We start from the raw sequence: 144,179 nt of genomic DNA on the forward strand, positions 1-144,179 counted from the left end.
GTTTATGGCTGTTTAGTGTACTTTTTAGCACTTTAGTTATGAGTTTTATGCTACGGCTTTGTAGTGTAAAACTCATAACTACTGACTTTAAAATGCGGTAGGAATCTTGGAGGTAGAGGGTGTACCGCTCACTTTTTGGCCTCCCAGGACCAACTCGTAATACCAGCGCTATGGAAGTCCAATAGAAAAAAGGGTTTACAAAGTTTACGTAAGTCGGTTTGCGGTAAGGCCAAAAAAGTGTGCGGTGCCGCTAAACCTGCAAGAATCGTAATACCAGCGGTAGTGAAAAAGCAGCATTAGGACCTATTAATGCTGATTTTTCATTTTACCACAAAACTCGTAATCTAGCCGTTGGTTTTCTGTCCTTACGCCATCATTCTAACCAGTTCACAATTTTTGAGTCTAGACCAAGGAGAACCAGTTTGTTAATTAGTCTGTTGTGTGGGACAGTGTCAAATGCTTTGCTGAGATATATATATGCTACATTAACTGCTTCGCCCTGGTCTAATAGTTTTGTTAAATAAGCAAATAAGTAAATTAGATTAGTCTGACATAATCTCCCTGAAGTAAAACATGATGATTTTGGTCCTCTAAATTATTTGTCTTTATGTAAGTCATAATTCTTTTTTTAAGCGACTTTCCATTAATTTCCCTACTGAAGTTAAACTAATTGAAGTTAAATTAACTGACCTGTACTAGATTCTTCCCTACTACCCTTTTTATGAAGAGGTACTACATTCTCTATTCTCCAATCAACTGGAACAACTCCTGTCAATAGTGACTGGTTAAACAGATCAGTTAATGGGGCAGTTAGCACAGATCAAAGTTCCTTTAAAACCCTTTGATGAATATTATCAGGACCCACTGACTTTTTCACATTTATTTTTGAAAATGCTAAAAAAAAACTCATCCTATGCAAAAAGATTAGTGCTAAGCTCATTTTCATTTTTTTGTTATTGATGATCACTGGATCCTAAGTTCTCAACTATATACATATCTGATACTGTTTCACTTTTGTGTAAGTATTAAACCTAATATAGCTTCCTTTTGAGTGGGTTCCTTAACTAATTGCTCAAGTGATTCCCCTTGCAAGGATTCAAGAATATACCCCCTTCTAGCTGATCTAGCAGAGGGAAGCTTCCAGTCTATATCTGGCAAATTAAAGTCCCCCTTTACTATAACCTTACCCTTCATGGTCATTTTGGTTATTTCTTCTAATAACAGATTCAGTGAGGAATTGCCTGGTATTTCGGGGCTGGACTGACTTTACTCGACCGGATCAGACTGATATACTGCAGGAAAGTTTTCTTCTGTGAAAAGCTACTGAGTTGTTGTTAGTTCCTGGTAGAGCACTTCTCTCTTTGTATGCATTACTTTAACCTTACACAAGAAACAATATCAAACCTTACTGTTCAGAACAAATGGTTCTAAAGTTATACTTGACTCGGCAAATGCATGAGGATTAGGACTGCAGAATATTTTTAAATACTTTTTTTTATTAAACAATTCTTTGCCAATAAGAGGTTTAGTTTAAACAATGCATGTTCCATGTGTTAAATATTCAATGCTAAATAAGTTGTTGTTCTTACAAGTTTGCTCTCATTATTACAAAAACACTGTAGGGTTGCTTTTTATGTGTTAAAGTACTTTAACAAGAAAAAAAGTATTTTAAGTGTGCAGAAACGGGTACGATTAAATTCCATACATTTACATAAATGTATGAATGACTAACATTCAGATTTGTTCAAGAGAAGTTGATAGGTCATGTGGTTTGGCAGCCATTTTGAATTGTTCAAAAATGCTTAACAATTTTTTTTAATTAATAATAAAACAAAACCGTTTTACAAAAATACTTTATTTTTGACACGTTTATTGACATCTATGGTGAGAACTATTGTGCATAATATGGAGGCTGTATATCATATGATCTGGCAGTAATTTTGTTTTACGCGAAAATGTAAATCTATTTTCTCTTCAACCGCTTATGTTTGAATTGTGAAACTTGCTGTATATTCTTATATTGTGAATGAGGGGCCTATTTATGTCCGCCGCATAAGCTGTCGCCATTTATCATTACACAAGCAGTTCTTGTGAACTGCTTCTGCAATGCCACCCCCTGCAGATTTGCGGCCAATCAGGGGTGTCAATCAGCCCGATCATATAGGATCTGGCGGATTGATGTCCGCAGCCTCAGAGCAGGCGGACAAGTTATGGAGCAGCGGTCTATAGACCGCTGCTTCATAACTACTGTTTCTGGCAAGCCTGAAGGCTCTCGCGGAAACAGGGGCAATAAGCTCCATTCAGAGTTTGATAATTCGGCCCCTAGAGTCACAGTTGTTCATGTTGAAGGAATTGGTCACAAGCTGTGGCAGCCATATTGGTTTAAGCAAATATTTCGGAAATGTGTTTTCTTTGCAATGGCTTATGTTAAAGCTGTGAAATTTGCTGTATAACCATATATTGTGACCTAGAGATACATCTGTTCATGTTGAAAGTATTGGTCATATGGTGTGGAAGCCATCTTGAAAAATGCAAACATTTTGAAAATGTGTTTTCTTTCCAACTGCTTATGTTAGAACTGTAATTGTTGTATAGCTTTATATTATAACTTAGCTGCTTGTATGTCATCGCAAAGGCGATGCGCTTGGCCACCTCTATTGCTGGTTGCAGCTATATTTATTATTATTATTATTGTTATTTTTCTACAGTGTAGTGATGCCCCCTTATCCCTTCCATCACCCTAATCTCTCCCAAACAGCTCTTTAACCCTCCCACCTGTCACTTGTGGCAGCCATCCTTGGTACCTAATTTGTGTGTTTGTTTTTTCTTTTATAATTTTTTTTCTGTAGTGTAGTGAACCCCACCACCTCCCCTCCCTGTGATCATTATGTAGGGAACCCCCATATCACCCCTTTTCTGTAGAGCAGTGCCCCTTCCTCCCTCTCCCTAACCCCTCTGCTGCTGGGCTGCCTCTCACCTTCCATCCCACACCTCCCACCGGCCCCAGCAGATGAATCGTTACAGATGGTGACACACAGATTGTTAATGTCTGTAACAATCAGGCATCTGCCTTTATATGGAACCGGAGCGTGCTCTGTTACCATATGAAGAGACTGCAGCTCAAGAACAGAAGCTCTTGGCTGTCACTTTACAGCCCAGGCTACTGTATCTTCCTGCAGCTGCAATGTATATATTGGTTATGCAGTATGATGGGCTTCATACCGCATGATGTATTTATACACGTCATATTGGGTCAAGGGGTTAATATATAGTATCTCAATATTTATTATTGGCCTAAAGTCACAAAAAAACATTGGTGAAACTAATTTCTTGTGAAAATTGTGTAGATCATAAACATTTGTATCTGCCCTTCTTCATATCCCTGATTTGCGAGACTCTCCATTAAAACCAAAGGAGCGCCATCCGTCTCATAACCAGTCAAACCTCATTGCAATGAACAAGTTCCAGTGTGAATGAGACCAGCATCACTAAAACGGCTTAAAAATCTAATAGAACAAAGAAATTAAAGGGAAACTAAATACAACATTTTTCAAGATTTGGTGCATTCCATTTTATTTTGCAATTAATATTTTTAAACAAATTTTTTTATATATTTTTGATGGGTTTTCAAATGCATATTTTCAAGTGTTATTGCTTTACATCAGGTCTCCAAAAGCGCAAAATTTTCCAGTGCCGTTTTGTGTTGCGCTCAAGAGCAACAATTAAAGAGATATTAAACAGTAAATAAACACAAGACATAATGATGTATTCAAAAGCAAAGATTAGCTGTATAATAATTAGTTAAATATTGAAATTATAAGAGTAAAGGTTTATTTTCTATTAATTACTATAAAGTAATGGGCATTGTCATGTTTGAACTAGTTTTCTCTTTATCTCTGTTTGTGCAAAGAAATCTGTGTGGAATCCCTTTTTGGACAGTATTTTATTGCCTGTTTTATTTCTGTTCATATTAAGCAGGGGAAACAGATAAGGAGCAACTTAAAGGGACGGTCTACAATAGAATTGTTATTGTTTTAAAAGATAGATAATCCTTTTATTACCCATTCCCCAGTTTTGCATAACCAACACAGTTATATTAATACACGTTTTACCTCTGTAATTACCTTGTATCTAAGCATCTTCTGATAGCACCCTGATCACATGACTTTTTATTTATTATTTATTGGCTTGCATTTAGTATTGTGTTGTGCTAACTCTTAAATAACTCGATGTGAACACAATGTTCTCTATATGGCCCATATGAACTAGCAGTCTCCTGTTGTGAAAAGCAAATAAAAAAGCATGTGATAAGAGGCTGTCTGTAGTGGCTCAGAAACAGGCAGACATATAGAGGTTTAAATGTTATAAACTATATTAGTATAACAATGTTGGTTGTGCAAAGCTGGGGAATGGGTAGTAAAGGCGTTATCTATCTTTTTACCAATAACAATTTTAGTGTAGACTGTCCCTTTAAGTACAAATATTGCAGCGCCCATTACTTTATAGAAACTCAGTGGAATTTAGAAAACAGATTTCAGTGTTAATTTACAGGAAAAGATGAGGGGGGGGAGTAATAAAATAATGTTTTTTAACTACACATAATCCTTTTATTTTACAATTGCATACTGTTTAATATACTTTTAGCTCTCCACTTGTAACATAAGCTCTAATAGTGACCTTTGTTCAACAGAATATAATGGCACCTGACAAATAAATGTTAATAATAATAGTAATAATAAGGGCATTTACATACTACACACAACTATACAAAAATAAAAGACTATGCAAAAGAAACTAAATGATACAGGGCTGTCATATAAAGTCTAGAAATAGATGACTTAATATTATGCACTTACAGGAAGCAATGTGGTCTGAAACCAGTAGCATTTTTACCATCTGGTCTATTTGGGACCACCCTACAGTAAGTGTTATCAGCAGATAAGAACAGACATCAATAAGCTGACTTTGCAATACATAGAACTGACAACTGCACAATTTTATATTTTACGATCAAAAGAAGGAAATATGCAAAACCTTAAAAAATGTGAGGCGGACTTGAACATAAGTGTAGTTTTGTAACATTAATGTGGTAAGTTCAATAATTATATAAAACTGTATTATTTCATTATTGTCTAGACTAGACACAGTGAGTGATAAAATTATTTTCCCACAGAGCAACTTAGCCATTATTGACTTGTATTGACTGCAGATGAGATCTCATGGAAAAGAGAGGAAGATAAAAGTTAATGGAGGAAGATCATTTCAAATAATATTAGCTTATCTTTACTAGAATTAAAAACATGAAGCCATGCATTCAAAATGGCTAAAAGCAATTCAATGATAATGATAGAAGAGTAAACAGATTTCTATGCCACTTGGTGTGCCAATAGGGTTTAACCAAAGTTGCCAACAGGTAAAAAGAATGAAGGTGATAGTATATCATAGTCAGAATTGCAACATTTAAATAGTGTTAAAGATGTTGATAATATATGTAAATTACACATCTATCATTTTAAAACAAAATATGAAATAAATCAGGGCTTATGTTACAATGTTTGAATGCAGGTGCACTGTGCGCACACAGAATATATACATTAGCCCGTAAAACCAGTAATAATTTGTACTAAATATTTTTGCTTATACTCTTATATTGCAGGAAATGCTTCTATTTCAAATTGGAATGGACTTATGTACATTTCAGTTGTGACTATTATTTCCTTTTAAAATGTCTGTTTTTGATGTAAATTGCATTAAAAGATTTTGTCTTGTGTGTCTCTCCGCTGATTGCATGCAGATTAGCAGAACTTGTATATAGAGGAAGGCCACATAACGAGTCACACATTTAATTTACATCTGGGTTGTTGGCATTCAGGAGGTTTTAAAATAGCTACATTCTGTAGCATTTGGTAGATGATTACAATGCTACCAACGAGACATTGTGCCATCTGGTTCAATCCTTAATTAAGGTGACATAAAAGTCCCTATACTAGTTAATGAGCTTTCACTTAGTTTGTGAGCTCTCTAAGGAGCAGGGCCCAGTGATACTTTTGTTCTTGTCTGATCTCTACAGTGCAATAGAATTTGTTGGAGCATTAAAAAAAGATAAAGATAATAATAAAAAGGGTATGGGGAAGGCTACACAGTAAGGGGGCAATTTTTCAAGCTGAGGCAGACAGGGGCCCACATACGTGCCCCTGTCTGCCGCAGCTCGCCTCTGGCGGGCTGAATTCCCCTGGTGGAATTCAGCATTGCACACAAGTGCTATGTTTACCGTAACCAAATGGTAAGTTTAAAAAAAGAAGCGTCTATGTAAAGTTTAATGAATTAAAGTGCCCATGTTTTTAACATTATTTTTAAATAATGGGCTTTAATTAATTAAACTTTATAATCTTAAAGGGACACTGTACCCAAATTTTTTCTTTCATGATTCAGATAGAGCATGCAATTTTAAGCATCTTTCTAATTTACTCCTATTGTCAAATTTTCTTTATTCTCTTGGTATCTTTATTTGAAAAGTAAGAATTTAAGTTTAGATGCCGGCCCATTTTTGGTGAACAACCTGGGTTGTCCTTGCTGATTGGACAGCACCAATAAACAAGTGCTTTCCATGGTTCTGAACCACAAATTGGCTGGCTCTTTAGCTTAGATGTCTTCTTTTTCAAATAAAGAAAGCAAAAGAACGAAGAAAAATTTATAATAGGAGTAAATTAGAAAGTTGCTTAAAATTGCATGCTCTATATGAATCACAAAAGAAAAAATTTGGGTTCAGTGTCCCTTTAAGCATATGCAAGCACTATATGCACACTTTTACTGGCCAGTCTCCTGGATACTAAGGCCCATATTTATCAAGGTCTGTCGGACCTGATCTGACAGTGCGGATCAGGTCCGACAGACCTCGCTGAATACGGCGAGCAATGCGCTCGCCGTATTCAGCATTGCACCAGCAGCTCACAAGAGCTGCTGGTGCAACGCCGCCCCCTGCAGACTCTCAGCCAACAGGCCGCCAGCAGGGAGGTATCAATCAACCCGATCATACTCGATCGGGTTGATTTCCGGCGATGTCTGTCCGCCTGCTCAGAGCAGGAGGACAGGTTATGGAGCAGCGGTCTTTGTGACCGCTTCTTCATAACTGCTGTTTCTGGCGAGCCATTCGGAGCTTGATAAATATGCCCCTAAGTATTTTGTCTGCAAATTATATAAAAATAAGGTAATGATTTGAACACATTGTATTGGAACTGTTTGGAATTAACAGACCTATGCTTCTAAGATACTTTTAGTACTTACTTCCATGCCTTTTAAAATATTGGGGGTTTTTCATATCTAGTAAATAATTTTAAACTTTCAGACAATAGGAGAATGCAACTGTGTATTAAATCCAATATAATGCAATGATTCCAAATACATTTACAACTCTTAAGTAAATTTCAGTTAATGAAATAATGATTTACTGACATTGGTTAGCAATAGTATTGACAGATATGTTCAAGGTAAATTTTCCATTTTTTGTTTACCTCACATTATATTATTCGTACCTAAGAATTTCCTGGAGATAATGAGTCCACTTACAATCCCAAAGGAGTTGCCTGTAGTATTTTTTTATTATTATTATTAATATGGAATTGTTTTAACTGACAATTATTTATAGCTGTTTCAAATGCAGCATATATCCTAGCTGTCCACTAGATGGGGGACTTTACACACTATTTTATTTATTAATCTACAAAAAACACTCAGAGAACTAAATCATTGCTAAACTTTTTAAATTAAAAGGATAGTCTAGTCAAAATTAAACTTTCATGATTCAGATAGAGCATGCAATTTTAAAGGGATAGTATAGTTAAAATTAAACTTTCATTATTCAGATAGAGAATGCAATTTTAAGCAACTTTCTAATTTACTCCTATTATCAATTTTTCTTCGTTCTCTTGGTATCTTTATTTAAAAAAGCTGGAACGTAAGCATAGAAGCCAGCCCATTTTTGGTTTAACACCTGGGTAGCGCTTGCTGATTGGTGTCTAAATGTAACTATCCAAACAGCAAGTGCTACCCAGGTACTGAACCAAAAATGGGCTGGCTCCTTAGCTTACTTTGCAGATTTTTAACCCTTTAACGACTCCTGTACGACATTGGGGTTTAAAGCGGCTGGAAGCGATCCTGATTGCTTCCAGCCGCTTTGTGGTTATTGCAGTGATGCCTCGATATCGAGGCATCCTGCAATAACACTTCTTACCCCTCCGGTGCAGAGAGAGCCACTCTGTGGCCCTCTCTGCACCGGACATCAATGGCTGAAAATCGTTGGTGGGTGGGAGCCAAAGTGGGAGGCGGGTGGGTGGCCATCGATGGCTCTAATGATTAAGAGGGGGGGCGGGATCGGGGGCGTGGCTGCCGGGGGCGCGCACGGACGCACGCATGCACGGGAGGTGGAGGGCGGGTGCGTGCACAGGGAGGGAGCGGGTGGGAACCGCTGCACTACAGAAAAAAAAAACTTCTAAGTGGGAGAAAGGGGGGAGGGAATGGGTTAATAAGTTGTGAAGGGATCTGGGGGGGTGGTCTTTTTGGGGGGGAAGCTAAACTACAGAAAATAAAAAATAAAATAAAAAAATAAATATATTTTTGTATAAACTGGGTACTGGCAGACAGCTGACAGTACCCAATATGACACCAAATAAGGTAGAGGGGGAGGGTTAGAGAGCTGTTTGGGGGGGATCAGGGAGTTTGGGGGCTAAGGGAGGGACCCTACACAGCAGCATATGTAAATATGCTTTTAAAAAAGAAGAAAAAAAAAGATACCTTTTTATTTTAGTACTGGCAGACTTTCTGCCAGTACTTAAGATGGCGGGGACAATTGAGGGGTGGGGGAGGGAAGAGAGCTGTTTGGGAGGGATCAGGGGTGTGATGTGTCAGGTGGGAGGCTGATCTCTACACTAAAGCTAAAATTAACCCTGCAAGCTCCCTACAAGCTACCTAATTAACCCCTGCACTGCTGGGCATAATACACGTGTGATGCGCAGCAGCATTTAGCGCCCTTCTAATTACCAAAAAGCAACGCCAAAGCCATATATGTCTGCTATTTCTGAACAAAGGGGATCCCAGAGAAGCATTTACAACCATTTATGCCATAATTGCACAAGTTGTTTGTAAATAATTTCAGTGAGAAACCTAAAATAGTGAAAAATGTAACATTTTTTTAATTTGATTGCATTTGGCGGTGAAATGGTGGCATGAAATATACCAAGATGGGCCTAGATCAATACTTGGGGTTGTCTACTACACTACACTTAAGATGGCGGGGACAATTGAGGGGTGGGGGAGGGAAGAGTGCTGTTTGGGAGGGATCAGGGGGTGTGATGTGTCAGGTGGGAAGCTGATTTCTACACTAAAGCTAAAATTAACCCTAGAAGCTCCCTACATGCTCCCTAATTAACCCCTTCACTGCTGGGCATAATACACGTGTGATGTGCAGTGGCATTTTACGGCCTAATTACCAAAAAGCAACGCCCAAGCCTGCTATTTCTATTGCACAAGTTGTTTGTAAATAATTTCAGTGAGAAACCTAAAATTTGTGAAAAAATTTGTGAAAAAGTTAACGATTTTATTTATTTGATCGCATTTGGCGGTGAAATGGTGGCATGAAATATACGAAAATGGGCCTTGATCAATACTTTGGGATGTCTTCTAAAAAATATATATATACATGTCAAGGGATATTTAGGGATTCCTGAAAGATATCAGTGTCCCAAAGTAACTAGCGCTAATTTTGAAAAAAATTGGTTTGGAAATAACAAAGTGCTACTTGTATTTATTGCCCTATAACTTGCAAAAAAAGCAAAGAACATGTAAACATTGGGTATTTCTAAACTCAGGACAAAATTTAGAAACTATTTAGCATGGGTGTTTTTTAGTGGTTGTAGATATGTAACAGATTTTGGGGGTCAAAGTTAGAAAAAGTTAGTTTTTTCCATTTTTTCCTCATATGTGTGGGTACAGTAAATGAGTAAGAGGAAAATTACAGCTAAACACAAACACCGCAGAAATGTAAAAATAGCCCTGGTCCTTAAGGGAAAGAAATTGAAAAATGGCCTTGTCCTTAAGGGGTTAAAATAAAGATACCAAGAGAACGAAGAAAAATTGACAATAAGAGTAAATTAGAAAGTTGCTTAAAATTGCATTCTCTATCTGAATCATGAAAGTTTAATTTTGACTAGACTATCCATTTAAGCAACTTTCTAATTTACTCCTATTATCAATTATTCTTCGTTATCTTGGTATCTTTATTTGAAAAAGCAGAAATGTAAGCATAGGAGCTGTCCCATTTTTTGTTCAGAACCTGGCTTTCTGATTGGCGTCTAAATGTAGCCGACCAATCAGCAAGCGCTACCCAGGTGCTGAAACAAAAATGGGCCGGCTCCTAAGCTTACATTCAAATAAAGATACAAAGAGAACAAACAAAAATGAATGATAGGTGTAAATTAGAAAGTTGCTTAAAATTACATGCTCTATCTGAATTATGGAAGTTTAATTTTGACTAGACAATCCCTTTAAATATACATTGACACTAAATACACTAATGTGTTTTTTTGGGGGGGGGTGTCAAAAGCTCTTGATAATGGTCTATATTATATTGCAATAGAAAAACATTACATACATACTTGTGTAATTTTTTATTTTGTTTTGTAGACCATTCCAATTGGTTTGAAACACCTGCCAATTCAATTTGTAAACACACAATAATATAGTTCCAACTTGTCAACTTTTTTTGTTTATCATTTTTTATAAGCTTTGCAAATTAAAAATGACAGAGACACATATGTCAAAATTAAACTTTCATGACTAAGATAGAGTATGCAAATTAAGAAAAGAAATGTATTTCTATTACAGATGTGCATTTGGCAGTTTCATTCACTGCTGAATGCGCAAGTAGAAGGCTGCTTTTGGTATTCGTCTCTTTTTGGATTTGCACAGATCTTGCACAAGAGGATATTCGGCTCTGAAAAGAGCCGAATACCGAAAGCAGCCTCCTACTTCCGCATTCGGCAGTGAACGAAACTGACAAATACACATCATTCATTTCTATTATCATAATTAGCTTGTTCTCAGTATTTGCTACAATGTTTGAAAGAATGTTATACATTGTTGCAAACACTCCTGTCATATTGTGCTTAAGACACATTATGCATGCTTATATGCCTACCTAGGCATGCTGTGATAGAAAGGAGCAAATATCAACAAATATATGTAATGTAGAACTTTTTTTGTTGTTTTTTTAAATTGCACACTCCATTTAAATCATGAAAGTTTAATTTTCACTTCTGATGTCCGTTAAAACATACTTAGCCAAACAACAACTTACAGAAAAGGACAGCTTAAAAGTTGCTTAAAATTGCCTGCTGTACTTGAATCATGAAAGAAAACAATTGGGTTTCATATGCCCTTTAAGCTGGTTTTGTGTCCAGTTTTCTCCTATTCCTTGCGCTTTTGATTGACTACTGAAACAAATAAAGGGGACTTTCATTTATGAAGTATAAAATACTTCATGCAGAAAGCTCCTTTATTTGTTTCAACCGTTCTTAGCTGCTAAGGAAGCCCACGGCAAAAAAAAAAAAAATTGCTAAGAGGTGACATTTTCACCTCTTAGCAAATAGTCATGCTGTAAATCTTGCTCCCAAGGGCGCCAAGCCGGATTTACCGCACGGCTATTGGCTGAGAGGTGAAAACGTCACCTCTCAAGCAAAACAGCGATCTGCCGTGGGCTTCCTTAGCAGCTCTGAGCAGCGATTGCTTGAAACATATAGTATCTTACGCTTTGTGAATGAAAGTCCCCTTTATTTGTTTCAATAGTCAATCCTAGCGTTTCACAAACGCTAGGATTGACTTTCACTTTAAACAACCATTAAACTTGACATTTCAACAACATATAAAATGTTTCATTATTGCAAGTGAAACATTATTGCAATATACATTCATCAGTTATTTTGCTGCCTTTTGCCATGAAATATATCTAAAAATTGTGCTTGTTTCACTTTCTTCCAGGGAGGTTTGGGTTAATACTTTTAGGCAATTTAAGTAAGCTTTTGTTTACTTCATCCTCCCCCTAAGATTCTCAGCAGTCACATGTTTGTAAAAGGTGGATTATAAATTTTGAATCAACAAGTTTCAAATGCATGACTGTAGATAACATATCTTGTTAGGGTGTTAATTTACCGTATTTTCGTTTAATTTGATTACATTTGTTTGTTTTAGCAATGAAACTATATAAATGCCACAGTACAAAGCCTGCACACATTTCCCTTTTTAATACAATTTTAATTACTGTTTATTTAGGGATTTATTTATTGCCTTAGTTCCAATTATGGCTTATTTGGGCCTAAAACGTTTGATATGTTTATAGCTCAAATAACTTTTTCATATTGTCTCACATTGTGAGAACAGCTTTGTAGTTATATTTAATTTGTTCTTTTAGTTGCAGTTTCTCTTTTTCTCTAGTATCGGACAGCAAATTGTATGCATCAATTTTTGAGTTACGGTAGTTGTGAGAAGGTTAAATCCAAACGTAACGTAGCTCCTCCTGTGACGTCATCTGTTGCTATGTTGTTGCTGAATATAGAGTTTGCAATGCAAACCACCGCGCGCTCTCTTTTATAATAGTTTTTGCAGAATATAAATTGCGTACTAACATTGGCATATGTATTTTTCTTTTTATTTACGACATAAAGCACTATAACAACAAATGAAACATAAGTTGTTATTTGTGGTGAAGCCAGTGACTTTACTTTTAATTTACAGACCCTAAACCCATAATAAACATTAATAAATATCTTCTGTATTTCAGTAAATATCTAAGGTAGTGCTACAACCGTACTTACGTGTTCAAGAAAGAGTTATTGCAAATAACCTTATAGCTTAACCAAATCTATTACATCTAGTAAGTTATTCGTAAAACGTAGGTCGCAAAATAAATAATATATTAAAAACTACGTACATTTGGTTTTAAATAGATAAAGATTTCAATCAAAAGAACCTAGGCACCGCTGGGATTCGAACCCAGGATCTCCTGTTTACTAGACAGGCGCTTTAACCAACTAAGCCACGGCGCCGCACGCTGTAACAGCCTGAAAATAGAAGTTGTAAGGAGTGGAAGCCATTACTCTGTTTATTTAGTATTTTCCGTTTATGTGACGCATGTTACAATCGTTCAATTCTACAACATATTACCGGTATTATTTGCGCTATAATATAAATGCAAAATGACAACGTATGCAATGTAACGTGCCAATAATTATAAACATTTGTATTATATTTTATTTAAAGTACATATACATCTTCTTTTGTATTGTATAAAATTCCAAAAACAAAATCGTTTATAAATTTTTTTTCCCATTTTTGCGATAACCATTTAGTGACAATATTGAAAAGAGAAAAGTGAAATTTCTGAGGGTGTCCTGTCCACTCCCGACCCCCGCAAAAAAATATTATCTGCTAATAAATGAAGAGAAAAAAAGGCTAAAATAAATATATACATACAGATATTACAATCACCTACGGAAAAAAATAAAATAAATAAATTGTGTGTGTGTGAGTGCAGCATGTAAAAACTAATAAAATTTGTTTTAATATTTTTTTCTTTTAACTGTCCTAAATAACTGCACAGTTATAAGAATGCAAATGATAAGCGTTATGACGCAAAGTTGTAGAACAAATTGCAAAAATTATTGTTTTTTTAAAACCAATAAATATTTTAAGATGAATATATAGGATTGGGAAATAAACGTAATACACACTAGATATAAAACTAAACTTCAAATATTTTAGGACCAAGATTGGAACTTGCTGTCCCTCCTCATCTTTTTGATTTTTTCCATTTTGTTGACGACTTTAATTTCAAATACTCTTACATTTTATGGGGATATTCAAGAAATATATATTCTGAAAAGTTGAGCTTTTATATTGTGTTTTACAATTCATACCTTTTGTGAACTACTAAGGGGTCGATTTATCAAGCTGAGGCGGACAGGGGCATACATACGTAACCCCTGTACGCTTCAGCTCACCTCTGGCGGGCTGAATTCCGCTGCCGGAATTTAGCATTGCGCAAGAACACAATATTGCACTCTTGTACAACACCGCCCACGCGCGGGCAGGAGCTGTCAATCTTCTCGGTCGGACGAGACCTGCAGTAGTAGGGGTGCAAATCCATTGATAAATCAACCCTAAGACTATAAAGGACATTCCAGCCTAAATTGTAATTCACACTGGTGCATTTTAATTTGAATACAAGCATTTTTGCAAAAGACATGAATTAGCAAAAATGCTTCTAATAAAAGCTATAGCTGTTTCAGTAGTGTATTTAAGTATGCTCCGTGCACCAGCATTTTAAACCCAACACTTGCTTAAAGAGTCTTAGGTGCTTGTACCATCTGGTAATTACTCAATTTGTTAATTGCTGACAGAATACATGCCTACTTGATCTCTTAGCAGCTGCAGTATTTAAAATGCTGGTACACTGAGAATATCTAGCTATGCTTTACATGCACGTGCAGAGAAAAATGCTAACACTAAAACAGTGATAACCTTTACTAGATACATTTTTGACAATACATGTATATTGTAAATACGTTTATATTCACAGATGTAATTTATTTATGTCATTGTTTCCCAATTGCAGTACTCAAGTACCCCAACAGGCCGGGTTTTCATTAGAGCTGAACCAGTGCACAGGAGAAATATCAGCTGATGTGTGAGAGTAGGTTAGTAACCATGGTTACTGATCAGCTGATTACTTCAACTGTGCACTGGTTAAGCTATAATGAAAACCTGGCCTGTTGGGTTTTTTTTTCAGAACCGCGGTTGAGAAACACTGATCTATGTGCATTTTAATTTTGACTAGAGTGTCCCTGTAATATTTAACTACAACTTGAATTTCTGCTATGTGTTCTTATATTTTGGATATAATTTGTATGTTATGTCATTAACTTCAATAAAAAAAAAAATCCCTTTTCACAGTAGATGGTAATGGTAATTTATTTCATTCAAAAAAATGTGAGAAACATGGAGGAATGGGATTAAAGAATTGTGCTATTTTATAAGAGTTAATAAACTCAAAACAGCTAACCAGAATTGGTTTGTTTTTGCAGCACCTACCCATAAAGGGGATTGCTGTGGGTAAACACAGTACTTGGAAGCAAAAAGCGTAATATATTGTATATCTAATTTGCATATCTTACCCAGAGTTCCCTGGTGTATTGGTAACAATGTATACATAGCAGTAGCGGACCTACTCAACAGAGGGCCCTGGTGCAAGATACTTTTTGGGGGCCCAATGGTAACTCAGTGGAAAGCAAAAGTATTAATATACATTCTGTTCTGTGTAATGATTTTGAGGATAGATGGACAGATAGACACAACCTGCACTTAAAGCATAAAAGGCTCCCCTGCATTAGGACTGTAAATATTCTGCACACACCTATTTATTGACTGGCTGTTATGGGCCCCCTCCAACTCTTGTGCCCTGGTGCGACTGCACCTATGGTAGTTCCGCTCCTGATACATAGTACTTCTGGGAAAAAGAAAGCGGGGATACTTGCCTAGATTCGCTAATTTTCTATACAATAATTCTATGGCTCTTACTTTTATGAAATGGAGTATTTGAATCTCATGATTTTATCTCCACCATAACTCAAATGAGTATTGCTTTTTATCTGCAAATAAGCTTCACCAAGCAGCAAATCAAACTTATCTTTTGCTGATGAGAGGTAATAAACTTGAAACAGTTGTCCAGAAGTGAATTTATTTTTGCGGCACCTACCCCATAAAGGAGATTGCTGACGTAAACACAATACTTGGAAGCCTAAAGTGTGAGATGTTGTATATCTAATTTGCATATTTTACCCATAGTTCCCTGGTGCATTGGTAACAATGTATATAGAGCACTTCAGTAGAAAAGCAAGCAGGGGTTAGGGTTAGCAGCTGTCCTCCACAAAAATACTGGATAAAATGACGGTGGCTGCGCACAATGGTAGGTGGATGTGGTCACACAACGTTCCCCTAAAAGTTCTACCTTAGCCCCCACTCTTGATCCCACTATGTATATTTTCAAAAATATGCAGTATTTTTACCCCTTTGCTGACAGTAACATACAAATTAATAATTTTATTTGAGTGGAAAGGATTCCAAAGTATATATACATACAGTATATGTGTATATATGTATGTATATACATATATAAAAACACATATGTACACATATATACACATTAAATTAAAGTGTTACACTCATATATACACTATCTGATATAAATTATTCACATACATATTAAACATTATAAGAGTTCAAAGGTATATGGTATACGGCATGGTATTTGGATGGAAATACTGTGCGTATGCTGCTTTAAAACAAGTTTTACAAGAAGAATTTTTGCTAATGGATGTATACTGCAAAAATGCTTATATTTAAAATTGAAATACACCCATCTACTCTTCAGTTGTGACCTTTCTATTCCGTTAACCCCTTTGCTACTGGAAATTTCAGAGATACATACATACAGCCATTTGAAAAATAAAGTCCTTAGCAGGTCTTAAAATTAGGTAAATACAACCTCAGATGGTCAACAACACATGACAAAATGGAGAAACCGTGTGTGAACAACAAAGTACACCCTTACTGCTTCCATAGGAATTAAAAGGCTAAGTAGTAGCCAGGTGCAGCTTATCAAATTCCCTTGATTAATTGATCATCATCAAGTGTGACCGCCTCTATAAAAGCTGAAGTTTTAGCAGTTTGCTGGTCTGGAGCATTCAGGTGTGTGTTAACACAATGCCAAGAAGGAAAGACATTAGCAATTATCTTAGAGAAGCAATTGTTGCTGCCCATCAATCTGGGAAGGGTTATAAGGCCATTTCCAAACAATTTTAAGGCCATCATTCTACGGCAAGAAAGATTATTCACAAGTGGAAAATATTCAAGACAGTTCCTAATCTTCCCAGGAGTGGACGTCCCAGCAAATTCACCCCAAGGTCAGACTGTGCATTATCAGAGAAATTGCAAAAAATCCAAGAGTTACATCTCAGACTCTACAGGCCTCAGTTTGCATGGTAAATGTTAACATTCATGACAGTACAATTAGAAAAAGACTGAACAAGTATGGTTTGTATGAAAGGGTTGCCAGAAGAAAGCCTCTTCTCTCTAAAAAGAACATGTCAGCACAGCTTAGGTTTGCAAAGTTGCATCTGAACAAGCCACAAGACTTCTGAAACAATGTCCTTTGGACAGATGAGACCAAAGTGGAGATGTTTGTCGAAAACCAAACACAGCATATCAGAACAAACTCCTCATACCAACTGTCCAGCATGGAGGGTGGAGGAGTGATGATTTGGACTTGTTTTGAAGCCACGGGACCTAGGCACCTTGTAGTCATTGAGTCGACCATAAACTCCTCTGTATACCAAAGTATTCTAGAGTCAAATGTGAGACCATCTGTTAAGACAGCTAAAGCTTGTCCAAAAATTGGGTCATGCAAAAAGACAATGATCCCACACCAGCAAATCTACAACAGAATGGCTGAAAAAGAAAAGAATCAAGCTGTTACAACGGCCCAGTCAAAGTCCAGACCTCAACCCGATAGAAATGCTGTGGCGGGACCTTAAGAGAGCTGTGCAAGGACTCAATAATCTGCAGCAACGTTGTAAATAAGAATGGGACAAAATTCCTCCACAACGATGTGAGAGACTAATAAAGTCATACAGAAAATGATTACTTCAAGTTATTGCTGCTAAAGGTAGTTCTATAAGCTATTGAATCATAAGGTGTACTTAGTTTTTCACACATTGCTTCCCATTTTGGCTTTATTTTTGTTAAATAAATCATGACACAGTGTAATATGTCATGTGGTGGTGTTCATCTGAGATTGTATTTACCTAATTTTAAGACTTGCTAAGGACCAGATGATTGTTATTATGTCCTAATACGTAAAACCAAATATATATATATATATATATATATATATATATATATATACACAGGTGTAGGTGTATATATATATATATATATATATATATACATATACACACTAGGCGATAAGCCTGCCCAGGGGGGGAGTCTATTTAAAAAAAAAAACTAAAAACCCCAAAGCTTAAATTACACAACATAAAAAATATAAAATTACAGAAAAAAATAAACAAAGCTATCGAAAATAAAAAAATTTAAACCTAAACTAATATCCCTATAAAAAATCTCCCCAAAAATAAAAACACACCCTAATCTAATACTAAACTACCAATAGCCTTTAAAAGGGCTTATGTAGGGCATTGCCCTAAGTTAAACAGCTCTTTTACCTAAACAAATGACCAATTACTCCCTAACAGTAAAACCCCCCACCCACAAAATAAAAAAACCTAACACTAAAAAAACCTAAACTACCCATTGGCCCTAAAGGGACATTTGTATGGGCATTGCCCTTAAAAGGGCAATCAGCTCTTTTCCAGCCCAAAAAACCCTAATCTAAAAAAAGAAAAAGCCACCCCAAAAAAAACGCCTAAGACTAAGCCCCAAATAGGTACTCACCATTCCTGAAGTCTGGCGGAGAAGGTCTTCTTCCAGGTGGCTCCATCATCTTCTATCTTCATCCGGAATGAAGGCGGCGTGGAGCGGAGGTGCGGAGCTGTCTTCCCCTATGCGTGGATCTTCAGTGGAGGTCCTCAGCGGCGGCGTTCCTCGGCGGCATGGAGGCTCCTTTTCATTCAATGTCCTTCGTACACTGAAGATTGAAAGCAAGGAACCGCATTCAATTTGGGGTGCCTTGCATTCCTATTGGCTAAAATTTTGAAATCAGCCAATAGGATTAGAGCTACTGAAATCCTACTGGCTGTTCAAATCAGCCAATAAGATTTCAGTAACTCTCATCCTATTGGCTGATTTAAACATTTCAGCCAATAGGAATACAAGGTTCCCAATAAGGTACCTTGAATTTAATCTTCAGTGTGGGGTGGACGATCGTATGAAGAGGAGCTCCACGCCGCTTTGGACCCCCGCAGCTGAAGACAGCTGCTGAGGACCGCCGCTGAGGAAGCCAGCTCTGCACCTCCGCTCCGCCTTCGCTCCGGATGAAGATAGAAGATAATGGAGCCGTCTGGAAGAAGACCTTCTCCGCCGGACTTTAGGAACGGTGAGTACTTATTTAAGGGTAAGATTTAGGATTTTTTTTTTAAGATTAGGGATTTAATGGGCTTTTAAAAGAGCTGAATGCCCTTTTAAGGGCAATGCCCATAAAAGTGCCCCTTTAGGGGCAATGGGTAGTTTAGTTTTTTTAAGTGTTAGTTTTTTTTTATTTTGGGGGGGTTTGGTGGGTGAGGGGTTTTTACTGTTAGGGGGGACTCAGTATTTTTAAATGTAAAAGAGCTGTTTAACTTAGGGCAAAGCCCTACAAAAGGCCATTTTAAGGGCTATTGGTAGTTTAGATTAAGGGGGGCTTTTTTATTTTCATAGGGATTAGGTTTCATTTTTTTTATTTTTTATAATTTTGTTTATTTTTTTTCTGTATTGTTAGACTTTTTTAGTTTTGTAATGTTAGATTATTTTTTTGTAATTTAATGTTAGGATTTTTTTATTTTAATTGTAATTTAGTAGTAATTGGGGTTAATTTAGGGGGTGTTAGGTTAGGCGGCTTAGTAATCAAATTAGTTATTTGTGTTGTGGGGGGTTGGCGATTTAGGAGTTAATAGGTTAATTAGGTTTATTGCGATGTGGGGGTTTGCAGGTTAGGGGTTAATAGTTAATTAGGTTTATTGTGATGTGGGGGTTTGTCAGTTTAGGGGTTAATAGTATAATTAGTTAGTTGGCGTTGTAGGGTATGGTGGTTTAGGGGTTAATATTGTCATTTATTTAGTTGGCGTTGTGGGGGTTTGGGGGTGTAAGGGTTAGGTAGTTTCTGTTGTGGGAGTTTAGCGATTTAAGGGTTAAGTTTTTTTTGTTAATACTTAGTACGGGCGGTTATGTTTATTTTTTTCCTTAATACTTTGTGCGGGCAGTTTGTGTTTTTTTTTTATTTCTTGCGGGCAATCACATGTTTTTAAGTTTTTTCATGCAGGCGGTTGCGTGTGTTTTTTTTTTTTAAGGCTTCATTTGCCTACGCTGCTTTCAGGTGGATTCTTTTAGCTGCGCGTGCAGCCAACATTCTTTTGGCTGCCTCACGCAGCCAACGTTCCTTTGAGGATGCGTGCGCAACTGGCGACGGATGCGTTACAAACGCAATTATAGTATAGATATACATACATATTTAGACACTTTATTTTAATGTATTTATGTTGTGTGTAGTGCAACTTTTAATTTAGCTCTAACCCTTTATGTGAGGACTTCAGTCGTGTTTACTTTCAACATTTAATATGAGCGCAAGTTAGCACAGGCGATATATATTTCAATTTTGTGCACATGCTAACGTTAGCGTGCCACTTGTAATCTAACAGAACATGCTTTCCTCTCCTTGTCTAACATATGATGGTCACAATACTGGTGCTTTTATTGTAGACCAGCAATCTGAGTAAGTGCTTTTTTTCTTCATTTGTCACTTTTATAAACAGCTGGTGACATTTTTTTTTATTTGCTCATAAATACATACCTAGCAAATAAAAAGCTAATGCTTATACATACACAGCCAGTATCAACCCAAGTCCTCAGACCGCCATAGGCCATACAAGAAATGTTGCTCCCTCCTTGAGTACTTTGCATTGAGGGACCTTTGCAGTGGTCCATAAAAAAACACATTCCAACAATTTTTTTCACTTTCATGTTAGTCTTGCAAAATCATTTATTACATATTGGGTTTTTTCATGATTATGTGTAGGAAATACAGAATTTACAGAATTATAACTGATGTATCTTGGGCACCCTAACAAATTCAGACACAGTCGCTTTACAAAAATCTAGTATCACTGGTAAGAAGGTCAAAAAAAGCTGAGCTGAGAGAGATTTCTCCCAGCAAACACTAAAATGTTACACTCTAGGCCGAAGTCTTAGAATAAAGAAGAAATAAAAAAAAAACCTTTTTATTACACTAATTATTTTTTAATTTTGTGAAAATGAATCTCTAGGATTGTTGAATACACAGAAAGTGCATACTGGATATAAAATTAACTCAGTTAAAGACAGGAATTTCATGGTTAAAGTATGTGACTAAATAATGGGCCTAAGGAACAGGGGGTAAAGGGCATGTGTATGCCACAGGGGTTGCTAGGCGACAGAAAACACATCTGTTGATCACTCTGGTGTCATCATACTGCAAGACAGAAAATGGCTTCTTACATTCTTCACACTGTAAAAAGAAGAAAGAAAAAAAAGATATGTGCATAAGAATGTGTGCATAAGAAGGCTCTGGATAGGGACTGAGCAGTCTATGAGCACGCTGATACGTTGAAATGTGTTAGGCCAATATCCTTGCCAACTTTTTTAACCAATGTTTGTATTTTAAAGGGACGGTCTTCTCCATATTTCTATTGTTTAAAAAGATAGATAATCCCATTATTACCCATTTGCCAACACAGTTATATTAATATACTTTTTACCTCTGTGATTACCTTGTACCTACGCCTGTGCAGACAGCCCCCTTATCTCAGGGCTATTTATTATATATTGATTTGTATTTTAGCCAATTCGTGTTTAGTCCTGCACATCTCCAAAGGAGTGAGTACAATGTTATCTTTATGGCTCAAATGAATTAGTTGTGAAAAGCAAAAAAAAATGCATTAGATAAGAGGCTGTCTGTAGTGGCTTAGAAACAGGAAGACATTTAGAGGTTCAAATGTTATAAAGTATATTAATATAACAATGTTGGTTGTGCAAAGCTGGGGAATGGGTAGTAAAGGTGTGATCTATATTTTTAAACAATAACAATTTCCTTTAAGGCGGCATTTAATAAATAACTGTTTTTATTTAAAGCAATGAATGGTCCAGGAATTTTTTTTATAGGTTCGCAATAAAAATGGCACAGTATAAAAAATATATTGGTAAAATAAACATTACATCTACAAATGTGTCTCACACTGTACTGGCGCTGTATTGAAAGACCAGCATTCTGAGTGTTATCCTATGGCATACACCATTATTCATTTATCATTATTACGAACTGCAATGACAGTCTTGAAAACTATAGGTGGCGCTAGTTTACAAGCAACTGATATCGATACAAAAGGTCAGCCAATGATACTGTATATCTTGCTTTCCAGAAGCTTGACCTGGCAAATGATTACTGGCATGATTACATAAATAAATCTGGTATTAGCTTTTTAATGACTGCAGGCCCACTCCAAAATCCTTATAGTAGTAATTCACACAATTGGTGGCCAAGAAAAACTGCCTATGTTCTAGCCAAGACCTAGAAAACTCCAAGATTGCGTAACTTCCGGTGACTCTTCCATTTCACTATTTGTTTTTGCCTCTGTCTGGGGGGTGCACTGCCGATCCTCTGGCATCCACCCCAAGTGAACCCAGGTGGAGGCAAAATAGATAGTGAAGATAGGCAATTACAGTGCCCATCTGATTGGCCCCTTGTGTATGTGAGGGACAGATGTATGGAGTCACCGGAAGTGACGCAATCTTGGAGTTTTCCACATCTTGGAGTTTTCGATAGAACACCTACAGCACTTTCTGATGAAGCAAGGAAGTTTTTTTTCTACTTTCATTATTAATTGTTACTATAAACTAAATATTTTTCTATTATAAAAAAAAATCTCTATATTCACATCTGTCACTTTTGTTCTAAGCTAGATCATTGCTGTGATAAGCAGCACTGCCTCTGAGGAACGTAATGCAAATTTATATTCTATCTCTCTAGATTTTGGGGGTAACAGTTAGTTTTTATTCATACTTTTAAAATAAAACATGACACTTATTCTATTCACCATTAAATTAGAACTAACCTGAATGATTTGTGAACCAATTACTCTGTTGTTTTCAATAACTGCAGGAATGTTCTCATAATTTTCTATATTCCATAGTCTTAAAGTAGAATCCTATATAGAAACATAAAGATGAACCATTAAAATACAAGAATTTATTGTTGCAGGAAGGATTAAGCAGTTGCTTGGGGCTCTTATATACTAGAAGTAAAGCTGGCCAAGTTACCTTCATGTCTAATATGCCATGGGCAGCAATAATTGCTGCATACAGCAGAGCTTAAAAATAATAAAATACCCATTATTAATCTATTATGAGTCAAATAACAAATACTACAATTCGGGTCTTAAAAGAACAATGTACTACGCTTTATTGTGTTCCCAATGATACAATGACCTGCTGGATTATATTAAAATGTTTGTAAACAGCTAATTTACCTTTATTTTGACATTTGAAATAGCTGTTTTCACCCACTGAGGCCACCACCTAAACTAAAATTACGACCACTGCAGTATTCTCAATAGAAACATTATGTAAACAAGAGGCAACTGCATACATTAACCTTCAAGTGGAGGGTGAGGGAGATTTTTATGTCTGAAATAGCTGTTTTGCTCATTGAAACCCCGCCCATAATTAACAATTTTATACCTAACTATTGGCATTTGTTTACAGAGAGAGTCAACATAAACAAAGATGGTTATCTCAAATGCTAACATAAACCTAAGGACACAATTTCCCATATATGTAATACTCTTTAGTTAGTATAACAAAAGTGAGCTTTAATAGAGATACCCTAAGATACATAAAATTACATCAGTCGTGACCTTTGATGAGGACAAGATCCATTTCTTGTTAGAACTCACAGCAACATCTAGCACCCAGTCATCGTGACCCTGAAAACAATTGCACAAAAGGTAAATAAATATTTTATAGACTATTGATATATACAGCACATATAGCATGCTTGGGCAGGGCTAAAAATTTACACTTTTTACTAGCCATTGGCAAGTGGACATGTAATGGTGGCGAATGAAAGTTAATGAGTGACTATTGAGAGATAAGGGGAATGGTAAAAAGAGAGATTGAAGAGAGGAGGGGAGAAGGATAGTTAAGAAAATCTCCACGTCTCCTATGACCTTCCATGACTGTCAGCACTCTCTTCCACCTCTCACTTCAACAACTTCCTGTTTCTATCCAGCTGTTGTCTTACCCAGAACCACCAAGTTGATGTTGCTAACTGCATTGCACTTACTTATGTTAATCTATTACTGTATGTAGCATTATTTAATTTGTTCAGGTATAAAATAAAAAAATAATTAAAAATGACTGCACAAGAATGTGTTTCACAATGGCTAAACATATGCAAAGAGGGGGTGGTGTACTGGGTGTGGTGTTGGCAGGTAGTGGGTAGAATCAGAAGTGGCAAGTAACATTTTGACCTGGCTAGTAGCTTACGACCTGAAATTTTAAGCCCTGTGCTAGGGTATAATAGATTAATAAAGACAAATACAACATTTAGATATATGTTACCCAAAGCTAGGTATATAGTGGAATTATTATTTTTTTACATCATGAAAAACCTGCAATTTGTGAATCATGGTAAAGAAACATAAATTAGATGTTAGTTAAGTTGTAACATGGGGCTTGATAACATGCACAGAATATCATAAACAGTAGGTATGACATACAGGTATACATTTGAAAAAACGCTTGCTATAGAATCCTGGATATCTGATACCCTTGTTAGAACTAGTCACTCAATGACAGGGAATTATACCCTAAGTACTATATTACCACAACACATTAAAGGGACATGTAAAATGCTCTGTTGGAGGATCAGCAGTACACAACTTTTTAATTAGCAACAATAGAGGCACATGTCTGTCTAAAGATTGGATATGATACCCTCCATTCTCATACATTCAGTTTAATGCAATTTGACCTCCAATAACAGAACTTCTAATGACATTATAGAGTTGTTGAGTGCATATGCTAGTGTCATGTCTTTAGTGAAGAGAGGCAAGAAGTGTATTTAATATGTGCACTTCAGAGATTTTTGAAGAAAATGTGCTCACTTAAAAACGTTATTACTAATACTTTAGTATTTTTGTTTCATAAAAAATAAATAACTCTTTTATTTTCAACAGAGTTCTAAATAAATATTAGCATTAAAGGGATATGAAGCCCAAAATCTTTCTTTTGTTATTCAGATAGAGTATACAATTTTAAACAACTTGCAAATTTACTTCTATTATCTAAATTGCTTAGTTTTCTTGGTATCCTCTGTTGAATAGGATATATAGGGTTGGCTCAGGAGCTGGGAGATAGCTGCTGATTGGTGACTGCACATTTATGTCTGTTGTCATTAGCTTACTAATGTGTTCAGCTAGCTCCTAGTAGTGCATTATTGCTCCTTCAAGAAAGGATACCAAGAGAATTAAGCAAACAATAATATAAATTGTAAAGATGTTTAAAAATGTAAATTCTATCTGAATCATAAAAGAACATTTTTAGGCTTTATGTCCCTTTGGATAAATTATTTGGAGCTGGCCAAATACAACTAGGTTATTAGATCATTCAAGTAAATTCAGTAATAATTTAAGTGGTTATTTATATTATACATATTTTTTTCAAACAATCTATGTATACATTTATAGCATATCAATACCTTTAAGACAAGCTTTTTATATGCTGAATCCACATCCCAAAGAGCTACAGTTTTATCATAACCACCAGACACAAGGAGAGACACTGTAAGAAAACAGTATAATCCGTTTTAATACCACACATTAAAGGGACATAAACTCAAACTGAATTCCCCATGTTTATGTATAACAGATCAGTGTTGAATGCAAACTCAGATTTTCTTATGCTTAGTACATACATAGATAAAGCAGTGGACAACATTTAAACATGTACTTTCTTATTTGTAATCTCCCTAAATTTCCCCTGTTAGTTTCTCCTTTTTGCCTTTACCTTCTCCTTAAAGTCACACACAGCTCCTCCTTTCATAAACAGCACTTACACTATTCATATCTCTCCTTCTCTTCTACCTTCCCCCCTCTACAACACACATTAAATCTATTCTTATCTCACATTACTCAGCCAACCATGCTTCACTGATTCTAAGCTTAACCCCTTAATGACCAGACCATTTTTCAATTTTCTTACCCTTAATGACAAAGGCTATTTTTACATTTCTGCTGTGTTTGTGTTTAGCTGTAATTTTCCTCTTACACATTTACTGTACCCACATATATTATATACCGTTTTTCTCGCCATTAAATGGACTTTCTAAAGATACCATTATTTTCATCATATCTTATAATTTCCTATAAAAAAAAATATAAAATATGAGGAAAAAATTGAAAAAAACACACTTTTTCTAACTTTGACCCCCAAAATCTGTTACACATCTACAATCACCAAAAAACACCTATGCTAAATAGTTTCTAAATTTTGTCCTGAGTTTAGAAATACCCAATGTTTACATGTCCTTTGCTTTTTTTGCAATTTATAGGGCCATAAATACAAGTAGCACTTTGCTATTTCCAAACCCCTTTTTTTCAAAATTAGCGCTAGTTACATTGGAACCCTGATATCTGTCAGGAAAACCTGAATATCCCTTGACATGTATATTTTTTTTTTTAGAAGACAACCAAAAGTATTGATCTAGTATTTCACCGCCAAATGTCATCAAATAAAAAAAAAAGTTCACTTTTTCACAAATTTTGTCACAAACTTTAGGTTTCCCACTGAAATTATTTACAAACAGCTTCTGCAATTAAGGCACAAATGGTTGTAAATGCTTCTTTGGGATCCCCTTTGTTCAGAAATAGCAGACTTATATGGCTTTGGGGTTGCTTTTTGGTAATTAGAAGGCCGCTAAATGCTGCTGCGCACCACACGTAAATTATGCCCAGCAGTGAAGGGGTTAATTAGGTAGGTTGTAGGGAGCTTGCATGGTTAATTTTAGCTTTAGGGTAGAGATCAGCCTCCCACCTGACACATCCCACCCCCTGATCCCTCCCAAACAGCTCTCTTCCCTCCCCCACCCCACAATTGTCCCCGCCATCTTAAGTACTGGCAGAAAGTCTGCCAGTACTAAATAAAAGGAGTTTTTCTTTTTTTTTAATAAAAAAAAATAAAATGTTTTAGCTGTGATGGACCCCTGCCTTAGCCCCAACCTCCATGATCCCCCCCCCAGCTCTCTAACACTCTCCCCTACCTATTTGCCGCCATCTTGGGTACTGGCAGCTGTCTGCCAGTACCCAATTTGCCCCCAAAAACAAAAGTATCTTTTTCTCTTTTTGCAATTATTAATATTTTCTGTAGTGTAGCAGCCCCCCACAATACCCCAACCCCCTCCCCCTCCCAGATCCTTATATATTTATATTTTTAAAATCTTTTTTCCCCCCTCTTCCCTCCTCATTGGTGTCAGTGGCCAGCTAATCGCGCACGCGAACGCGCTCCCCCGCTCGCTCCCGGCACCCGGCGTGCACATTGCACTTACAGGAACCGGATGCCGGGTAGCGATGGGCCGCCCACCCGCCTCCCTGTTATGCTCCCACCCACCAACGAACCGGCACCATCGCTACCGGTGCAGAGAGGGCCACAGAGTGGCTCTCTCTGCATCGGAGTCTTCTAAAAAGGTATTGCAGGATGCCTCCATATGGAGGCATCACTGCAATACCCTGAGAGCTGCTGGAAGCGATTGCGATCGCTTCCAGCACTCTCTTAGACAACTGACGTACCAGGTACGTCTATTGTCATTAACTGGTTGTTAATGCATGACGTACCTGGTACGTCAGTTGTCATTAAGGGGTTAAACACTCACATACGACACACTCTCATCTTTCTCTTACCATCTTTCTTCTCCTTGCAACTGTGGATGTCTCACCTAATCCAGGTCTACTTTCTGCCTCTTTCTGCTCACTAGCATGACTGAATCTCATTAAACCCTATCAATCTCATTAAATGCACTTCTATTAATACGCCACAATTCTCTGTATCCAATATCCTCACTTCTATTAACGACCTATTCATGTCACTATCACTTCACCTCTTACCCCTCACAGAAACTTGGCTCTCCTCCTCTAACACAACTGCTGTAGCCTCTCTGTCCTATGGCGGCCTGCACTTCTTCCCTCTCTCTCTGATTCTCTAATCCCTACCCTAACTCATCTCTTTAATCCGACTTTCACCACTGGCACATTTCGTGATACATTCAAGCATGCGTCAATCACACCAATCCTTGCTCAACCCCTTCTAACTATCGGCTGGTCTCCTTACTTTACTTTGCCTCTATTATTATCTAATTAGATTCCGATTGGCTGATAGAATTCCATCAGCCAATCGGAATTAAGGTTGAAAAAATCCTATTGGCTGATTGGATCAGCCAATAGGATTGAGCTCGCATTCCATTGGCTGATTGGAACAGCCAATAGAATGCAAGCTCAATCCTACTGGCTGATTGGATCAGCCAATAGAATTGAACTTCAATCCTATTGACTGATTGGATCAGCCAATAGGTTTTTTTCAACCTTAATTCCGATTGGCTGATAGAATTCTATCAGCCAATCTGAATCTAAGGGATGCCATCTTGGATGACGTCATTTAAAGGAACCTTCATTCGTCGTTAGTCCATCGGAAGAAGAGAATGCTCCGCGTCGTATGTCTTGAAGATGGATGCGCTCCGCGCCGGATGTATGAAGATAGAAGATGCCGTCTGGATGAAGACTTCTGCCCATCTGGAGGACCACTTCTGCCCGTCTGGAGGACCACTTCTGCCGGCTTCGTTGAGGACATCTTGCCGCTTGGATGAAGACTTCTCCCGATAAGTGAATCTTCGGGGGTTAGTGTTAGGATATTTTAAGGGTGTATTGGGTGGGTTTTATTTTTAGGTTAGGGCTTTGGGCAGCAATAGAGCTAAATGCCCTTTTAAGGGCAATGCCCATACAAATGCCCTTTTCAGGGCAATGGGGAGCTTAGGTTTTTTAGTTAGGCTTTTATTTGGGGGGTTGGTTGTGTGGGTGGTGGGTTTTACTGTTGGGGGGGTTGTTTGTATTTCTTTTTCAGGTAAAAGAGCTGATTTCTTTGGGGCAATGCCCCGCAAAAGGCACTTTTAAGGGCTATTGATAGTTTAGTTTAGGCTGTTTTTTTTTTTATTTTGGGTGGGCTTTTTGTATTTTATAGGGTTCTTAGATTAGGTGTAATTAGTTTAAAGATATTGTAATTTGTTTTTTATTTTCTGTAATTTAGTGTTTGTTTTTGTAATTTAGCTAATTTTATTTAATTTATTTAACTGTATTTAATTTAGGTAATTTATTTAATTGTAGGGTTAGGTTAGGTATTAGTGTAACTTAGGTTAGGTTTTATTTTGCAGGTAAATTTGTATTTATTTTAGCTAGGTAGTTATTAAATAGTTAATAACTATTTAATAACTATTCTACCTAGTTAAAATAAATACAAACTTGCCTGTAAAATAAAAATAAAACCTAAGTTAGATACAATGTAACTATTAGTTATATTGTAGCTATCTTAGGGTTTATTTTATAGGTAGGTATTTAGTTTTAAATAGGAATAATTTAGGTGATAATAGTAGGTTTTATTTAGATTTATTTAAATTATATTTAAGTTAGGGGGTGTTAGGGTTAGGGATAGACTTGGATGTAGGGGTTAATAAATGTAATATAGTGGCGGTGACGTTGGGCGTGGCAGATTAGGGGTTAATAAATATAGGTAGGTGGAGGCGATGTTAGGGACAGCAGATTAGGGGTTAATAATATTTAACTAGCATTTGCGAGGAAGGAGTGCGGCGGTTTAGGGGTTAATATGTTTATCATAGTGGCGGCGATGTCCACAGAGGCAGATTAGGGGTTAATAATTTAATTTTAGTGTTTGCAATGAGGGAGGGCCTCGGTTTAGGGGTTAATAGGTAGTTTATGGGTGTTAGTGTACTTTTTAGCATTTTAGTTATGAGTTTTATGCTACGGCTTTGTAGTGTAAAACTCATAACTACTGACTTTAAAATGCAGTACGAATCTTGGCAGGATAGGGTGTACCGCTCACTTTTTGGCCTCCCATGACAAACTCGTAATACCAGTGCTATGTGAGTCCCATTGAAAAAAGACTATACGCAAATTGCGTAAGTTAATTTGCGGTAAGGCCAAAAAAGTTTGCGGTGCCCCTAAATCTGCAAGATTTTATATGTTTTCTGCTACTTAACTGCAAGGGGCTCCAATGCACTTATATATATATATATATATATGCCTTTATATGTATACATATGTATTTATGTGTTTATGTGTGTGTATGTGTATATATATATATATATATATATATATATATATATATATATATATATATATATATATATAAAACACATAGAGAAAGTCCAGCACTCACAAGATCACAGCTAAGATTTAAAAGCAAAAATGGAAAGGTTAGTTACCGCATCTGGCCAAATGGGACAAGCCCAGGTACCACATCAAGGTCCTTTCCAATACCTGGGACCCTAAAACAGCCACACAATGCAATCTCAAATCCAAACAGACTGGGAACAAGGGAAGGGTGCACAGGCTTATGTGAGCTTGTAAGTGAGTGCTGGACTTTCCTATCTGGGGTTAACAGCCTGTGACTCTGGGGACAGCACCGTTTCCTGCGAGTGCCAGTGAGCACCCAGGGCTGAGCATGTTGCAGGGTCATGGGATGTGTACCCGGTCCGGTATGAGAGTGCAGTCCCCTTCCGTGTTTTATATATATATATATATATATATATATATATATTATATTTTATATATATATATATATATATATATTATACAGGTGGATATAAAAAGTCTACACACCCCTGTTAAAATGTCATGTTTCTGTGATGTAAAAAAATGAGACAAAGATAAATCATTTCAGAACTTTTTTCACCTTTAATGTGACCTATAAACTGTACAACTCAATTGAAAAAGAAACTGAAATCTTTTAGGTAAAGGGAAATAAAAATAAAAAACTAAAATAATATGGTTGTATAAGTGTGCACACCCTTTTATAACTGGGGATGTAGCTGTGTTCAGATTTAAGCAATTACATTCAAAATCATGTTAAATAGGAGTCAGCACACACCTGTCATCATTTAAAGTGCCACTGATTAACCCCAAATAAAGTTCAGCTGTTCTAGTAGGTCTTTCCTGACATTTTGTTAGTCGCATCCTACAGCAAAAGCCATGGTCCGCAGAGAGCTTCTAAAGCATCAGAGGGATCTCATTGTTAAAAGGTATCAGTCAGGAGAAGGGTAGAAAAGAATTTCCAAGGCATTAGATATACCATGGAACACAGTGAAGACAGTCATCATCAAGTGGAGAGAATATGGTTCAACAGTGACATTACCAAGAACTGGATGTCCCTCCAAAATTGATGAAAAGACGAGAAGAAAACTGGTCTGGGAGGCTGCCAAGAGGCCTACAGCAACATTAAAGGAGCTGCAGGAATATCTGGCAAGTACTGGCTGTGTGGTACATGTGACAACAATCACCCGTTTTCTTCATATGTCTGGGCTATGGGGTAGAGTGGCAAGATGGAAGCCTTTTCTTGCAAAAAAAAAAAACATCCAAGCCCGACTAAATTTTGCAAAAACACATCTGAAGTTTCCCAAAAACATGTTGCAAAAGGTGTTCTGGTCTGATGAAACCAAACTTTAACTTTTTGGCAATAATTCCAAAAGATATGTTTGGCGCAAAAACAACACTGCATATCGCCAAAAGAACACCATACCCACAGTGAAGCATGGTGGTGTCAGCATCATGCTTTGGGGCTGTTTTTCTTCAGCTGGAACTGGGGCCTTAGTCAAGGTAGAGGGAATTATGAACAGTTCCAAATACCAGACAATATTGGCACAAAACCTTCAGGCTTCTGCTAAAAAGCTGAACATGAAGAGGAACTTCATCTTTCCCCATGACAACGACCCAAAGTATACATCCAAATCAACAAAGGAATGGCTTCACCAGAAGAAGATTACAGTTTTGGGATGGCCCAACCAGAGCCCAGACCTGAATCCAATTCAAAATCTGTGGGGTGATCTGAAGAGGGCTGTGCACAGGAGATGCCCTCGCATTCTGACAGATTTAGAGTGTTTTTGCAAAGAAGAAAGGGCAAATCTTGCCAAGTCAAGATGTGTCATGCTGAAAAACTCATACCCAAAAAGACTGAGTGCTGTAATAAAATCAAAAGGTGCTTCAATAAAGTATTAGTGCACACTTATGCAACCATATTATTTAATTTTTTTATTTTTATTTCCCTTTACCTAAAATATTTCAGTTTGTTTTTCAATTGAGTTGTACAGTTTATAGGTCACATTAAAGGTGGACAAAGTTCTGAAATGATTTATCTTTGTCTCATTTTTTTACATCACAGAAACATGACATTTTAACAGGGTTGTGTAGACTTTTTATATCCACTGTATATATATATATATATATATATATATATATATATATATATATATATATATATATATATATATATATATATATATAACACACAGAGAAAACCCAGCACTCACTTACAAGCTCTCAGCTAAGATTTAAAAGCAAAAATGGAAAGGTTAGTCACCGCATCTGGCCAAATGGGACAAGCTCAGGTACCACGTCAAGCTTGTAAGTGAGTGCTGGGTTTTCTCTGTGTGTTGTATTAATTTGTTTTATAATTTTCCCTATGGCTCTTGCACCCAGACCTGTCTGGGGTTAACTGCTTGTGGCTCTGGGGACAGCACAGCTTCCTGTGAGTGCCAGTGGCACCCAGGGCTGAGCATGTTGCAGGGTCATAGGATGTGTACCCGGTCCGGTATGAGAGTGCAGTTCCCTTCCGTGTTTTGTATATATATATATATATATATATATACATACACATACATATACATATGTGTGTGTGTATATATATATATATATATATATATATATATATATATATATATATATATATATATATGTATGTCTGTCTGTAAATACATATATACACATATAAATACATAAATACATATGTACGCACATATAAACATATATATATTTACATACATATACATATTTAGACATGTATATGTATGTATCTATGTTAAAGCCATTTGCAGCCTTTTTATTTCCCCCCAAGACCTCCTATCTTTGAGCCCTTATAACTTTTTTTTTAATATGTTTTATAACATAGTGCTATTATGGGTGTAACTGTACTTTTAAATGTATTTTAATGTGTTTTGTGCAACTTTTTATTTTAGCAGTTAATCAGAGCTCTGAGGTGACGCTAACTTGATGCGCATTAAATTCAATGGCGTTCCATTGAACACGTTTACTTTCAACTTGTAATACGGGCGCTACTTTCAACACACACACAAACAGCCTTGATAAACACGATATCGCTTGCTCGCAACTGTTAGTGCACCACTTGTAATCTGGCCCTAAATCACGATCTACAACAAATGCTCCACTCTTTGGTCAAACTCTGACCTACGTCTCTCCAATACTATTATTGCTACGTCCCTCTCTGGCCTCCAAGACGTTTCACCCGCTGCTCCTGTCCTCTGGAATACTCTACCCCGCACAATCACACTCCATCCTTGTATAGCTTCAGACGTTCCTTGAAAACCCACATATTGAGAGAGGCTTACTATCTCTCCTGTTTTTTCATCCTACCCAAAATCAATCTTGTGACAAGTTACCACAAACCTTATGTCTCTGCACCCTATAGACTAAGTTCTTTGGAGCAGGGCCCTACTCCTGTACTAGGTTTGTTAAGTTTTTTATGTTTTTGTATCTTATCACAAATATTTTTCATTGTATACCCCTATTCAATACCCATCGCTACAGAATTTTGAAGTGCTAAGCAAATAAATGGTAATAATAAATAATAATAACAATGCATATGTAAATTACACTAACTTCACAAATTGATCCCTTGACTCGTCTCACTTAAAAGACCACTAAACACAGTAGAATAGAATAATCAATATATGCATAATGAAGAGACAATGCAAAAACTTTCAAATGAGTAGTAGATTTTTTCCTGGCAAATGTTAGCTACGTTTTCCTTCCTATTGCATTATGTGACAGCAATTAGCCAATCACAAAATGCATATACGCATACCCTGTGAATCTTGCACATGCTCAGTAGGAGCTGGTGCCTCAAAAAATGTGGATATAAAAAGTTTGTGCACATCTAGATAAAGGAAGTAAATTGGAAAGTTGTTTAAAATTGTGTGTTCAATCGGAATCATTTAATTTTGACTTGACTGTCCCTTTAAGTATGGACATCCAAAGTGTATAACCTTTATTATATTTTTCAATTTTTAGAACATCATGTTTGGACAGCAATTTAAGTGTGTGCAATAGGTGAAAGGTTTTAGGCGACGTTGGGCATGGGTGAGATGCTAAGAAATGTGTAAGGGGTGACTACCTTTAGAATAAGCAATCGGTTATGTAAAGAATAAAACATTTTCCAATTGGAAACATTTTGAATGCTAAGTATTTAGAATGACAAAGATAAAACGTAGCAATTTACCATCCTTCACAAATGCACAGGAACTAACACAACCTGTGTGTACATTATGTAAAACTTCTGGGCCTTTATGACGAAATTCTCCAGTATTGATGTCCCATATTTTTAATGTTTTGTCCCACGATGCGGTACAAAAAAAACGACCGTTTGAGCTGAAAGCACAGTCTGAAATCACATTGGAATGTCCTCTAAAAAAAGAATTAAAGATACTGTAAAATAACTTATTAGACACACATTAAAATGACCTGAACATCTACATATACAAGTCAGGTAAATATAATAAAAATAAATATAGCATCTATATGTCAGGCAAATATAATACAGCTTAATCCCCTAAGCCCAATGTGACATATATACATTGCGCGGTACTTTGCCTATCATACCGCACAATGTATATATACGTTGGAGTAACTGGAAGTTCCAGCAGTCTTGGCTGTTCGGTTACAGCCAAGAGCTGGAGTTCCTGAGTTCATGGCATCTGTCTTTGTATGGAACCGTAGCACGATCGGTGCTCTGGTTCCATATAAAGGCAGATGCTAGATTGTTACAGACGGTGACACTGTGTGTGTCACCGTCGGTAACGATCATCTGCTGGTGCTAGCGGGAGGTGTGGGAGGGAATCCGGGAGGCGAATGGGCGGTCCAGCAGCAGAGGGGGGAGGGAAAAGGGAGTGGGAGGGCCCTACACTGTGGCAAATAAAAAAGGGAGAGGGAGGGAAGGGGAGCTACACTACAAAAAAGGTGGGGTGGGCGTGAGGGGTCCCTAACTAATGATTGCGGGTGGAGGGGACCACTACACTACAGAAAATAAAAAAAATAATGAAAAAATAATAATTACATTTTATAAAGACAGCTGCCAGTTTCTAAGATGACAAACATATGGCTAGATTACGAGTTTAGCGTTATAGCTCATAACGCTGCTTTTACTACTACTTTTCACTACCGCTTGGCTACCTTTTTGGCCGTAACGTAACGTAAGTACCGCACCTTTCAAAAAGTCCATTTTCAATGTGACTTCCATAGCGCCAGTTTTACAAGTTTTGCCTGTCCGGCCAAAAAGTGAGCAGTACAGCCCATAACTACAAGATCTGTACCGCCACCTGAAAGTCAGTAGTTGTGGGTTTTACGCTACAAAGCTGTAGCATAAAACTCATAACTAAAGTGTTACAAAATACACTAACACCCATAAACTACCTATTAACCCCTAAACCGAGGCCCTCCCACATCGAAAATACTAAAATAATTTTTTTTACCCCTAATCTGCTGCTCCTGACATCGCCACAACTATAATAAACATATTAACCCATAATCCGCAGCACTCCCGCATCGCAAACACTAGTTAAATATTATTAAACCCTAATCTGCTGTCCCCAATGTCGCCGCCACTATACTAAAGTTATTAACCCCTAAACCTAACTCTAAGTCTAACCCTAACCCTAATGTAACCCTAACACCCACTAACTTTAACCTAATTAAAATAATTAAAAATAAAAATTACTATTAATACCTAAAATTATTCCTATTTAAAATGAAATAAATACTTACCTGTAAAATAAAACCTAAGCTAGCTACAGTATAACTAATAGCTATATTGTATGTAGCTTAGGTTTTATTTTACAGCTAAGTTTGTATTTATTTTAACTAGGTTGATTAGTTAGTAAATAGTTATTAACAGTGACGTGCAGTGATAGGAGGCAGGGGAGGCTCTGCCTCCCCTGTCAAATCAGAGAATAAGAAAGTTTTTATTTCTGAATATTACTTTAAAAAAAATATATATATTTTACTTCTTTTTTTTTGGCCATGCCCCCATGCCCCACCCTGTACCCCCCCCCCCCCATGCTGTGATTCCAATTCCAAATTCTCAGTGACGTGACATCCATGTTGCGCAATAAGGAGGCAGTGAGCCGTACCGCTGCCCTCCATGATTGCGCAACCTGGATGCTTAAATATCTTCTTAGCTCACTTTGAGCTAAGCGCCACCCAGTAGTGGCTTACCGGGCCCCATACACACTCCAGTAGAGGCGTTTCTTAAAACCGCCTCTATAATGGAGCTAGATTATTTTCAACCAATCAGCAGCATCAGCGCTGCAGGGGAGGCGTGTCTGTCTCCTGGTCTTGGGCTGACTGCCTGAATCGGAGGGCTGTGACGTCACATGCACGCGTGGGAAGAGTAAGGAGGGAGCTGCTGCAGCGCTGCTGAGTGTGCGCCATAGAGGACAGAGAACTTGAAGAGCTAGGAGCCAGCCACCCACGTGGACTCACACTGTCCCTGGCTGCCTGTCACTGTCACACTTCTGTGTGACTGTGATGCAGAGCGCTGAGCGAGCCACAAGGAGCTGGAGGGAGACAGTTGGAGAAGTTGAGTTCTATAAGTAAGTCATATATCCTGCCATTAGTTAATCAGCAAGGCCAAGGTCTGACTGACAGTGACTATAAACTTTATTGCAAACTATAAATAACATTTGAACTTTCTTTTACATATATTATATACTATATGTAGCATGTTTTTAATCGGTTTGCAGCCGTTGTAATTAGTGCCACCTTTTCTATCAAAAAAGCAACTAATTAATTCCTAGGTAAATTTATATATTTTAATATTTTGTATAGCATTTGGGCATTTTTAACTAATCGTGTCTGGTAGTTTCATTGTGTAGGAGAGAAGCTGACATGAATTATTTGTCCCCTGCAGGTGTGAGAGAGGAGTGAGACTTTTGGAAGGCATTTTTGATATGTGTCTGTAGGGAGTGTGAATTTTTATATTTGCTCCCAGCATTACCTTCTTTACCTGACCCATTATATGATAATTGCAAGGTCTGACAGTGAATTTCTAAACATATGTGAATTTTTATATTTGCTCCCAGCATGACCTGACCCATTATATGATCATAGCAAGGTCTGAGTGACTTTATAAACATATGTGAATTTTTATATTTGCTCCCAGCATTACCTGACCCATTATATGTATATGTATATAATAGTACTAACAAAGACTGATCCCTTAGCTCATTGCCACTAGCACATTACAGATTTTAGCAGCAATTGATTAAATGAACACACCAATAAGAGTGCTATGATTAATTTTGCACTAACAGGTCTATATTGTGCAGACTTCCCATACCTCTATATTGTGCAGTATTCCCATGCCTCTATATTATGCAGTCTTCTCATACCTCTATATTGTGCAGTCTTCCCATACCTCTATATTGTGAAGACTTCCCATACCTCTATATTGTGCAGTCTTCCCATACCTCTATATTGTGCAGACTTCCCATACCTCTATATTGTGCAGACTTCCCATACCTCTATATTGTGCAGACTTCCCATACCTCTATATTGTGCAGTCTTCCCATACCTCTATATTGTGCAGACTTCCCATACCTCTATATTGTGCAGTCTTCCCATACCTCTATATTGTGCAGACTTCCTATACCTGTCCCCCTCAGTATCTCTCTCCCCCCGTCTCTCCCTCTCCCCCGTCTCTCTCTCCCTCTCCCCCGTCTCTCTCTCCCTCTCCCCCCCCCCCCGAGTGCATTTCTGTGTTTCTGTCTACCTTTTATTTATTTAATTAATGAATTGGTGGTGCCATCTGAGGGTGTGGCTTTATTTGAAGGGGTGGGATCAAGCACCCCAACATCTTTAAATTTTACCAGCCGCCACTGGATCAAGACATTTTTTATATTTTCTGAATAATGAAGGAATCTATAAGCATAATTTGCAGCATTAAAGTAAAAAGTATGTTGTAAACATATTTTAATAGGCCTGGATTTCTAGATCTCATAATCAGAGCAAGCATTTTGTTATCTGGCAAGAGTTCTGTTACAATCCTTTAGACTAAGATCAGATGTTTACTAAGTTGACCAGTTTTCCAAGACACCATTTAATGGGACATGAAACCCATATGTTTTCTTTCATGATTTAGAAAGAGCATGCAATTTTAAATAACTTTCCAATTTACATCTAATATCTAATTTTCTTCATTCTTTTGATATCCTTTGTTGAAAATCATATCTAAATATGCTCAGTAGCTGCTGATTGGTGGCTGCACATAGATACCTCATGTGATTGGCTCACCCATGTGCATTGCTATTTCTTCAACAAAGGATATCTAAAGAACGAAGGCATATCCTAGCCAGTGCCTCACCAGCCTCTGACGTCACTGCACGTCACTGGTTATTAACTATTTACTAACTACCTAGTAAAAATAAATACAAATTTACCTGTGAAATAAAACCTAACCTGTTTTACAGTTAAACCTAACATTACACTAAAATTAAATAAATTACATTAATTTAATACAATTAACTAAATGACAAAAAAAAATAAACACTAAATTACACAAAATAAAAAAGAAATGATCAAATATTTAAACTTATTACACCTAATCTAATAGCCCTATCAAAATTAAAAAAGCCCCCCCAAAATAAAAAAAACCCTAGCCTACACTAAACTGCCAATAGCCCTTAAAAGGGCCTTTTGCGGGGCATTACCCCAAGGAAATCAGCTCTTTTACCTGTAAAAAAAAAATAATAGAAACAACCCCCCAACAGTAAAACCCAACACCCACACAACCAAACCCCCCAAATAAAATCCTATTTAAATAAACCTAATCTCCCCATTGCCCTGAAAAGGGCATTTGGATGGGCATTGCCCTAATCTAAAAATAAAACCCACCCAATAAACCCTTAATAAAACCTAACACTAACCCCCAAAGATCCACTTACAATTTTTGAAGACTGGACATCCATCCTCATCCAGCCGGGAGAAGTCTTCATCCAAGCGGGCAGAAGTCCTCAACGAAGCCGGGAGAAGTCTTCATCCAAGCGGCAAGAAGTCGTCCTCCAGGCAGGCAGAAGTCTTCTTCCAGATGGCATCTTCTATCTTCCCTTTAAGGGACGTCATCCAAGTTGGCGTCCCTTGAATTCCGATTGGCTGATAGAATTCTATTAGCCAATCGGAATTAAAGGGTAAAAAATCCTATTGGGTGATGCAATCAGCCAATAGGATTGAGCTTCAATGCTATTGGCTGATCCAATCAGCCAATAGGATTGAGCTCACATTCTATTGGCTGTTCCAATCAGCCAATAGAATGCAAGCTCAATCCTATTGGCTAATTGGATCAGCCAATAGCATTGAAGCTCAATCCTATTGGCTGATTGCATCACCCAATAGGATTTTTTACCCTTTAATTACGATTGGCTAATAAAATTCTAGGGACGCCATTTTGGATAAGTGTACGACTGGGACCGTATGAAGAGGATGCTCCGCGCTGGATGTCTTGAAGATGGAGCCGCTCCGCGTCGGAAGGGTGAAGATAGAAGATGCCGTCTGGATGAAGACTTCTGCCCGCCTGAAGGACGACTTCTTGCCGCTTGGATGAAGACTTCTCCCGGCTTTGTTGAGGACTTCTGCCCGCTTGGATGAAGACTTCTCCCGGCTGGATGAGGATGGATGTCTGGTCTTCAAAAACTGTAAGTGGATCTTCGGGGGTTAGTGTGAGGTTTTATTAAGGGTTTATTTGGTGGGTTTTATTTTTAGATTAGGGACTTTGGGCACCGTAAAAGAGATAAATGCCCTTTTAAGGGCAATGCCCATCCAAATGCCCTTTTCAGGGCAATGGGGAGCTTAGTTTTTTTTTAGTTTTTTATTTGGGGGGTTGGTTGTGTGGGTGGTGGGTTTTACTGTTGGGGGGTTGTTTGTATTTTTTTTTTACAGGTAAAAGAGCTGATTTATTTGGGGCAATGCCCCGCATAAGGCCCTTTTAAGGGCTATTGGCAGTTTAGTGTAGACTAGGGTTTTTTTATTTTGGGGGGGGGCTTTTTTATTTTGATAGGGCTATTAGATTTGGAGTAATTCGTTTTTATTTTTGATAATTTCTTTTTTATTTTGTATAATTTAGTGTTTATTATTTTTTGTAATTTAGATAAATGTATTTTTTTAATTTAATTTATTTAATTTTATTGTAATGTTATGTGTTAGTGTAACTCAGGTTAGGTTTTATTTTACAGGTAAATTTGTATTTATTTTAACTAGGTAGTAAGTAAATCGTTAATAACTATTTGATAATTAGTCTACCTAGTTAAAATAAATACAAACTTAGCTGTGAAATAAAAATAAAACCTATGATAGCTACAATGTAACTATTAGTGTTATATTGTAGCTAGCTTGGGGTTTATTTTATAGGTAAGAATTTAGTTTTAAATAGGAATTATTTAGGTAATGATAGTAAGTTTAATTTAGATTTATTTTAAATTATATTAAAGTTAGGGGTGTTAGGGTTAGGTTTAGGGGTTAATATATTTATTTAGTGTTCGTGATGTGGGAGGCCAGAGGTTTAGGGGTTAATAACTTTAGTATAGTGGCGGCGGCGTTGTTAGGGTGGCAGATTAGGGGTTAATAAATTTATGTAGGTTGCGGCGACATTGGGGGCGGCAGATTAGGGTTTAATAAGTGTAATGTAGGTGTCGGCGATGTCGGGGGGCGGCAGAATAGCAGTGTTTAGACTCAGGGTTTATGTTAGGGTGTTAGGTGTAAACATACATTTTGTTTCCCCATAGACATCAATGGGGCTGCATTACGGAGCTTTATGCTCTTCTATTGCAGGTGTTAGGCTTTATTTTAGCCGGCTCTCCATTGATGTCTATGGGGAAATCGTGCACGAGCACGTCAAACCAGCTCAAAGCAGCGCTGGTATTTGTGTACGGTATGGAGCTCAATGCAGCCATATCGCCGGATTTTTGCAAACCTGTAATAGCAGCGCTATTAAAGGTGAGCGGTGACAATAACTTGCAAGTTATTACCGAGGCACTCATAACGCAAAACTCGTAATCTAGCTTATAGTTAGAGTGGGGAGGGTTAGAGAGCTGTTTGTAGGGGGATCAGGTTGGCTGGAGAGTAGGGGGATCCTACACTGCAGAAAAAAAATATATATATATATTTTTAAATTACCTTAAATTAATATTGGTAAACTGTCTGCCAGTACCTAAAATGGTGGTGACCAGTGGGGGTGAGGGAGGGTAGAGAGCTGTTTGGGAGGGATCAGGTAGGGATCAGGGGGTGGGGGTTGTCAGGTGGGAGTGTAATCTCTGCACTAAAGCTAAAATTAACTTTACAAGCTACTTGATTAACCCCTTTACTGCCGGGAATAATAGAAGTGTGGTGCGCAGCTGCAGTTAGCAGCCTTCTAATTACCAAAAAGCAATACCTAAGTGAGCTTATGATCTGGGAACAAGTTGCTGATTGGTGGCTGCACATATATGCCTCTTGTCATTGGCTTCCTGATGTGCTAGGCTAGCTTGCAGTAGCGCAGTGCTGCTCCTTTAACAAAGGATAGTACAAGAATAAAGCAAAATAAAATTGATCATGGGAGTAAATTGCAAAGTTTGTACAAAATCTATGCTCTATCTGAATTATAAAAGAAAAAAATTGGGTTTCATGTCCCTTTAAGCAAAATCTGTTAAAATGTAAACAGGAACTGCCACAGTATTGGTTTTGTATTTTTTACAAATCGGACATCTGCCAATGGTTTACTGGATGAGAGGGACATGGATGTATTAAAAGATATCTTGGTAAATTCAGGACACAAAAACAAGTTTAAAATTTGTTTTTAAAAAATAAAAATCATTTTGAAATGCTCCACTAGATGAAACAAAGTAGACTACAATGTCCTTTAAAACCTCTGGATATAAAAGGGTTGTTGCTAAAGTGTTGTTTCTTACTTGTTTACTTTAACAGTTGTGCGTTTAGCTATCATATCCCATAGCTTTATACTCTGATCAGATGAGACAGAACACACTCTCTGGCTTTCAGGATCAAAGCAACATCTTGTTATGGTGCTTGTGTGATGATCTGTAGATGAAAAAAAAAACAAAAAACTGTAGCTTTCCCCTCTGGTTCTGCACTGCAGGATATCAAAATTAGTTCAAGCTTTTATAGTTTGAAACTTCTGCTGATTTATTATCATTCAAATCTAAGTTCAGTATCTTTAAAAAGTAAATTGCCATGATATAAATCAATGGTTCCCAGAGTGGGCTATACTGCTCCAGGGGGCGGTGTGATTACCAAGTGGGCAATCATAGACATCAGTTGGAAGGGAGGCACTGAGATTGCCATGGGGGTGCTAGCAGACAAGGGAATATGTTAGTGATATCCTCCAAGCGCAATTATCTCAATTTGCTAAGCTTTATGCGAGATGTGTAAACAAAACAACTTTCAGGCTTTGTATCTGAATTTTTACTGTTTTTTGCTTTTTATACCTTTTGCATTTATGATAGTTCAGGTTTATCAGCAAGTTGAAGCTACCTGTACAGAAGGCTCTCATTGATTTTTTTACTAGCTCTGTACATTAGCACCTTTTGTTAACTGTGCATTTTGGAATTACTGTGCAGTAGAAGGAAGCACAGCAAAGCCTGTTGTGCTGGTCTGAGTAGAGTCTTCTGTCTGCTGTCATTGGATATAACCTGTGTGGTGAGCACTACATAATAATTTGGTAAGAATACATTTTCCATAAAAAGTTTGTTTATTGGTGCAGTTGTACAACTCCAGGCAAATAAATCAACACCAGATCTTCAAATGTGGCAATTAAATCAATTACACTAAATAAGATTAATTTAAAATTTTAATAAATGATTAATTCTTGCTTGTTTCAATTATATTAAGTCATTATTTTCATCAGGGGTCATTCACTGTTATTCTGAATACAATTTTTAACGTTGGGGGGGGTTTGATGATGAGTTTATGCAACCATGGGGGGGGGTCAGAAAAAAGTTTGGGGACACTCTGATATAAATAATGAACAATATGCCAAATTACTTGTATGATTTCAAAAGGCTATTATTACAAACATCTTAATATAACAATGGAAAACAAACCTTTTAGACTTTCGATTCTTGTGGCTGTCGCTGAATCAATGACACAAATAGAATTTTGCACATCCAAACTGCATACTACATATTTGCCATTTAGAGATATATTGCATGATGTCACAAGTCCATCCAAACTAATAGACCACTAAAAAAACAGTATGAAAGCAAATAAAATATTGTACACAACATATAGTGGTCGATCACAATCCTTTAGAAAAGTTTATCTAATGATTTTTATACAAAATTCACATAGTTCGTATGCATTATTTATCAGTGTGATCTACTCCAACAGGAGTAGATCACACTGATAAATAATGCATACGAACGATCCTTGCTAAACGAACACTAAGCTGACTGTCAGCCCTTAGTGATTCACATTACCAGGATCAAAGGTTATCAAAAGCAGAAATCATCTGCACAAACTTCACTCAGTTCCGTTATAGCTTCGCCCTCCCTCTCCCCCTCCTGGAGCATGTCAGTAATTGACAATAACAGTGCCTGAACGCTCTGCTTAGAGCAGAAAACTTGTGCAGTTTAAAAAATAAAACTGTGGGGGGAAGTTAAAAACATAAGTAATGCACTTAGCATTTGCTGCATAATGTGTATTATATACAATAGACTGGCAAATGAAATCTGTTTACACCCTGACTGAGAAATAAATGTGTCTTAATCCAGCTCACACGCTGCAGGCAAATGTTATATTCCTCTAAGTACTGTATGTAACAGCCAATATGCTGTGTCATGTGACTACTGAGCCCTGTAACGCACGTTACAATATGGCAGCTTACATAGGAAATTAAGCACTGGCTCAACACTGTATTTCAAAACAATCCCTTTGAAAAGTTTGGGGTAAGAGGAACAGATAAAATAAACAGCAGTGATTATTTTATTTTTATTTATAAGAAAAAGTAGGTTTCAGCAATTTTCATTAGGTGTTTAATATCCCTTTAATGCTCCCACTCGATCATTAACTGTGCTGCAAGTAAGCTTTTTGCACGCATCGGGTTGGGCTCATATTATGAGTTGAAAGAAAACAGTTTTTGCTTGTGTGCTAAACCAACAAGTGCAAAAAGTTTAACTTAGAATATTGCTTGCACATTAACGTATTCCCCCATGGAAATCAAAACCTACTTATGCGCAAACCTGATCTCATATTCTCTTGTGCGCTAACCCGACATGAAAATATTAATATTTCACATTCCAATGTTCTTAACATTTACAGATATTTATTTCCTAAGATATGGAGAGTCCAGGACGTCATTAATTACTAGTGGGAATATCACTCCTCACCAGCAGGAGGAGGCAAAGAGCACCACAGCAAAGCTGTTAAGTATCACTCCCCTCCCACAATCCCCAGTCATTCTCTTTGCCTCTGTCAATGGAGGAGGTGAAGTATGGTGTCTGAAGAAAATTGGATTTCTTTTGCTACAAGCAAGATTTTTTTGGGTCTAGCCATAGTCCACGTTAATCTCTTCAGTAGGGTAGTGCTGGCTTTAAAGCAGTTAGGAACTTGTGAGGTGGGCCTTGCTGCATTTTCCTAACATGTTGCTGCCCTAGTATAGAAAGCCAGAGTAGGTTTACTCAGTTCTTTCTTTTTTCTAGAGGTCTCTGTGAGGAGTATGTGTCCTCTCACACCTTGTAGGCTGTCCTCCTGCCGGATGGCTAGATTGCAAGCGAGTGCCTTTTTGTCTTCTAGGTATGGGAGACTGTGCACTTCATAAGGTTGAGCTGCAACATTATATGGGACATGTGTATCCTTTATAAGGTTATTGACAGGCAGGGAGAGGGCACTTATGTTTGACTAGAGATCAGGGGTTTATTACTTTTATTGGTTTTAAAGTATATACCTTTTACTTTGCTGTGGGTTATGCTAAGCAAGCTACTAACACACTTTGTGCTTATGGTGTTTTGTTCATGCTATGTTTTTGGTAGAACTAAATATTAGCTGCTCTGCTAAGGTACGCAGTTTTGAAGAAGCCTTATCTCCACAGTTTAAGCGGTGCGCTGTTCGTTGTGGAGATTTATGTTAAAACACTGACGCTGATGTTTTATGGGCTGAGATTAATCATTAAGATGGGCTGAACTAACATAAGTAACTGCTATGCCCTTCAGGGGAATTATGGGGCTAACAGTCTTCCATCGCTACAGACATAGTGGCGGCAAGGAATCTGCAATATTACAAAGGGTGTGTAAAGATGTACGCTTGTATGCGGTGCAGTTCTCGACGGCGGGTCACGTGACCCGCTTTTCCGCTTTGGTCTCAGACATGATCAGCTAGAGGAGTGGTGTCTTCTCTGATGCCATTATTTTCAGCTTACGATTGTCAGGAGAGCTGCCATGCTTACTTACCATTTATTTATTTTTCCGATTAAGCTTAAACACTTCAGTCAGGCTGAGGTGTAGCGATAATTATTTGTCTGTCTACCTAGCTTAGTGCTAGACTTTTTAAAGTGAACGTACACATTTACATATTAAAATGTTAAAATAAAGGAATTTTATTTTTATTCTGTGTTTTGTTATTTATGTATGTTATGTATTGAAGCACAAATTGTTCCTTATGCAATTCTGTGCTGCTTGCTTAGCTAGAACTTTCCCATGTAGAGATAGGTTGTTGCCCGCTGAACCCAATGTCTCTCAGGTTGATGCAGTTCAGGCAATGCCACAGCTTTCTTCTTAAACGTCCCAAGTCTCAATGGCGTCACAATGGCGTCACACGCAGTGCCCTGTGGTTCCTCTCAATCTCCTTGAGGAGTATATTTGACTGCAGAAATTGCTGCATAGATATGTTCAGCGGTATCTGCAGCATTATCTGCTTTTCCTAGGTTAAAGGGAAGACACAAGAGTAACATAAGAGATTCAGATAGTAGGGTTTCTGTCCCATCTACTGCTACGCAGGTTGTCCTTCCTCATAAGTCTGATGAGGAGAATATGTCGGTAGCCTCAGAGGGTGAAATCTTAGATTCGGGCAGTATAATTCCTTCATCTGATGCTAAAGTAGTAACCTTCAGATTTATGCTTGAACACCTTGTGTATTGTTAAAGGAGGTTTTGGCTACTTTGGACGACACCGATAATCCTATCGTTGTCAACCCTAGGAAGTTTAGTAAACTTTATCATTACTATGATGTTCCTTCCTATGTGGAAGTGTTTCTAGACCATGCTATGGAGATTTTTCCCAGGAATAGGAGAAGCCAGGGATACATTTCTCCCTGTATCCTGTCTTTTAAAAGATGTTTCCTGTCCCGGACTCCATTAAAGATCATTATGCATGGTGCCTTAAGTAGAAGGGGCTATTTCTTCTATGGCTCTGAGAACTACGATCCCTATAGAGGATAGATGCTCCTTTATGGATTCATGGACAAGAAGCTGGAGGCTTATTTGATCATCTAGATTTTCAATGGAAACTTGCAGTTTGTATTGCCACTGTGTCAAGTGCGGCATCTTTTTGGTGCAACGCCTTGTCTAAATAGACTGGGAGCCAAGATATCTGGCTGTGCTATGCTAGCCCGCGGGGCGTTGTGGCTAAAATCTTGGTCTGCTGATGTTTCCTCCAGTCTAAGCTTCTGGCACTTCTTTACAAGGGTAAGACCTTATTTGGACCTGGTCTGACAGAAATAACTTTTGATATTATCGGTGGAAAAGGGCCTTTTCTACCTACCACTAGATAAGAAGAATAGACCTAAAGGTCATCAGAGCAATTTTCGTTCCTTTCGAAACTTCAAAGGAAAGTCTTCTTCCTCTTCCAAGCAGGAACAGTCTAAGTCTTCTTGGAAACCCAATCAATCTTGGAACAAGGGGAAGCAATCCAAGTAACCGGCAGCTGAGTTTTAATCAGCATGAAGGGTTTGCCTCCGATCCGGATCAAATAGGGGGCAGACTTTCTCTGTTTTATCAAACATGGATACGAGATGTCTCAGATTCCTGGGCTGTGGACATAGTATCTCAATGTTACCGGGACCTTTCTTCCCTGGGAGTGATAGTTCCAGTCCCTGTAAGGGAACAGGGTCTAGGATTCTACTCAATATGTTTATGGTTCCTAAAAAAGAGGGAACTTTTTGTCCTTTTCTAGACCTAAAGTGTCTCATAAAAGTTTCTCAGGGTACCGTCTTTCAAATGGAAACTATTCGTTCCATTCTTCCCTTGATCCTAAAGGGTCAGTTCATGATGACCATAGACCTGAAGGATGCGTATCTTCATGTTCCCATCCACAGGGATCATCACTAGTTCCTGAGATTCGCCTTTCTAGACAAACACTTTCAGTCTGTGGCTCTTCCGTTTGGCCTTGCCACAGCTCCCAGAATTTTCTCAAGGGTTCTGGGCGCTCTCTTGGCAGTGATCAAGTCTCTGGGAATTGCAGTGGCACCTTAATTGGAGGATATGGGTTCAGGTGCCATCTTTTCAACAAGCAAACTCTTGTTGTCTTTTCTACATTCCCACGGATGGGAAGTGAATCTGGAAAAGAGTTCCTTTGTTCCAGCTACAAGGGTAGTTTTCTTAGGGACCATAATAGATTCCCTATCTATGAAAATATTTCTGACAGAGGTCAGAAAATCCAAAATTCTTTCCTCTTGCCTCTCTCTGCAGTCTACTGTTCAGCCATCAGTGGCTCAGTGTATGGAGGTAATTGGTCTGATGGTTGCTTCTATGGACATCTTTCCCTTTGTTCGATTCCATTTGAGAGCTCTGCAGTTATGCATGCTCAGACAATGGAACGGGGATAGACCTAGATCAGTCAAAAAGAGACTCTCTTCCGTGGTGGCTTTCTCAGGAGCATCTGTCTCAGGGTACATGTTTCTGGAAACCTTCCTGGGTGATTGTGACCACGGAAGCCAGCCTGCTGGGCTGGGGAGCAGTCTGGGATTTGTTCAGGGCGCAAGGACTATGAAGTCTGCTCTCCCCATAAACATTTTGGAGTTGAGAGCGATTTACAATGCTCTGATGGCTTGGCCTCAATTGTCCTTAGCCCGGTTTATCAGATTTCAGTTGGACAATATCACCTCAGTGGCTTACATCCACCACCAGGGAGGAACTCGGAGTTCCTTAGCCATGAAGGAGGTGGCTCGGATTGTTCAGTGGGCAGAAGCCCACAATTGCTGTCTATCTGCCATCCACATTCCAGGAGTGGACAACTGGGTAGCGGATTTCCTGAGCAGACAGACATTTCATCTCAGGGAGTGGGCTCTCCATCCGGAGGTGTTCTCCAGGTTAACCCTCAAATGGGGGGTGCCGGAGTTGGATCTAATGGCGTCTCGGCAGAACGATAAGCTTCCAAGATACATTTCAAAGTCAAGAGATCCGCAGGCTGCCCTGATGGATGCTCTGGCGGTTCCCTGGGATTTCAGTCTGGGATATCTGTTTCCTCCGTTTGCTGTCCTTCAATGAGTCATTGCTCGTATCACACAGGTGAGAGCATTGGTAATTCTAATAGCTCCGGCATGGCCTCGTAGGATCCGGTATGCAGACCTAGTGAAGATGTCATCTCTTTCACCTTGGAGGTTGCCTCTGAGGAAGGACCTTCTACCTCAGGGTCCATTCCTTCATCCAAGTCTCGTTTCTCTGAAGCTGACTTCTTGGAGATTGAACGCTTAGTTCTGTCTAAGAGTCGGTCATTGAGACCATGTTTCAGGCTCGCAAGCCTGTTACTAGAAAGAATTTCCATAAGGTATGGTGTAAATACCTTTATTACTGTGAATCCAAAGGCTACTCTTGGAGTAGGGTCAAGATTCCAATGATTTTGTTTTTTTCTCCAGGAAAATCTGAAGAAGGGATTGTCAGTCAGTTCTCTGAAGGGTCAGATTTCTGCATTATCTTTTTGTCAGGCCCTGGTCATTATCAGGCCTGTGTTTAAGTATGTTGCTCCTCCTTGGAGCCTTAACCTTGTTCTTAAGGTTTTGCAGCAGGCTCTGTTTGAGCCATTGCATTCCATAGATATTAAGTTGTTATCTTGGAAGGTCTTGTTTCTATCTCTTCTGCTCTGAGAGTCTTGGAACTCTCGGTTTTGCAGTGTGATTCGCTTTTCCTTATCTTTCATTCTGATAAGGCAGTTCATCGTTCTAAGTTGGGATTTCTTCCGAAAGTGGTTTCAGATAGGAATATTAATCAGGACATTATTGTTCCTTCTCTATGTCCTAGTCCTTTTTCTCATAGGAACGTTTGTTGCACAACTTGGAGGTTGTGCGTGCTCTACAATTTTACCTACAGGTGACTAAGGATTTTCGCTAGTCCTCTGCCCTGTTTGTTTGTTTCTCTGAAAAGCTCTGCTACTTACTTTCCTTTCCAGTTGAGAAGTATAATTCATTTTGTTTATGAGACTGCTGGTCAGCAGCCTCCTGAGAGAATTACAGCTTATTCTTCGAGGACTGTCTCCTCTTCTTGGGCTTTCACGAATGAAGCTTCTGTGGAACAGATTTGCAAGGCTACAACTTAGTTCTCTCTGCATACTTTTTCCAAATTTTACAAATTCGATATGTTTGCCTCGGCTGAGGTTTCTTTTGGGAGAAAGGTTCTTTAAGCGGTGGTACCTTCTGTTTAGGTCTGCCTGTCTTGTTCTCCCTCCCTAGTCATCTGTGTCCTCTAGCTTGGGTATTGTTTCCCACTAGTAATTGATGACGTTGTGGACTCTCCATATCTTAGGAAAGAAAAAAGCAATTTATGCTTACATGATAAATTTATTTCCGGATATGGAGAATCCACGACCCCACCCTTATTTTAAGACAGTTCTTTTTTTACTAAACCTCAGGCACCTATACACCTTTGTGTTATTCCTTTTTCTATTTCCCTTCGGTCTAATGACTGGGGATTGTGGGAGTGGAGTGATACTTAATAGCTTTACTGTGGTGCTCTTTGCCTCCTCCTGCTGGCCAGGAGCGATATTCCCACTAGTAATTGATGACGTTGTGGACTCTCCATATCCGGAAATAAATACATTTATCAGGTAAGCATACATTTTGTTTTACAGCGTTAGCGCTCCACTCGTAATCTGGCCCTAAATGCTCTGTCTGAATCATGGTTCAAGTCAGTTTGACTGTCCTATGCCTTCTAGTATGGTAAATTATACTATTAGTATTGTATGTGCTTTTTGGAGTGGATATGAGTGGGTTGAGCTATGCAAACCATAAAAGGGGGTTGCTCTACTTCATAGTAAACCTGGACATTTTTTTTTTTGCTTTCAAATGTTGGAAAATATGAGCTAGGGGTATTTAAGAAGTTTTTACATTTCAGATATCTACTTGGTTAATTTAATCTCCATATTTCACATCTTGTACAAGCTTCAAAAACTAACCACAAGTGTGTTTTAACACTGTTTTATATTAACATATTTTAGTGAAAATATACCAATTATAGAATAACATTAGCCTTCTATACTCATGATCACATGCTGTACATGTAAAATAATATATATCCAATAATATTTCAACTGATCTACGTTTAACCAATTTGCTTCTTGCCCACAAGTTCCATAAAGCCACAAATTAATGGCAATCAATTAACAAGTCATTATTATGCCTTACCCAATATTTATATTGTCACCTGCTGAGAGTATGACCAAAATAAATGTAGTCTTTCAGTTAAAGGGACAGTCAACCCAAAAATTACTTTAACTTATTTAGATTAGTTAAATAACAATCTTTACAGTAAACTGTAGCCAAATTTTCATCTAAATAAACTTTGGCAGAAAATACACTTACTGATCTCATCTGGCCTTTTTGAAATTGCCGTCTGACCCTCCTCCTCTGACGTCTGCCAAAAGCTTGCACTAACAGGATCCTTTCCTTTCTTCTCGTCCCTGCGCGCTCCTGCAATTTCAGCTCTCTAGCAGCTGTTCATACCTGGCACTCACTGCCTCTCATCCATGCTGTGCGTTGTGTGTTACAGAGAATGAGAGGCAGTAAGTGCCGGGCAGGCGGCGATGTGATGGTCTGTGCCCCTGTTTTAAGATTGCTTTAATACTCCAATGAGATTATAGAGAAATATTTTATAAAAGCAGCTTCAGTTTGCCCCAACATTGAGATGCACGTGAAAAAGTCCCGCCTTGTATGCCTAACTACTGCTTGTCTTTGCGGAGCCTCTCACCTCTCCTTTATTGCCCTGAAGTGCCCCCTCTCACCCTTTCTGTTATTCATGGTTTTATTTGCCAGTTACATACACGAGGCACTGACAGAATTATCCCAGATATGTTACTAACTGTAACCAAATTGAGTGCAGACACGGTGTAGTGAGTCTGTATCACACGTTAACAGCACAGCAACCAAACCAATAGCACATGCAGATACCAGCCTCGCAAGCATATCCGTGGGCACGCAGTCACCTTGGTGTGGTGTAGTGAGTCTGTATCACACGTTAACAGCTGTTTCCCTCAACCCTTTTAAACCTTATTTAAATAACAAGCACCGTTTAGCAATGAACACATGCACAGGGCAAACCTTTTACCAGGGACCTTTTTATGTATTTGACAATAATTGTGCCCATGTAAGATCAGTTTAAATTCCTTAAGTCTCCTAACTCCGATTTCTCTCCTATTCCCAAATACATTTTTCCTGCAATGTGGGGAAAACATAATTTATGTAAGAACTTACCTGATAAATTAATTTCTTTCATATTAGCAAGAGTCCATGAGCTAGTGACGTATGGGATATACATTCCTACTAGGAGGGGCAAAGTTTCCCAAACCTTAAAATGCCTATAAATACACCCCTGACCACACCCACAATTCAGTTTAACGAATAGCCAAGAAGTGGGGTGATAAGAAAGGAGCGAAAGCATCAAAAAAATAAGGAATTTGAATAATTGTGCTTTATACAAAAAAATCATAACCACCACAAAAAAGGGTGGGCCTCATGGACTATTGCTAATATGAAAGAAATGAATTTATCAGGTAAGTTCTTACATAAATTATGTTTTCTTTCATGTAATTAGCAAGAGTCCATGAGCTAGTGACGTATGGGATAGCAAATACCCAAGATGTGGAACTTCCACGCAAGAGTCACTAGAGAGGGAGGGATAAAATAAAGACAGCCAATTCCGCTGAAAAATTAATCCACTACCCAAATCAAAAAAGTTTCAATTTTTATAATGAAAAAAACTGAAATTATAAGCAGAAGAATCAAACTGAAACAGCTGCCTGAAGTACCATTCTACCAAAACTGCTTCTAAAGAAGAGAAAACATCAAAATGGTAGAACATAGTAAAAATATGCAAAGAAGACCAAGTCTTTGCTTTGCAAATCTGATCAACAGAAGCTTCATTCTTAAAAAGCCCAGGAAGTAGAAACTTACCTAGTAGAATAAGCCGTAATCCTTCGAGGCTGGAATCCACCCGACTCCAAATAAGCATGATGAATCAAAAGTTTAAGCAAGATGCCAAATAAATGGCAGAAGCCTTTTGACCTTCCTAAGACCAGAAAAGATAAAAAAATAGACTATACGTCTATCTGAAATCTGAATAGCTTCAACATAGAATTTCAAAAACTCTTACCATATCCAAAGAAAGTAAGAATCTCACCAAAGAAGTCTTAGGAAAACAATAATTCCTCCCTAATGTTTGTTAGAATTTACAACTTTAGGTAAGAATTGAAATGAGGACAGCAAAAACCACCTTATCCTGATGAAAAAAAAAATCAGAAAAAAGAGATTCACAAGAAAGAACAGATAATTCAAAAACTGTTCTAGCTGAAGAGATGTCCAAAAACAACAATACTTTCCATGAAAGAAAATTAATGTCCAGAGCAAGCATATGCTCAAATAGAAGAGGCTGAAAACCCTTCAGAACCAAAGACTCCAAAGTGGAGAAATTGGCTTAATGACAGGTTTGATACGAATCAAAACCTGAACAAAATGATGAATATCAGGAAGTAACACTGCCTTATCCTGATGAAAAATCCGAAAAGGATATTCACAAAAAAGAGCAGATAACTCAAAAACTCTTCTAGCAGAAGAAATAACCAAAAGGAACAATACTTTTCCAAGACAGTAATTTAATGTTCAGAGAATGCATAGTTTCAAACGGAGGAGCCTATAAAGCCCTCAGCACCAAATTGAGACTCCAAAGAGGAGAGATTGAATTAATGACAGGCTTGATACGGACCAAAGCCTGTCCAAAACAATGAATATCAGGATGATTAGCAATCTTTCTGTGAAAAAGAACAGAAAGAGTAGAGATTTGTCCTAACAAAGAACTGAAGACAAAACCTTATCCAAACCAACCTGAAAAAATAATAAAATTCTATGAATTTTAAAAGAATGCCAAGAAAAGTAGGTCTTCCAGACTCAATAATAAATCTTTCTAGAGACAGATTTACGAGCCTGAAACATAGTATTAATCAATGAGTCAGAGAAACCTCTATGACTAAAAATCAAGCGTTCAATCTCCATCCCTTCAAATTTAATGATTTGAGATCCTGATGGAAAAAATGGGCCTTGAGAAAGAAGGTCTGGTTTAAACGGAAGTGTCCATCCGAATGAGATCCGCATACCAAAACCTGAGAGGCCATGCTGGAGCCACCAGCATAACAAACAAATACTCCATAAGAATTTTGGAAATCACTTTGGAAGAAGAACTAGAGGCGGAAAGAAATAGGCAAAAAGATAATTCCAAAGAAATGTCAATGCATACACTACTTCCGCCTGAGGATCCCCAGACCTGAATAGGCCACTGGGAAGTTCTTTATTCAGATGAGATGCCAACAGATCTATTTCTAGAAATGCTCACATCTGAAAAATTGAAAAACATATCTGGGTATGAAAGACCATTCTCCCGGATATAAAGCTTGATTAACAGAGATAATCCGCTTCCCAAATATCTATACCTGGGAAAAAAACCACAGAATTTAGATAGAAGCTGGATTTAGCCCAAGCTAATATCCGAGACACTTCTGTCACAGCCTAAGGACTGATAGTCCTACCCTGATGATTGACATACACCATAGTTGTGATATTGTCTGAAAAACAATAAACGTCTCTTCTTCAAAAAGAAACCAACTGAAAAACTCTGAGAAAGCACGGAGTTCTAAAATATCAAATGGTAATCTCGCCTCCTGAGATTTCCAAACCCCTTGTGCTGATAGAGATCCTCAGACAGCCTCCCAACCAAAAAGACTCACATCTGTAGAGATCATGGTCCAGGTTGAAAGAAACGAAGAGACCTGTAGAACTAAATGATGGTGATCTTAACCACCAAATCAAGAGAGATAAATATTAGGATTCAAAGATTTAAAATGCGAAATCCTAGAATCCCTGCACCATAATTCAGCATAAAAGACTGGAAAGGTTCTTTCTATTGAAAATGAGCAAAGGGAATTGAATCCAATGCTGTGGCCATAAGACCTAAAACTTCTATGCATATATAGCAATTGAAGGAAATAATAGAGACTAAAAGGTACCGACAGACGGAACCCAATAAAATTGTCCCTTGTCTGATAGAGACAAAGACAGTGACACAAACTATCTGGAAACCTACAAAAGGTGACCCTTGTGTGAGGAATCAAGAGCTTTTGAAAAAAAGATCCTCTAACTATGTCCTGGAAGAACAAAGTGAATCATATGAGATTCCGCATCCTCAGAAAATAATCTGAATGAAAACAGAAAAATGAAAATATGCATTTATTGTATCTAATGAAAACAAATAATGCTATCACTGACCAAAAAAAGGCAGAATAGTTTGAATAAAACTCCAAAACCCAGTTCCTAAAAATGGAACTGGAAGAAATACCCCAGAAGATTCCAGGTCTGAGCAGCGCTTGAACCCCACGGATGATCAGTCATGCTTCAACAGTACCCAAAATATATAGGGCCGAAACACACTTAAAGAAAGTGTTAGCCTTACTGGAATAAAATCAAAGAAATTTGGACCGAATAGAACCAAATACATTTAAAAAAAGTCTTAACCTGCCCCTTGCCAGCCAAGCTGGAATACGGCACGTACATCGCAATTTTAGGGAGCTGATTTCGAACTGAAAAATTTCCAATTAAAAACATGTTACTTGGGAAAGAATTCAGGAATTTGTTCCTTAATAAGAACAACCAAACTAGTATAAGCTTAAAGTTTTAGTCTTAGAACTCAATCTTGAAGCCCAGAGTAACAGTTAAGAATTGAATCCAATTATAAAACAAATAATTGATTATCTTAGAACAAAAGAAATATGGATTTTTAGAAATCACAAAATTCTTCTAGCTAAAACAGCTAAAGACATGGATTAAACCTCATTTGCGAAAATATTCAATAAAATAAAGACACAAATGCAATTATTAGCATGATAGTCCAGTTAAAGGACCAGTCAATACACTGGACTTGCTTAATCAATAAATGCAAAACAACAAGACAAATGCAACAGCACCTAGTCTAGTAAATTTTGTCCCTTTAACAATGCTAAAATAAATCATAATCTGATACTTGATCTTAAAGTAAACAGAAAAAATGAAACAATTGCAACATCATCCAAATAAATCACAGGTCCAAGAAAAGTACCTGAAACTAAATAATTTTCCATAAATAAGATACAACCATCTAAAGGAAAATAAATACTATTTTGCTATAGAAACAATAGCATAATTAGTAGGAGTAGAGATAGCCCCAATAAATTGGAGAACCCTCCAAATTGAATTTAACTGCCGGCAAAGAATATAGTTTAAAACCTTTGAAGAAGGAATAAAAGAAAATTCTCAGCCTATTCCATTCCCTAGTATAAGGAACTGGAAAAAAACCTCTGAAAACACAGAAGAATAAATAAGCAGAAATAGTGTTAGCTACTCTTGAAAAAGAACTAGTTACCTTAATATCCAAAATAATCAACACCTTTTCAACAAAGAACAAATGTACTTTAATAAAAAAAAAAAAAAAAAAGTAGATTTGTTAGTGTCAATATCTGATGAAGAAAATACTGAATGAGAAAAAACATCATCAGAGAAGGATAAATCAGTATGTTGTTGGTCATTTGAAACTTCAATAATAAAAAAGAAGTTTGAAAAAGACCTAAAAATTTTATTAGAAGGCACGATGTCAGACAAAGCCTTTAAAATAGAATCAGAAAAATATTCTTATAAATCTTCTAAGTATTTCTTGTACACAAGATGTAAAAAGAATAGCAATATATAAAGCATAAATACTAATGGATTCTGCATGTAAAAGTTTATCATGATAACTTATTACAAACCATAGCTAAAGATAAACATTCATAACATTTAAAATAAATGAACTTAGCTTTGGTAGGACTGAACTCAGTCAACAGGAATCCCTTAGATTGTTTTGAAACAGGAAGCAAAATTATCAAATTCCTTAAATGACAGTTTCAGGAATGGGAAAAGAATGCAAAAAAATAAGCTTCTAGAAACCAGAAGCAATAAAAAAGTGAGGTTTAAATAATGTGAGGAAAAAAAGTGGAACAAAAAATACGCCCACATTTTTTGGCGCCAAATATGACGCCCACATTATTGGCGCTAAATACAACGCCCATATATTTGGCGCCAAGTATGACGCCACATCCTCTGACGCCAGAACCGGCGCCCACATATTTTGGCGCAAAAAAATGTCTGAATACACATGCGTCAAAAATGACGTTTTAACAGAATACAACTTCGGGCGTCAACTACGGCGCCGGAAATGACGAAATTTTTGCGCCAAAAAAGTCAGCGCCAAGAATGACGCAATAAAAAGAAACATTTTCTGCCCCCGCGAGCCTAACAGCACACAGGGAAAAATGATCAATTGAAAATTTTCAAGGTAAAGAAAAATAAATTGAATTAAAATGCATCATCCCAAATAATGAAACTGACAGTCTGGATTTTAAAGGAATACTGATTATCCTGAATCATGGCAAATATAAGTTTAAAGACATATTTAGAACTTTACATAGAAAGTGCCCAACCATAGCTTAGAGTGTCATAATAAAATAAGACTTACTTACCCTAAGACACTCATCTACATATAGTAGACAGCCAAACCAGTACTGAAACGAGAATCAGTAGAGGTAATGGTATATAAGAGTATATCGTCGATCTGAAAAGGGAGGTAAGAGATGAATCGCTACGACTGATAACAGAGAACATATGAAATAGATCCCGTAGAAGGAGACCATTGAATTCAAATAGGCAATACTCTCTTCACATCCCTCTGACATTCACTGCACACTGAGAGGAAAACCGGGCTCCAGCCTGCTGCGAAGCGCATATCAACGTAGAAATCTAGCACAAACTTACTTCACCACCTCCATGGGAGGCAGTTTTTAAAACTGAATTGTGGATGTGGTGAGGGGTGTATTTATAGGCATTTTAAGGTTTGGGAAACTTTGCCCCTCCTGGTAGGAATGTATATCCCATACGTCACTAGCTCATGGACTCTTGCTAATTACATGAAAGAAAACACAATTTATGCTTACCTGATAAATTTATTTCTCTTGTGGTGTATCCAGTCCACGGATCATCCATTACTTGTGGGATATTCTCATTCCCAACAGGAAGTTGCAAGAGGACACCCACAGCAGAGCTGTAATATAGCTACTCCCCTAACTGTCATAGCCAGTCATTCGACCGAAAACAAGCCGAGAAAGGAGGAACCATAGGGTGTAGTGGTTACTGTAGTTTAAATTTAAAAATTACCTGCCTTAAAATGACAGGGCGGGCCGTGGACTGGATACACCACAAGAGAAATAAATTTATCAGGTAAGCATAAATTGTGTTTTCTCTTGTAAGGTGTATCCAGTCCACGGATCATCCATTACTTGTGGGATACCAATACCAAAGCTAAAGTACACGGATGAAGGGAGGGACAAGGCAGGAACTTAAATGGAAGAAACCACTGCCTGTAAAACCTTTCTCCCAAATATAGCCTCCGAAGAAGCAAAAGTATCAAATTTGTAAAATTTTGAAAAAGTATGAAGCGAAGACCAAGTCGCCGCCTTGCAAATCTGTTCAACAGAAGCCTCATTTTTAAAGGCCCAAGTGGAAGCCACAGCTATAGTGGAATGAGCTGTAATCCTTTCAGGAGGCTGCTGTCCAGCAGTCTCATAGGCTAAGCGGATTAAGCTTCTTAGCCAAAAAGAAAAAGAGGTTGCCAAAGCCTTTTGACCTCTCCTCTGTCCAGAGTAGACAACAAACAAAGCAGATGTTTGACGAAAATCTTTAGTGGCTTGTAAGTAAAACTTTAAAGCACAGACCATGTCCAGATTGTGTAACACAAGGATGGAACCACAATCTCTTGATTGATATTCTTGTTAGATACCACCTTAGGTAAGAACCCAGGTTTGGTACGCAGGACTACCTTATCCGTATGAAAAATCAGATAAGGAGAATCACATTGTAAGGCAGATAGCTCAGAGACTCTACGAGCCGAGGAAATAGCTACCAAAAAAAAAAAAAAACTTTCCAAGATAAAAGTTTGATATCTATGGAATTAAGAGGTTCAAACGGAACTCCTTGAAGAACCTTAAGAACCAAGTTTAAGCTCCATGGTGGAGCAACAGGTTTAAACACAGGCTTGATTCAAACTAAAGCCTGACAAAATGCCTGAACATCTGGAACATCTGCCAGACGCTAGTGCAAAAGAATAGACAGAGCAAAAATCTGTCCCTTTAAGAAACTAGCTGACAATCCTTTTTCCAAACCTTCTTGGAGAAAAGATAAAATCCTAGGAATCCTGACCTTACTCCATGAGTAACCCTTGGATTCACACCAATAAAGATATCTACGCCATACCTTATGGTAAATTTTCCTGGTGACAGGCTTTCGTGCGAGAAATTAGATTTGGATGGTTGAAAGGACCCTGAAGTAGAAGGTCCTGTCTCAGAGACCATGGTGGAAAGGATGACATGTCCACTAGATCTGCATACCAGGTCCTGCGTGGCCACGCAGGTGCTATCAGAATCACCGATGCTCTCTCCTGCTTGATCTTGGCAATCAGTCGAGGGAGCAGAGGAAACGGTGGAAACACATAAGCCAGGTTGAAAGACCAGGGCGCTGCTAGAGTATCTATCAGTGTCGCCTTGGGATCCCTGGACCTGGATCCGTAACACGGAAGCTTGGCGTTCTGGCGAGACGCCATGAGATCCAGTTCTGGTTTGCCCCAACGGAGAATCAGTTGTGCAAATACCTCCGGATGGAGTTCCCACTCTCCCGGATGAAAAGTCTGACGACTTAGAAAATCCGCCTCCCAGTGCTCTACACCTGGGATATGGATAGCTGATAGGTGGCAAGAGTGAATCTCTGCCCAGTGAATTATTTTTGAAACTTCTAAAGTCTCTAGGGAACTTCTTGTTCCCCCTCGATGGTTGATGTAAGCTACAGTCGTGATGTTGACCGACTGAAATCTGATGTACCTCAGAGTTGCTAACTGAGGCCAAACCTGAAGAGCCTTGAATATCGCTCTTAGTTCCAGAATATTTATTGGAAGGAGAGACTCCTCCTGAGTCCACGATCCCTGAGCCTACAGGGAGTTCCAGACTGCCCCCCAACCTAGAAGGCTGGCATTTGTTGTTACAATAGTCCAATCTGGCCTGCGAAGGTCATACCTTTGGACAGATGGACCCGAGATAGCCACCAGGGAAGAGGATCCCTGGTCTCTTGGTCCAGATTCAGTTGAGGGGCCAAATCTGTGTAATCCCCGCTCCACTGACTGAGCCTGCATAGTTGCAGCGGTCTGAGATGTAAGCGTGCAAACGGCACTATGTCCATTGCCGCTACCATTAAGCCGATTACTTCCATACACTGAGCCACCAAAGGGCGCGGAATGGAATGAAGAACCCAACAGGAATTTAGAAGCTTTGATAACCTGGACTCCGTCAAGGTAAATTTTAATTTCTACAGAATCTATCAGAGTCCCTAGAAAGGAAACTCTTGTGAGTGGGGATAGAGAACACTTTTCCTCGTTCACTTTCCACCCATGCGACCTCAGAAATGCCAGTACTACGTCCGTATGAGACTTGGCAATTTGGAAGTTTGACGCCTGTATCAGGATGTCGTCTAAATAAGGGGCTACTGCTATGCCCCGCGGCCTTAGGACCGCCAAAAGCGACCCTAGAACCTTTGTAAAGATTCTTGGGGCTGTAGCTAATCCAAAGGGAAGAGCTACAACTGGTAATGCCTGTCTTGAAAGGCAAACCTGAGAAACCGATGATGATCTTTGTGTATCGGAATGTGAAGATAAGCATCCTTTAGATCCACTGTAGTCATATATTGACCCTCCTGGATCAGTGGTAGGATGGTACGAATAGTTTCCATCTTGAACGACGGAACTTTGAGTAATTTGTTTAAGATCTTTAGATCCAAAATCGGTCTGAAGGTTCCCTCTTTTTTGGGAACCACAAACAGATTTGAGTAAAAACCCTGTTCCTGTTCCTCCTTTGGAACTGGATGGATCACTCCCATAACTAGGAGGTCTCGTACACAGTGTAAGAATGCATCACTCTTTATCTGGTTTGCAGATAATTGTGAAAGGTGAAATCTCCCTTTTGGGGGGGGGGGGGAAGATTTGAAGTCCAGAAGATATCCCTGGGATATAATTTCCAACGCCCAGGGATCCTGAACATCTCTTGCCCACGCCTGGGCGAAGAGTGAAAGTCTGCCCCCTACTAGATCCATTACCGGATAGGGGGTCGTTCCTTCATGCTGTCTTAGAGGCAGCAGCAGGCTTTTTGACCTGCTTACCTTTTTTCCAGGTCTGGTTTGGTCTCCAGACCGTCTTGGATTGAGCAAAAGTTCCCTCTTGTTTATTATTAGAGGAAGTTGATGCCGCACCTGCCTTGAAGTTTCGAAAGGCACGAAAATTAGACTGTTTGGCCCTAGATTTGGACCTGTCCTGAGGAAGGGCACAACCTTTTCCTCCCGTGATATCAGCAATAATCTCCTTCAAACCAGGCCCGAATAAGGTCTGCCCCTTGAAGGGAATGTTAAGTAGCTTAGATTTTAAAGTCACGTCAGCTGACCATGATTTAAGCCATAGCGCTCTGCGCGCCTGTATAGCAAAACCAGAATTCTTAGCCGTTAGTTTATTCAAATGAACAATGGCATCAGAAATAAAATAATTGGCTAGCTTAAGTGCTCTAAGTTTGCCAAGTATGTCATCCAATGGAGTCTCTACCTGTAAAGCCTCTTCCAGAGACTCAAACCAGTACGCCGCAGCAGCAGTGACAGGGGCAATGCATGCAATGGGCTGTAGGATAAAACCTTGTTGAATAAATATTTTCTTAAGGTAACCTTCTAATTTTTTATCCATTGGCTCTAAAAAAGCACAACTGTCCTCGACAGGGATAGTAGTACGCTTTGCTAGAGTAGAAACTGCTCCCTCCACCTTAGGGACTGTCTGCCGTAAGTACCGTGTGGTAGCGTCTATTGGAAAACATTTTTCTAAAAATAGGAGGGGACGAGAACGGCACACCTGGTCTATCCCATTCCTTATTAATAATTTCTGTAAACCTTTTAGGTATTGGAAAAACATCAGTACACACCGGCACTGCAAAGCATTTATCCAGTCTACAAAATTTCTCTGGCACTGCAATGGTATCACAGTCATTCAGAGCAGCTAAAACCTCCCTAAGTAACACGCGGAGGTGTTCAAGCTTAAATTTAAATGTAGAAATATTAGAATCAGGTATCTTTCCTGAGTCATTAACATCACCCACTGACTGAAGCTCTCCTTCCTCAGCTTCTGCATATTGTGAGGCAGTATCAGACATGGTTCTTAAAGCGTCAGTATGCTCTGCATTTTGTCTCACCCCAGAGCTATCTCGCTAACCTCTAAATTCAGGTAGTCTGGCTAATACCGCTGACAGTGTATTATCCATGACTGCCGCCATGTTTTGTAAAGTAAACGCTATGGGCGCCCTAGATGTACTTGGCGCCATTTGAGCGTGAGTCCCTTGGGCGGGAGTCAAAGGGTCTGCCACGTGGGGAGAGTTAGTCGGCATAACTTTCCCCTCGTCAGATTCCTCTGGTGATAATTTTTTTTTAAAAACAGAATATGATCTTTATTGCATAAAATGAAATCAGTACATTTGGTACACATTCTAAGAGGGGGTTCCACCATGGCTTTTAAACATAATGAACAAGGAGTTTCTTCTATGTCAGACATGTTTATACAGACTAGCAATGAGACTAGCAAGCTTGGAAAACACTTTAAATCAAGTTAACAAGCAAATATAAAAAACGGTACTGTGCCTTTAAGAGAAACAAATTTTGTCAGAATTTGAAAAACAGTGAAAAAATGCAGTAAATCAAACGAAATTTTTACAGTGTATGTAATAGGCTAGCAGAGCATTGCATCCACTTGCAAATGGATGATTAACCCCTTAGTTAAAAAAAAAACGGATCAAAAAAACGAAATAGCCTCTTTTTTTTTTTTTTTTTTACAGTCACAACCAACTGCCACAGCAAGCTGTGGTCCTACCTTCCCCAATAAACGACTTTGGAAAGCCTTTGAGCCCTTTAGAGATGTCCTATAGCATACAGGGGACTCCTGAGGGAAGCTGGATGTCACAGTTTGTAATTTTAACTGCACCAACTGTAACTTTTATACTATAACAGTGGAAAGCCTCAGTAAAACTGTTTCTAGTCAAAATTTAAGCCAGCCATGTGGAAAAAACTAGGCCCCAATAAAGTTTTATCACCAATGCATATATAAAAACGATTAAACATGCCAGCAAACGTTTTATATTGTAAATATCATAAGGGTATTACCCCTGGGAGTAAGCATGATACCAGTCATTATTAAATCACTGTATTCAGGCTTAACTTACATTAATCCGGTATCAGCAGCATTTTCTAGTGTTTTCCATCTCTAGAAAAAATTATAACTGCACATACCTGATAGCAGAATAAACTGCACGCCATTCTCTCGCTGAAGTTACCTCATCTGTGTAATCCCCTCAGACATATGTGAGAATAGCAATGGATCTTAGTTACAACCTGCTAAGATCATAGAAACCTCAGGCAGATTCTTCTTCTATTTACTGCCTGAGATAAAATAGCACAACTCTGGTACTATTTAAAAATAACAAACTTTTGATTGAAGAAAATAAACTAACTATATTTAACCACTCTCTCCTACAACATCCTAGCTTGTTGAGAGTTGCAAGAGAATGACTGGCTATGACAGTTAGGGGAGGAGCTATATTACAGCTCTGCTGTGGGTGTCCTCTTGCAACTTCCTGTTGGGAATGAGAATATCCCACAAGTAATGGATGATCCGTGGACTGGATACACCTTACAAGAGAAATAGGGTGTTGGACCAAGGTGACTGCGTGCCCACGGATATGCTTGTGAGGCTGGTATCTGCATGTGCTATTGGTTTGGTTGCTGTGCTGTTAACGTGTGATACAGACTCACTACACCATGTCTGCACTCACTGCACATAGTTTGGTTACAGTTAGTAACATATCTGGGATAATTCTGTCAGTGCCACGTGTATGTAACTGGCAAATAAAACCATGAATAACAGAAAGGGTGAGAGGGGGCACTTCAGGGCAATAAAGGAGAGGTGAGAGGCTCCGCAAAGACAAGCAGTAGTTAGGCATACAAGGCGGGACTTTTTCACGTGCATCTCAATGTTGGGGCAAACTGAAGCTGCTTTTATAAAATATTTCTCTATAATCTCATTGGAGTATTAAAGCAATCTTAAAACAGGGGCACAGACCATCACATCACCGCCTGCCGGCACTCACTGCCTCTCATTCTCTGTAACACAAAACGCACAGCATGGATGAAAGGCAGTGAGTGCCGGGTATGAACAGCTGCTAGAGAGCTGAAATTGCAGGAGCGCGCAGGCACAAGAAGAAAGGAAAGGATCCTGTAGTGGAAGCTTTTGGCAGACGTCAGAGGAGGAGGGGTCAGGCGGCCATTTCAAAAAGGCCAGATGAGATCAGTAAGTGTATTTTCTGCCAAAGTTTATTTAGATGAAAATTTGTCTACAGTTTACTGTAAAGATCGTTATTTAACTAATCTAAATAAGTTAAAGTAATTTTTGGGTTGACTGTCCCTTTAATTGTTTAATTTACTTATTGAATCACTTTGGTGTATGCAGTTTTAAATACAATTAAATGATGAGGCAATTTTTTTAATCATTGTAAAACCAGAAGGTAAAAGTGCTGCAGATATTAGGCCTACAGCTGCATAATGATGCCTGTGGCAGCGTGTAATTATAAGGAAATTCTAAACGTTATGTAAAAATTCACAAAATGATAATAAAGGCATCACATTAGCAATACGTACAAGCACTTTCCCACTTTCCATGTCCCAAACCTTCACAGTTTTATCATAAGATGACGTAACCATTCTAGAATACAAAAGGACAAATAAACCACATACAAAACGTAATACAATAATATATTATTATCAGTTATTTGTAGAGCGCCAACAGATTCTGCGGCGCTATGTTACAGTAGGGCTTTCATGTGCGCACCATCTAAAGCTCCAAAACAGCTCAGAACAGGGTGGTGTAAATGGCTCAGCAGTTAAACTGTTATTTCATTGGAGCTATATTTAATTAAGCCTGTTTGAGTATTTTTTTTTATCTTAAAGGGACATGAAACCCAATTTTTTTCTCATGACTAAGCATACATTTTTAAGCAATGGTCCAATTCCCTTCTATTATGAATTTTATTGAATTCTCTTATCATTTATGGAAGGATCAGCAATGCACTACCAGGAGCTAGATGACAATTGTTAAGCCAATAACAAGAGGCATATGTGTACAGCCACCAATCAGCAGCCAGCTCCCAGCTCCTAAGCCTACCTAAGTATGCTTTTCAACAAAGTATACCAAGAGAGAGAACGAAGCAAAATTAGATCATGGAAATAAATTGGAAAGTTGTTTAAATTGTATCCTCTAGCTGAACTAGGAAAGAAAATGTTTGGGTTTCATATCGCTTTAAAGTCACAAACAGGCAGTCATCTTTCTGAGTTGTTTTCCTCCAATGGGTATCCTGACTATTAACATTAGTTCTGTGAGTCATCACTATGTAATAGTGTAATTTTTGGATATTTTGCATAATTTTCGGCTCTTTGATTTCACTGCCTATGTAAATATGTAATTGAATATATTTCACATTTATTGCAGAGTTATAACTTCAGGTCATCAAGTCACTGTAAGCAAGAAAGGTTTTTCATTAGTGCGTTTTCACTGCAATGTGAACAATTTTCAAAATGTCTATTACATCATCACAAGAATATATCAAAGATTAGATTACATACGCTTATTTGTTTGTGAATTTGTACAACTTAACAAATGACTAACTCCTTCTTTGGAAAGTGTGTCCACTTTAAAAACATTTCACCTTTATAGTTAGTACTATCATGTAGAGAAATACTATAAGCTAAATATGTGTTAAATTAAATCCCTCTGTTCTGCACGAAACCTGTTGTGGGCGTGTAATGCGTAGATGAAGGTGACCACAGTGACATGTTGTTTCCTATTAAATCACACAATAAACTGAATTATACTTAGAATACGTTTGAGATTTATTTTTGTGACACCAGCTTGGTTTGCCTTTTGTGAATATGTTATTGATACAGGTAGAAAACCCTTTATCCAAACTGCTTGGGACCAGAAAAGGTTAGAATAGTTTGGATTTTGAAATATTTGCATTTGTGATAATTGTGATAATTTGAAGAAGGGATGGGACCAAATGTAAACAATATCTTATGTCAAAGTCATAATACAGTTTATACATGGAAGCTAAAAGTAGTTTTATATACCTTTTAATACTTTTGTTTACATAGTACTCTCAGAAAGATAGTGTAGTACTGTAACCAGAAACTTAATATTTGTTGTTTTAAACAAATGTAGACTAAAGTTTGCATTTTAGAACACAAAAATCCAACCAAAGACACAGGCAGGGCAGATTGTGACTTACAGGCAGGGAAAAATAGTAATTTTTGATAATTATATATATTTTTTAAATCTATTAACCCCTTAATGACCACAACGTACCCTGTATGTCGCTGGTTGTTTAGGGCTTTTTGGCCAATAATAGCGCAGGTCTCACTAGCAGTGGCAAGACTGCGCAATTATGACCTAGCGCTATAAAAATGTTTACTAGTAGAGAATACATAAGTAACTGTTCAGTATTGAGAAACATTAATGAGGCATACAATGATTTAACATTGGTGTCTGTGAGAGCAGCAGGTTTATCTGAACCTGGGGCTGCACAAAACATAAATACACCACTCACAGTATTCTGTCAAGTTTTCTGTCTGCTTAGGCTCACTCTAAAACAGGTGGAAACAGCAGCATTATGAAACCTCTGAGCAGCAGGGAAGCCATTAGTGCAAGTGATGAACAGACAGGAAAAGGTAAATGAGAGTTAAAACAGTATATAAAGAAATCAAGGAAGAATAAAAATCCCAGGAATTAATTAAATTGATTTAAATAAGGAAATGTTTAGTAGAAAACAATGACATCCACCAGCACTACCAACAACGTCTGATATTTAGTGTTTCCACACATCTTTGATGGAAACACCAAATTATATGTTTGGTATTACACTGTATAATTTAAATGTAAATTGCCTAGTGCGAGCTGATGGGATTTATCAGCCATGAATGGCTATTTGCAATACACAAATTAAAAAGAACTTAGATGGATTTATTCCAATTTACATGATGATTGCATCGCAGGGTATAATTTATTTTTCTGTGTATAATTCAAGTTATTATCTGCTAATGTTTTGTTTTTGTTTCAGATAGGAAAAAAAAGTGACATATAAATTAGATTAATGCAGCGCGATCCGATATACGGCGCAGGTTTCAGCGCAAGCGTGGAAACCTGCACCGCCCGTAGTTCAGCTCGCAACTCGAGCTATCACATATACGGCGCCATCAGATGCTAAAGTGCCGTAAGTCTGACAAACCAGCGATGTCCAGAAATCTGCGTCAGTACAAATTTCTTGAGTTGCCAGTGACTTACGACACTTTAGAAACTGCCGCCGCATAAAAACAGAATTTATGCTTACCTGATAAATTACTTTCTCCAACGGTGTGTCCGGTCCACGGCGTCATCCTTACTTGTGGGATATTCTCTTCCCCAACAGGAAATGGCAAAGAGTCCCAGCAAAGCTGGTCACATGATCCCTCCTAGGCTCCGCCCACCCCAGTCATTCGACCGACGGACAGGAGGAAATATATATAGGAGAAACCATATGATACCGTGGTGACTGTAGTTAGAGAAAATAATTCATCAGACCTGATTAAAAAACCAGGGCGGGCCGTGGACCGGACACACCGTTGGAGAAAGTAATTTATCAGGTAAGCATAAATTCTGTTTTCTCCAACATTGGTGTGTCCGGTCCACGGCGTCATCCTTACTTGTGGGAACCAATACCAAAGCTTTAGGACACGGATGAAGGGAGGGAGCAAATCAGGTCACCTAAATGGAAGGCACCACGGCTTGCAAAACCGTTCTCCCAAAAATAGCCTCCGAAGAAGCAAAAGTATCAAATTTGTAAAATTTGGCAAAAGTGTGCAGTGAAGACCAAGTCGCTGCCTTACATATCTGGTCAACAGAAGCCTCGTTCTTGAAGGCCCATGTGGAAGCCACAGCCCTAGTGGAGTGAGCTGTGATTCTTTCAGGAGGCTGCCGTCCGGCAGTCTCATAAGCCAATCGGATAATGCTTTTAAGCCAAAAGGAAAGAGAGGTAGAAGTCGCTTTTTGACCTCTCCTTTTACCAGAATAAACAACAAACAAGGAAGATGTTTGTCTGAAATCTTTAGTAGCCTCTAAATAGAATTTTAGAGCACGGACTACGTCCAAATTGTGTAACAAACGTTCCTTCTTTGAAACTGGATTCGGACACAAAGAAGGTACAACTATCTCCTGGTTAATATTTTTGTTGGAAACAACTTTCGGAAGAAAACCAGGCTTAGTACGCAAAACCACCTTATCTGCATGGAACACCAGATAGGGCGGAGAACACTGCAGAGCAGATAACTCTGAAACTCTTCTAGCAGAAGAAATTGCAACCAAAAACAAAACTTTCCAAGATAATAACTTAATATCTACGGAATGTAAGGGTTCAAACGGAACCCCTTGAAGAACTGAAAGAACTAGATTTAGACTCCAGGGAGGAGTCAAAGGTCTGTAAACAGGCTTGATCCTAACCAGAGCCTGAACAAATGCTTGAACATCTGGCACAGCTGCCAGTCTTTTGTGAAGTAAAACAGATAAAGCAGAGATCTGTCCCTTCAGAGAACTTGCAGATAATCCTTTCTCCAAACCTTCTTGTAGAAAGGATAGAATCTTAGGAATTTTTATCTTGTTCCATGGGAATCCTTTAGATTCATACCAACAGATATATTTTTCCATATTTTATGGTAAATTTTTCTAGTTACAGGCTTTCTAGCCTGAATCAGAGTATCTATTACAGAATCTGAAAACCCACGCTTTGATAAAATCAAGCGTTCAATCTCCAAGCCGTCAGTTGGAGGGAAACCAGATTCGGATGTTCGAATGGACCCTGAACAAGAAGGTCCTGTCTCAAAGGTAGCTTCCATGGTGGAGCCGATGACATATTCACCAGGTCTGCATACCAAGTCCTGCGTGGCCACGCAGGAGCTATCAAGATCACCGAGGCCCTCTCCTGATTGATCCTGGCTACCAGCCTGGGGATGAGAGGAAACGGTGGGAATACATAAGCTAGGTTGAAGGTCCAAGGTGCTACTAGTGCATCTACTAGGGTCGCCTTGGGATCCCTGGATCTGGACCCGTAGCAAGGAACCTTGAAGTTCTGACGAGACGCCATTAGATCCATGTCTGGAATGCCCCATAATTGAGTTATTTGGGCAAAGATTTCCGGATGGAGTTCCCACTCCCCCGGATGGAATCCGCTTCCCAATTTTCCACTCCTGGGATGTGGATCGCAGACAAGTGGCAGGAGTGATCCTCCGCCCATTGAATTATCTTGGTCACTTCTTTCATCGCCAGGGAAGTCCTTGTTCCCCCCTGATGATTGATATATGCAACGGTCGTCATGTTGTCTGACTGAAACCTTATGAATTTGGCCTTTGCTAGTTGAGGCCAAGCTCTGAGAGCATTGAATATCGCTCTCAGTTCCAGAATGTTTATCGGGAGAAGAGACTCTTCCCGAGACCATAGACCCTGAGCTTTCAGGGATTCCCAGACCGCGCCCCAGCCCACTAGGCTGGCGTCGGTCGTGACAATGACCCACTCTGGTCTGCGGAAGCTCATTCCCTGTGACAGATTGTCCAGGGTCAGCCACCAACGGAGTGAATCTCTGGTCTTTTGATCTACTTGAATCGTCGGAGACAAGTCTGTATAATCCCCATTCCACTGTCTGAGCATGCACAGTTGTAATGGTCTTAGATGAATTTGTGCAAAAGGAACTATGTCCATTGTTGCAACCATCAATCCTATTACTTCCATGCATTGCGCTATGGAAGGACGAGGAACAGAATGAAGTACTTGACAAGAGCTTAGAAGTTTTGATTTTCTGACCTCTGTCAGAAAAATCCTCATTTCTAAGGAATCTATTATTGTTCCCAAGAAGGGAACTCTTGTTGACGGGGACAGAGAACTTTTTTCTTTGTTCACCTTCCATCCGTGAGATCTGAGAAAGGCTAGGATGATGTCCGTATGAGCCTTTGCTTTTGACAGGGACGACGCTTGAATCAGGATGTCGTCCAAGTAAGGTACTACTGCAATGCCCCTTGGTCTTAGAACCGCTAGAAGGGACCCTAGTACCTTTGTGAAAATCCTTGGAGCAGTGGCTAATCCAAATGGAAGTGCCACAAACTGGTAATGCTTGTCCAGAAAAGCGAACCTTAGGAACTGATGATGTTCCTTGTGGATAGGAATATGTAGGTACGAATCCTTTAAATCCACGGTAGTCATAAATTGATTTTCCTGAATAGTAGGTAGGATCGTTCGAATAGTTTCCATTTTGAACGATGGTACCCTGAGAAATTTGTTTAGGATCTTTAGATCCAAAATTGGTCTGAATGTTCCCTCTTTTTTGGGAACTATGAACAGATTGGAATAAAATCCCATTCCTTGTTCTCTTATAGGAACTGGATGTATCACTCCCATCTTTAACAGGTCTTCTACACAATGTAAGAATGCCTGTCTCTTTATTTGGTTTGAAGATAATTGAGACCTGTGGAACCTTCCCCTTGGGGGTAGTTCCTTGAATTCCAGGAGATAACCTTGAGAAACTATTTCTAGCGCCCAAGGATCCTGAACATCTCTTGCCCAAGCCTGAGCAAAGAGAGAAAAGTCTGCCCCCCACTAGATCCGGTCCCGGATCGGGGGCTATCCCTTCATGCTGTTTTGGTAGCAGTGGTAGGCTTCTTGGCCTGCTTACCCTTGTTCCAGCCTTGCATTGGTTTCCAGGCTGGTTTGGGTTGTGAAGTATTACCCTCTTGCTTAGAGGATACAGAATTAGAGACTGGTCCGTTTCTGCGAAAGGGACGAAAATTAGGCTTATTATTAGCCTTAAAAGACCTATCCTGTGGGAGGGCGTGGCCCTTTCCCCCAGTGATGTCTGAAATAATCTCTTTCAAATCAGGTCCAAATAATGTTTTACCTTTGAAAGGAATGTTAAGCAATTTTGTCTTGGAAGACACATCCGCTGACCAAGACTTTAGCCAAAGCACTCTGCGCGCCACGACAGCAAACCCTGAATTTTTCGCGGCTAATCTAGCTAATTGCAAAGCGGCATCTAAAACAAAAGAGTTAGCCAATTTAAGTGCTTGAACTCTGTCCATAACCTCCTCATACGAAGATTCTTTACTGAGCGATTTTTCTAGTTCCTCGAACCAGAAACACGCTGCCGTAGTGACAGGAACAATGCATGAAATTGGTTGTAGAAGGTAACCTTGCTGTAAAAAAAAATCTTTTTAAGCAAACCCTCTAATTTCTTATCCATAGGATCTTTGAAAGCACAACTATCTTCGATAGGAATAGTAGTGCGTTTGTTTAGAGTAGAAACCGCCCCCTTGACCTTGGGGACTGTCTGCCATAAGTCCTTTCTGGGGTCGACTATAGGAAATAATTTCTTAAATATAGGGGGGGGAACAAAAGGTATGCCGGGCCTTTCCCACTCTTTATTTACTATGTCCGCCACCCGCTTGGGTATAGGAAAAGCGTCGGGGGGCACCGGAACCTCTAGGAACTTGTCCATCTTACATAATTTCTCTGGAATGACCAAATTGTCACAATCATCCAGAGTAGATAACACCTCCTTAAGCAGTGCGCGGAGATGTTCTAATTTAAATTTAAATGTCACAACATCAGGTTCAGCTTGATGAGAAATTTTTCCTGAATCTGAAATTTCTCCATCAGACAAAACCTCCCTCATGGCCTTGAGATTGGTGTGAGGGTATGTCAGAACAGTTATCATCAGCGTCCTCTTGCTCTTCAGTGTTTAAAACAGAGCAATCGCGCTTTCTCTGATAAGTAGGCATTTTGGATAAAAGATTTGCTATGGAGTTATCCATTACAGCCGTTAATTGTTGCATGGTAATAAGTATTGGCGCACTAGATGTACTAGGGGCCTCCTGTGTGGGCATAACTGGTGTAGACACAGTAGGGGATGATGTAGTATCATGTTTACTCCCCTCATTTGAGGAATCATCTTGGGCAATATCATTATCTGTTGCATTACTGTCCTTACTTTGTTTGGACACTATGGCACAATTATCACATAAATTTAAATGGGGAGACACATTGGCTTTCATACATATAGAACATAGCTTATCTGATGGTACAGACATGTTAAACAGGCTTAAACTTGTCAACAAAGCACAAAAAAACGTTTTAAAATAAAACCGTTACTGTCACTTTAAATTTCAAACTGAAAACACTTTATTACTGAATATGTGAAAAAGTATGAAGGAATTGTTCAAAATTCACCAAAATTTCTCCACAGTGTCTTAAAGCATTAAAAGTATTGCACACCAAATTTCAGAGCTTTAACCCTTAAATTAACGGAACCGGAGCCGTTTTTACATTTAACCCCCATACAGTCCCAGAATGAGGCTCTGTCTATAACTAGAAAGGCCCCCATCTGAAAAAGGTGTCCAACACAGTGCCTGCCGTTTTTCTAAACGTTCCCCAAGATTATAATACCAATAATTAGTTAGAATCTGCATAATATGCCTAGTAAAGCAATTGTTTTAGCCCAGAAAAATGTCTACCAGTTTTTAAGCCCTTTTTGAAGCCCTTTATTCTTTTATGTTTAACTAAGAAAATGGCTTACCGGTCCCCATGAGGGCAAATGACAGCCTTCCAGCATTACATGGTCTTGTTAGAAATATGGCTAGTCATACCTTAAGCAGAAAAGACTGCTAACTGTTTCCCCCAACTGAAGTTACTTCATCTCAACAGTCCTGTGTGGAAACAGCAATCGATTTTAGTTACTGTCTGCTAAAATCATCTTCCTCTTACAAACAGAAATCTTCATCCTTTTCTGTTTCAGAGTAAATAGTACATACCAGCACTATTTTAAAATAACAAACACTTGATAGAAGAATAAAACTACATTTAAACACCAAAAAACTCTTAACCATCTCCGTGGAGATGTTGCCTGTGCAACGGCAAAGAGAATGACTGGGGTGGGCGGAGCCTAGGAGGGATCATGTGACCAGCTTTGCTGGGACTCTTTGCCATTTCCTGTTGGGGAAGAGAATATCCCACAAGTAAGGATGACGCCGTGGACCGGACACACCAATGTTGGAGAAAAACCTGACTAAGTTATTAAATCTCCCGTTACTGTCTAACAAGCCTCCCAAACATAACCCGACACGTATAGCTACATTAAATGTTTTACCCCCTAATGTGAGCCCCCTACCCCGCCGCCACCTACATTAACTATGTTACCCCCTAATATGATCCCCCTACACCGCCGCCACCTTTTTAAACTATATTACCCCCTAATATGATCCCCCTACACCGCCGCCACCTATTTAAACTATATTACCCCCTAATATGATCCCCCTACACCGCCGCCACCTATTTAAACTATATTAACCCCTAATGTGAGCCCCCTACAACGCCGCCACCTATATTATATGTACTACCCCCTAATCTGACCCCCTTACACCGCCGCCACCTATATTAAAATTATTAACCCCTAATCTAATCCCCCTATACCGTCGACACCTATATTAAATTTATTAACCCCTAAAATACTAAAATTTCCCTACCACTAAACCTATGTCTAACCATACAAATAGCCCTGAAAAGGGCCTTTTGCGTGGCATTGCCCCAAAGTAACCAGCTCTATTGCCAGCCCTTAAAAGGGCCTTTTGCGGGGCATTGCCCCAAAGTAGCCAGCTCTTTTACCAGCCCTTAAAAGGGCTTTTTGTGGGGCATTGTCACAAAGTAATTCTAATCAGCCAATAGAATTACAGTAGCTCTAATTCTATTGGCTATTCAAATCAGCCAATAGAATTAAAGTAGCTCGCATCAGATTGGCTGATTTGAATTTGAAGGCTCAAATCAGCCAATAGGAATTGGCGGTGTATTGGGATTAGATTAGGGGGTAATAAATTTATTATAGGTGGCGGCGGTGTAGGGGGATTTAGATTACAGGCAAAAGAGCGGATTACTTTGTGACAATGCCCCGCAAAAAGCCCTTTTAAGGGATGGTAAAAGAGCTGATTACTTTGGGGCAATGCCATGCAAAAAGCCCTTTTCAGGGCTATTTTTAATTTAGTTTAGGGTAGGGACATTTTAGTATTTTAGGGGGTAATACATTTATTATAGGTGGCGGCGGTGTAGGGGGATTAGATTAGGGGTTAATATATTTAATATAGGTGGCGGCAGTGTAGGGGGATTAGATAAGGGGGTTAATATATTTAATATAGGTGGCGGCGGGGTAGGGGGCTCACATTAGGGGGTAATAATTTTAATGTAGGTGTATATGGATACCAAACTGCGCTGGTTTGGTATACCTGTCTATGGGCCAAAAAACTACGGCCGAAGGCAGATATATACGAGCGTAACTTCTAGGTTACGCCGTATATGTGATACCAAACCAGCGCAAAATTTGGCGTCGCCGGCTTTTGCAGGCGACGATTTATATCGGATCGAGGCCATGGTGTCCAAGCTTGGACCACAGTACTGACCTTGTATTTTTGTAGCTGATATTATTCCTTTAGCTCTCTCCATATGCAATACACTCCTCTACAATTGACTTATTCATGTCCTAGATTCACCAACAGTCTTTCTGCTTCTCCAGTCTCAACCATCCGAATTTCATTCTAAGGATTCTGTTAACTAGACTCACACATATTCCCATTCTTTAGTAGATGGGTCCATAGAAAACACAGGAGGGAGTAAGATGAGAGAGGTTGGAGCTGCTGTTTCATGAATTAGTATATTGGTCCAATGAGAAGGTCTTGTAAATTTGTTGTACTGTGTTGTTTACCATGTTAAACAATTGCTCATTTCATTTTAGTTTATATTGAAATATATTTTACTTTAATTAAAGAATTTCTAAAATATATTCACCACAATAGCAATGCTGACTGAAAGCAAATTCTAATGTTGTCAGCTTGCCCTTTATATAGAAAGTTTGGAATCCATTAAATTAGATTAATCCTTGCTTATGTGATATTCTTACTGACATGGAAAATCCTGCAAGAAACCCTCTGACTGGTTGTCTAAAAGGGACATTATTATATATTGTTATGGCCTAATATGCAGCAGGGGCCACTCTATACTCAAAGGCTACAGATCGGTGCAGCGCACTAAGAGTTGCGCTATACTGCAGCGCGCTAGGAGACACTCTGTTCTAAAGATCAGGGTCGGCTGGCATGCTAAAGATGGAAACACTGCTGCAGTTAGAGACAGGGACCACAGTAAGTAGTTTCCGAGTAGCACTGCCAGCTCCATGGATGTTTGTCTGCCTCTTTGGATGCCATTAATGAAAGCAAGTGCCCTGTTTAGCACTTTTTATACTTTATCTTATAAGAAAGGACCCCAGCCTTATTCCTAGCACCAAGCCTGATTGAGAGATGTTAAAAGGTCATCTCAGACTCCCATTCAGTGCTTGGTTATTTTGTATGAAGACTAAAGTGTTCCTGTCCCAGGCCTGTGTTCCTGGCAAAGTTTCTGTCTTCAGCAACCTGTCTGACCCCTTCATTAATATGTGCGATCTATGGACTAGTTTATTCTCTAAACATTACTGGAACTGTCCCCTGGTAAAAGATCCTGTCTCATCCTTCTGTTTTGACACTTGGTTTTGGATGGCTCTTCTGATGTTTACCCCTGGTCTGTCTACAGATTATTCTATTGACATTTGACACGTTCCTGCAGCCCATTCTCTGCTAAGTTGGTTCCAGACATCAAACCAGTTAATTTCCTAAGTACCTTATATATATTTGTCTATTTTTTTTATATGCATATCGTATATCAGCAACTGCACATAGGCCCTAATATTCAAAACCTCTCTGCTCAGGTGAGATATTATAAAATGATCCTCCAGCACTGCAAGAGCTCTAGTGAAATATTCAAAAGGTAGATTTTGCTTTGCTTCTCCAAGGGGTGTTCCTTGCATTTCTGTATGTGAAGGAGAGAAAAAACCAGTGCAATATAGCACTGCATGACATGACAGTTCTCCTGCATTTACACTTTGTGCTTTCTATCACTTTACACTTCAGATGAAATTGTATTACATTTAAACTTTGCACTTTGTATTTTATTTTGTGTACAGAATGTATTTAGGATTGTGATTTTTCACATGATTATTATGCCTTCACAATTTCTGTGTAACTTTTACAAATTAGGCTCATACTTTGTACAGATAGCCCTCAGTTTACGCCGGGGTTAGGTTCCAGAAGGAATGGTTGTAAACCGAAACCGTTGTAAATTGAAACCCAGTTTATAATGTAAGTCAATTGGAAGTGAGGGAGTTAGGTTCCAGGCCCCTCTCAAAATTGTCATAAGTAACATCTAATACATTATTTTTAAAGCTTTGAAATGAAGATTTAAATGCTAAACAGCATTAAAAACCTAATAATATAGATTGTATCATCATCAAACTATGTTTTATGAACAAAAACATTTGCTAACAGCACCTAATAAAATAATTACACAACAGACTGCATCATCATCAAACTAAGTTTAATGAACAAAAACGTTTATTTACTTGCATTTTTCTGCAAACAGTTCTCTGCATTGTTAGCATGTTAGATAATATTGGGTCTGCACCTATTCTATGCATTTCAATCTGCAGTAATTAATAGGCAGTTAGGCACCCTCATCTCAAGCAGCTGGACAGGAAGATAAAAGGGAAGTGGCTGCTAGATCTTGTTGCTCGATAGGTCTGGTCTGCTCGGTGTACACAGATCAATTTCAGTCTGCTAAGTTGCATAACTTTGCTGCAACACAAGCGGACAGCTCCACCTACTGGCTATTTTAGTTAGTGCACTGCTTTCCAATGCTTTTCAATAGCAGTCACATGACTGGAAAAAAAAGGTTGTTATTCTGAAATGGCGCAAATTGAACCAGCATAAACCGAGGGCCACCTGTATATATATGTTTATACTTTATAAATTAGATTGCACTTTGCATGTCTTTTATTTAAATTAAAACTGAAAAACTGTCAGCTTCAGTTTCCCAGAAAGCGCTATAACTTTCTTTTTTTTTCAAAAATAGTTTTATTTTGCAGATAGAAAATTATACATTGTGTATGTACTTTTGTTAGAGTTACAACTCAATATGGCTTTACAGAGGTGTAGATTGCGCATACACAATGCTGTTAACAAATAAACATACAGTAAGAAAGGTAAAGAACAATAAATCATATAATAACACATAAAACAAAAAACAACACACTGTGCCTCCTGGTGTCCCTCATGTATTCCCCCTCCAAAACTTCTATACCAGCTTCCATTTCCCCTACTAATATCTCAGGTCATATGTTTTGGCGTTTTATGTCTTACTGGTGTTATGATGTGTGGGGGTCAAATTTATTCCTCAAGTATTCTTCCCAGAGAATCTTAATCTGTATGTAATTGTCTAACCTTCGCTGTTTAAGGTAATGGTATTCCTCTAGTAGTATGGAGCGGTCGCACTCCTGCACCCATAGTGCAGTGGTCGGAATTACGGAGCTTTTCCAGTTCTTGGCTATTAGTATCTTGATACTATTACTTGCTATGTTAAATAATTTAGTTTGCTCTGGAGTGAATTTTTTGGGGACGATGTGAAACAGCCACGAGAGTGGGTCTACTGGTAAGGTTTTACCTATTAACCTTGACGTTTCCTTTGTGATTTCTTCCCACATTGGGGTTATTTTAGGGCAAAGCCACCAGATATGTGCCATATGGCCGATTTGTTCATGACACCTCCAGCACAGGTTGGAGGCATCCCTGAATATTTTCTGGCATCTTGACGGGGTAAGATACCATCTGTGCAGAAGTTTCAGGTTTAACTCAAGAAGGTTACTAGATGTGGCAGATCTCTTAATGGCTATAAATATCTTAGATGCGTCAATGTGTGATATCTGGATTCCCAGTTCTTCCCCCCATCTGTTGATGAAGTGAGGGGTGTGACCTGGTGCATTTTGTTTCAGTAGTGCATATATCATTGATAGAGTGTGTTTTGTAGGGGATTCTTTATGGCACAAAGACTCGAGTATTGTCAGTGGCCTCAGCATATTCCTTTTATGTGGATATCCTGACAAGTAGTTATAACACTGCATATAAAAATACCAATCTCTAAAACAATTAAAGCCTTTTTCAATTAGGGTCGTTCTAGAGAGCAACTGAGTTTCATTCCCTAAGTGACACATCATCAACTCCCTGTCCGGTTGTGTGAAAGCGCTATAACTTTCTATGTGCCAGATAATCAAACATTCTCTAGTTTGGACAGAGAAAATAGTGCTGACTTCACATGGGCAGAACTCACTAAATTTTCTAAGAAAAGGGGAGGAACCTGGAAATCCCTGAGAGATGCCTTCCATAGAAAGCAATGAATCTCTCTGGGATACAAAATTTCACATGAGAAAGAAAAGATAACTGGAGAACCCCTGGGGCTGATATAAAGGTTCTGTTTGCATCAATTCCAAATTAAACTGAAATGTTTTCACTACAATTTAACTTACTTTTGTCTATATTTTAGTATATATTACTTCTCTGTTAGTAAATATAAGTGTATTGTAAATTTTCAACTGCATAGAGTTGGTGAGACAAATCAGTGATACCAGCTTATTTAAAATGCTTAGAAAATTTCACAAGACTTGTGAGAGAGCTTCAGACATACCCTGGGAACTCCCCTCATTAGCCCAGGGAACTGTCATCTCCCTCCCACTTTCTGAAACTGTCAGTTTACAATGGAGAAAATACAAAGTGCAATGTAAGTTTATACAAAGTATGATTCTAAGTTAATAAAGTAACACAGAAACTTTCATTTAGCCACCAATGAGCAAGCACTAACCAGGTGTTGAACCAAAGATGGGCTGGCTCATAAGCATACATTACTGCTTTTTCAAATAAAGATACCAAGAGAACAAATAAATATTTATTATAGGAGTAAATAAGAAAGTTGCTTAAAATTGCATGACAAATTATGAAAGAAAAAATGTGGGTTCAGTATCCCTTTAACAACTGATATCACAAACATAACAAAAATATTGACATTTCCTGGGTGTTCTATGGGAGTAGCTTGTATTTTAATGGGGAAACTTGATGGGAGTTTCTAATTTTTAAATAATTATCCTCCATCTTGGAGGACCTTTTCAGTCATATTATTGATTTTTCCATTGTGAGAAATCTATTGAATGTACAGTGAAACTTAATTTACACAGGCATTATTTGAAGTGTTACTACACAGAAACCATTTTTGGTTTTAGCAAACGCACAGTCAATGTTGTGTAAATACACTTTAAATACAACCCTCACCACCACTGCTGAGATCGAGATAACTATCAATGTTGTCAGACTTCTGCTGAAGCTGCGATTCCTATTTTTTGTTATGGGAGACACATCGCCAGTTGTCAGAACAAAGAGGGTCAGACCATTGTCTTTGAATATATCGCTGGAGGCAATTTCTTTTGGGTCTGACTATGTTTTGATCATAAGAGTCTAAGTCACAAAGATATTTTGTTCATTTACAAGTTTAATTGTGTTATAATAATTTTAAAGGAAAGAGGGAAATGGTTATAACTCTTTAATTGCAATGAAAACAAGAACGTAGGACCAGCACACCTTTAAACACAAATGTCCAGAAAAGTATCAAGGTGGGTGCAGACAAAATCAGAGCAAACCCCATTGCTCCAAAGTATCCAAAGAAATGTTGCACTCTCAGGTGTGGAAAAGTGAAATAAACCTTTATTAGGTAGACAGCAAAGTTTCGGGGCACCTGCCCCTTTGTCAAGCTAAAAACATAGTGCACATACAGACAATATATAGCAATACTAATAAAACAAGGACCAATGAGAACACATATCATAGACAGGGTTACAAAAATCACATGTGAACCAAGTAAAGCCACATATTAACCCTTTTGTTGCCCTTTTAAACTGTCCCAGAGGACCAAGATTAAAAACAATCTGAAAAGGAAGCACATAGTATAGTCGCTGTATAAATCACAACCATATTAGAAATATATATACCACATATCATTACCAATTTTAATTTACACAGTTTGTATTAAAGCCTATTGTATATAAACAATAAATCTACAAAATTGGATTAAGGTCAAACTCCCTATTCATACCTTTGGGGTATAATGTGTCCAATTTTCATATCCATTTGGCCTCCTTGTAAAGGAGGTCCCTCTGTCTATCTCCCCCCTAGGTTTTATTTTAGCTTGATCTAGTACCATAAAGCGCAGTTGGTTCACCTGGTGACGCATTTGTAAAAAATGTGCCGGTACTGGTAGATCTTTTGCCCCTGTATTTCTGATATTTGATTTATGCTGACCAATACGGTCCTTAACTCTTTGGGTGGTTTCACCTATGTATAAAAGCCCACATAGGCACTTAAGGGCGTACACCACATAGGATGAATAACAGATATAGTAACCAGGTATTTTAAATTTACAGCCTGAGTAAGGATGGCAGATCTCTCCACCCTTAATGACACTATTGCAATGTGAGCACCCTAGACAGGGAAATGTACCATTTTTAGGTTTGCCAAAGAATGGGGATGCATTTGTATCAGAATTAACTGCTTTAGTTATCCTTCTCCCAAATGTATAACCCTTACAATATGCCGCTCTGGGCATTTGACTGAACTCCTTAATGTCAGGACAAGAATCTTTTAGGATATGCCAATTGTGTTTCAGGATACCTTGTACCTTATTACTTAGAGTATTATATGTACGGACAAAAGTGAGTTTATCATTCTGCTGTCTATGGTGTTTTTTATGGAAATTTGATCTCACATGAACCAAATCTGCATTTGGATAGCCACGTTTTTCAAATTTGTACTGAGTTTCATCTAATCTGCATTCTTTTTTGATAGGATCAGACACAATCCTGTCAACCCCGAGGAATTGAGATTTAGGTACAGACTTGAATATAGCAGGTGGATGAAAGCTATTCCTATGTAATAACGTATTTCTGTCAGTTTTCCTAACAAATAAATCAGTTTTAAGATAACCATTTTCTTTATGAACCATGGTATCTAGAAATTCAATTTGTCTGTTGTCTTGTTTAGATGTAAATTGTATAAATGGCACTGATCTCTCAATGTCAGTCCTTAGTTCTGTAAGACATTCAGTGGGTCCCTGCCAAACAATAAACAAATCGTCTATATACCTGTACCATGCTAAGCAGTACTGTTTAAATAGGGGATGATTGTAAACTACAGTCTCCTCAAAATGATCCATTACCATACAGGCACAGGATGGGGCCACGTTGGACCCCATCGCTGTGCCTGTTTTCTGCAAATAAAACATTTTATCAAAAAGAAAATAATTTTGGGTCAATATTGCTTCAAATAGATCCATCATGAATCCTACTTGTGATTTATTGTACTTGTCACATCTATCAAGTGTATTCATAACACAATCAATGCCTAGCGTATGTGGGATAACAGTATACAGACTGCAAACATCCATGTGGCAAGCACAACATCACTTAAGCCTTCAAATTGTCTAATCTTACCAAGGAAATCGCTGGTGTCCCTAATGTATGATTTACCCTTTTGAACTAAAGGGGCCAATACACGGTCCATAAATTTAGCAGCATTGCTCATAATAGAGCCAATTACAGCCACAATAGGGCACCCTGGTGGGTTAACTGGATCTTTATGGATCTTAGGGGTTAAGTAAAAAGCAGGTACAATAGGATGTTTAATCAAATGGAAGTCATACAGTTTTTTGCTAATAATTTGATGTTGCAAAGCATTATCTAGCATGGATTAAAAGCGAGGGGCTTGGATCTTAAGAGTAGGGTCACCAGGTAACTTAGTATAGACTGATGTATCCTGCAAATGGCGTAAGGCTTCGGCTATATACATGCTTGTATCCATTACAACTTTAACTGCAATGCACAGAATTCTTTATTACATATTTACATTATTAAATATACTTTCTAGAGCACTGTTTCTCAACCAAGGTTCTCAAATACCCCCTACAGGGCAGGTATTCATTATAGCTGAACCAGTGCACAGGTGAAATGATCAGCTTATGGGTGAGAGCATGTTAGTAACCATGGTTACTGATCAGCTGATAACTTCACCTGTGCACTGGTTCAACTATAATGAAAACATGGCCTGTTGGGGTACTTGAGGACTGTGGTTAAGAAACATTGTTCTAGAGCTTGTCTGCAGCATCTACTATGGTAATCAATGCACAGTCTATAAAAACACAGATTCATTTTGGGTGCACTATGCACTATATTATTTTATAACTGTTTTCCAGTGTTCTGTAACCTGTGGAAGGAGGCAGCACACTGAAACTAATGCTCTTTGGCTAATAGACATCTCCTACTATTGTTAATTGGTTATTAAGTGCTATCTGCTAATGCTTATTGGCTAATAGATACTTCATACTAATGCTAATTCACTGCTTGATAGGTACTTCCCACTAGTGCTTATTGTCTAATAGACACTTCCTATTAATGCTCATTGGATAATAAGTACTATCTGTTAATTCTCTTTGGCCAATAGATACGTACTACTAATGCTCATTGGCCGATAGGTTCTTACAGCTAATACTCAATACTAGGAAGAACTTATAAGTCAGTATTGGTAGCGTGTACACAATTGATACTGGTATATTATTTTCAATTAAACGTTAAATATTTTTTTGTTTATATATCCTCAGGCAATAAAAATATTGGTTTGTTAGAACATATATGTGCACAATATCCCTTTATGGTTGAATCAAAACTTCTAGAAATGATGTATGTAAATTCTGGTTAATTGTTTCTATATAAGAACACATATTTATACACACATTAATATTAATGTACAGTTAGATGAACTGTTAATCAACTTAGGAGAAATGCAGGTAACTAATAGTACAACAAGTGGAAAAAACAATATTACAGGTGAAACTCGAAAAATTAGAATATCGTGCTTAAGTTAATTTATTTCACTAATGCAATTTAAAAGGTGAAACTAATATATGAGATAGACTCATTATATGCAAAGCAAGATAGTTCAAGCCGTGATTTGTCATAATTGTGATGATTATGGCTTACAGCTCATGAAAACCCCAAATCCACAATCTCAGAAAATTAGAATATTACATGCAATCAATAAAACAAGGATTGTACATACCTGTAGAACAATATCGGACCTCTGAAAAGTATAAGCATGCATACTGTATGTAGTCAGTACTTGGTTTGGGCCACTTTTGCAGCAATTACTGCCTCAATGCAGCGTGGCATGGAAGCTATCAGGCTGTGGCACTGCTGAGGTGTTATGTAAGACCAGGATGCTTCAATTCTGCATTGTTCAGTCTCATGTCTCTCATCTTTCTCTTGGCAATGCCCCATAGATTCTCTTCAGGTCAGGCGAGTTTGCTTGCCAATCAAGCACAGTAATCCCACGGTCCTGGAACCAGGTTTTGGTGCTTTTGGCAGTGTGGGCAGGTGCCAAGTCCTGTTGGAAAATGAAGTCAGCATCCCCATAGAGCTCGTCTGCGGAAGGAAGCATGAAGTGCTCCACAATCTCCTGGTAGACGGCTGCGTTGACCCTGGACTTAATGAAGCACAGTGGACCAACAACAGCAGATGACATGGCTGCCCAAATCAACACAGACTGTGGAAACTTCACACTGGACTTCAAGCATCTTGCAGTGTGTGCCTCTCCATTCTTCCTCCATACTCTGGGTCCTTGGTTTCCAAATGAGATGCAAATTTGCTCTCATCAGAAAAGAGGACTTTGGATCACTGAGCAACAGACCAGGTCTGTTTTTCTTTAGCCCAGGTAAGACGCTTCTGACATTGTTTGTTGTTCAGGAGTGGCTTGACAAGAGGAATACGACATTTGAAGCCCATGTCCAGGATCTGTCTGTGTGTGGTGGCTCTTGTGAAAATCCCCAACACTTTTGAATGGCCTTTTCCTGACAATCCCCTCCAGGCTGCGGTCATCCCTGCTGCTTGTGCACCTTTTTCTTCCACATAACTTTCTATTAATGTGCTTTGATACAGCACTTTGGGAACATCCACCTTCTTTTGCAATTACCTTTTTGAGGCTTTCCCTCCTTATGGAGGGTGTCAATGATGGTTTTCTGCACAACTGTCAGGTCAGTAGTATTTCGCATGATTGTGATTCCTACTGAACCAGACTGAGAGACCATTTAAAGGCTCAGAAACCCTTTGCAGGTGTTATGGCTTAATTAGCTGATAAGAGTCGGACACTTTGAGTCTAGAATATTGAACCTTTCACAATATTCTAATTTTCTGAGATTATGGATTTGGGGTTTTCATGAGCTGTAAACCATAATCATCACAATTATGACAAATCGCGGCTTGAACTATCTTGCTTTGCATGTAATGAGTCTATCTCATATATTAGTTTTACCTTTTAAGTTGCATTAGTGAAATAAATGAACTTTTGCACGATATTCAAATTTTTCGAGTTTCACCTGTATTTAACCTAACACAGCTTTTGTGATTACAGTCAGCACTGTCAGGAGCATATAATATAGTAGATAACTGTTTATGAGCGATGTAGTAATGTAGACTCTATTCTTAGTGTGTAGGATCCCCATTGTATATAGGGAGAAATTATACATACAGGTAAATCCAATAGTATATAGACACTCAAAGCAGGTTAGCAAGTATTATTATCATAATAGACATGTAAATATATGTAAATTGTAAGATAGCTATGGAGTGTAGTAGCGTAATGTTACAGCATTGATCTAGTATGGGTCCTATATTGTGGGAAATTCACATAGCATAATGTCTATAATGCAAAGATAAGTGTTTCACAATGTTATGTTGAACGTATATAGAGCATATGTAAAGCATACATAGAGAATATCACCATGTCTAAGCTAGTGTACTGGAGTAAATATATCGAGTATAATACTGTGCTAAAGTACAGGTTAAAGGATATAAAAGTTTCACATAGATTATTATTCATAGTTTTATGATATAAATATAAGTGGCAATAAGTTAGAGAGAATGTCTATAAGACACCTGCACGCAGTGGCGTCACTAGGGTTGGTGTCACCCGGTGCGGTAAGTTTTGGTGTCACCCCCCCCCCCAGAAAGCAGACACACACAAAAACACAGGCACACACACACATACAAAGACTCAGACACACTTAAAAACATAAACTGCACTGCATTAATTATAAAGCTCATGCCTAGAGCTGCTCCCTGGCTCAGCAGAGCATCAATGAAAGATAAACAGAGCACTCTAAAATAAATCACTGAAGGAAAGGTTTAGGCGCGCAAACTATGAAAATTCTGCTCTCTGACTCTGTTCCAAGTCTGTCAGTGCACAGCCCCGGGCCGCGTGCCTACCGCTTCTTATGGCCAATCACCTCTGCACTCTGCCCACCCCCAGACACCCGCCCGCCCTCCTACCTGTTCAGTGTGCACTTAGTGTACCGTAAACATAAAGGTCTGGTGGGCATCATATGTGGCTCCTTCACTTTAAAGACAGTGTCAAAGAGTCATGCGGTCAGGTGCCAGGCATCCCCTCACGATTTCCCAGTTCCCGTTTAGAGAGACAGCACAGCAGTGAGTGACTCCACTGCTCCACATGTCACTGAGCACAGATAGGCAGGCAGGTTTAGGCTAGCAGCGCAACTTTGCAAGCCCCACGGCCTGCCCACAACATTCATAGAGAAATTGGGCAAGGGAGAAGCAAAGTACAAACAAGCAAAAGCAGCCGGGAAAACTATTTGTTGAAAATGCAGCACTGGCTCAAGGGGCAAAAAAAATTGTGTGTCTACAACTTCCCCAGTCCCACTAATGTTCACAAATGCCAGCCCTTCTAATAAAATAAATCTATGCATCTCAACATTGTATTTCTTTGAATTTCAATAAAATAAAAAAAAATAAAAAAAAAATTTTGGTGTCACCCAGGTGCGGCCCGCACCCCCCGCACCCCCTAGTGACGCCACTGCCTGCACGTATTGTCCCCTTGCCTGTATTTGTACAGAAGATACGCATACTATTTGATCTAACGTCAGTTTTACAAGCATAAACATTATAGGATTTAAATGTTGAAACAGCAGGACCAGCACTCACTAATTAAATGTCCTGAATCTCCAAGTAAAACGATAATGGTGCACACCAGGAGGACCTCCCTTTCCAGGGTCCTGTAATATGTAACATAAAACAACACTCCAGTGGAACTCAAAATATGGCAACAGTGCCTTTATTCAACTGAGCAACGTTTCGGGGCTCCTGCCCCTTTATCAAACATTATAGGATTTAGGCAGAGGGATAAAGTGGATACCTTATAGCAAAAAGAGCGTACCGTGGTGATGAATGTGTAATATGTTCAGCAGTGGATATGGATATGCATGTCCCGTTCTTAAATACTGTTGGCAATGAGAAAACGCTGATGACGATGACGTCATCAGCGGTGCAACACGCACATGGCTAGGGAGGGTGCCATGGCAACCAGAAACGTATGGCAATGTTTAGAATTTAAGGCATAGAGGTGTATTGTATTACTAAGGGCTAAGAAGGCACAGCGAGAGTTATATGAACGTGTGTTACAGAGAATAAGCAATACTACAGAGGCTAAGAATAAATGCAACGGATGGTATTAAACCATGTGTCACAAGAAAATTATGATCTGGGGCAAGTGAAACATATCTAGGTTGTGGTCTAACGCTATACATTATAGGAAGACTGCAGGGAATGTTGCTCATATAAATGCCTGGAATGTATGCACTGTATAGAATAAAGTGGGACATATAAAATATGGAGTGTCTATAAGGTATGTAAGTGAGAGTCTACATGTAATGAGGACATTTTAGTCACAGTGTATGAGGATATAGCAAATGACAATTTAGTGTAAATGTAATGTAGGTGCTGTGTGTGGATGTATGGAGTCACAGTGGCTACATATAAAACATAGAATTATATGAGAGGCAAATCAATATAAAGATTTATATATGAGTACAAATACTGAACTAGCAAATAAGAAAATAGTGAAACTATATGTCAATCTCAATGGTTATCTGGGCAGGTCTACATTCTATATACAGTATACAAGGGTTTATTAAGTGCTTATACAAATAGCACGTTATTATTACCATTTATAAACCTAAGCTAATATATGTGTAAGTGTATGTAGGGACCCTCCTAAGATTTAAACCACAATATGTAAACATAATGAACATAGTTTAGTAAACTAGGGCATTGTCAATGCTAGTGTTTAATCCTTTGGGAACCAGTGTTTCCAAGCGGTTGATCCACCTTGCTTCCCTTTTGAGAAGTTCAAGATTTCTATTACGCCTCTTTTTAATGGGGGTATTCAGTCAATGAAGATAGTTCTTAGCATAGCTACAGTGTGGTTATACTGCATAAAGTGGGTGTGCCACAGGTTGATCACTTTTCATGTCCCTAATGGCTTTTCTGATAGCGCTGCAGTGATTTGCTAGTCTGTCACGGAAGGACGTGCTCGTCTTTCCTACATAATAAAGGCCACACAGACATATGATCAGATAGACTATATGTTCGGTAGTGCATGTTAATCTATGTTGTATATGTGTTGTCTTCCCATTATGTGGGTGATGAAATTTTGGACCTGTTAAGAAGGAATTGCATGTGATACAATTACCACAACTGAAGCATCCTTTTTTTGGAATAGGCAGCCATTGGTTTTGTCTCATGTCAGGCTCAAACATTGTTTTGGCTAGTATGTCTCAAAGGTTAATGGTTCTGTTGTACACCATTTTTGGAGGTGGCTTATTGAAGAAGGGTAGAGATGGGTCTTGGTTTAGAATAAACCAATTGTTCTCTATAGCTCTTTGAGTGAATCTGCTTGTGGAATTAAAGGTTACCGTCATATTTATACGCTCATCCTTGTTTTCATCTTGTCTTTCTCTGGTAAGGAGATCCATTTGGGTCAGGTTCCAGATGTCTTGCAGGATTTGTTCCACCTCTTTTTGTTTATATCCTCTTTGTATGAATTTTAATCTTATTTCTTTCAGTTGTTTTTCTTTATTGTTTTTGTCACTGTTATTGCGCATCAATCGCATAATCTGGGATCTTATTATTCCTTTTTTCAGTGCTTCTGGATGGGAGGAGTTTGCTGTTAGGAGGGAGTTACGGTCTGTTGGTTTTGAGTAAAGGGTTGTTCCAATTCTCATCTCTGGATCGGTTGTGTTCTTGTAGATTTCTATGTCTAAGAAATGGATTTTGTGTCTGCTAAATTCCATTTGAATTTTACATAGGGTAAAGCATTGTCGATTTGGTTAAACCATTCTGATAGTTCCTCCTCTTGTCCATTCCATATTAGGAAGATATCGTCTATGTACCTGCGGTATATGATGATGTACCGCAGGATATAAACAAAAAGAGGTGAAACAAATCCTGCAAGACATCTGGAACCTGACCCAAATGGATCTCCTTACCAGAAAAAGACAAGATGAAAACAAGGATGAGCGTATAATATGAAGGTAACCTTTAATTCCACAAGCAGATTCACTCGAAGAGCTATAGAGAACAATTGGTTTATTCTAAACCAAGACCCATCTCTACCCTTCTTCAATAAGCCACCTCCAAAAATGATGTACAACAGAACCAGTAACCTTTGAGACATACTAGTCAAAACAACGTTAAGCCGGACATGAGACAAAACCAATGGCTGCCTAATCCAAAAAAACAGAATTTATGCTTACCTGATAAATTACTTTGTCCAACGGTGTGTCCGGTCCACGGCGTCATCCTTACTTGTGGGAATATCTCTTCCCCAACAGGAAATGGCAAAGAGTCCCAGCAAAGCTGGCCATATAGTCCCTCCTAGGCTCTGCCCACCCCAGTCATTCGACCGACGGACAGGAGGAAAAATATAGGAGAAACCATATGGTACCGTGGTGACTGTAGTTAGAGAAAATAATTCATCAGACCTGATTAAAAAACCAGGGCGGGCTGTGGACCGGACACACCGTTGGAGAAAGTAATTTATCAGGTAAGCATAAATTCTGTTTTCTCCAACATTGGTGTGTCCGGTCCACGGCGTCATCCTTACTTGTGGGAACCAATACCAAAGCTTTAGGACACGGATGAAGGGAGGGAGCAAATCAGGTTACCTAAACGGAAGGCACCACGGCTTGCAAAACCTTTCTCCCAAAAATAGCCTCCGAAGAAGCAAAAGTATCAAATTTGTAAAATTTGGCAAAAGTGTGCAGTGAAGACCAAGTCGCTGCCTTACATATCTGGTCAACAGAAGCCTCGTCTTGAAGGCCCATGTGGAAGCCACAGCCCTAGTGGAGTGAGCTGTGATTCTTTCAGGAGGCTGCCGTCCGGCAGTCTCATAAGCCAATCGGATGATGCTTTTAAGCCAAAAGGAAGAGAGGTAGAAGTTGCTTTTTGACCTCTCCTTTTACCAGAATAGACGACAAACAGAGAAGATGTTTGTCTGAACTCTTTTGTAGCTGCTAAGTAGAATTTTAGAGCACGGACTACATCTAAATTGTGTAGCAAACGTTCCTTCTTTGAAACTGGATTCGGACACAAAGAAGGTACAACTATCTGCTGGTTAATATTCTTGTTGGAAACAACCTTTGGAAGAAAACCAGGCTTAGTACGCAAAACAACCTTATCTGAATGGAACACCAGATAGGGCGGAGTACACTGCAGAGCAGATAACTCTGAAACTCTTCTAGCAGAAGAAATAGCAACCAAAAACAAGACTTTCCAAGATAATAACTTAATATCTATGAATGTAGAGATTCAAACGGAACCCCTAGAAGAACTGAAAGAACTAGATTTAGACTCCAGGGAGGAGTCAAAGGTCTGTAAACAGGCTTGATTCTAACCAGAGCCTGAACAAATGCTTGAACATCTGGCACAGCTGCCAGTCGTTTGTGTAGTAAGACAGATAAAGCAGAAATCTGTCCTTTTAGAGAACTCACAGATAATCCTTTATCCAAACCTTCCTGCAGAAAGGAAAGAATCTTAGGAATTTTTATCTTATTCCATGGGAATCCCTTGGATTCACACCAACAGATATATCTTTTCCATATTTTATGGTAAAATTTTTCTAGTCACTGGTTTTCTGGCCTGAACCAGAGTATCTATCACAGAATCTGAAAACCCACGCTTTGATAGAATCAAGCGTTCAATCTCCAAGCCGTCAGCTGGAGGGAGACCAGATTTGGATGTTCGAATGGACCCTGAACAAGAAGGTCCTGTATCAAAGGTAGCTTCCATGGTGGAGCCGATGACATATTCACCAGGTCTGCATACCAAGTCCTGCGTGGCCACGCAGGAGCTATCAAGATCACCGAGGCCCTCTCCTGTTTGATCCTGGCTACCAGCCTGGGAATGAGAGGAAACAGTGGAAACACATAAGCTAGGTTGAAGGTCCAAGGTGTGCTACTAGTGCATCCACTAGAGTCGCCTTGGGATCCCTGGATCTGGACCCGTAGCAAGGAACCTTGAAGTTCTGACGAGACACCATCAGATCCATGTCTGGAATGCCCCATAATTGAGTCAACTGGGCAAAGATCTCCGGGTGGAGTTCCCACTCCCCGGATGGAATGTCTGATGACTCAGATAATCCGCTTCCCAGTTTTCTACACCTGGGATGTGGATCGCAGATAAATGGCAGGAGTGATCCTCCGCCCATTGTATTATTTTGGTCACTTCTTTCATCGCTAAGGAACTCCTTGTTCCCCCCTGATGATTGATATACGCAACAGTCGTCATGTTGTCTGATTGGAATCTTATGAATCTGGCCTTTGCAAGCTGAGGCCAAGCCCTGAGAGCATTGAATATCGCTCTTAGTTCCAGAATGTTTATCGGGAGAAGAGACTCTTCCCGAGACCATAGTCCCTGAGCTTTCAGGGGTTCCCAGACCGCGCCCCAGCCCACTAGGCTGGCGTCGGTCGTGACAATGACCCACTCTGGTCTGCGGAAGCTCATTCCCTGGGATAGATGGTCCAGGGTCAACCACCAATGGAGTGAATCTCTGGTCATCTGATCTACTTGAATCACTGGAGACAAGTCTGTATAGTCCCCATTCCACTGTTTGAGCATGCACAGTTTTAATGGTCTTAGATGAATTCGCGCAAAAGGAACTATGTCCATTGCTGCAACCATCAACCCTACTACTTCCATGCACTGAGCTACGGAAGGACGTGGAACAGAGTGAAGAACTTGACAAGCGCTTAGAAGTTTTGACTTTCTGACATCTGTCAGAAAAATCCTCATTTCTAAGGAATCTATTATTGTTCCCAAGAAGGGAACTCTTGTTGACGGAGACAGAGAACTTTTTTCTATGTTCACCTTCCATCCGTGAGATCTGAGAAAGGCCAGCACGATGTCTGTATGAGCCTTTGCTTTTGAAAGGGACGATGCTTGTATTAGAATGTCGTCCAAGTACGGTACTACTGCAATGCCCCTCGGTCTTAAAACCGCTAGAAGGGACCCGAGTACCTTTGTGAAAATCCTTGGAGCAGTGGCTAACCCGAATGGGAGGGCCACAAACTGGTAATGTTTGTCCAGAAAGGCGAACCTTAGGAAACTGATGATGTTTTTGTGGATAGGAATATGTAGGTAACGCATCCTTTAGGTCCACGGTAGTCATAAATTGACCTTCCTGGATAGTGGGTAGAATCGTTCGAATGGTTTCCATTTTGAACGATGGTACCCTGAGAAATTTGTTTAGGATCTTTAAATCCAGAATTGGTCTGAAGGTTCCCTCTTTTTTGGGAACTACGAACAGATTTGAGTAAAATCCCATTCCTTGTTCCGTCCTTGGAACAGGGTGTATTACTCCCATCTTTAACAGGTCTTCTACACAATGTAAGAACGCCTGTCTCTTTATTTGGTTTAAGGATAAGTGAGACATGTGGAACCTTCCCCTTGGGGGTAGTTCCCTGAATTCGAGAAGATAACCCTGAGAAACTATTTCTAGTGCCCAGGGATCCTGAACATCTCTTGCCCAAGCCTGAGCAAAGAGAGAGAGTCTGACCCCTACTAGATCCGGTCCCGGATCGGGGGCTACTCCTTCATGCTGTTTTGTTAGCAGCAGCAGGCTTTTTGGCCTGCTTACCCTTGTTCCAGCCTTGCATAGGTTTCCAGGCTGGTTTGGGCTGTGAGGCATTACCCTCTTGCTTAGAGGATGCAGAATTAGAGGCTGGTCCGTTCCTGAAATTGCGAAAGGAACGAAAATTAGACTTATTCTTGGCCTTGAAAGGCCTATCTTGTGGAAGGGCGTGGCCCTTTCCCCCAGTGATGTCTGAGATAATCTCTTTCAATTCTGGCCCAAAGAGAGTTTTATCTTTGAAAGGGATGTTAAGCAATTTTGTCTTGGATGATACATCCGCTGACCAAGACTTTAGCCAAAGCGCTCTGCGCGCCACAATTGCAAACCCTGAATTTTTCGCCGCTAATCTAGCTAATTGCAAAGCGGCATCCAAAATAAAAGAGTTAGCCAACTTAAGTGCGTGAACTCTGTCCATAACCTCCTCATATGGAGTCTCTCTACTGAGCGACTTTTCTAGTTCCTCGAACCAGAACCACGCTGCTGTAGTGACAGGAACAATGCACGAAATGGTTGTAGGAGGTAACCTTGCTGTACAAAAATCTTTTTAAGCAAACCTTCTAATTTTTTATCCATAGATCTTTGAAAGCACAACTATCCTCGATAGGAATAGTAGTTCGCTTGTTTAGAGTAGAAACTGCCCCCTCGACCTTAGGGACTGTCTGCCATAAGTCCTTTCTGGGGTCGACCATAGGAAATAATTTCTTAAATATAGGGGGGGGAACAAAAGGTATGCCGGGCTTCTCCCACTCCTTATTCACTATGTCCGCCACCCCGCTTGGGTATAGGAAAAGCGTCGGGGTGCACCGGAACCTCTAGAAACTTGTCCATCTTGCATAATTTCTCTGGAATGACCAAGTTGTCACAATCATCCAGAGTAGATAACACCTCCTTAAGCAGTGCGCGGAGATGTTCTAATTTAAATTTAAATGTCACAACATCAGGTTCAGCTTGTTGAGAAATTTTTCCTGAATCTGAAATTTCCCCATCTGACAAAACCTCCCTCATGGCCACTTCAGATTGGTGTGAGGGTATGACAGAACAATTATCATCAGCGCCCTCCTGCTCTTCAGTGTTTTAAAACAGAGCAATCTCGCTTTCTCTGATATGCAGGCATTTTGGATAAAATATTTGCTATGGAGTTATCCATTACAGCCGTCAATTGTTGCATGGTAATAAGCATTGGCGCGCTAGATGTACTAGGGGCCTCCTGCGTGGGCAAAACTGGTGTAGACACAGTAGGAGATGATGTAGTATCATGTCTACTCCCCTCATCTGAGGAATCATCTGGGCAATTTCATTATCTGTGGCAGTACTGTCCTTACTTTGTTTGGACGCTATGGCACAATTATCACACAATTTTGAATGGGGAGACACATTGGCTTTCATACATATAGAACATAGCTTATCCGAAGGCACAGACATGTTAAACAGGCTTAAACTTGTCAATAAAGCACAAAAAACGTTTTAAAACAAAACCGTTACTGTCACTTTAAATTTTAAACAGAGTACACTTTATTACTGAATATGTGAAAAAGTATGAAGGAATTGTTAAAAATTTACCAAAATTTCACCACAGTGTCTTAAAGCATTAAAAGTATTGCATACCAATTTTCAGAGCTTTAACCCTTAAAATAACGGAACCGGAGCCGTTTACAAAATTACCCCTATACAGTCCCAGCTACAGTCTTTGCTGTGACCTAACCAAGCCCAGAGGGGAATACAATACCAAATGACGCCTTCTAGAAACTTTTCCAACTATTTTCAGGTCCTCACACATGCATCTGCATGTCTTGCTCTCAAAAACAACTGCACAATAATGGCGCGAAATGAGGCTCAGCCTACAACTGGGAAGGCCCTTCCTGACTGGAAAAGGTGTCTAACATAGTGCCTGACGTTAAAAAAACGTTCCCCAAGTTTATAAGTTGTGAATTATCAGCATTAACATGTATAAAATGTCCAAATAAAGCAATCGATTTAGCCCATAAAAGTGGTCTACAGTTTTATAGCCCATATTAAGCCCCTTTATTCTGTTTGAAACTAAGAAAATGGCTTACCGGTCCCCATGAGGGGAAATGACAGCCTTCCAGCCTTACACAGTCTTGTTAGAAATATGGCTAGTCATACCTTAAAGGGACATGAAACCCAAATTTTTTCTTTCATGATTTAGAAAGAGAATGCAATTTTAAACATCTTTCTAATTTACTTCTATTATCTAATTTGTTTTATTCTCTTGATAATTCTTTGCTGAAAAGCATATCTAGATATGCTCAGTAGCTGCTGATTGGTTGCTGCACATAGAAGCCTTGTGTGATTGGCTCAACCATGTGCATTGCTTTTTCTTCAACTAAGGATATCTAAAAATGAAGCAAAATAAATAATAGAAGTACATTGTAATGTCTGTTTAAATTTGTATTCTCTATCTGAATCATGAAAGAAAGATTTTGGGTTTGTGACCCTTTTAAGCAGAAAAGTCTGCTAACTGTTTCCCCCAACTGAAGTTACTTCATCTCAACAGTCCTATGTGGAAACAGCAATCGATTTTAGTTACTGTCTGCTAAAATCATCTTCCTCTCACAAACAGAAATCTTCATCTTTTTCTGTTTCAGAGTAAATAGTACATACCAGCACTATTTTAAAATAACAAACTCTTGATAGTAGAATAAAAAAATAAAAAAAATACTACATTTAAACACCACATACTCTTAACCATCTCCGTGGAGATGTTGCCTGTGCAACGGCAAAGAGAATGACTGGGGTGGGCGGAGCCTAGGAGGGACTATATGGCCAGCTTTGCTGGGACTCTTTGCCATTTCCTGTTGGGGAAGAGATATTCCCACAAGTAAGGATGACGCCGTGGACCGGACACACCAATGTTGGAGAAAAGGATGCTTCAGTTGTGGTAATTGTATCACATGCAATTCCTTCTTAACAGGTCCGAAGTTTCATCACTCACATAATGGGGAAGACAATACATATACAACATAGATTAACATGCACTACCGAACATGTAGTCTATCTGATCATTTGTCCGTGTGCCTTTATTATGTAGGAAAGACGAGCACATCCTTCTGTGACAGACTAGCAACACTGCAGCGCTATCAGAAAAGCCATTAAGACAAGAAAAGCGATCAACCTGTGGCACGCCACTTTATGCAGTATGACCACACTGTAGCTATGCTAAGAACTATCCTCATTGACTGGATACCCCCATTAAAAAGAGGGGGTGATAGAAATCTTGAACTTCTCAAAAGGGAAGCAAGGTGGCTCAACCGTTTGGAAACACTGGTTCCCAAAGGATTTAACACTAGCATTGACTATGCCCTATTTTATTAAACTATGTTCACTATGTTTACTTATTGTGGTTTAAATCTTAGGAGGGTCCCTACATACACTTACACATACATTAGCTTAGGTTTATAAATGGTAATAATAACATGTGCTATTTTTATAAGCACTTAATAAACCCTTGTAAACTGTATGTAGAATCTAGACCTGCCCAGATAACCATTGACTGACATATAGTTTCACTATTTTCTCATTTGCTAATTCAGTATTTGTACTCATATATGTATCTTTATATTGATTTCCCTCTCATATAATTCTATGTTTTATATATACCCACTGTGACTCCATACATCCACACACAGCACCTACATTACATTCACACTAAATTGTCATTTGCTATATTCTCATACACTGTAACTAAAATGTCCTCATTACACGTAGACTCTCACTTACATACCTTATAGACACTCCATATTTTATATGTCCCACTTTATTCTATACAGTGCATACATTCCAGCATTTATATGAGCAACATTCCCTGCAGTCTTCCTATAATGTATAGCGTTAGACCACAACCTAGATATGTTTCACTTGCCTCAGATCATAATTTCTTGTGGACCATGGTTTAATATCATCTGTTGCATTTATTCTTAGCCTCTGTAGTATTGCTTATTCTCTGTGACACACATTCATATAACTCTCGCTGTGCCTTCTTAGCCCTTAGTAATACAATACACCTCTATGCCTTAAATTTTACACATTGTCGTACGTTTCCGGTTGCCATGGCAACTTCCATAGCCATGTGCGTGTCGCACTGCTGATGATGTCATCGTTATCAGCGTTTTCTCATTGCTAACAGTATTTAAGAGCGGACATGCATATACATATCCACTGCTGAACATACTAAACATTCATCACCATGGTAAGCTCTTTTTTGCTATAAGGTATCCACTTTATCCCTCTGCCTAAATCCTATAATGTTTATGCTTGTAAATCTGACGTTAGATCAAATAGTATGCGTACTCGCAATGCGCAAGGGGACAATACGTACAGGTGTCTATAGACATTCTCTCTAACTTATTTCCACTTATATTTATATCATCAAACTATGAATAATAATCTGTGTGCAACTCTTATATCCTTTAACCTGTACTTTAGCACAGTATTATACTCGCTATATATACTCCAGGTACACCAGCTTAGACATGGTGATATTCTCTATGTATGCTTTACATATGCTCAAAATACGTTCAACATAACAGTGTGAAACACTTATCTTTGCATTATAGACATTATGCTATGTGAATTTCCACAATATAGGACCCTACTAGATCAATGCTGTAACATTACGCTACTACACTCCATAGCGATCTTACAATTTACATATTTTTACTGTCTATTATGATAATAATACTTGCTAACCTGCTTGAGTGTCTATATACTGTTGGATTTACCTGTATGTATAATTTCTCCCTATATACAATAGGGATCCTACACACTAAAAATAGAGTCTACATTACTACATCACTCATACGCAGGTTATCTACTATAATATATGCTCCTGACAGTGCTGACTGTAATCACAAAAGCTGTGTTAGGTTAAATAATATTGTTTTTCAACTTGTTGTACTATTAGTTACCTGCACTTCTCCTAAGTTGATTAACAGTTCATCTAACTGTACATAAATATTAACGTTTAATATGAACTTAATATAGACTTATCTGTGATTTCTAACTTACATATACATAGTCAATTCAATTGTATTTATTTTTGTGATTTTTACCTTACTGGTGTGTTATTTAACATTTAGGGGTATTAACTGTGATTTTACTTATGTACCTTTTTATTAGAAAACAGTCTTGAAGAAGGTCCCTGTGAGACTGAAACGTTGACTAAATCTTAATTGAAGGAAAATTAATAAAATTATGTTCTTTAAGTCCTGTGAGTGCCTCTTCTTTCTTTGTAGTTTCTACCTATCTACCATAGAGAGCACCCAGGCAATTCACCTATACAAGTGAGTGCTTGGAACCCAGAACTACATATATATATATATAAATCATCTCAATCTGAGTCACTCAATTTATGGCCTGCAGGTGAAATTCTTCAATTAGAAAAACAAAAAAAATAAAACATACAAGTTCTAGTGGCTTAATACTACATCATGAGTTGAGTGCTCATGTCATGTGGGTGGGGTTGTTGATGAGGAAATCCTTTACAAATAATAAAAAAACTGCAAAAATAAAATGTATTAAAATATTTTAAGTTATTTAGATTTAGAATTTTAGTTTTAGTGAAAGCCCTCTTGATAGCAACCCCAAGGGGTTAAGGGTATTCATATAGAAGCCGTGTACACAAATCTTGCTCTACATGAACTATGAATGTTTTGTAGGTTTAGACAATTTTACTATGGCCTCTGCAATATGCCTATTAAAAATAAAAAAATTAAACTAACAATGTCAAATAGAACACCTGCTGCACACGTGTCAATCTGTACATATTATTCACACAGCAATTTGCATTGCATTTAGATTTAGTATAACGACACTAAGAACATGGGAATTATATTTCATTTTTACAATCAAAAGATCCTTAGAATTCTGATACACTACAACAAGCTAACAAATACTTTTAATCGCAGAATAACAATTAAACCAATCTATACGTGGAGTACCCAGAAGACAAGTGCGAGGAACATATTGTTTAACTTTTTCTACTAAAGTTAAAAATAAAATAACAAATATTTTAAAATGAATTCAAATAATAAAAATAGTCTTTAAAACTATGTATAGGTACTTAACCATAACTAGCATGTTACCTTTTGTTGTCTGCTGTTAAATTGCACTCAGAATAGGACCTGTGTGCTCATCCTCAAAGACATGAACTGTACGACCCTTGGAAAACATCCTGAAAAGGAGAAATAGTACACGAAATAGTACACAACTAGATCGAGATCATGCAGCAGTCACAAAGAGTGATCCAAATCGTGTCACCAAAGAGTGATCCAATTTGTACAACATTTATGCGGCTATATTCATTTCTGTAAGTTATTGTTAATAGGTGACTCAATTTAAAAACAAAATGTACAGATATGTGATTATAAAGGAGATTTGAAAGAGGTTAGATGTCTTCCAGGTGCTACTGCTCATAGAGATTTGAATCGTATTTTAAGAATTGTTAAGGTAGCTACCTATAATAGAATTTAAATCTTGGTTACAGAAGTGGTGCAGGAAGAGAGGCGTATGGTTTTGTTAGTCATGTTTGGCAAGAAAGTAGATTATATAAGAGGAATGGTTTGCATTTGGGTTTTAAAAAGACAAGAGTCCTAAGTAAAGAATGTAAAGACTTATTGGTGTCAAATTAAACTAGAGAAGGGGGGCAGTGTTAATATACCCACCTATCCAACAAAGCATATCAAAACTTTTAACCAAAGTTTACATTGTAGTGTATTTAATGATAAAAACACTACAATTATGGTCCCTCCCCTCATTCACACAAAAATGGGAAGGAGAAATTGGCACCACCAAACCCCAAAAGAATGGCAACAAATCTTCTCACCACATGACAAAATCCTCATTGTCCATTTATGTAATGGAAATGAATGTTAAGCTACTATACAGATGGTACTACACTCCGCACCGACTACACACCATTTTCCCACAACACTCACCGGAATGCTGGAGAGGTTGCCAAAATATTGGTACCCCACGCATATTTGGTGGACATGTCCAATAGCTCAGGCATATTGGGAAGCCATCAGAGCCGAGTTCGAAAAAGGTCCTATCCGTAAGCTTTGAGCTCGACATTGGTTTTTCATCTTTAACAAATTCACCAAAATACATGTAAACTACGCTTTGCTCTACTGACTATTATGACAAACTCTGCAAAACGACTAATTCCCAAAAACTGGAAATGTAACACCCTCCCATCTATCCATGTCTGGAGGGCAACAACTACCCCAATCCCTCCAACTGGAAAAAATACCGTTATTCTCGCAACAAGCAGATAGCCGATTACCACTAGATTTGCTTTTCTTGTGGTAAGAATACCTTAGTCAGAAACCCCCACACCCAAGACTGCCACCCCCCACCAATTTCAAACCACTAACCACTCTTAACTAGCCAGACCCGAAGCTTTAGCTCAACACCCTAAACCTGATAGAGGTCATCCTAGTAGCCTAACAATCAATGACCACAATAGTTTTTTTCTCTGCAGGATCCACACTTGTTTTGTTTGCTGTGTCTTTTTTTTTTTTTATTTTATTGATTTTATTTTTCCTTTATCTTGTTCATATAACAAAACTTATTGCAACCCAAAATTGTACATTTAGCGAACAATGTACCCCACAGCTAATGTACCCACAGCTAATACCAATATGTGGAAAAGGCACCGTTGTTACACCGTTGCATATGTAACTACACCTATTTTGCATTGTATGTAATGATTATACGTTATTCAATAAAGTTTTTGAAAAGAAAACAAAAAAAACCAACAACAAAAAAACACTACAATTATGAGTAAGGCATTTGAATGTTATAAGTAGGGGATGATCTAAAATTTCTAGTAATGGTCTTCATGCAATGTGCACAAATGCTCGCAGTTTAGTAAATAAATTACATGAATTTACTGCAATAATTATTCAAGATACGTTAGATTTGGTAGCTATAACAGGAACAAGGTCCAATGATTTTAAGATTGGAAAACATATCCCAATACCTGGTTAAATTTTGTTCTTAAAAGTAAGAAAAAAAAGGGGGTGGGGGAGTGTAATCTGTACGTGAAAGAAAATATTAAAGTAACTGAAAATTGTAGAAACCAATGCAATGAAGAAAGTGTTTGGGTAAACTATAGAAACTGAAGGAAAAACAGGCGTTTGAAATATGGAAAGTATAAAGTCTCAATTACAGGATGATATGATCAACTTAACTGATGAAATCACCTGAATTACAATGAAGGACAAGGTTATAGTAGTGGGGGACTTTAATATGCTTGATATAGACTGCAGGTACCAGTTGCTAAATGAACTAGAAGTATATGCTGGAATCTTTCAAGGGGAATCTCTTGAACAACTGTTAAAAGAACCAACACATAATGGAACTATATTAGATTTAGTACAGTGATATTGTTTCTGAAGTGTCTGTGGGTGAGAACTTAGGCTCTAGTGATCATCAGTCTGTATGGTTTAATATTCAAACAAAGGTACTGTGCAACCATAATAAAACAAAACTGTTTTAGATTTTAGAAAGGCTGATTTTTCTTATATAGGCAAATACCTAAATTATTCTTCTAAAGTGATGGCACAAATTACAGGAGCGCAAGAGCAGTGTGAGTATTTTATGAACTAGGGCCTGTGCATTCGGTAGCTTTGACCTGCGGAATGGGAAGTAGGCTGCTTGGTGGCCATCAGTTCTTTTCTAAGCTAGATTTAATTTTGTGAAAGTGCAACATATTAAGATCTGGATTTGCCTTCTTCTGCATACGGCAGCTAACAAACACGCAACTTAAAAAGAAAAGTAGCACATGCAGAAAAGACAGTCTATAAAAATTCAAACACACTGGCTCAGACAAGGATAGGGAAAATGGAGAACATAAAAAATGACAAAGAAGTTAATCAGAAGGCTAAAGTGGAAGAGACAAAACCTTCTTTAGGTAAAAAAGTGAAAAGAGAAAAACAAAGGGAGGGATAGTAAGACTAAAGTACTGATGATAATAGAGTAGTGGAAGGAAATAAACAATAGCAAACTGTATAAATAATTACTTTTTTTCAGTCTTCACAACAGATTGTAAAGATAGTAAAACTCTATTAAGGGATGTAACCTTTATATGATAATGTGGGTAGTACTTCTCTTTTTACAGAGGGAAGAGGTTTTCAATGGCTTTATCAAAAATAAAAGTAAGTCTGTAGGTCCAGATATATTCATCCAAAGGGCTCTAAGAGAAGTTTGATCTGTGATAGCTACTCCATTAGCTGATTTATTTAATCAGTTACTGCTATCAGGTGTTGTTACAGAAGACTGGAAAATTGCTTATGTAGTCCATCTTCAAAAAGGGAAGTAGGGGAAGATTCTGCTAACTAAAGGCCAGTCAGTTTGACCTCAATTGCAGGAAATTAATGGAAATTATTTTAAAGGAAAGACATGTCTTTACCTTCAGATAACTAATTTAGAAGACAAATTACAGCATGGTTCATCACTGGAAGATCAGAAAGAAAAGAACAAAATGTGTGTGCACACTTTTCCTCTAGGGGGCGCTCTTCACAAATATACAATAAATATGCCAATAACTAAATAAAACAAAATATCACCAAACCTTTAATAGACAAATAATGGTAAACATATGAAAAGTCCAAATTACTCCAAGGGGAGTAGAGGCAGCTCTCTGTCATAGGGAAGGTCAGGATCCTGGGAATTCAAACTATCTAGTAAAAAGAAAAACACAGAGGCGCCCAATGGCCTAGTACCATCAACACAATATAGATGAAACAAAAGACTATTCACAAACGAATAGCACCAGAGGTGCAAACAGGCAGACTGGAACCTCACAGTTGTCCAGCTAACTGTATAGGAGCAACCAGGTGTCCAAAATGGGGTCCCAGCAGTGGATATCGATATATTCCTATATGGGAAGATACAGAGCCAACATAGCCCAGCACAGTTTGGTTCAAAGATACATGCAATGTGAAAAAAACACTTACATATTCAAAAGCACCCACAGGTGCAATACAAACAGGCTGGAGCTTTTCAGTCGCCCAGCTGACTGGTTCCAGGTGATATGCAGGTCACACGGCAATTCCAAAGCATAAGAAAATATGCAATCCAAACAGCAGCAAGTGTATAGTTAAAAACAAATTTAATAAAAGCAAGGCATTTCTCAGCCACCGCAGGGCTGTTTCCTCAGGCTATTGGAAGATCATGTCAGACTCATGTAATTGATTTCTTCGACCATATAACTTAATTAATAGACCAGGAGAAGCCATAGATGTTGGATATCTAGACTTTAGCAAGCATTTGACACCTGTCCCACACAACAAACTAATTCACAAATAGCATTGCCTTGAAATAGATACTAACACCTAGATTACGAAGTTTTGCGTTAGCCTTAAAAAGCAGCTTTTGAGAGGTCCCAACGTGCTTTTTTTCCTAACGCTGGTATCACGAGTCTTGCAGGTACAGGTGTACCGCTCACCTTTTTTTCCGCAACTTGAAATACCGCAAATCCACTTACGTCAATTGCGTATCCCATATTTTCAATGGGACTTGCATAACGCCGGTATTACGAGTCTTCCTAAAAGTGAGCGGTACAGCCTCTCCTGTCAGGACTGGCTTCCCGCATTTAAAAGTCAGTAGTTAAGAGTTTTATGGGCTAACGCCGTAACATAAAACTCTTAACTAAAGTGTTAAAGTACACTAACGCCCATAAACCTACCTATTAACCCCTTAAACCGAGGCCTCCCCACATCACAAACACTAAATAAAAATGTTTAACCCCTAATCTGCCGAACCGGAGCATCGCCGCCAATATAATAAATTATTAACCCCTAAACCGCCGTACTCCCGCATCGCAAACACTAGTTAAATATTATTATTACTAATCTGTCGCCCCTAACATCGTCGCCACCTACCTACATTTATTAACCCCTAATCTGCCGCCCCCAACGTTGCCGCCACTATATTAAATGTATTAACCCCTAAACCTAAGTCTAACCCTAACCCCCCCAAATTAAATATAATTTAAATACATCTAAATAAAATAACTACAATTAACTAAATTATTCCTATTTAAAACTAAATACGTTACCTAATAAAATAAACCATATGATAGCTACAATATAACTTATAGTTACATTGTAGCTAGCTTAGGGGTTTATTTTTTTTACAGGCAACTTCATATTTATTTTAACAAGGTACAATAGTTATTAACTATTTAATAACTTCCTAGTTAAAATAAAGACAAATATACCTGTAAAATAAATCCTAACCTAAGTTACAATTACACCTAACACTAAACTATAATTAAATTAATTCCCTACATTAAATTAAATACAATAAAATAAAGTACAAAAAAACCAAACACTAAATTACAGAAAATAATAAAATAATTACAAGTTTTTTAAACTAATTACACCTAATCTAATCCCCCTAATAAAATAAAAAAGCCCCCCAAAATAATAAAAATCCCTAACCTACACTAAATTACAAATAGCCCTTAAAAGGACCTTTTGCGGGGCATTGCCCCAAAGTAATCAGCTCTATTACCTGTAAAAAAAAAATACAATACCCCCCCAACATTAATACCCACCACCCACACACCCAACCCTACTCTAAAACCCACTCAATCCCCCTTAATAAAACCTAACACTAACCCCTTGAAGATCACTCTACCTTGAGACGTCTTCACCAAACCGGGCAGAAGTGGTCCTCCAGACGGGCAGAAGTCTTCATCCAAGCCCGGGAAGAAGAGGTCCTCCAGACGGACAGAAGTCTTCATCCAGACGGCATCTTCTATCTTCATCCATGCGGAGCGGGTCCATCTTCAAGACATCCGACGCGGAGCATCCTCTTCTGTCTTCATCCGACGACTAAATGACGGTACCTTTAAGTGACGTCATCCAAGATGGCGTCCCTTCAATTCCGATTGGCTGATAGGATTGAAGTTCAATCCTATTGGCTGATCCAATCAGCCAATAGGATTGAGCTTGCATTCTATTGGCTGTTCCAATCAGCCAATAGGATTTTTTCTACCTTAATTCCGATTGGCTGATAGAATTCTATCAGCCAATCAGAATTGAAGGGATGCCATCTTGGATGACGTCACTTAAAGGTACCGTCATTTAGTCGTCGGATGAAGACAGAAGAGGCTGCTCCACGTCGGATGTCTTGAAGATGGACCCGCTCTGCTCCGGATGGATGAAGATAGAAGATGCCGTCTGGATGAAGACTTCTGCCCGTCTGGAGGACTTCTGCCCGGTTGGGTGAAGACGTCTCAAGGTAGGGTGATTTTCAAGGGGTTAGTGTTAGGTTTTATTAAGGGGGGATTGGGTGGGTTTTAGAGTAGGGTTGGGTGTGTGGGTGGTGGGTTTTAATGTTGGGGGGTATTGTATTTTTTTTACAGACAAAAGAGCTGATTACTTTGGGGCAATGCCCCGCAAAAGCCCTTTTAAGGGCTATTTGTAATTTAGTGTAGGGTAGGGATTTTTATTATTTTGGGGGGCTTTTTTATTTTATTAGGGGGATTAGATTAGGTGTAATTAATTTAAAAAAAACTTTTAATTATTTTATTATTTTCTGTAATATAGTGTTTGTTTGTTTTTGTACTTTAGTTTATTTTATTTTATTGTAATTAATTTAATTTAATGTAGGGAATTAATTTAATTATATTGTAGTGTTAGGTTTAATTGTAACTTAGGTTAGGATTTATTTTACAGGTATATTTTTCTTTATTTTAACTAGGAAGTTATTAAATAGTTAATAACTATTTAATAACTATTGTACCTAGTTAAAATAAACACAAAGTTGCCTGTAAAATAAAAATAAACCCTAAGATAGCTACAATGTAACTATTAGTATTTAGTTTTAAATACGAATTATTTAGTTAATTGTCGTAATTTTATTTAGATTTATTTAAATTATATTTAAGTTAGGGGGGTGTTGGGGTTAGAGTTAGATTTAGGGGTTAATACATTTAATATAGTGGCCGAGACATTGGGACTGGCAGATTAGGGGTTAATAAATGTAGGTAGGTGGCGGCAATGTTAGGGATGGCAGATTAGGGGTTAATAAAATTTAACTAGTGTTTGTGATGCGGGAGTACAGCGGTTTAGGGGTTAATATTATAATGTAGGTGTCAGCGATAGTGGGGGTGGCAGATTAGAGGTTAATAAGTGTAAGATTAGGGGTGTTTAGACTCGGGGTTCATGTTAGGGTGTTAGGTGTAGACATAACTTTTATTTCCCCATAGGAATCAATGGGGCTGCGTTAAGAGCTGAAGGCTGCTTTTTTGCAGGTGTTAGGTTTTTTTTCAGCCGGCTCTGCCCCATTGATTCCTATGGGGAAATCATGCACGAGCACGTTTAGCCAGCTCACCGCTACCGTAAGCAGCGCTTACCGTAAGGTAGCGTATTGAGGTGAGATATGGAGCAAAATTTTGCTCTCCACTCACTTTTCTGCGGCTAACGCCGTGGTTTTAAAAAAACTGTAATACCAGCGTTACTGTAGGTGAGCGGTGAGCATAAACTGCTCGTTAGCCACGCACAGCTTTACGGACAAAACTCGTATTCTAGGTGTAAGATTGTTAAGTGAGTAGAATGCTAGCTTAAAGGCACATGAAACCCAAAAAAATATTTAATGATTCAGATAGAAAATATAATTTTAAACAACTTTCTAATTTACTTCAATTATCTAATTTGTTTCATTCTCTTGGTATGCTTTGTTGAAAAAGCAGCAATGCACTACTGGTTTCTAACAGAACACATGGGTGAGCCAATCCCAATCGATATATATATGCAGCCACGCAATCAGCAGCTAGAACCCAGATTCTCTGCTGCTCCTGAACTTGCCTACATAAACCATTCAGCAAAGGATAACAAGAGAAGGAAGCAAATTAAATAATAGAAGTAAATTGGAAAGTTTTTTAAAATTGTATTCTCTATCTGAATCATGAAATAAACATTTTGGGTTTCATGTCCCTTTAAGGAAAGAAGGCAGAGAGTTTAAATTAAAGGGATATTAAACTTATTTTTTTATTTCATGATTAAGATGGAGCATGCAATTTTAAGCAATTTTCTAATTTACTCCTATAATTAATTTGTATTCGTTCTCTTGCTATCTTTATTTAAAAAAAAACAGGAATGTAAAGCTTAGGAGCCGGCCCATTTTTTGATCAGAACCTGGGCAATACTTGCTAAATGTAGCCACCAATAAGCAAGAGCTATCCAGGGTGCTGAACCTAAAATAGGCTGATTCCTAAGCTTTACATCCCTGCTTTTAAAATAAAGATAGAAAGAGAACAAAGATAATAAGAGTAAATTAGAAAGGTGCTTAAAATTGCATGCTCTATATGAGTCATAAAAGAAGAAAAAAAATGGGTTTAGTATCCTTTAAGGAATCTAGACCATGTATAACAAATATACCTCTAAAATGTTAACTGTGGCCATTTCAGAATCATTTGCAACATAAAAGACAAATTCCAAATTGTCTTTGAATACTCGCAAATATGTCCAAAAAGCCAGTTTGGGGCTTTATAAAGTGCCTTTAGGAAAGTTTAGGTGTTTCAAAAATTGTTGAAAAGTGTGGGAAAAAATTGATTGTGATCGCCAAGCTCAGCTCCATGTTAAAAATAAGGCTTTTATCAGCGAGCTGAAACCATGCTTGCTACTCAAAAAATAGCAGTAAATGAGCTATTGTGATTTAGTTGAAACATAAAGTACCATTTTCAGGCTGAAAACAAAGCGGACAATACATTATAAACGACCACCACATTACTTATTTTTTATATTTTAAATTTACCGGTATTTACAGTGTGCAAACTATATAGCTACAAGAGAAAAACAACATTTGCTGAAGCAATTGAAAAGAATGTACTTAGGTAGCACTCAACAACACTAAACGGATAAGCCACTATCTACTAGTTAAGGAAAGGCCCAAAAATATGGCAGGTTTTAAAACTTAACTTTTAATGTTAATGTTAAAAAATATATATGTTAAAACCAAAGTAGGAGACAGTGAGAATGACTGAAGACCCTCAGTCAAAATATCAGGGGGTAGAAATAATTTTGCTACGTAACCCCAATGGGGAAATATTACTAAGGTGTGTGATGAAAATAGAAATGTTGGTGCAATACTAATAGACAGTGTCCAAGGTGTAAGTCAATTGTAGTGCTTACCACTCCCTCTTGTTAGAGGTTATTAGTCGTGTACTTAGAATGGTACTTGTTGTGGGAATATACAGTGATTTAGGATATTCTCAGGTCAGGTTAGATAGCACTACCCACTATTTCACAGTATGTTTAAATCATCAGATAATATTAAGAGACAGGCACACAAGTGGTACTTGTGCTAATATACTGATATATCTAGTAGAAAGGTAGTGTGATACTACCTGATTAACAGTGAGTTATACGATACTGCTAATTGTAAGGATCGACACTGGATCAAAAATATATATGTACACTATAGTTAAGATCCTAAGTTGTAGGAGTTAATAGTTAGTAATGACCCTAGGTTAAGCAGAATGGTATCTCCACGGAATACATGTATTATTGTACTTATATTCTCTTATGCCACTGTTTGATGGGCTTGGGAATTTAAATATTAAGGTCAAGAACGGTATTTTCCCGGGTGGCTATCAAGAACTAGTTCTGGGTAACATTGGTTGCAAACATAATAAATAAATATAGTCCAATTTATGGAGGCAATCAGTAGGGCCGTTATTTGTACTATAACAAACAGGTGCACTGTATCTTTAAAAGCGCCCGTATTATTGCAATGCAACTGTAGCTAAAGTATTTAGTAGACCTCTGACAGTTCAACGTGTTTTGCGGTCCTCAGTATGGACCTTTATTTATGTCAGAATAATTGGATTATCACTCGGTTAGTTACAGTGTTAAAATGTATATTGTGCTTGCCCAGATATCTTATGGAGTAACACCATCGTTCCGGGTGACCTGCCGTTAATGCCCACAATGGAGAGATATCAACTGCGTACCAATTTATAGTTCTAAGTAAAGATCATATTGCCCAGGACCTATATTACTGCACTCACAACGCTCGCAACATCTTACACATCCTTAGTTTAAATTTCTAAAAATTATTACAGTCACTCTCACATCCAGGCTACTGCTAAAGTTTTTTTAAAAAAGAGACACGAGGTATCAGTGCGCCCTGACATGTTTCGCCTGTTCGGCTTTGTGAAAGGTGGGGCGCCCGCCATTGTGCTAGGCATTTATAGGCTTGCTGTAGGGGGGTGCGTCAGAATCGGACCTCACGATTGGTTCTAGTCTTTCTGGTGTGTGATTGGTTGCCCGGGGGGTGTGGCAGAAGTGTCACACCGCCCTTACTGTTAGCATATGCTGGATGGGTATAAAAAAAGTTATGGTGATCACAATTATAGTCAGTTATTAGTGCAACATTGAATTTATCTTCTTTCTCTTCTTTATTATCCAAATTGTTTGGGTTTGTATTTTTATATTTGAGTAAACTATTTCTCTCTTTTTGATCTACCTGTTCTTTTGCCCTCCTTATTGTCTCTATGTTATATCCTCTGTCAATAAACTTCCTCTCAAGTATCTCAATTTGTTCTAGATAATCTGAGGTTTTTGTACAATTGCGTTTTATTCTGAGGTACTGGCATTTAGGGATATTTTCCTTCCATTTATTTAAATGGCAGCTATTGAAATGTATTAGGTTGTTGGCGTCTACTTTTTTTGAAGTGTGTTTTGGTAATTATTTCCTTTTCAATAATCTCAATATCCAGGTCTAGGAATGTTATTTTTTTCTTTGCTGATGATATGTGTAAAATTAATTCCTATATCATTTTTATTCATGTCTGAAATGAATTTATCTAACTCTGTTGATGTCCCTTTCCATACAGAGATGATGTCATCAATGTACCTCTTATAGAGCACGAGATTTGCGCCGAGCTCATGCTTCCCAAAAATAAATTTGCATAGCTCGGCGCAAATCTCGTGCCCATAGCGGTTCCCCTTGTCTGAAGATAGAATCTGTTATTAAAAGAAACATAATTCTGGTTCAAAATGAAATTAATACCTTGGAGTATAAAGTCTCTTTGTTTTTGATTTAATGTATTGTCCCTAATCATGTACATTTCCGCTGCTTTTATGCCTAAATGATGTTGTATGCTCGTGTATAAAGAGGAAACATTGCACGTGCCAATCAGGTAATTATCTTTCCATTCTAAATTATTGAGATTTTGTAATATGTCCGTGGTATCTTTAAGGTAAGAAGGTAGAGTTTTTACATATTTTTGCAAGAAATTGTCAATGTATTGTCATAAGTTTGCAGTTATAGACCCTATTCCAGATATTATAGGCCTGCCAGGGTGGATTAATGAGATCTTTATGTAGTTTTTGAAGAAAAACTCTTAAGAACAGAAGCAGAGTTAATTTATAATATGCAAACCCTCTATCCTTCAGGATTAAACTCAGAATTAGATTTGTCCCTTTCCTCTTATCTTAAAACTTAATCCAATAATAGAAAAAACATACAATAGAAATGAAATTATCAAACACATTTTTTATATTTTATTTTTTTTATTTTGAATAATAAGTGATTTAGGAAGAGATAAATTTACTATTATATTAATATCCATTTAACATTAGAGAACAATGTGTCATATATTTTACTAGTAAAACATAAGAGTCAATTAGCTTTGTTTAATGTAAAAAATTATATATGTCAAATTTCACACCAAGATTAATAAATTCAAAGTTCCAAGATCTCTCCAATATAGACCCCTATTCTTCTTTTTATATCTTTTATATATCGCTTTGTATACTATATTTTTGTAGTTATAATTATTATGTAAAATTGAAGGAGCGGAGATTCCACCACATAAATTCTAAATATAGAATATGTATATATTACATTTAAAAAACCGCAAGTATTAGGCACTTAAACCTTACACAAGAGAGCATAGAAGGAAGCAAAAATATTCCACCTTATATAAACCAACGAAATCCACCTTTAAAAAATACACCTATCAAAATGAAAAACCCACTGACCAATCGAAATGAAAGGAGGGCTTTTTAAACTGCCGGGCTAACAACAAACATCATCCGTCTTGATAAAGCCTGTTGGCGAAACCGCGTAGACGTTATCTACACTTTAAAAGAACTGGACATCAACTATATCTATCCCGTATTGAAAGGAGCAGAGGGAAAGAAAGTCCAAAACAAACGGCCGTTTGTATTCTAAGTCTGAGTTCTCATTTACACGCTGGAAGCGTGCACGGCAAACACCTGTCTCAAGAAGCTGCCCGGGAAAATAGAATTCAAACTACAGGGGCCAGAGCCACTTCAAGCCGACAGAAAGGAACAAAACCCATACACGCAGGAGCGTGATCTAGGTTTTTGATATCGGCGATACTTGTTTTGTACAAGGAGGAGAGGCAGAACCAAATACCGGTAAGAGAGACTGTGATATCATCAGACACAGATGTGTCAGAAGACCCGGTAAGCCCATCAAAAAAATAGTAAATGCACACCGAACTATCATAAGTACAGCTAACTCTGCAAGTATTAAAAAATATCAAGAGACATTGCTACAATAAGTTAACTACTTTATTATACTACATTGGATTGTGAAAAACAGACATTGTTTCTTTCTGATCAAAATAGCAACATTAAGTTGAAGAAAAAAGTCATAAATCTTGCGGCTAAACAATATCAGATTTAAGGTGGAAAAAGATCAATTTAATGCCATATTAAGGTGGAATCCTTCAGAAAGTATACTAGAGCGCTCTTTTTATAAACTGTTTTATTACATATTGTTTATTTTAACCCCATAGGGAGACGTCCCATGTTCAAACTTTTCACATAATTTTTATAAATTTCTATATGTTTTTAAATAAATGTATTTTTGTTTAAATTGTTTATCAGTCTCCAGATTATCTTATTCAGCTTTCAGCGCTCCTAAACTTTACACTGTTTTGTTATTTGCATATTCTTAACGGTAATCATAGGGAAGATTACCTGTGAGGGAGCTTTAAGATAGAATACTTGGCGCTGTTCCTTATATATCTATTTTACCTGCACATATTCTTTCATGTAATTGGCAAGAGTCCATGAGCTAGTGACGTATGGGATAGAAATACCCAAGATGTGGAAGTCCACAGAAGAGACACTAGAAAGGGAGGGATTAAAATAAAAACAGCCATTTTCCGCTGAAACATTAAATCCACAAAAAAATAAGTCTTTCTTATAATTAAGAATCAAACTGAGACAGCTGCCTGAAGAACGTTTCTACCAAAGACTGCTTCTGCAGAAGCAAAAACATCAAAACGGTAGAATTTAGTAAATGTATGCAAAGAAGACCAAGTTGCTGCTTTGCAAATCTGATCAACTGAAGCTTCATTCTTAAAAGCCCAAGAAATGGCGACTGATCTAGTAGAATGAGCTGTAATTCTCTGAGGCGGAGACTGTCCCGCCTCCATATATGCCTTGTTGAATCAAAATCTTTAACCAAATTAAGACTCCAAGGAGGAAAAATTGATTTAATAAGAGGCTTGATATGAACCAAAGCCTGAACAAAATAGTGAATATCAGGAAGCTTAGCAATCTTTCTATGAAATAAAATAGAAAGAGCAGAGATGTGTCCCTTCAAAGTACTTGCAGACAAACCTTTATCAAAACCATCCTGAAGAAACTGTAAAATTCTAGGAATTCTAAAAGAATGCCAAGAGAATTTATGAGAAGAACACCATGAAATATAGGTTTTTCCAAAACCTATAATAAATCTACCTTGAAACATACTTACGAGCCTGAAGCATAGTATTAATCACTGAGTCAGAGAAACTTCTATGACTAAGCACTAAGTGTTCAATTTCCATACCTTCAAATTTAGAGATTTGAGATCCTGATGAAAAACGGCCCTTGAGACAGAAGGTCTGGCCTTAACGGAAGTGGCCAAGGTTGGCAACTGGACATCCGGACAAGATCCGCATATCAAAACCTGTGAGGCCATGCTGGTGCTATCAGAAACACATGCAATTGTTCCATTATGATCTTGGAGATCACCCTTGAAAGGAGAACTAGAGGCGGAAAAATATAAGCAGGTTGGTAACACCAAGGAACTGCTAACGCATCCACCATCTCTGCCTGAGGATCCCTGGACCTGGAAAGGTACCTGGGAAGCTTCTTGTTTAGATGGGATGCCATAAGGATCTATTTCGGGAAGACCCCACATCTGAACAATCTGATAAAATACATCTGGATGGAAAGACCACTCCCTGGATGTAAGAACTGGCAGCTGAGATAATCCGCTTTCCAATTGTCTACACCTTGGATATGTATTGCAGAAATTAGACAGGAATTGGATTCCACCCAAGACAGTATCCGAGATACTTCTTTCATCACTACAGGACTTGCGAGTCCCCCCCTTGATGATTGACATATGCCACAGTTGTGATATTGTCTGTCTGAAAACAAATGAATAATTTTCTCTTTATTAGCGCCAAGCCTGAAGAGCCCTGAAAATAGCACGGAGTTCTAAAATATTCATTGGTAACTCGCCTCTTGAGGATTCCAAACTCCTTGTGCTGTCAGAGACCCCCAGACAGCTCCCCAACCTGTGAAACTTGCATCTGTTGAAATCACAGTCCAGGTAGGACGAACAAAAGAGGCCCCTTGAATAATCCGATGATGGACTAACCACCAGGACAGAGAGAGTTAAATGTTGGGATTTAAGTATATCAACTGTGATATCCGAGTATAATCTCTGCACCATTGATTCAGCATGCAAAGCTTCAGAGGTCTCATATGAAAACGAGCAAAGGGGATCGCGTCCGATGCTGCAGTCATGAGACCTAAAACTTTCCATGCACATAGCCACTGAAGGGAATGATCGAGACTGAAGGTTTCGACAGGCAGAAACCAATTTAATTTGTCTCTTGTCTGTTAGAGACAGAGTCATGGACACTGAATCTATCTGGAAACCTAAAAGGTGACCCTTGTCTGAGGAATCAAAGAACTCTTTGGTAGATTGATCCTCCAACCATGACTTTGAAGAAACAACAAAAGTTGATTTGTGTGAGATTCTGCTAAATGTAAAGACTGAGCCAGTACCAAGATATCGTCCAAATAAGGAAACACTGCAATACCCTGCTCTCTGATTACAGATTGAAGGGCACTGAGAACCTTCGAAAAGAATTATATATTGTTATTATAACTGTGTTCAGGCAGCATGGTTTCCTACAGCGACTTCTGAGACAGGATCAGATTGAGACATCTTGTAAAATGTAAAAAAGAAAAAATAACATTGACAAAAATATCTTATTTCCACATATAGCAGTTTCAGGAATAGGAAAAAATGCAATGCTAAAAATTGACAAAAAAGCAAATAGTATAGCCCTCTGAGCATAAAGAAGGCAAGGAGCATATAGGAAGTGAGGTAAAATAAAACTAATTTTTTTTGCGCCAAGTATGACACACGACACAAAAGGAAGTTGAGAAATTTTTTGGCGCCAACAAACATCCAGAAATGACGCAACTCACGTCATAACAAATGCAATTCGCGCCAAACAACCTTGCGTCAGCTAGGACACAGGAAATGACGAACTTGCGTCCATGACAGATGCACATTCATGCCCCTAAAAATTTCGAAACAAGAATGACGCAATAAATAACAGCATTTTGCGCCCTGTGCGAGCTAATATGCCAGCAAGTTTTCAAAGAAAACAAGTCAAATTGAAAAAAAGACTAAACCCCAGGTAAGACAAACGTCCTCAAACATGATTCCCATAACGAAACTGCTGGACTGCAAAGGGAAATACACATAGACCTGACTCATGGCAAATATAAGTAAAATACATATATTTAAAACTTTATATTAATACATAAAGCGCCAAACCATAGCTGAGAGTGTCTTAAAATAATGATACATACTTAGGCAAAAGACACCCATCCACATATAGCAGATAGCCAAACCATTACTGAAAGCTATCAGCAGAGGTAATGGTATATAAGAGTATATCGCGGTCTGAAAAGGGAGGTAGGAGATGAATCCCTACGACCGATAACAGAGAAACCTTGAAAAAGATTTCCCGCGAGGAAAACCATAACATCAAACAGGCGATACTCTCTTCACATCCCTCTGACAAACACTGTACTCTGAGAGGAATGCTTAGAAGCGCTTATCACAGAAGAATTTAGAAAACATCAAGCACAAACTTACTTCACCACCTCCATAGGGAGGCAAAGTTTGTAAAAACTGAATTGTGATTGTGGTGAGGGGTGTATTTTATAGGCATTTTGAGGTTTGGGAAACTTTGCCCCTCCTGTAGGATTGTATATCCCATACGTCACTAGGCTCATGGACCTTGCCAATTACATGAAAGAAATATAAGTAGGTTCATTTTACACAGATCTCCTTCAAAAACAGAAACCAGGAGTACACCATAGACTAACTGTATTTTGTGCAACCCTAGGCACAGGGAAATCTGATGCCATCCAAACCCCAAACACTTTTAGCACATATTTGCTTCATTTCTCACAACAATAGCCCATGGACACATAGGAAATCATCATATCCTAGAACTACCCCTAAACCTAAAGTACTCCCTATTACACTTAAAATATCACCCAATACTGAAAGGCAGGTCCTATGAACACTAGCCCCCCCCCCCCACCCCAATACATATTATTAAAGTCTAATTATAATCCTGGTAATTTGGTCATGTTGTGGTCCTTTCATTGTAAGGGGTGTGTTGCAAGAGCCATCATGTAGGAAGGGTCATTTTGGTGTCAGGAAGGGTTGTATAGAAGAACCAGGTAAGATAGTGAGTTTGTGTTGTGAACGATGTACAGGTCAGCTAGTGAGACAGGGTATTATAATGGCTGAGGTTGGTAATAGCATTATGATCAGATAGTGGGACCAGTGTGGTTACAGTTTATTGTGGATGAAAGCCACCTTGCAGTTAGGAATTATTGTGGTTTGGGGTGATAAAATAAGCAGTAAAAAAGCATACAAAAAGAGGAACTGGAAATATAATTGTGCTTTTATACAAAAATCATAACCACCATAAAAAGGGTGGGCCTCATGGACTCTTGCAAATATGAAAGAAATGAATTTATCAGGTAAGTTCTTACATAAATTATGTTTTCTTTCATGTAATTGGCAAGAGTCCATGAGCTAGTGACGTATGGGATAGAAATACCCAAGATGTGGAAGTCCACAGAAGAGACACTAGAAAGGGAGGGATAAAATAAAAACAGCCATTTTCCGCTGAAAACATTAAATCCACAAAAAAATAAGTCTTTCTTATAATTAAGAATCAAACTGAGACAGCTGCCTGAAGAACGTTTCTACCAAAAAGACTGCTTCTGCAGAAGCAAAAACATCAAAACGGTAGAATTTAGTAAATGTATGCAAAGAAGAACAAGTTGCTGCTTTGCAAATCTGATCAACTGAAGCTTCATTCTTAAAAGCCCAAGAAATGGCGACTGATCTAGTAGAATGAGCTGTAATTCTCTGAGGCGGAGACTGTCCCGCCTCCATATATGCCTTGTGAATCAAAATCTTTAACCAAATTAAGACTCCAAGGAGGAAAAATTGATTTAATAAGAGGCTTGATATGAACCAAAGCCTGAACAAAATAGTGAATATCAGGAAGCTTAGCAATCTTTCTATGAAATAAAATAGAAAGAGCAGAGATGTGTCCCTTCAAAGTACTTGCAGACAAACCTTTATCAAAACCATCCTGAAGAAACTGTAAAATTCTAGGAATTCTAAAAGAATGCCAAGAGAATTTATGAGAAGAACACCATGAAATATAGGTTTTCCAAAACCTATAATAAATCTACCTTGAAACATACTTACGAGCCTGAAGCATAGTATTAATCACTGAGTCAGAGAAACTTCTATGACTAAGCACTAAGTGTTCAATTTCCATACCTTCAAATTTAGAGATTTGAGATCCTGATGGAAAAAACGGCCCTTGAGACAGAAGGTCTGGCCTTAACGGAAGTGGCCAAGGTTGGCAACTGGACATCCGGACAAGATCCGCATATCAAAACCTGTGAGGCCATGCTGGTGCTATCAGAAACACATGCAATTGTTCCATTATGATCTTGGAGATCACCCTTGAAAGGAGAACTAGAGGCGGAAAAATATAAGCAGGTTGGCAACACCAAGGAACTGCTAACGCATCCACCATCTCTGCCTGAGGATCCCTGGACCTGGAAAGGTACCTGGGAAGCTTCTTGTTTAGATGGGATGCCATAAGATCTATTTCGGGAAGACCCCACATCTGAACAATCTGATAAAATACATCTGGATGGAAAGACCACTCCCCTGGATGTAAGAACTGGCAGCTGAGATAATCCGCTTTCCAATTGTCTACACCTTGGATATGTATTGCAGAAATTAGACAGGAATTGGATTCCACCCAAGACAGTATCCGAGATACTTCTTTCATCGCTACAGGACTGCGAGTCCCCCCCTTGATGATTGACATATGCCACAGTTGTGATATTGTCTGTCTGAAAACAAATGAATAATTTTCTCTTTATTAGCGGCCAAGCCTGAAGAGCCCTGAAAATAGCACGGAGTTCTAAAATATTCATTGGTAACCTCGCCTCTTGAGGATTCCAAACTCCTTGTGCTGTCAGAGACCCCCAGACAGCTCCCCAACCTGTGAAACTTGCATCTGTTGAAATCACAGTCCAGGTAGGACGAACAAAAGAGGCCCCTTGAATAATCCGATGATGGACTAACCACCAGGACAGAGAGAGTTAAATGTTGGGATTTAAGTATATTAATTGTGATATCCGAGTATAATCCCTGCACCATTGATTCAGCATGCAAAGCTTCAGAGGTCTCATATGAAAACGAGCAAAGGGGATCGCGTCCGATGCTGCAGTCATGAGACCTAAAACTTCCATGCATATAGCCACTGAAAGGAATGATCGAGACTGAAGGTTTCGACAGGCAGAAACCAATTTAATTTGTCTCTTATCTGTTAAAGACAGAGTCATGGACACTGAATCTATCTGGAAACCTAAAAAGGTGACCCTTGTCTGAGGAATCAAAGAACTCTTTGGTGGATTGATCCTCCAACCATGACTTTGAAGAAACAACAAAAGTTAATTTGTGTGAGATTCTGCTAAATGTAAAGACTGAGCCAGTACCAAGATATCGTCCAAATAAGGAAACACTGCAATACCCTGCTCTCTAATTACAGATAGAAGGGCACTGAGAACCTTCGAAAAGATTATATATTATTATTATAACTGTGTTCAGGCAGCATGGTTCCTACAGCGACTTCTGAGACAGGATCAGATTGAGACATCTTGTAAAATGTAAAAAATGAACAAAAATATCTTATTTCCACATATAGCAGTTTCAGAAATGGGAAAAATGCAAATGCTAAAAATTGACAAAAAAGCAAATAGTATAGCCCTCTGAGCATAAAGAAGCCAAGGAGCATATAGGAAGTGAGGTAAAATAAAACTAAATTTTTTGGCGCCAAGTATGACGCGCAACACAAAAGGAAGTTGAGAAATTTTTTGCCGCCAACAAACATCCAGAAATGAAGCAACTCACGTCATAACAAATGCAATTTCGCGCCAAACAACCTTGCGTCAGCTAAGACACAGGAAATGACGAACTTGCGTCATGACAGACGCACATTCACGCCCCCCAAAAATTTTCAAAACAAGAATGACGCAATAAATAACAGCATTTTGCGCCCTTGCGAGCATAATATGCACGCAGGTTTTTCAAAGAAAACAAGTCAAATTGAAAAAAAGACTAAACCCCAGGTAAGACAAACGTCCTAAACATGATTCCCATAACGAAACTGCTGGACTGCAAAGGGAAATACACATAGACCTGACTCATGGCAAATATAAGTAAAATACATATATTTAAAACTTTATATTAATACATAAAGCGCCAAACCATAGCTGAGAGTGTCTTAAAATAATGATACATACTTAGCAAAAGACACCCATCCACATATAGCAGATAGCCAAACCAGTACTGAAAGCTATCAGCAGAGGTAATGGTATATATAAGAGTATATTGTCGGTCTGAAAAGGGAGGTAGGAGATTAATCCCTACGACCGATAACAGAGAACCCTTGAAAAGATTTCCTGCGAGGAAAACCATAACATCAAACAGGCGATACTCCCTTTACATCCCTCTGACAAACACTGTACTCTGAGAGGAATGCTTAGAAGCACTTATCACAGAAGAATTTAGAAAACATCAAGCACAAACTTACTTCACCACCTCCATAGGAGGCAAAGTTTGTAAAACTGAATTGTGGTTGTGGTGAGGGGTGTATTTATAGGCATTTTGAGGTTTGGGAAACTTTGCCCCTCCTGGTAGGATTGTATATCCCATACGTCACTAGCTCATGGACTCTTGCCAATTACATGAAAGAAATATAAGTAGGTTCATTTTACACAGATCCTTCAAAAACAGAACCCAGGAGTACACCATAGACCAGTGTTTTTCAACCAGTGTGCCGTGAGAGATCCTCAGGTGTGCCGCGGCAGACTGACATCAGTGCGGGGGTGTCCCTCTTTCAAATTTTGAAATATTGGGAGGTATGTGACAGGCTCATCAGGCATCATTTACAACCATGACATTGACATTCATTCACAGACAATCATTATGATTGTTTGTAAAACAATGTCAATATGTCATGTATAGTTTGTAGGAGGCATGGCATGGCATGACAGCCCAGTACAGTGTGTATATATATATATATATATATATATATATATATATATATATATATATATATATATATATATATATATACTGTATATATATCCTGTATTAGGCTACAATGTGTGATTTTGTAAAATTTTGGGATGGTGGTGTGACGCAGGATTTTTTAATGTAAAAAAGTGTGCCACAGCAAAAAAAAGGTTGCAAATCACTGCCATAGACTAACTGTAAACCCTAGGCACAGGGAAATCTGATGCCATCCAAACACTTTTAGCACATATTTGCTTCATACATTTCTCACAACAATAGCCCATGGACACATTGGAAGTCATCATATCCTAGAACTACCCCTAAACCTAAAGTACTCCCTATTACACTTAAAAGATCACCCAATACCGAAAGGCAGGTCCTATGAACACTAGCCCCCCCCCCCCCCCCCCGTACATATTATTAAAGTCTAATTATAATCCTGGTAATTTGGTCGTGTTGTGAATGTGGTCCTTTCATTGTAAGGGGTGTGTTGCAAGAGCCATCATGTAGGAAGGGTCATTTTGGTGTCAGGAAGGGTTGTATAGGAGAACCAGGTAAGATAGTGAGTTTGTGTTGTGAACGATGTACAGGTCAGCTAGTGAGACAGGGTATTAGAATGGCTGAGGTTGCTAATAGCATTATGATCAGATGGTGGGACCAGTGTGGTTACAGTTTATTGTGGATGGAAGCCACCTTGCAGTTAGGAATTATTGTGGTTTAGGGGGCTTGATGCAGTAAAGCTTAATTTAGATACAGACATCTTGCTGTCAGAGCTTATTGCACTATGGGGCAGCAGTTAGGGTTTACTGAAGTGTCATTAAAATGAACTGCAGTGAAGTGTCATTATAAGGGTTTAGAGCAGTGGGAGTAACAAAAAAAAGGTTTAGGGATGGGAGTCTGTGATTTAAATTTTATATTTCATTTTTAGTTCCTTATCTGTTTAACACATAGCATTTTACTTATTAACATACCCAGAGTTTTGCTGTCTTGTCATGTGAACAAGAAACTATTTTAGTATCATCAAAGCAGAAATGACAGGAGCTCACAGCATCTGTGTGTCCTCTGAGAACTTTGAAGGGAACCTGTAGAATAGGAAAATAAAGCTGAATTCAGCTTTTATTATCTGTGATGCATCAGGAATAAATACATACGAATTACCCAAGACTCAGAGTATGCAAAAAACCCAAAACAATACAAATACTGTGCAAAAGCCAAATGAGAGCTTCAAATAAAAGCAGATCCTAAAGCAGATTGTTGATTTCCATTATAGAGTCTTTCAAAAGAGCACAGCTACAATCACATACAGACCAAGAAATACAGACATTCATTTTTGTAATCTCTGTTAAATATTAAATGTGTGGCTACCAACTGAATGTACTAAGATTCTATTAAATTCAATACATTATTTAAAACAAAGCATTTATTTTAGTATTCATATTATTAGTAAATTGCCATATGTATTCTCTTTAATATGCTTATAATGTGATAATTGTGTTTTATTTATTAACTCTAAACACTAACTATACTTACAACTCTCCTAGATTCTGAATATAATATTTTTTCTAACTTTTTAAAATTAGTGTATTCAACTATTTCAAAATAATAAAACATCATTATCTTAGTGGGGAAGGTTAAAATAGTGTGACCATATTAATAAACATGCAGCGAGAGAGAGAATTTTTTTTAAAAATGCATCTTTGTCATATATATTTCTAAACCACCTGGATTTGCAAACACTACAGAGCCAACATTATGCCACTGAAAATAGACCTTCATGTGGTTTCAAGAAGTCATGGCTGTTGCTATAAAAAAAACTCCTAACTCCTGCAAACATCTGTTAAAAGTGTATAATGTTAAAAGGCATATTATGAATGCAATTTATTTTACTTTTTTATATATGTATGGCATAGATCAGCAATTAAAGGAATAGTCTAGTCAAAATTAAACTTTCATGATTCAGATAGGGCAGGTAATTTTAAGCAACTTTCTACTTTACTCCTATTATCATTTTTGCTTCATTCTCTTGGAATCTTTATTTGAAAAAGCAGCAATTTAAAGGGACAGTCTAGGCCAAAATAAACTTTCATGATTCAGATAGAGCATGTAATTTTAAACAATTTTCCAATTTACTTTTATTACCAATTTTGCTTTGTTCTCTTGGTATTCTTAGTTGAAAGCTTAACCTAGGAGGTTCATATGCTAATTTCTTAGACCTTGAAGGCCACCTCTTTTCAGAATGCATTTGAACAGTTTTTCACCACTAGAGGGTGTTAGTTCACGTATTTCATATAGATAACACTGTGCTCGTGCACGTGAAGTTTTCTGGGAGCAGGCACCGATTGGCTAAACTGCAAGTCTGTCAAAAGAACTGAAATAAAGGGGCAGTTTCAGAGGCTTAGATACAAGATAATCACAGAGGTTAAAAGTATATTAATATAACTGTGTTGGTTATGCAAAGCTGGGGAATGGGTAATAAAGGGATTATCTATCTTTTAAAACAATAAAAATTCTGGCGTAGACTGTCCCTTTAAGCTTAGGAGCTGGCTCATTTTTGGTTCAGCCCCTGGGTAACGGTTTTAATTGGTGACTACATTTAGACACCAATCAGCAAGCGCTACCCAGGTGCTGAACCAAAAATGAGCCGGCTTCTAAGCTTACATTCTTGCTTTTTGAAATACAGATACCAAGAGAACGGAGTAAATTTGATAATAGGAGTAAATTAGAAAGTTGCTTAAAATTGCTGCTCTATCCGAATCATGAAAGTTTAATTTTGACTAGACTACTATCCCTTTAACTACTATATCTCAGAAGATCTACATGCAAAATAAATACTTAATTTTATTTAAAATAATAGCATCGGACAAAACAAAGGAATGTAGAACATTATACTGGTAATGTACACTGAAGCAATACTGGGGTTCGATATGTTATACTGGCGACAAATGTAACACTACTACTATAGTGGGTTCAGACAGTTTGTGCCAGTAGCATAGCATTAGATTTATATACATTTAAATGTTTCTAATTGGAACAACAATAAAACGACACTGTCGCTAAAACATGTTTATGAAGGATTGGCTGGGACATCGCACTACATTACAGTGAGGCGAGATTTAAATCAGTGAGGTATAACGTTATACTTTTGTGCTACACTGAGCTTTCCCGTTTTACCGTTCAGCACCTGAGCCAGCCTCTCGCTCTCCCAAACGTCCACATCCTGCTGCCCTCCGTGGTTTGTAGAAGACCCTGTCATGTTGTTTGAGCGCCTACTGCTATCTCAAATCAAAATAAATGCCTGGCTTCCGGAGTCTTCTATCTCCATGGAAACCAACCCGCTTACGGTAGCTGCACTGTGTCACTATACATCAGATCTGTATATTTCTGGTCCCAAGAAAGGGGATGCTCCGTTCCAGTCCAGTGCCATTTTTTATTAAAACAAAAAAAACAGCTATGCGCAATCTTTTGTTCTTGATCACGACAGTGTCCTGCTAAGTAAAAGTTTAGGAAATAAATGTTACTAAAAAATAGCAAGAGCACGGACACGTAAGTAAAAAGAAAGAAACGACTAAATAAATAAACTGCGGTATTGTTAGAACGGTATATTTATAAGTACATAGATCAGTCACTCAGCAATGAGCAAACACTCATATTTGTTATTTTTTTTCTTTTCGGGGTTGCACCAGAAGTAGTCTGATGTGCTACTTTTTTTTTCACAATTTACAAGTTAAGAGATTACATAACAGTGGTATGAGTGCAAACAGTGCATATTTTGCTAAATTACAGTTCAAATGCACACCTTTTGCTGTTTAGTATTTCATTGACGAGTTATAAGATTCTAGTTATAAGATTATTTTACAACAGATCCACATCCATTGTGTCCTAACCACTCAGTAAGATGGATCTCTAAAGTACTAAGGTAACATTAAAGGGACAGTAAAGTAAAAATTACACTTTTATGATTCCGATAGAGCATGCAATTTTAAACAACTTTCCAATTTATTTCTGTTATCAAATGTGCTTTTTTTTCTTGGTATCTTTTATTAAAGAGTAAAACGTAGGCTCATAAGAGCTCAGGAGGGTGCACAGCTCTTATGAGCCTACCCAGTTTTACGCTTCAATAAAAGATACCAAGAGAACAAAGCAAATTTGGTAACAGAAGAAAATTCTTAAAGTGAATGTAAATTTTCATGAATCAGTGCTCGGTTTATAAAAATACTATTAAAAACAGGGGCACTTTCATTCATGAAAGTTTACATTGCAGGGTATTTTACAAATTTTACAAATACCTTTTTCTTCACCAAAGCCGGATCGGCGATCCCATGCCCGCTTCTTCCTACTGTACTTACACAGCAATGATGAAACCAGCTTTCTCCAATCACGGCGTGGCCTCACGAGTTGGACGCTCTGGGGGGGGGGAGCCATGATTGGATGAAGCCGGTTTGGTCATTGGTGACATAAGGACAGAGGAACTGTTGGCGGGGGATCGGCGATTCAGCTTTACTGAAGAAAAAGGTAAGTATTTGTAAAATACGCTGCAATGTAAACTTTCATGAATGACAGTGCCCCTGTTTTAAATAGTATTTTTAAAAACCTGGCACTGATTAATCAAAGTTTACATTCACTTTAAGTTGTTTAAAATAGCAAGCTCTATTTTATTCATGAAAATGTAATTTTAACTTTACTGTCCCTTTAAGTTTTTATGTGTTTTGTTTGAGCAGGAGAGCAAAATCCTTAGAAATCTATAACATATTATTGATGCTGTGTGTTTGGACTTTAATCACCCTAATCAAAGTTGTGACAGTTGGTTGCATATACTGCATGGAGCCAAAGGATTGAATATTGGAGAAGAATGGTGAAGGAGAGTGCAAACCAATTGTTATTCCAAGACTGCAGACTTGATAGTTTTGTGAGATTGTTAAGAGATCTTGACTAAGGTATATAGCAAGGGAATAGATTTATCCTGTGAGAGTAGTAGTAGTAGCTTTGTTTATTGTTGAATAAACATTGCTTATTTTTGATAATATAAATGTATTAAACTGTTTTCCTTACTACTTAAAGTTAATGAAAAGTTGAATTAATGAGTGCCGGTGTTGTATCAGATTCTGCTCCTTTGTCAAAATCTGCTACCTCTGACTGCACATGCTCTGTATTACGTAATCACACTCCACATATGTTAAATAGGAATGTGTGGAATGCGATTATGTAAATCAGCCACATGCGCATTTAGAGAGAGCAGATTCTGACAAGGAAGTTCTGACAAGGAAACTACTAAACTAAGACATAAAGCAAACAATGGAACATTGACTAATTGGTGTGGGGGACAGGTAGGGCTGTATCCTTGTAAAGCTATAGAGTGTGTCGTGTGCCCTCTCATAGATACACAACATACTAGTTTCTCAAATTCAGATGGTAATCACACCTACAAATGCAAATATAGATGTACTTGCCACTCTACGTATGTAGTATACCTACTCACTTGCAAATGTGGCAAAATCTATGTAGGAAGAACTAAAAGAAAAATAAAGTATAGATTGAGAGAACATATTAGGAACATAGAGTCAGGTTTTGATAATCATAGTGTATCTTATCATTTTAAAGTATGTCACAATCAGAACCCTAATGAGCTTAGCATTAAAATTATTGAATGGGTTGCACCAGACAAATGGGATACTAACAGATTGCTGAAGTTAAGGCAAAGGGAAACCTTTTGGATAAAAACACTAGACTGTCTGGAACCCAAAGGGTTAAATATAGAATTAGATATCCAGGTTTTTTTATGAAATTAACCATTCTTTTTATCATATTTAATTGTTGTGGTAGTTCTATGTATTTTAACAATTTTATATATATATATAATCATCTTGGAGTATTATTAATTTGTTTTCATGTTTCATAGTTTTTTGCATATATTTTAAAATTTGGTATAGAGGTATTAATTGCAATTATTGTATTATCAATATAGAACCTGATATTTTTTTGCTGCTATATTTAATGCCATTGTTTTTTAAAAAATGTTTTTATCAATTATTATGCATTTACAATTGTATCAACTATTTGACATTCTTTGCCCTTTATATACCCTTATATGTAACACTTATTAATTAATTGGGATCAATTACGCTTACACCATCAAGGGTATATAATGCGCAAATATGTGTAGCTAAGCATTCTTGACAAAGTCTCGACGATACGAGACGAAACGCATAGAATTTGCTTAGCTCTTTTGACCCCTGGCGGGATCCGTAGTCCAGGAGTTGTCAGTGATCCAGCACTCCTTGAGACGGCTACAGGAAACGTCATCAGCCCCGCGACTGCAGAGCGGGTGTGTTCGTTTGCAAAGCCGGCAACGTGAACTGACCTGTGATACATCCTTGGAAACACTGCCATAAGGATCGGTTTTTGGGACCTAGCAATCGGCTATTATATGCATAAATCTATGCACTATCTTGTGAGTGTTCAATTTGTTATTCGTCTGTTGCTTGAATAAAAACTTTAAATATTGCACTTGAGTCTGCGCTCTTTCCCTTCTATCATTCACAGTTTATCTTGTTGGGGACCCTGGAGTTTACCCCTACTTTGGAGGAGCAGCGACCATTCACTTTATTTTACAATACATTATTCAATACTCCTGATATGCAAAGACTGTAAGTAATTTATCAAAACGGACTATATATATATGATCTTTTCCTGGACTGAAGTTTTTTAATTATTTATACTATTGTTATTTTTTTATGTACTAGGGTATGTATATTATGTCATTTAGTACTTTTGATATTCAGGCTTGATTTTTATCCTTATTTTATTCTAAGTTAGCGCCCGGTTGTGTGTCACTCTGTTGCACACATATCCAGTTTTTGGTTTGTATTCCTATATCTCCTAACGGGGCAGCTTTCTGATTCTAACTAACATGGAGAATAATACATTTGAGCCTAATAATGAGATGAACTCTCTAGGCACCACACTTGTAACTAGTAGTACACAGTTTGGTAACAATTCTCTGCGCAGTAGCAGACAAAGGTCCTCTAATCTTTTAGAGGGTAATGCTATTAATTATTGTTCTTCTGATCCCCTCACACTTTTTAGAGATCTAGAAAAATTATTATTGAAGGATGCCAAGGAATGGCAAGACTTGGTTCTTTTAGATAATTATATTCTGCATGATATTGTACCTCGGGGTCTCAGAATTTTTAAATTTCCATCATTTAATTTAGATTAAGTTGAATTTCAGTTAGAGTGGGAACAAATTCTCCATTCTTGTTCAATATCTCTCATTAAACTATTAATAAAGTATAGGGAACACAAATTGAACCTATTGAAAACAGAGATAGATGAATTAGTAAATAAATTACAGCCTTATGAACACATTCAGAAGTGGAAAGAATTAAACATTAATATTCAATCTAGAATTGATTCTTTCTCCAGTGAGTTGAAATGTAATAAAACCAAAAAATTACAGAGGGATTTGGAAGACTTTAAAAATGATCAAGTATACTCATATAAAAAGAATGCCCCACAAAGAAACCACAATGTTATCAATCCTGTGATTAATGAGGAGGTATCGTTTAATCTTGATTATGAAGATAGTCATGTTCAAAATATATCCCCGGCCATTCATAATACTAATAATCACAATAGTAATAGGTTTTTTGAACATAATAACAGGAATATCCATGACAACAAAACTCCTAGGGGCAATTGGAGTAAGGACAATCACTATATGATAAATAAGCCCACAGCTCACGGTAATAATACGAATAAAGACACATATCATGAACAAGGGACATATTACAAAAATAGGGACCATAGTTCTTGGTACAAGGTACCCACTCATAACAGATTCACGGAATTGAACAAACAACCACAATCCCCTAGATGGCAACAGGAAGGAGCTAGACCCAAAAATAATCACATCCATACCCCTAGAACTCATAATCAATTCAATTATAAACCTTATTATCAAAAACAAGGTAACAAACATTTTTTAGGGGTACCCCCTTGGAGACAACAAGGGGGAGGACAGAATCAGGGATTTCACTATCACAAACAACATATACCCCCACAACACCATTTAGAAGGACCAAATATAGGGAGGGAACTTTTCCTGTCAAAACCCTTGAGTCAAAGGAACCCAAAAAGAACCATAGAGGAAACAGATCAAGAGGGATCAGGGGAGGACTCAAATCAAGGAAGAAGAAACAAAGAGAGGTTGAACTAGAAGAAAATACAAAATTAATATTTAATTTATCAGACAGGGAATTTACAACTAGCGAACTAAGATTACTTAGTAAAGGCCTTAATTATGCGCCTAATTGTGCCCCTAATTTTTTCAATTTATATATTGATGTCCAGAAATTCATTCGTAAGGTTACTCTCAAGAGGTATTTTTCTAAAAATATTGCAAACCGTTCAATGGAAGGTATTGACATTATTAGTGAGGAAGACATCCAGATATTAGAGAATTTAGGGGGAAACTTAGATAATGACACTATGGCATTAGACCTAAATTTATCTAATATGTCCACATATGACGATGGTGACGATTTTGGTGTTCAGCATTGTTCATTGAAACGCAAATCTACATTCTATCCCATTCATAGTCAGACAGAATATATTAAGATCTTTAACAGGTTAGTATGTCAGGATTTGGAAATACTATCGAAAAACATACCACACAAAATAAAATGGGATAGAGATAACTTATCTAGAGATGAAAGGAATGCATTACAACATCTTAGTGAAGATAAGGACATTGTATTTAGAGCCGCCGATAAAGGCGGAGGAATAGTGGTACAGAACAAAAAGGATTATCTTATAGAAGCATTACGTTTACTAGGTGACAAAACAACATATTTGCCCCTCACTTTTAATCCTACTAACAAATTTAAAAATGAATTATGTAGTCTTTTAAAAGAGGCTCAATCAATAAGTGTTCTTAATATGGAGGAGTTCAAATTTTTATATGAAGTAGCCCCCAAGATAGCATGTTTTTATCATTTACCAAAGGTCCACAAGGACCCTCTCAATCCCCCTGGAAGGCCTATTGTCTCTGGGATAGGCTCTTTATGTGATAATCTATCCAAATATGTTGATTCATTTTTACAACCTGTTGTTGTATCCAGTAGAGCCTATCTCAGAGACACAATAGATGTTATAGATAAGATGGAAGGAATAGAATGGAATGAAAACTACACATGGATAACCTGCGATGCAGCTGCTCTTTATACCTGCATTCCTCATTCCAAAGGGGTAGCAGCCATTAGAGAATCTTTAATGAACACTCATTTACCCACATTACAAAGGAAATTTATTGAAGATGCTATCTCATTTGTTCTTACACACAACTACTTTTTATTTGAAGGCACTTTTTATCAACAAGTACAGGGTACTGCGATGGGGACTACATTTGCCCCATCATATGCAAATATATACATGTCTATATTTGAAAATAATTTTATTTGGAATAATCCGTTTTATAACAACATTTTAAAGTATTTTAGATACATAGACGATATTTTAATTATTTGGCAGGGTCCAAAAGATCAAATCAAAGATTTTATAGCCCATATTAATTCTAATATTTATAATTTGAAATTTACATATGAGAGTTCCCCTGAATCAATTCCTTTCCTAGATCTGGTATTATATCATGATGCACTAACCAATAAAGTGTGTGTAAAGAACTTTCACAAACCCACTGATAGAAATAGTTTATTGAACGCAAAAAGTGGGCATTATAAACAGTGGAAGAATAATGTACCACTGGGTCAATACCAAAGAATTCGACGCAACTGCACTTATTTAGAAGATTTCAATAATGAAGCTGAACATCTGACAAAAAAGTTTTTAGAAAAAGGATATGATAAACAACTACTAGACAATGCGAAAGCAAAGGTCCTACAAATGGACAGGACTCAACTTATAAAAGGACAAAATAAGAATAAGAGCAAAGCTAGGAATAACTATGAGGAAGGGAATGTTAAATTCATTACTAGATACAATAATCAACATCAACAAATTAAAAGAATCTTGGGCGAACACTGGGAAGTATTAAAATTAGATCCTGTGCTCCATAATGTTTTAGGGGACAAACCAGAGGTTATTTTTAAAAAAAGCAAGGATATCAAAAATTACCTAGCCCCTACTAAACTAAGACATAAAGCAAACAATGGAACATTGACTAATTGGTGTGGGGGACAGGTAGGGCTGTATCCTTGTAAAGCTATAGAGTGTGTCGTGTGCCCTCTCATAGATACACAACATACTAGTTTCTCAAATTCAGATGGTAATCACACCTACAAATGCAAATATAGATGTACTTGCCACTCTACGTATGTAGTATACCTACTCACTTGCAAATGTGGCAAAATCTATGTAGGAAGAACTAAAAGAAAAATAAAGTATAGATTGAGAGAACATATTAGGAACATAGAGTCAGGTTTTGATAATCATAGTGTATCTTATCATTTTAAAGTATGTCACAATCAGAACCCTAATGAGCTTAGCATTAAAATTATTGAATGGGTTGCACCAGACAAATGGGATACTAACAGATTGCTGAAGTTAAGGCAAAGGGAAACCTTTTGGATAAAAACACTAGACTGTCTGGAACCCAAAGGGTTAAATATAGAATTAGATATCCAGGCTTTTTTATGAAATTAACCATTCTTTTTATCATATTTAATTGTTGTGGTAGTTCTATGTATTTTAACAATTTTATATATATATATAATCATCTTGGAGTATTATTAATTTGTTTTCATGTTTCATAGTTTTTTGCATATATTTTAAAATTTGGTATAGAGGTATTAATTGCAATTATTGTATTATCAATATAGAACCTGATATTTTTTTGCTGCTATATTTAATGCCATTGTTTTTTAAAAAATGTTTTTATCAATTATTATGCATTTACAATTGTATCAACTATTTGACATTCTTTGCCCTTTATATACCCTTATATGTAACACTTATTAATTAATTGGGATCAATTACGCTTACACCATCAAGGGTATATAATGCGCAAATATGTGTAGCTAAGCATTCTTGACAAAGTCTCGACGATACGAGACGAAACGCGTAGAATTTGCTTAGCTCTTTTGACCCCTGGCGGGATCCGTAGTCCAGGAGTTGTCAGTGATCCAGCACTCCTTGAGACGGCTACAGGAAACGTCATCAGCCCCGCGACTGCAGAGCGGGTGTGTTCGTTTGCAAAGCCGGCAACGTGAACTGACCTGTGATACATCCTTGGAAACACTGCCATAAGGATCGGTTTTTGGGACCTAGCAATCGGCTATTATATGCATAAATCTATGCACTATCTTGTGAGTGTTCAATTTGTTATTCGTCTGTTGCTTGAATAAAAACTTTAAATATTGCACTTGAGTCTGCGCTCTTTCCCTTCTATCATTCACAGTTTATCTTGTTGGGGACCCTGGAGTTTACCCCTACTTTGGAGGAGCAGCGACCATTCACTTTATTTTACAATACATTATTCAATACTCCTGATATGCAAAGACTGTAAGTAATTTATCAAAACGGACTATATATATATGATCTTTTCCTGGACTGAAGTTTTTTAATTATTTATACTATTGTTATTTTTTTATGTACTAGGGTATGTATATTATGTCATTTAGTACTTTTGATATTCAGGCTTGATTTTTATCCTTATTTTATTCTAAGTTAGCGCCCGGTTGTGTGTCACTCTGTTGCACACATATCCTGTTTCTGACAAGGAACCAATCAACAAGTGCTATCCAGGTGCTGAACCAAAAATGGTCCGGCTCCTAAGCTTACGTTCCTGATTTTTCAAATAAAGATATCAAGAGAACGAAGAAAATTTGATATGCTGCCTTAAAGACAGTATGGCAGCCCAGGAATGAAAATTACCCCATCATGGCATACCATTTGCAAAAGTAGACAACCCAGGGAGGGTCTTACAAAAGGGATAAGTCCAGTTTCTTTTTGTAGCAACTTAGTCACAAAACCTGGCAAAATTTAGTGTTTTTTTTTTTAGTTCTTCACACAAACACTGTCCTTTCACTGTTTATATCAACATTATATGTTTTACTGCTATAAAAGAGGAACAAGAGGACCGCCAAGGTTTAATCAAAGCGTAACATAATAAAACAAAAAAATTCTACACGGGGGACAATCACAAAAAGAAGAGGAGTGTAAGCAACCAACTTACGCGTTTCGCCCGTACTTGGCCATAATCATAGCCTGATGGTTACTAGCTTACTAACTGATGGTTACTGGTTACTAGTGTGTCCTTTAAAAAAAGGTAAAACAAAATCTAACTGGCTAATACAAAAAACGCCTCTCTCTCTTAAAGCACCAGTACTAATTGATGGCAAGTGAACAAGCAATATGAAATGTGAACTTAAGTAAAACAAAGGAAAATAGGACAAGCAGACTGATTATGTAATAGAAACCCCACAGCATCTTGGAAAATAGATTTAAGTAAATATTGAACCCCACAGTTATAATCTATTGTGCAACATAATATTAAATAGCTAAATGACTCCAATAAAGATCATGCAATATAAATCCTAAACAGGGAATACATTTTACAAAGCACATAAGATTTGGGGGGGCTCAATAGTGACACCACAATCCGTCAAGTATACATCCAAGTGTAAAATGATAATGTATACACAAAAAGGACAAATGCAATAGCACACAAACTGGACTGATAGTGGTGTCAAAAAGAAGGAGGAAAGCAAATGAAAATATATACAGATACATTTTATGAAAAAATAAATAAATACAGCAAAAAATAGAATTCTAATACATCATGAGAGGCAACAATAATGGCAATGTAATCTGGTTTATTCCCAATAATTAATCAGATCATAGTCTTGAGGGTACCGAGTGTTCAACTTGAGCACCCAAAACATTTCATGTTTATTAAGTCATTTTAACCTGTTAGTGTTACCTCCTGACTTAGGAACAGTAACTTTTTCGATAACACACCATTTAAATGTACTCAGATCTTTTTGATGTTTGTTCACAAAGTGTTGTACAATAAGAGTAGATGATTTACCCGTATTAATGGTGGAAAAGTGTTCCCTGATCTTTGAGGATACATCCCTAGTGGTGAGACCCTATATATTGGAGGTGACAGCATTCACATGTAATCAAGTAGATAACGAAAGTGCTAGTGCAGTTGTGACAACCGTATATTTGAAAGACCTCCCCAGTGGTCATAGAGGTAAAGGTGTCAGTAATTTGGGCAAAATCACATGGCTTACATTTTCTATGTCCGCATCTAAACATACCATGATGAAGGAGCCAGGAACTACGGATAGGTTTAATGCTGGTCAATTGTGTTGGGGACACATAATTACCAATAGTCCTACATATGCAATAGGAACACCTTAGGCCAGATTTAACAGTGTTTTGCAGTTTGTCATCAGTCGATAACAAAGAGAAATGTTTTCTCCCAATTTTGCACCAACAAAGAATTCCTGTCCAATTTGTCCACTTCCCCTCTCGCTTTGTTAATCACTTTGGTTTGATAGCCTCTGGCTCTCAGTCTAGCACTTAGTTCCTCAGCCTCCTGTACATATTCATCATGTACAGAACAGTTCTGCCTAAGTCTGACAAACTGGCCCTTGGCCATGACATAAGGAACATGACGGGGATGGCAACTGGTAGCGTGGAGTAAGGTGTTACCAGTAATTGGGTTGCGATAGATCCGTGGAATGTATACGGCCATCACTGGTGACTGCAATTTAACATCCAGAAAATGTATACATTCCTTTTGAAATTCAAAGGTGAACTTCAAGCCAATCTGGTTATTGTTTAGGTAACATATAAATGCCTGGGCCTCATTAGATGTACCATCCCACACCATCAAGAGGTCATCAATATATAAAGTTGGTACATACGGACATTGGACCTATAGGGATTTGTATCTCCAAAGATGTGGGACCTCTCCCACCAACCTAAAAAAAGGTTGGCATAGGAAGGGGCAAATTTGGCCCCCATAGCAGTCCCACATCTCTGGAGATAAAAATTGCCCTCAAAGGTAAAGACATTTTGTGTCAGTAAAAAGAGAGTAGTCCTGATTACAAATTTTTAAAAGGCAGTACTATAATTAGTATTATGCTTCAAAAAGTACTCAATGGCCTTTAGACCAGCCTCATTTGGTATAGATGTGTATAAGGCCACAACATCAACTGTTAACCAGCTTGACGTTGGGGTCCAAGTAGTATTGCTCAAAATGCTCAACACATGTTTAGTATCATGGGTGTAACTATCCAAAGAAGTGACAAGAGGTTGTAAAATACTGTCCAACCAACAGGAGAGGTTTTCCAAAATAGAGTTAATGCCACTAACAATGGGGCAACCAACAACGTTATGTAACGTTTTGTGAACCTTTGGTAGATGATGGAAGAGGGGGACACGAGGAGACTCAATAATAAGGAACTGTGCAGTCTCAGAATCCAAAAATCCCCCCTCTAATCCATCATCCACCAGGTTTTTCAGCTCGTTCTGAAATTTGTTAGTTGGATCACAAGAGAGGGTGGAGTAGTTGATGGGGTTATCCAGTTGACGGTGGGCTTCCTTCACATGATCAGTCCTATTCCTCACTACAACCGACCTCCCTTGTCAACAGATTTAATAACCAACTGTGTGTTAGCCCGTAGCGTCGCTCCAGACAGGGGAGGATTTAACCGTCACCTCTTACGCTGTTAGTATTGAGCCGCTTCCATTTTCTACTATATGATTTCCTTGCTTGTTGAGATGTGGAAATGTGTTTTGTGTCTTAAGGCGGCAGTAGTGCTTGGTCATTGTATTACAGGAACATTTCTACCTGTTTACCCGTTTTCCAGCGTTCCCAGCAAGTCCTATCTTAACTACTTTGTTTCTCATTTATAGCACTTGGGTAGTGCCGTTATTTAGGCCTTACTGAGGACTTTGCAGTCTGTCATGGAAGGGGATGACAATCAAAGGTACTTTTTATTGATGACAGCTTCAAATAGAAGCCAATCTCAGGACATGGAACATATTTTTTTCTGTGGATAAAATAATTTTTTCACTCAGTGCTCTCTTTGACTCCATAGAAGTTCTGCTTATTAAAGAGGCAAGACTTCAGTGGGATGTATGGACTCTAGAGCGGTATTTGCAATTACAAATAATACCTAGAGGATTTAGAATATATAAATTCCCCACTTTTGAAATGGAGGACAAGGAGTTTATTAATGCATGGAATTTGATTTTAACAGAATGTTCCCTGAGATTAAAGGGACACTGAACCCACATTTTTTCTTTCGTGATTCATATAGAGCATGCAATTTTAAGCAATTTTCTAATTTACTCCTATTACCAAATTTTCTTTGTTCTCTTGCTATCTTTATTTGAAATAGAAGGCATCCAAGCTTTTTTTTTTGTTCAGAACTCTGGACAGCAGTTTTTATTGGTGGATGAATTTATCCACCAATCAGCAAGGATAACCCAGGTTGTTCACCAAAAATAGGCCGGCATCTAAACTTACATTCTTGCATTTAAAATAAAGATACCAAGAGAATGAAGAAAATTTTATAATAGGAGTAAATTACAAAGTTGCTTAAAATTTGAAGCTCTATCTGAATCACGAAAGAAACATTTTGGGTTCACTGTCCCTTTAATGAATATGCTTATGACTTACAAAAACAACCTACTCACTGATATTAGACGTGAAATTGATGAATTACAGATTATTTTTAATGATAGGAGAATTGAATCAGACTTTGCTGCATTTAATACAATATTAAACACTACTATAGCGGAAGCTAAAACACAAATTATGGAGGTTAAACACACCAAATATATTAGGGACAGCTCTGACTATAATGGGGGTCATATTTATATTTGGAATAAGAAACTTAGGAACCAATACAGAATGATCAGAATCAAGACGGTCCCATTAAAGGTCCCAGACGTAGACAACGTCGTAACTATAATAAAAAGAACAAATCCTCTAGTCAGACTCCCTCTAAAAAAGTCACCTTCTCTGTCAGTGAAGTTGAGTCTGATGACACGGCTAACTCTAGTGGTGAGGATCAGATTGCCACAGTGCATGAGTCTAGTAACCCTCCAGCAGAGATTAAAGAAACACTGAACCCAAATGTTTTCTTTCGTGATTCAGATAGAACATGCAATTTTAAGCAACTTTCTAATTTACTCCTATTATGATTTTTTCTTCGTTCTCTTGATATCTTTATTTGAAAAAGAAGGCATCTAAGCTATTTGTTTGCTTCAGAACCCTGGAAAGCACTTTTTCATTGGTGGATGAATTTATCCACCAATCAGCAAGAACAACCCGGGTTGTTCACCAGAAATGGGCCGGCATCTAAACTTACATTCTTGAATTTCAAATAAAGATACCAAGAGAATGAAGAAAATTTGACAATAGGAGTAAATTAGAAAGTTGCTTAAAATGGCATGCTCTATCGGAATCACGAAAGAAAAAATTTGGGTTCAGTGTCCCTTTAAGAGTATATTAATTACTCAGGCATCCATTGTCAGACCGGAGACTAAATATATAGCAACATCAACTGTTGTTACTCCTATTATTGAGCACACTATGACATCAGACAGAAGTGTCATTAATCAGGTTTTTCCCTGGGCCAGCAATCCACCCAAGGGAGGGGCATGTAATTTTAAACAACTTTCCAATTTACTTTTATCACCAATTTTGCTTTGTTCTCTTGGTATTCTTAGTTGAAAGCTAAACCTAGGAGGTTCATATGCTAATTTCTTAGACCTTGAAGGCCACCTCTAATCTAAATGCATTTTGATAGTTTTTCACCACTAGAGGGCATTAGTTCACATGTTTCATATAGCTAACATTGAGCTCATGCACGTGAATTTACCATGGAGACAGCTCTGATTGGCTAAAATGGAAGTCTGTCAAAAGAACTGAAATAAGGGGGCAGTCTGCTGAGGCTTAGATACAAGGTAATTACAGAGGTAAAACGTGTATAATTATAACTGTGTTGGTTATGCAAAACTGGGGAATTGGTAATTAAAGGATTATCTATCTTTTAAAACAACAACAATTCTGGTGTTGACTGTCCCTTTAATCTGTCTGATGTGACTTTAACTCCTGTACAGTACAAGGTCTTAGGACTGGGGCTCACTTTTTCACCTACCTTGAATTTCAACTTATTTCAGATGGTTATTGATGTCAATAAGCTTATAAGAGGTATCACTTTACAAAACTTTACTGGATAATGTGTCCAATTATCAAACCTCAAGTGTTGACTCCTTTGGCCATGTCTTCAACTTTTCTGAATATTGTGATCTTATGTCCTTAGAATCCTTGGCCCAGGAGAGCCAGTCTCAGGTTACCACCAGTTGCAAATTTCCCAAATTTAAGAGAAAATCAGATTTTTACCCCATACAAAGTACGGGTCCCATCATTGAGACTTTTTCAGGAGGGTAGAAAAAGACCATAAAAGTTTGAAATACACACAAGATAATACACATTTCAATCTTACATTCAAAGAAAGAGAGGCATTTAATGAACTACGGGCTAACACACAGTTGGTTATTAAATCTGCGGACAAGGGAGGGTCGGTTGTAGTGATGAATAGGGCTGATTATGTGAAGGAAGCCCACCGTCAACTGGATAACCCCATCAACTACACCACCCTCTCTTGTGATCCAACTAACAGATTTCAGAATGAGCTGAAAAACCTGGTGGATGATGGATTAGAGGGGGGATTTTTGGATTCTGAGACTGCACAGTTCCTTATTATTGAGTCTCCTCGTGTCCCCCTCTTCCATCATCTACCGAAGGTTCACAAAACATTACAGAAAGTTGTTGGTCGCCCCATTATTAGTGGCATTAACTCTATTTTGGAAAACCTCTCCTGTTGGTTGGACAGTATTTTACAACCTCTTGTCACTTCTTTGGCTAGTTACACCTATGATACTAAACGTGTTGAGCATTTTGAGCAATACTACTTGGACCCCAACGTCAAGCTGGTTAACAGTTAATGTTGTGGCCTTAGGCTTATACACATCTATACCACATGAGGCTGGTCTAAAGGCCATTGAGTACTTTTTGAAGCATCATACTAATTATAATACTGCCTTTAAAAAAATTGTAAGCAGGACTACTCTCTTTTTACTGACACATACTTTCTTTACCTTTGAGGGCAATTTTTATCTCCAGAGATGTAAGACTGCTATGGGGCCAAATTTGCCCCTTTCCTATGCCAACCTAAACCCTATATTTCCAATGTCCGTATGTACCAACGCTATATTGATGACCTCTTGATGGTGTGGGATGGTACATCTAATGAGGCCCAGGCATTTATTTGTTACCTTAAAGGGACACTGTACCCAAATTTTTTCTTTTGTAATTCAGAAAGAGCATGCAATTTTAAGCAACTTTCTAATTTACTCCTATTATCAATTTTTCTTCGTTCTCTTGCTATCATTATTTGAAAAAGAAGACATCTAAGCTTTTTTTTTTGGTTTCAGTACTCTGGACAGCACTTTTTTATTGGTGGATGGATTTATCCACCAATCAGCAAGGACAACCCAGGTTGTTCACCAAAAATGGTCCGACATCTAAACTTACATTCTTGCATTTCAAATAAAGATACCAAGAGAATTAAGAAAATTTGATAATAGGAGTAAATTAGAAAGTTGCTTAAAATTCCATGCTCAATCTGAATCACAAAAGAAAAATTTTGGATACAGTGTCCCTTTAATGATAACCAGATTGACTTGAAGTTCACCTTTGAATTTTAAAAGGAATGTATACATTTTCTGGATGTTAAATTGACAGCCACCAGTGATGACCGTATACATTCCAGGGTCTCTCACAAACCAATTACTGGTAACACCTTACTCCACGCTACCAGTTGCCATCCCCATCATGTTCCTTATGCCGTGGTCAAAGGACAGTTTGTCAGACTTAGGCGGAACTGTTCTGTACATGATGAATATGAACAGGAGGCTGAGGAACTAAGTGCTAGACTGAGAGCCAGAGGCTATCAACCCAAAGTGATTAACAAATTGGACAGGAATTCTTTGTTGGTGAATAAGAAACCTGATACAAGGGATCCTCACAGAGGGTTCACTTTTGTGACTGAGTTTAGCGCCCAATATAATGAAATTTGCAAAATTGTGAGAAAACATTTCTCTGTGTTATCAGCTGATGACAAACTGCAAAACACTGTTAAATCTGGCCTAAGGTGTTCCTATCGCAAACGTAGGACTATTTGTAATTATATGTCCCCAACGCAACTGACCAGCATTAAACCTATCTGTAGTTCCTGGCTCCTTCGTCATGGTATGTTTAGATGTGGCCATAGAAAATGTAAGCCATGTGATTTTGCCCAAATTTCTGACACATTTACCTTTATGATCTCTGGGGAGGTCTTTCAAATTACGGTTGTCACAACTGCACTAGCACTTTCGTTATCTACTTGATTACATGTGAATGCTGTCACCTCCAATATATAGGTCTCACCACTAGGGATGTATCCTCGAGGATCAGGGAACACTTTTCCACCATTAATAAGCGTAAATCATCTACTCTTATTGTACAACACTTTGTGAACAAAAATCAAAAAGATCTGAGTACATTTAAATGGTGTGTTATTGAAAAAGTTACTGTTCCTAAGTCAGGAGGTAACAATTTAAAATTACTTAATAAACGTGAAATGGTTTGGGTGTGCAAGTTGAACACTCAATACCCTCAACGTCTCAATTCAGACTAAGATCTGATTCATTATTGGGAATAAACCAGATTACATTGCCATTATTGTTGCATCTTATGATGTATTAGAATTCTATTTTTTGCTGTATTTATTTTTTTCTTAAAATTTATCTGTATATATTTTCATTTGCTTTCCCCCTTCTTTTTGACACCACTATCAGTCCAGTTTGTGTGCTATTTCATTCGTCCTTTTTGTGTATACATTTTCATTTTACACTTGGGCAATTACTTGACGGATTGTGGTGTCACTATTGAGCCCCTCCAATCTTATGTGCTTTGTAAAATTTATTCAGTTTAGGATTTATATTGCATGATCTTTATTGGGGTAATTTAGCTATTTAATATTATGTTGCACACTAGATTATAACTGTGGGGTTCAATATTTACTTAAATCTATTTTCCAAGATGCTGTGGGGTTTCTATCACATAATCAGTCTGCTTTTTCTGTTTTGCTTTGTTTTACTTAAAGGGACAGTATGCTGTAAAAAAATTTTTCCCTTAATGTGTTTCCAATTACTTTTTTACCAGCTGCAGAGTATAAAATGTATGAGATTTGCTTTTAAGGCTTATTTGTGTATATGAATTAGCTGATTTTGTGTTTTGAAGCCACAACCTAATAAAATGGGTTGAGCTTGTAGGCATAATCAGCTCTCATTACTTTATCACATTGTGTACATCTACCTGCTTCCTTATCTTATATCTGTCCATAAACCAATCACCAATACTTGGAGAGAACAATGAAAAATTAACATTTTATTACCTTATCTCTTCTATAACCCACTGGGAGTGTAATTTCTTCTACTGGCTGTGTTAACACATCTTGGCCTCAAGTCCAAACATTTTCAGGATGGGTGGGGATACCACAGGCTAATTGAGGAACACTGAACCCAAATTTTTTCTTTTGTGATTCAGATAGAGCATGCAATTTTAAGCAGTTTTCTAATTTACTCCTATTGTCAAATTTTCTTCATTCTCCTGCTATATTTATTTAAAAAATACATTATCTAAGCTAAGGAGCCAGACAATTTTTGGTTCAGTACACTGGACAGCACTTGTTTATTGGTGGTTGAATTTATCCACCAATCAGCAAGAAAAACCCAGGTTGTTCACCAAAAATGGTCCGGCATCTAAACTTACATTCTTGCTTTTCAAATAAAGATACCGAGAGAATGAAGAACATTTGATAATAGGAGTAAATTAGAAAGTTGCTTAAAATTGCATTCTCTATCTGAATCAAGAAATAAAAAATTTGGATTCAGTGTCCCTTTATGTTCACATTTATTATTGCTTGTTCACTTGCCATCAATTAGTACTGGTGCTTTAAGAGAAAGAGAGAGGTGTGTTTTTGTATTAGCCAGTTAGATTTTGTTTTACCTTTTTTAAAGGACACACAGATGCTAGTAACCATCAGGCTATGATTACGGCCAAGTACGGCCAAAACGTGTAAGCCGGTTGCTTACACGCCTCTTCTTATTGTGATTGTCCCAGTGTAGATTTTTTTTGTTTTATTATGTTTCTCTTTGATTAAAAGTTAAATTTTATTTAATTAATCCTTGGCAGTCCTCTTGTTCTTCTGTGATGCTGTACCCACCATGCACTGAGGATTCTCCGTGATTCTGCATTGGATTCTGGACCCGCCCCCTACACTGTGACGTTCCACTCTCGGCTGCGAATGGTAGCGAGGCAAGGCTGAATGTGTTTGGAAGGGATTAGTCTCTCAGCTTCTCACTGCAGCGTTTTCGACCGGATCTGGATTGAAGCCAGGGGTCAAAGTTACAAGCCCGAACTAGGGTAAGAGGTGACGGTTAAATCCTCCCCTGTCTGGAGCGACGCTGTTTGTATTGAGCAACTTCCATTTTCTACTATATGATTTCCTTGCCTGTTGAGATGTGGAAATGTGTTTGTGTCTAAAGGGGCAGTAGTGCTTGGTCACTGTATTACAGGAACATTTCTACCTGTTTACCCATTTTCCAGCGTTCCCAGAAAGTCCTATCTTAAAGGGACACTGAACCCAAATTTTTTCTTTTGTGATTCAGATAGAGCATGAAATTTTAAGCAACTTTCTAATTTACTCCTATTATCAAATGTTCTTTATTCTCTTGGCATCTTTATATGAAATGCAAGAATGTAAGTTTAGATGCCGGCCCATTTTTAGTGAACAACCTAGGTTGTCCTTGCTGATTGGTGGATAAATTCATCCCCCAATAAAAAACTGCTGTCCAGAGTTCTGAACCAAGAAAAAAAGCTTAGATGGCTTCTTTTTATATAAAGATAGCAAGAGAACGAAGAAACATTGACAATAGGAGTAAATTAGAAAGTTGCTTAAAATTGCATGCTCTATCTGAATCACGAAAGAAATGTTTTGGGTTCAGTGTCCCTTTAACTACTTTGTTTCTCTTTACTGCTAGAAAACACCGATATTTGTGTTCATCGAAGTCCCATGAGTAGAATAGTACCCCTCCCCATGTACAGGTATATGGGGTTTCAGGAAGTTCTAGGGCCATATATGGGGCCTTCCCATTTAAAATGGAAATTTGACACTGATTTTCTTGCCCAATGTTGCATTTGAGGCAGTATAACAGCCTAGGAATGAAAATTACCCCCATCATGACATACCATTTGCAAAGTAAATTACTCAGGATAATCTAAATGGGGTATTTTTAGTTGTTTTGTGTAGCTAATTTATCATGACCTTAAAGTGGCATGGTTTAACGTAAAAAGGGACAGGCCAAGGACAGGGGATTCATAGTCAGGAAAACAGAATAATAAAATAAATCAAAAACACATACAGTCATTTGAATCAAAAATCTGTATGGTATATATTGAAGCAGTCTGTAATACAGAGGCCACGTATATATGGGCAGGAGGGGCAATAGTAGCTAGTGTCCCTCCTAACTCCTTTTTTTGGAGCCGACTCTGCACATTTTCTGGGGTGACTCTTTGCAGGTTGTAGGGATGATACTATAAGGAAAGTGCCTGCTGCAAAGTTTCTGGACATTTTCTGATTGAAATATGGGAGGATTGGAGTTTCACCTCACCCATCCCCGATTCACTCAATCTAAGGATTATTACTGGCCCTTTCAGACTCTCATCCAGATTTGTGGGCAGAAACCAGAATCGAGTCAATCACTGACCTAATTTGCCATTGACTCCATCCTATCTATAACAACCTTCCAGGCCCGTTTTCCTCACTCACCATTACTTCATTTTGAGTTCTTGAGATTAAAGGGACAGTATACACTCATTTTCATATAACTCCATGTAATAGACACTACTATAAAGAATAAGATGCACAGATACCGATATAAAAATCCAGTATAAAACTGTTTAAAAACTTACTTAGAAGCTCTGTTTAGCTTTGTTGAAAAGGTAGCTGGAAAGCCCACTGCAAGTGGGAAATAAGACACTCCCCACTCCCCCTCCCCCTCCCCCTTCTTTTGCATATGAAAAGACCCTTTACACAAACAGAAACAAGCTGGAGAAGGTAGCTGACGGTATTCTGATAAAATCAAGCTGTGATTAATCACTCTGTATGTTTGCATTTTTTGCACATTGTGTTTTATATATTTAAATAAACATTAGTATTGAAACCACCAGGTTGTTTTGCACAATTATTTGTTAGCGCTGTTACCATTTGTTATTTTTTTGTTTTTTATAACAGCTGCTTATACAAATTGTATTCACACTAATTATACATTCACATACAGTTTTCACATAGTATCAGTGGTGCTCTCCATTTTTTTTCTTATTCTTTTTCTTCTCCATCCTACCTATAACAACCTTCCAGGCACATTTTTCTCACTCACCATTACTTCATTTTGAGTTCTTGAGATTAAAAAGTTTCCTAAGATTATGGGGTTTCCTTAACACACCCCTAAGGCAGGTAACTGACTAGGAGAAGAGATGGTCCTCGGGTACACGGGTTCCAAAATGTTTTCTCTTTCTTATACAGATGTCCTTCATCCACCCATCTTCTGCAAAACACCCCATATCAAGTAATGGGAGCGATCACTGAGGTTTGAAGATACAGAGAACTCCTGGACTGCAGCAGTTCTACTTACAAAAACAGCAACACACAGTGTTTCCTTTCTGGAACTACATTTTAAGATTCTTACCCAGTGGCACTTGACCCCCCTCAGGCTTTTTCAGATAGCCCATCTAAATTCCCCACTGTGTTGGAGAGGTTGGGGGAGGGACTTCTACACACATGGTGGGACTGCCCAAAAATCCAGCGGCTCGGGACTAGAGCTTTCCTTTATAGTAGAAGATTCGGTATTGATGAGGGCGGGAACCCCCAGATGGGACTCTTCCACTTGTTTCCTAGAAAAATCCAAACTCATATCCTCAACTTATGTATTTACTTGTTTATGACAGTCAAATTGGCTATTGCTAGAGCTTGGCGCCGACCTAAGGGCCCTAGGTGGACCAAAGTTCTAAATATGTTATCACATATTGAATCTATGGAAAGCCCTGTGTTTGCAGCTAAAAATAAAATTGACCTACATTGCATGAGTTGGGAACTATGGAGAGTGGACCACGCTGAACAGGCATATAATGGGACAAATGTACCAGCCATATAATAGTAATCTAAATAGTGCCAAGATCTGGTAATGATGACCTAATGTTGTATGTCAAACCAGTATAAAAATGTGGTTGTGATAATATTGGAGACTACTGCTATTCTCAGACAGAGAACTAACCCCTTTTTTTCCTCTTAACCTCCCCCCCCCCCACCTTGTGCTCAGAACCTATTTAACTTTATTCACACTACAATGGCATGCTTCATCCCAAAATTCACTCATTTACCTAGTCCTATAATGGAACGCTTGCGTCTAATACTACTTGTAGAGGTACTGATATTTACTTATATATTCCCCCTTTGTTATTTAACTCTTGGTTATTGTTTTCTTCTCATATCTATAAGCCATAACAAAACCAACCTGATCTCAATTCACTAGAAAACAATCTCTCTCACCTTCTCTTATCTATTCCTCCCTCCTTGTAGGAGAATGTGATTCTGTGACATTGAGTTAATTTAATTTCATGTATGCATTACCTAAGGTCTTGTTATAATCACTCACATATGTTATGGATTTTAAAATTATGAGTATGTATTACTGCTTTACAACATTGTTGAACCTGTCATTAGGTTATAAAATTTGTGTTTTTGTAATACTGAAAAACCTCAAAATTTAAATAAAAATAAAAAAGTTGGAGGATTAGGGGTCTGGTTAAACAAAATATCTTAAATTTAACAAATTCCAGGAACGTATATTGCTTCCCTGTGCATGTTTTTTTGTACAGCACATATTTATTATAGACTGCTATCTGCATAACATATATGGCAATTTTTTCATACCAGGCTTTGGCCTTGCGCTTAACCAGGCACTGTAGTTTCATTGTGCATTGTGGACAGAATAGAACACTGACAAAAAAAGAAGTGTGCAAAGTGCCAGCAATTCATCTTGGCGTAAAGCTAATGTTTTTGCCGTATATGTCAGCTTTTGGGGAAAACCTGTGTACTGAGCCACAGGCCAGGGTTCCAAAATAAAATACATTTTTAAACAATTCTATGCTGGTAAAGTAGTTGTTGACCCATAGATGTAGCCTATGTTCAGCAAGGGGAGGAGGAGCTCCCACTCAATCTTGCCATTTGTGTCAATTGAATCTGGGCAGCCAGGTGGATCACAGTGGCTATCTTTACCTTCATAAATGACCTGTATAACCTGTAGTGCATTTTATTCCATAACGTGACTGCTTAGATGGAATATATTGCTTAAAAAGCAATTTTCCCTTAAATTTCATGAGGGATTAATCTATACAGATGTTATGGTTAGGAGTGTAATATTCTAAGCATTTTTCAGACAGGTGTTTTA

General features: G+C 38.0%; 1 protein-coding gene and 1 non-coding gene across 2 annotated transcripts; both read right to left on the minus strand.

The window, feature by feature from the left end:
• Nucleotides 1-13,020: 13,020 nt before the first annotated feature.
• Nucleotides 13,021-13,094, minus strand: TRNAT-AGU (transfer RNA threonine (anticodon AGU)). Its single transcript has one exon. It is a non-coding gene; the product is annotated as a tRNA-Thr (tRNA).
• A 7,935-nt stretch (nt 13,095-21,029) lies between these two features.
• On the minus strand, nt 21,030-98,880 carry WDR88 (WD repeat domain 88). Its single transcript, XM_053719238.1, is given in 11 exon segments — nt 21,030-21,298; nt 22,902-22,994; nt 23,703-23,771; nt 25,547-25,629; nt 34,417-34,601; nt 42,128-42,257; nt 43,280-43,418; nt 64,461-64,524; nt 97,955-97,988; nt 97,991-98,043; nt 98,807-98,880. Coding segments are annotated over 11 exon segments (1,050 nt in total). The 3' UTR covers nt 21,030-21,172.
• Nucleotides 98,881-144,179: the final 45,299 nt, after the last annotated feature.

Source organism: Bombina bombina, chromosome 1 (genome assembly GCF_027579735.1).
Source record: "Bombina bombina isolate aBomBom1 chromosome 1, aBomBom1.pri, whole genome shotgun sequence".
Lineage (NCBI taxonomy): Eukaryota > Metazoa > Chordata > Amphibia > Anura > Bombinatoridae > Bombina > Bombina bombina.